The 144179-nt window shown below is 42.0% G+C and overlaps 2 protein-coding genes across 10 annotated transcripts; one reads left to right on the top strand and one right to left on the bottom strand.

The window, feature by feature from the left end:
- Positions 1-63376: 63376 nt before the first annotated feature.
- On the bottom strand, positions 63377-68599 carry DBI (diazepam binding inhibitor, acyl-CoA binding protein). 2 transcript variants are annotated; one of them, XM_047772117.1, is made up of 4 exons: positions 68454-68599; positions 67292-67409; positions 64995-65057; positions 63377-63661 (listed from the first exon to the last, which is right to left on the bottom strand). In XM_047772117.1, exons 1-4 carry the CDS (start codon positions 68460-68462, stop codon positions 63588-63590), a joined length of 264 nt encoding a protein of 87 aa, XP_047628073.1. In that variant the 5' UTR covers positions 68463-68599; the 3' UTR covers positions 63377-63587. The 2 variants fall into 2 exon arrangements, with proteins under 2 accessions (XP_047628073.1, XP_047628074.1); XM_047772118.1 differs by lacking the exon at positions 68454-68599 and adding an exon at positions 68202-68397.
- An 82-nt stretch (positions 68600-68681) lies between these two features.
- C3H2orf76 (chromosome 3 C2orf76 homolog) lies at positions 68682-135005 on the top strand. 8 transcript variants are annotated; one of them, XM_047772115.1, is made up of 7 exons: positions 68682-68727; positions 70384-70435; positions 95131-95197; positions 112564-112614; positions 119156-119193; positions 126447-126528; positions 134775-135005. In XM_047772115.1, exons 2-7 carry the CDS (start codon positions 70400-70402, stop codon positions 134849-134851), a joined length of 351 nt encoding a protein of 116 aa, XP_047628071.1. In that variant the 5' UTR covers positions 68682-68727; positions 70384-70399; the 3' UTR covers positions 134852-135005. The 8 variants fall into 8 exon arrangements, 7 of the variants coding, with proteins under 7 accessions (XP_047628071.1, XP_047628066.1, XP_047628070.1 ...); XM_047772110.1 differs by lacking the exons at positions 68682-68727; positions 70384-70435 and adding exons at positions 68734-69042; positions 96783-96927; XM_047772114.1 differs by lacking the exon at positions 68682-68727 and adding an exon at positions 68734-69042.
- The last annotated feature ends 9174 nt before the right edge of the window (positions 135006-144179 follow it).

The raw sequence follows: 144179 nt of genomic DNA, 5'->3' as shown, positions 1-144179 counted from the left end.
TCCTTGCTCGTTTCCCCATATGAAATAAGATGATGACTAAGTGGGAGTTCCCATTGTGGTGCAGCAGAAATGAATCCGACTAGGATCCATAAGGATGCAGGTTCCATCCCTGGCCTCGCTCAGTGGGTTGGGGATCTGGTGTTTCCATGAGCTGTGGTGTAGGTCGCAGATGTGGCTCGGATCCTGCGTTGCTGTGGCTGTGGTGTAGGCTGGCAGGTGTAGCTCTGATTCAACCCCTAGCCTGGAAATGTCCATATGCCATGAGTGTGGCCCTAAAAAGATAGAAAAAAAAACCCACAATAACAAAAAAACAAGAAGACTGAAAGGGCCCAGGGTCTTAGCTGACTCTGTGGGGAATAAAAAGGTTTACTTATTAGCTTACTAGTTGACAAAGGGGCCCCCAACTCAGCCTTGAACACCCAACAAAGCACAATGACCAAAGATAACTGTAAGATATCAGGAGTTGGGAGATGTCATTATATAAGGCTCTGGAATGAGGTGTGGAGGGGAGAATGTTGTCTCACTCTCATATGTACCAGATGCCCAATTCCCCTCATATGAGAAGACTTACTATACAAATTGGGAGCTACCCTTCACCTCAGAGACAAACACCTTACCATCGAAATACCTAAGGCTCCCTTCCATTCTGTAGCCCTAGTGCTACTTCTCTCTGCCAAGAATAATAGCCTACTTAACCTTGAGGGGGTTAATGCCTCAGCAGGGACCCAGGGCACCATGGGCAGAGTCAGAAGGGCACCACCCACCATAGTCAAGGTGTGACCTGGACATAATCATTGAAATAAAAAAACCCAACATCCCTGAAGCAAAGAAGCCCTAGCAGGCACAAAGAAAGCCTCCATAAGCGAGGGCTTCTTAGACCCTGCCAGTCCCCTTGCAACACTTTTGTTCTGCTGATAAAGGGGACAAATGGGAAATACTGGCTAGTTCAGGACCTCTGGGCCATATGTGAAGATTTGGAGGAGATTCATTCTGTGGAACTGAGGTAGGATACTAACTCAGGTAGTCAGTGTAGGAACATGGTCTTTGATGCATTCTTTGATATGACTATTGATTAACATTTGTGGTTTAAGGACTCCAGAGATTAATATATCCACAGGCCTTGTTTATTATAGGAAGTGTGCCTTCCCCATAAGCTCTGTTTTATTATAGGAAGTGTACCTACACCCACATGGGCCTTCATCTCCAACCCACTCAAGAGATAAAAAAGGAGTGAGAGGAATGGTGACTCAGTCTAAGGGAAGAGAAAAGACAAAGAAACCATAAAACCTATAGGATGTTCCATCCTAAAACCCCTATTGGACAAGGACTGATATAGGTAACTGGGCAAGGCCAATGGGAGAAAACCACATCTTTCCAGACCCCATGTTGTTACTCTTTCCTGTCTTTAAGGGACAAAAACCCCTATAGGACAGTAGAGAGCTGGGGATCTTCTCCCCTCTCCCAGCAGCCCTGGGAGCTATTTGCTTTCCTGTAATAAAGGCTTTGCTTGCTTGTTGCCTGTGTGTTCACAGAGTTCATTCTTTGACTGTGTGAACAAGAACCTGGATTCTGGTAACATCTTTCTGGCATCAGTACCAACCAAATTACTCTCTACCCTAAACCCTGAGAGGACCTGGTACTTAGGGTTAGACTTAAAAGCAGCTTTCTTTAATGTGTCCCTAGCCCCAGGATCTCAATACATTTTTACACTTGAGTGGAAGGATTCCCAACAGCTTGAGAAAATAACAGTAGTGCTGGATGGTTCTGCCCTAGGGATTATAAAATGCCCCTACCCCTTTGGGAAAGGTTTTAGCTGAGGACCTCAGTGACCTCGAGTTAAAACAAGGAAAGAACTATTCTCCAACACGTGGATGACATCACAGTCACCAGCCCCACCAAAGAGTTTTCTTACCATAATGTGGTTTACATCTTAAGTCATCTGGCTGAGAGATGATATAGTTTCAGAGGAAAAAGCTGAGATCTCACTCCAGTGGGTAGAACACTTAGTGTTCATTACAGGAAAGGGGCACAGGGCACTACCTCGGTGGAGGAAACCGTTGATTTGCCAGATGGCATTCCTAATACAAGAGAGCGGCTCCAGGGTTTTCTGGGGATGGTTGGGTTCTGCTGCATATGGATCCCGAAACTGTGGTATAATTATCAAGCCCTTCTATGAACAATTAAAAGGAAATGAGCTTGACCCTTTCTAGTAGAATCCCTGATTCTCACCAGGGTTTCCTTGAACTGAAAAATCATCCCATGAAATCTCCTGAGTTAGCTTTAGTGACCTGAGCTGTCACCTACTTCTATATATACACAAGAAAAGAGGGATGCACCCTGGAGATGCTTGCACAAAAACTGGGGCCCCTGGCTCAGGCTGTAGCCTATTTTTTAACAAACAATTGTACCAAACTGCTAAAAGTTTTGTCCTCTGGTTGTTCTGCCCAGGAGGGCAAGTTGTCAAGATCTATGCTGACTCTATTCAACCCTACATGCCCTTGGGGTCATCTAGAAGGGAGAGGAATGCTGACCTTGAAACTGAGCAGGGCCCTGTGGGGCTCCAGGGCACAAAAGCCTTTCTGTGCCCCCCCCCCCCCCCCCCCCCGCCATTTCTTGTTCTTAGGAAATGAGCCTCAATCAGTCTCCTTGATCTTCCCTGAGTTCCACGGGAGAGGTTCAGCCAGTTGCTCATCAGGGAAGGAAGGGGATGCAGAGACTGGGGAGGAACAGTCAAGAAACAATAGTACAGCCTTGGGGCAGGATCCTGATTCCCTCTCAAGGGATACGCATAATGATGTAGGCATTTTATATGCCCAAGAGAAAAGTTATGTTCCTTATGCTTCTTTTAGAAATGAATACTTCAAAATTTGAACAGCTTAGAGTCCTTCCTTGTGCATTTCCCTGGCTTAGTTGCACACTAAACACAATCACCCATAAGCTAAAGATTAGGCACCTGAGCATAATTGCCCGTGGGTTAAAGGTTATTAACACACGATGTTTTTCAGAAACTTTCCTAGTTTGTTCTGATCTCTAATCAATATGTGCTTTTCACAGGTACAGTTATTCTAGGCAGCAACCCAGAAGACCACCAATCATGATCATGCATAGATCTCCTGATTCCAGCTTTGATGACTAAGATTCCCTCAAAGAAAGAATGAAATCTTCTTTGTCCCAATCCTGATTCCTAGCTCAAAACATGTTTTTCTTCTTCTTACTACAAAACTCCTTATAATTCTTTCCAGTGGGGGGCAGAGTCTTTAGGGTGTTAGCCTGCTGTGACCCTCCTTTGCCTGGCAAAGCAATAACGCTATCTTTTTCTCCTCTACCCCAAACTCTGCCTCTGTGTTTCAATTTGGCACCAGCAGACAGAAGCCAAATTTTGGCAAAAACCTCAGGGGATAAACAGATTAAGACTGGGGGAAGCAGGAATATGCAGATGCTGGAGGCTATACTCCTACCAAATGAGTCGCCCACAAGGGAGAAGCAGGGGCGTTTCCTTGTGGTTCAGTGGGTTAAGGGTCAGTGTTGTCACTGCAGTGGCTGGGGTCGCTGCTGTGGAGCAGGTTTGATCCCTGGCCCAGAACTTCCACATGCTGAGGGCATGACCAAATAAAAGTGGGTGGGGGAGAAGAAGGATTTATAAGGGGACATAACAGAGCAGACATGTCAGCTGAACAAGCAGCAGAGGATGGGGACAAATTTCAAATGCCACTCCTACCAGCTCTCCCAGACCCTAATTCCTACACTTCCATACACACCCCAGAAGAGAGGAGAAAGGCTTTGAGATGGGGGCAATTTTAGAAGCCCAGAATACTCCAGGTGGATGTATAGTGGCCAGGGGCAGCTGTTCCTTCTGTCAGCCATTGCACTGCAGGCCATCCAGGAAGCCCACCAGAGCACATATTATGGGCAGGGGGTCCTATAGCAATGGTTCAAAAATCCATGACTGCCCCCAATTTCCCTAGTCTCCTTCATCAAGTGGTTGCAGCTCAACCTATCTGCCTTCAGAATAAGCCCAACTTTAAACCAACTAAAATGGAAAAAGTTAAAATCATTAAAAAAAAGAATAAGCTCAAGTCTCACCCTCCCCCCAAGAGGGTGAGCTTGGAGTGACCTCCATCCAGTTCAGAGGCACATATCCAGATCAAGACTGGCAAATTGACTTTAGAGTAATGTGCTGGGGATGAGGAATTCTTAGATGTTTGTGGGTTTTGACTGAATCCTTCTCAGACAGGATGGAGGTATTTCCCACCAGAGCCGAGACTGCCTTGGAGACCTCTAAGGTCCTGCTTAAGGAACTAATCCCTTGATTTGGGTACCCTATGTCCATCCAGAGTGACAAGGGGCCTGCCTTTGTTCCTAAATTACTAAGGGAGTCTCTAGAACTCTGGGAATTAAATGGGGTTTACACTCCACCTGGAAACCACAATCTTTAGGAAAAGTAGAACAAATTGAACCCTCAAAAGAACTCCTGGACATGTATCTGGAGAAAATCATAGTTGGAAAAGATATATGCATCCCAGCACTCACTGCGGCACTACTGATAATACCCAAGACATGGAAGCAACCTAAATGTCCAATAACAGAGGAATGGGTAAAGAAGATATGGTGCATATACATACAATGGACTGTTCCTCAGCTATAAAAAGAAGGAAATACCATCATTTGCAGTAACATGGGTGGACCTAGAGATTAACATACTGAATAAATCAAAGACAAATATTATATATCACTTATATGTGAAGTCTAAAAAATGATATAAAAACTTAAGTTATAAAGCAGAAACAGGAGTTCCCATCGTGGCACAGTGGAAAAGAATCCGACTCAGAACCATGAGTTTGTGGGTTCGATCGCTGGTCCTCCTCAGTGGGTTAAGGATCCGGAGTTGCCATAAACTATGGTGTAGGTTGAAGACGGTGCTAGGATCTGGCATTGCTGTGGCTATGGCGTAGGCCTGCAGCAACAGCTCCGATTAGACCCCTAGCCTGGAAACATCCATATGTCGCCAGTATGGCCCTGAAAAGACAAAAAACAAAAAATAAATAAAACAGAAACAAACTCAAAAGATTTTTTTTTTGTTTTTGTTTTTTGATTTTTAGGGCCACACCCGCAGCATATAGAGGTTCCCAGGCTGGAGGTCAAATCGGAGCTATAGCTGCCAGCCTATACCATGGCCACAGCAATGTGGGATCTGAGTCGCATCTGCGACCTACACCTCAGCTCACGGCAATGCCAGATCATTGACCCACTGAGCAAGACCAGTGATCGAACCCACAACCTCATGGTTCTGAGTTGGATTCTTTTCCACTACACCACGATGGGAACTCCAAACTCAAAAGATTTTGTAATCAAACTTATGGTTACCAAAGGGGAAACTATGGGGGGAGGAATAAATTGGGGCAGTGGGGTCAGTATATACACACTGCTAAGTGTAGGATAAGTAATAGGCAAGAGCCTGCTGTAGAGCATGGGGAAATCTACTCAATATTCTATAATAACATATGGGAAAAGTTAATGGATATATATCTATCTAAATCTATGTATATACACAAACGGATTCACTTTGCTGTACACTTGAAATTAATACATTGTAAGTCAACTATACTCCAATAAAATTTAATAAATAAATAATAAAAGGGAACTTAGCCAAACTATGTCAAACTATTATCAACCCTGGATCCCCTTTCTCCCCACAGCATTTGTGAAACTGTGAATAGTCCCTAAAGGAAAGATCATGTCGAGTCCATGTGAGCCCATATACAGGAGGCACATTCCTGAAGGACCCAGCTCCAAGACCAACCTTAGGGATGTGGACCAAGAGAATATGCCTTACAGAGAGGGGGGAATAATCACAGCTTTACACCATAGAGCGATATGAATGAACTTCCCCTTCTGACATGGTTGTGCATCTTTCTTCCCATGAGAATTGGGTTTATTTGAAAACCTGGAAGGCTGGAAATCCACAAGACCAGTTAGACTCCAAATGGACAGGACCTTATCTACTCATCCTGACCATTAGTTCTGTCCTAAAATTACCATGCACAACTTCGTGGCCCCACCACACCAGAGTGAAGACAGCATCTATGTCTGAGGATGAAATTACTGAGCCACCCACTCAATACATTTGTGAACCTGTCACAGACCTTAAATTGCTTCTCAAAAGGATGAACTTCCCAACAGATAAGTAATGTAGGGATTGGCTTAGTAGTTGGCCTTGCCATTGCTGTTGTCTTACTTGTTTTCTGCCATTCTGCCAAACATCTCATCTGTCCATGTTGGATGTGAATGTTGGAAGTAGGGTGAGTAGCCATTCTTGTCTATTCTTTCTTATCTTCTCCTCTCTGCTCTCTTACAGCTGTCCATGCAGAATAGGAATTTAGTACAATTGTAAATTTCTCCAGGATTATAGCCCATGGACAAAATCTATCCCAGCGCTGGTCCATCACCCCGACCCACACAGTGTTGCCTTTAGATTAAAGGTATTACATTTTACCCCTAAGAATGACCACCTCACTCTCTCTCACCATGGCTCACAGGTCTGCTAAACTTACCCCTTTTGAAGTTCATGTCCCATCCCTAATGTGGCTTCCCTGCTTGGACCTCACCCCTTGCATTAATATCTCCAATGAAGACAAAACACTCACTGAAGTGCCATCTCTCTGACCCATCTCACTGCCACTGCTCTTCAAAAGCTCCTACCAAGGTGAGAAACCTGTAATAACATCCTGGAGCTGCTCTGGACTCTGAGCAATTCTTCTTCCATGACCTCACAATTTTTGTGTTCCAGGATTGACTCCTATGGAAATCTCACCCATCGGTGCCCTCTGCACTGACTCTATGGATACACACAGGGACCAGATGGGAGGTGTACTTATTGGGAAGGGACGAAGCTGGTTGTCTGATATTTAGTATATGGCTCTCCTGAGGCTTGGGGAAAATCCACCAGTCAGGAAGCCCCCAGTGACCCCCCCCCATGCAGGTGGGCCTCTCTCCTCACACTGCAAGGACACCCCCTCTTGGGCTGGTCTCTTACAAAGATGGTTCAACTCCTTGGAAGTGCACTAGGCATGTGCTTCCTCTGGGTACTTGTTCCTTTGGAGCCCAGGGGTAAACCACTTGGCCCATCAGGACAACCCTAACTCCTTTGGGGGTGGGGTCTAGCCTACCCTTGCTTAGATGATGCCCAATTTGTGTGCAATGCACACTAGGCTGGCTAAGTTCTAGGAACCTGGGTATAACTGTTCATAACATCACCCAGACCTGAGATAAAAGGGAACTAAGACTCATTCTGGCAGGAGTAAGGATTGCTCTGAGACTGCCCCCTGGGGAGGTTCTGCATACCATGAAGTCACTGTGCAAAATCTCACATGGGTCCTTGAGGACTTGTCTAAAAACATGGGTGATGTCTTACAGGAACCCCGTACTTCTCTGGACTCAGTAGAAAATATTGTACTTGATAATAGGCTAGCCCTTGACTATCTCCTGGTTGAGCAAGGGAAATTCTGCACGGTTATTAATAAAACCTTTGACACACATGTCAATAACTCTAGTCAGATTGAGGTAAACATAAAAGAGATATCATGAACAAGCTCAAAGGTCACAAAGATATACCACAAAATATCTCGATCCAAATTCCATCTGGAATATGGTCAAACAGAGCCTTTCTAGTTTAACCTGGTTTCTTCCATTTCTTGACCCACTAACTGCTACTAACATCCTGTTTATCTTCAAGCCTTGCCTCCTTAACTGCCTTGTCAACTTTATTAGTGAAGGACTTTAAGCCCTCAAACTTCAGATGATACTAACACAAGGCTCCAAGCACTGGGACCACAGCCTGGTGACAACCAGGCTTATTTTAGGCTGGGGCAGGAAGAGTTCTGCACCTCCAGTCCAGGGAAAATCTATGCCTGTGTTCAGGAGAAAGCAGCCTCAGAAGACAGACCTTTGCCCTCAAGAATGGGGAGCAGTGACAAGGAAAGGGGGGAGTTTGTTGCCAGAGCTGACAGAAAATCCTTGTTAAAACCTGACAACCTCTCCTTCAATGGGAGTTAACATGTATCTTGAAGTGACAAGATCTGGAGAGGGAAGGAGGAAGCTATGGGAAGGGACAATCAAAACCCAGATGGAACCAGGTGGAATTAAGATGGTAACAAATCTGACTTCCTACTGACCCGGAGTCTCATTCTATGCTGATTTTACTAGATTAGTTACTAGTTGACATACCTACAGGGGGCCATGACTGGAAGGTGCAGACCAAAAAAAGATAAGAAGGGGGTGGCACCCCATTTCCGGGAAAGCCCTGAACCTTCCCTTTAGACAAGTGGGCAGACATCCCCATCATTAGCCTCACGCCTCCTCCCTTTATTTTTACTCCTTAAAATCAAATCCCTCTCACCCCTTGGAGAAGTTCCTGCTTCTCCATTCTTTTTGCCCATGGAATAAAACTTGGGCTGCATCCATCTCAGCTTCAATTTCATTTTTTGGCTGCACAAACCCAAATTAGCATCTATTCTATACTTTCTTTTAATTCTTGTCCTCATACTAATAACAAGCATAATTGAAAATGACACCTTAAAAAAAGAGACTGAAATATATTTATTACCCTCATTTATAAATCAGAAAAGGAGAATAACATATCTCCCGAGACTGAACGAAGAAGCTCCAGCACCACCTTCAGCTCCCAAAGCTGGAATTTGACTTAACTCTTCCCTGAACAATTTGCATATGGGACATTTACACTATCTTTAAGTGCTGTGTATTAAAAATGTTATAATAAAAACTGACATTACTATGTACATTGTGCATTACGTCCTTCTAGATATATAATACATATGCTTTATCATACATAATATATGATCAGATAATCATGTATTAATTATCTTCCTCATGTGTATAAGCATGTACTTCAGCCTATTGTTATTACAGGACACATTAAACAGTTCAATCCAGGAATTCCCTGGTGGCCTAGTGGTTAAGGACTTGGCATTAAGACTGCATGGCTTGTCATTAATAAGTCCACAAATAACAAATGCTGGAGAGAGTGTGGAGAAAAGGGAACCCTCCTGTACTGTTGGCAGGAATGTAAATTGGTACAACCACTATGGAAAACAGTATGGACATACCATAGAACTATTGTATGACCCAGCAATCCCACTCTTGGGCATATATCTGGACAAAACTTTCCTTGAAAAAGACACATGCACTTGCATGTTCATTGCAGCACTATACACAATAGCCAAGACATGAAAACAACCTAAATGTCCATTGACAGATGATTGGATTAAGATGTGGTACATATACACAATGGAATACTACTCAGCCTATCAAAAAGAACAAAAGAGGAGTTCCCGTTGTGGCTCAGTGGTTAACGAATCCGATTAGGAACCATGAGGTTGTGGGTTCGATCCCTGGCCTTGCTCAGTGGGTTAAGGATCTGGCATTGCTGTGAGCTGTGGTGTAGGTTGCAGACACGGCTGGGATCCTGCATTGCGTGGCTGTGGTGTAGGCCAGCGGCTACAGCTCTGATTAGACCCCTATCCTGGGAACCTCTATATGCCGAGGGAGTGGCTTAAGAAAAGGCAAAAAGACAAAAAACAAAAAAACAAAAACAAAAAAAGAATGCCATTTACAGCAATATGGATGAACTAGAGACTCTCATACCAAGTGAAGTAAGTCAGAAAGAGAGAGACAAATACCACATGATTTCACTTATATCTGGAATCTAATATACCACAAATGAAACTTTCCGCAGAAAAGAAAATCATGGACATGGAAAACACGCTTGTGGTTGCCAAGAGGGAGGGGGAGGAGGTGGGATGGACTGGGAATTTGGGATTAACAGATGTAAACTATTGCCTTTGGAATGGATAAGCAATTGGATCCTGCTGTATAGCACTGGGAACTATGCCTAGTCACTTGTGATGGAGTATGATAATGTGAGAAGAAAGAATGTGTACATGTATGTGTGACTGGGTCACCTTGCTGTACAGTAGAAAATTGACAGAACACGGTAAATCAGCTATAATGGAAAATATAAAAATAATTATTAAAAAAAGATATAGGCAGATTTTCAACTGCACAGAGGGTCGGCACCCCTAACCTTCCTATTGTTTCAGGGTCAACTGTATAAATGTGTCAAATCAACACTTTGTACACCTTAAACTTACATAATGTTATATGTCAATTATACCTCAATAAAAATAATTTTTTAGGGGAAAAAAAAAAGACTGCATGGCTTGGATTACTGCTGTGGCTCCGGTTTGATCCCTGACTTGCGAAATTCTACATGCTGTGGGTGCTACAAACAAACAAAAAGACCGAAAAATAGTTCAATTCTTATTAAATTCCAGTCATGGCAAGATATTCATAGGGGTAACTGAAGTGATTGATATTATATAGGACATATAATTACTAATTGTACATACCATATTATGTCCAACCACTTCTAGTCAATATACTTATCATAACCAACAACCAGAACATAATCAGGAAGCCTCAATAAGCCATCAACCTGCCCACAAACATGCCTCTCTCTTAGTTCCTGGCCCAAGAACCGTGGAGATTTCTATAAATGAATTTTTTTTTTTTCCACACCTGTGGCATACCGAAGTTCCCAGGCCAGGGATTGATCCCAAGTCACAGCAGTGACCACACCAGTCCTTAACCACTAGGCCACAAGGTAACTCAAAATGAATTATATCTTGCTTACTGTTCTGATTTGGGGGCCATTTCTTCCTAAACTGCCCACCCTCTCTTCTTAAATAAGACATCTCAGTGGACTCTCAAATCAGCTTATGTTCACATGTAACAGGTTTTATGCATTTGGTATTCTCAATTCTGGAAGATGCTGTGACTGAGCTGTGGCCATCAGAGGCCTTAGCACAGTCAAGCAACTTGTAGCTGAGCTTAAATTGAGTAGTATTTACTGACACAGTCAACCATAATATGTTATTGAGTCAATGGTCACAGGAAATGGAGCAATTACACACATATGTACACACACAAGTGCATATCAGGTAAATAGCTCCCTTAATCAAAGCACCCTACCTCCCACTAAATCTCATACTTTGTATGCCATTACTGCCCTGACAAATCTCCCAAACAAGACAAAGCACACAACTATGTAAGAGTCAACTAACACATCTAGGAAACATATCGCCATTACTTCAGTGATCCCAGTTAGTACATCTACAACCTAGCCTCCTAATAATACCCATCAATTACTTAGATATATTAGGCTTATAAAGCTGCCATTTACCTCAAACAAAATAAAAAATAAAGTACATTTTAATAATCTCCAAAAGAAAATACATTAAATATTTCAATATTAATTTTAACACAACCCAGGCTACTACACTGAATACTAATACATCACATAAATGCATAAATCTTTTTTTTTTTTTTTTTGCCTTTAGGGCTGCACCCATGACATATGGAGGTTCACAGGCTGGGGTCCAAACGGAACTGCAGCTGCTGGCCTACACCACTGCCACAGCAACGTGGGCTCCAAGCTGCATCTGTGAACTACACCACAGCTCACGGCAACACCGGATCTGTAACTTACTGAACAAGGCCAGGGATGGAACCCACAACCTCATGGTTCCTGGTCGGATTCATTTCCGCTGTGCCACAACAGGAACTCCTGCATAAATCTCATATGTACAAAATCCTACTCAACCTGTTGATGTAGTTTCATGTTTAAAGTGAGGCACTGTAAATGACTGGGTGAATTTACTGACTCCATAAACACACAGGTGTGGTCCCGGTCTATTAATTTCTAATAAAATTACACTGCATCTCATAGAGACTGCCTTCTAAATCATAAAAAATCAAGAAGAGCAAGCATCAAGCACATTAAAAAGTAGCTCACAATGCTTTGCTTTAACTATGCTCCCATGGCAAATGGCAGTAATAAAAAGCCATAAAAAAGTCTGAGCATGTTTTATTAACCAATCAGGGTTGGTAAATTTAGTATCAGCCACCTTGGTCTCAGATTATTCCATATTAATAGAAATTCAGAGTCAAGCATGTTAAAGATTATTCCCCAATAAAGTTAAGCTCTAGTTAATCATTAAAAAGCCATAGCTGACATAAAGTCTATGAAAGTGACTTTAATATTTCTGATTACATTATAGTTAAGATACATACTGGCATTAGATGTCCCACTATGCTTAGTCCTAAATTCAAAGAAATATAACGATAAAATTATTTGCCGGAATGCTGCTAGCATCTGCCTAAAAGTAAAAAACTGGGTGGTGCTGCACGCCCTTCTAGAGAAGGCTGTTCTATAGTTAATAAACTTGGATAAACCTCACCAGCCCTATATATGGACATACCGACATCCTCAGGAAACCTTGTAAAGAACAACAGTGAGCACAATGATCAGACATAAAAACGTAGATCAGGGTGCAACCTACAGGAGAGAATGAGCTTCAGATTCAAAATACACACAACTAGAGCTCTGTGGGCAGTAGCACAATCTCATATGAAGGAACACTAGCAATTATTCTCTAAGTCCCACTGATAAATGGATTATTTACACTTTCCCACTTTCCCCGGTAATGTTGATGTTACGCAAGAACATCTATGACTAATTTCCCATCCCAACCCCTACCCGAAATTTGATTATTCTGGCAGAAATCCAATGGGGGGTTCCTGTTGTGGCTCAGTGGTTAACAAATCCGACTAGCATCCATGAGGACACAGGTTCGATCCCCGGCCTTGTTCAGTGGGTTAAGGATCCGGCATTGTTATAAGCTGTGGTGTAGGTTGCAGATGCGGCTCAGATCCCTTGTTGCTGTGACTGTGGTGTAGGCCAGCAGCTACAGCTCTGATTCAACCCCTAGCCTGGGAACCTCCATATGCCATGGGTGTCGCCCCAGAAAGACCAAAAAAAAAAAAAAAAAAAAAAGAAGAAGAAGAAAAAAATAGAAATCCAATGGAGCTGCATTTGGTTTGACAGAGTAGAATCAAAACCTCTCTTTGGTTTCACTGCAGAAAATGTAGCGGGTGCATTCACTTTTTCTTCCTAGAGACTATGTCAATATCATTCTAATAAACATTTTTGCAACAATCCTATTTTCAGAAGCCTTTCACATCCTATAAAGCCCAGAATTATATACTGCCAATATCATCTTTAAATCACTTCTAACAATCTCCTTTCTATGAATTTGAGCATCCTACCCACAATATTGATATGATCAACTTATACAATTCTTTTTTTAACTGTTAACATCATGAGAAGCTGTACTACCTCTTCACATCAGGCATCCCACCACAGGCATAAGAGGTATGTCTGACAAAAGAATTACTTAAATAGAAGTTTCAAACCTCTTATTCCTAGAATTGTAGGAATTGAGCCTGCCATGCTACCAAGTTACACCACATGATATAGTAAATTCCACTGAGTAAGCAGTCAGGTCCATACCCCTCAAATGTTGTATATATGTTGTTTTATATCTTCATGTACTAATACACCCTATTGTTTTTTGTTTCTGTCTTTTGTCTTTTTAGGGTTACACCCATGGCATATGGAGGTTCCCAGGCTAGGGGTCAAATCGGAGCTGTAGCTGCTGGCCTACATCACAGTCACAGCAACCGTGGGATCCAAGCTGCATCTGCAACCTATGCCACAGCTCATGGCAATGCCAGATGCTTAACCCAGTGAACAAGGCCAGGGATTCAACCTGTGTCCTCATGGATGCTAGTCAGATTCGTTTTCCACTGAGCTATGACAGGAACTCCACACCCTATTATTTTTACTATCATTTTCTGACCATTATTTCAGGAAGCATAATTGCAGTAACAGGCTCACACTAGTTAACATGAGCCTCATTTCTAATAAAAAAAATTAAACCATAAACTAAAGAGGCATCCAACAAGTATTTCTAAAATAATCCACCACCATCAATACTACTTATGATGGCTGTTACTGTTAATCTAATAACTCTGGTCAGTGAACACAAATTACAAAAATCTTTAGTCCAACTGTACCCACCATCAAAATATCAGCTTTTATCATAAAATTAGGACCTTCCTCATTTCACTTCTGAGTGCCTGAAGTAACACAAAGCAGTCCATGAACAGCAGGACTGATGCTATTAACATGACAAACTTATACCCAAATCCCGCCACCCATCGACCTACACATACTTTAGTCACAGCTGTACTATGCATCGTTGGAGGCTGCAGGGGACTCAACCAAGTTCAACTATAAAAATTATGGCCTGCTTATCAATCGCCCATATAGGAGGAATAACAGCTACTGTAATGAATAATCCAACCATAACAATCCTAAATGCATTGATTTGTATCATAACACTTCTTACTATTTATGCCCAGCTCATGTACCAAAACAGTATCATGATCACACACATGAAACAACATACCTCCCATCACGATCTTTGTCCTCATCATAAGAGTATCATCAGAAGTTCTCCCATTATCATCAGGGTTTTTACCCAACTAAATACTTATGCAAGAGATGACAAAAATGATGACATTATTCTACCTACACTAACAACCATCAGAGAACTACTCAGTGTGTATATCTACTTGTGGCTATCATTCTCCACATCAATAACTATATTCCCTTCAATAAAGATAAAATGATAATTTGGAGTGTCCTGTCCTGGCTAAGCAGAAATGAATCTGACTAGTATCCATGAGGATTCAGGTTTGATCCCTGGCCTCGCTCAGTAGGTTAAGGATCCAGCATTGCCGTGAGCTGTGGTGTAGTTTGCAGACGTGGCTTGGATCTGGTGTTGCTGTGGCTGTGGTGTAGGCCAGCAGCTGCAGCTCCAATTCGACCCCTAGCCTAGCAACCTCCATATGCTGTGGGTGCGGCCCTAAAAAGACAAAAAAAAAAAAAAAAGACAATTCACACATACAAAACAAATAAGCTTGCTATCATTACCAATCATAACATCCACATTATTGCTACCTTTAACACCCATTCTCTCAGTGCTGGACTAGGAACTTAGGTTCTTTTAGACCAAGAGCTTTCAAAACCCTAAGCAAGTACAATATACTTGATTCCTGAAAATAAATGTTACAAAACACTTTAAAATGAGTTTCTACCCCAGGAAAATTTGGTTAACAGGTAAATACTCTAGTCCACTGGCTTCAATCTAATTCTCTCACCTTCAAGAAAAAAGAAAAATCTGGAAAAGCATCTGGAAAAATGAAGCTGCTTCTTTGAATTGGCAATTCAGTTTGTGGATTCATCACAGGGTTCAACAAAAAGAGGGCTCAATCTCTTCTTTTGATTTGTAGTCTAATGCTTGCTCAGCCATTTTACCTGTGTTCATAAATTGCTGTCTTTAACAAATCACAAATGTATTCTCACTTTACTCTGAGCTGGAACAGCAGGCAACACCTTAAGTGCTCTGCTATCTCAACCTGGAGCCTGCTTGGAGATGACCAAATCTATAATGTAGTCATGACAGCCCCTGCATTTCTAATATTCTTTATAGCTGTGCTGTTATGATTGGAGGGTTTGCAAACTGTCTTATCCCACGAATACCTGGGGTACTTGCTGTAGCATTTTGCCAAATACATAATATAAACTTTTGACTACTTCCCCCTCATTCTTCCTCCTGCTTGTATCGTCAATGGTAGAGCTGGTTCTGGTACCTGATGAAGCATACATCCACCTCTAGCCAGCAATCTGGCATATGCAAAAGCCTCTGTTGACCTAACAATTTTTCCCTTACTTTTAGCAGGTGTTTCCTCAAATCTTGGTGCTATTACTTTCATGACTACAATCTTTAAAACCACCAGCCATTATTCCAATACCAAACACCATTATTTGTTTGATCTGCCCCAATTACAGCCATATTACTGTAATTATCACTCCTGGGTCCTAGCAGCCAGAATCATCATATTGTCAACAGATTAAAATCTAAACACTACTTTCTTTGACCATGCAGGGAGACCCAATTCTATACCAACACCTATTTTGATTCTTTGGTCACCCTGAAGTCTGTATTCATAGCCTACCAGGGTTTGGAATAGTCTTACATATCATTACACACTATTTAGGACAAAAAGAGCCTTTCAGATACATGGGAATGGTATGAATCATGTCCATTTGCTTTTTAGGATTTATCTTATGGGTCTATCATATATTGACCATAGGGATAGACGTCAACCCATGAGCTTACTTTACATTAGCTGCCATGATTATCACTATTCCTACAGGAGTAAAGATATTCAGCTGATTAGTAACTCTTCACAGAGGTAGTAGAACATGATCTCCCACTGCATTGTGAGCTTTAGGCTATGGTTTGCTTTTCACAACAGATGGTTTGACAGGACTCATCTTAGCCAGTTTATCCTGGGACATTGTCCCCCATGGTACCTATGAGGTAGTACCACTCTTCCATTAGGTAATGTCAATGGGAGCAGTCTTCACTGTTATAGAAGGCTTCATTTGCTGATTTTTGCTATTCTCAGGTTTATGCTTAGCCAAATGTGAGCGAAATTTCTCAACTTTATTTGCAGTAGTAAATATGCCTTTTTTTCCCCCCACAGCACTTTCTTGGCCTTTTAGGGATGTCATTACTTTATTCCAACAACTCTGATATGCACACAATGTGAAATCCTCCATCCACAGGCTCATTCACTCAGTAACAACAGCAATGCTAATTATCTTCATAATATGAGAAGCATTTGTATCCAAACAAGGAGTTTCAGCAGTGGAAACTGCTATTACAAACCTAGAATGGTTACACAGATGCTCTCCACCCTATCCTAGTTTTGAAGAGCCTACCTACATACATTTAAAATAAAGAAGGAAGAGGGAGTTCCTCTGTGGCTCAGTGGGTTAAGAACCCAGCCTTGTCACTGCTGTGGTACAGATTTGACCCCTGTTCCAGAGGCGGCCAAAAAAATAAGGAAGGAATTGAATTCTTGTCAATGGTGTCAAGCCAATGCCATAACCATTATGTCTTTCTCAATAAGTGTGATATACAGGTAAAAATCCTGTATATCACAAGGCATATCCACTTCAGGTAGGATCTCAAGAGGCAACATCATATATCATGGAGGAATTTTTACATTTTTATGATCACACATTAATAATCATTTTGGGAAGTTCTCGCATGGCACAGGAACTTCCATATGCCAGGGGTATGGGTAAAAGATAATTATTTTTGGATATGTTCTCTGGTCTTCTATTTTGTTTCACTAATATTGAAAACTTAACTGACTTATACACATACATTAGATGCACAAGTAGAACAATTTGAACCATTTTCAAGCCACCATTCTCACCTTTTTTTATTTTAGTTGTCCTGTGGCATATGCAATTCCCAGGCTAGGAATCAAATCTGAGCCACAGTTGCAACGTACACCACAGCTGTGGCAACACTGGATCCTTTAATCCCTGTATTGGGTAGGGGATCGAACCTATGGTGTAGAGATGCCACCGATCCTGTTGCACTGCGGAGGGAATTCCCACAATTCTAATCTTAATTGGCCCTAGTATCATTGAGAGTCCTGTACAAGATACATGAAATCAATAACCCTTCCCTAAACATAAAAACTACAGGTCATCAGTGATACTGAATCTATGAACACACAGGTTGTAAAGATTTAAATTTTGACTTCTCTGTAACCCCCACATCAGACCTAAAACCAGAAGAATTATGGCTAATGGAAGTCAACAATCAAATAGTATAGTCACCAAATATTAATTTTCTCTGAAAATGTTTTACACTCATAAACTGTTCCCTCTTTAGGCCTGAAAACAGCTGCTATACCAGGAGGCCTATACTAAAATACTCTTGATATTGACAGGACCAGGCCTATGTTGTGGACAATGATCAGTAGAAGTCATTTTCCTGTGTTCAAGATGGGACAGAGGTGGGAGTTCCCTTCATGGCTCAGCAGTTAACAAACTCAACTAGGATCCATGAGGATGTGGGTTTGATCCCTGGCCTTGCTCGGTGGGTTGGGGATCCGGCGTTGCCATGAGCTGTGGTGGAGTTCACAGATCCGGCTCAGATCTGGCGTTGCTGTGGTTGTGGTGTAGGCTGACAGCTGTAGCTCTGATTCAATCCCTAGCCTGGGAATCTTCCATATACAATGGGTGTGCCCCCCCCCCCCAAAAAAAAGATGGGACAGAGGGAGACAGTGAGATGTGGGGTGAATCCAGGGCCTATGGTGAACATGCATTCTGAACTCCAGGGCAGGAAAGGGACCCTGGGGTCTCAGGCCGCCCACCATGCCCTCCTCAGTTGGGTCATGGGAACATTCCATGTAGAAAAAGGGTCATGTGTCTCATGTGAACTCCATGCTCTTGGGATCATACCCCATACTCTGCAAGTCCCCCCTGCAGGGTCCTTCTGCCTCAGGACAGAGACCACCTGGCAGGCTGTTGACCTGTCAGCAAACACCACAGATTCCATTCAAATGGGGGCTCTGGAGGTGACAGGTCATGGAAGGAAGCAGACTGTGGTGCCAGGGCTGCCAGAGGGTGTGGAGAATGAGACTTTCATGGTTGTGGGACCTTTGGTTTTATGAGATGAAAAATTCTGTGAATAGTGTGAGGGCTCCGCAACAAGGTGAATGTATCTGATGCCTTGGAAACATGAACTCAAAATGGTGATGATGGTAAAGGGTGTGTGATGTATTATAGTTCACTTAAAATAAATTATAAAACTGATGTCTTACTGAGATTCCAATTTGACTACCCTAACAAATGTGAGAGGCCGAAGCTCTGTCCCCACCAAGGAGGCCATCATGGTACTTTCACATGGCACATGGGGACAATTCTCACGGGGCTAGTCTGTGCTACCTGAGCTCTGTCTAGGGGAACCCAGACTAGTGGTGACCGCATGGGTTAGGTATATGATATACCATGATGTTAATATGATAACACCAAGGGTTGTCAGTCAGCAGAACGCGGAGCAGTGACCACTTAAATGTGACTGTCCTCCTAGGAACATGACAAGATAAAAAGAAAGGAGACCACAGGTTAAACAGGGTAACACCCTCATTTCAGATGTTTGAAACTTCAGAGAAGACAAGACATACTGGAGGCCAAGGGCAGACATGGAGTCTCCCCTGCACAGAGCCTGACCCACACAATCCCCAGAGCCTGCACTGAGGGCTCGAGTCTACACTCACCAGGGTGACCCCATCTCTCTAGACCCTGCACCTGGGGTCACACCTAGGGCTGTGCTGGCCGCGCCCCCAATGTGGGAATAAGCCAGGTCCCTGGGACCTGCTAGGGCTGTAGAAAGAAGTGTAGGGTCCTCTAACACTTGTCCCAGAGAAGTCTGTCCTTACCTGTTTTCACTTTAGTTCTGGGTTATTTTATTTTTGCTTTTTAGGGCCGCACCCGAGGCATGTGGAGCTTCCCAAGCTAGGGGTGCAAACAGAGCTATAGCAGCAGGCCTACGCCACAGCCACATCAGATCTCATGGCTCCTAGTCAGATTTGTTTCTTCTGCGTGCTACAGTGGGAACTCCTGGTTCTGGGTTATTTTAATTGTTTTTAACCTTTTATGCTAAAGTTGTACACACCACTTTTGGTTCTGGCAGGCTCAGCCTTTTCCTGGCTTGCTGAAGTGTTGTGAAAACTCATGGGAAGGCAGGGCTGAAAGAGGAGGTGCAGGTCTGGACTCTGCTGAGTAAGATCGGCAACTGCAAGGAGAACCCAGAGGCAAATTTTGCCACTGCTGATGGGCCTTACACCCAGACCCACCTGCCAGCAATCAGTTCACCAGGCAAACCTACTTCCCTCCTCATCCTGTGCATCCTGGTGAATTAGTTTATTTTTATTTCTTTTAATGGCCGCACCCACAGCATTTGGAAGTTACTGGGCCAGGGATTGAATATGAGCTGCAGCAGCACAACCCACTGTGCCAGGCCAGGGATTGAACCTGCACCTCTGAAGCAACCAGAGCCGCTGCAGACTTTTTTTTTTTTTTTTTTTTTTTTAAGGGCTGCAGGTGCAGCATGTGGAAGTTCTCAGGCTAGGGGCCAAATCCAAACTACAGCTGCTGGCCTACACAACAGTCACAGCCATGCCAGATCTGAGCTGTGTTTGTGACCACAGCTTGTGGGAACACCAGATCCTTAACCCACTGGGCGGAGCCAGAGATTGAACCCACATCCTCATAGTACTAGTGGGGTTTGTTTCTGCTGAACCACAATGGGAACTCCCTGCAATCATGTTCTTAACCCACTGCACCACAGCAAGAACTCCCTGGTGAATTGGTTTAATTATGAGGTAGCTCACCTGAAGAGCCTCCACCATCCCCAGGGGTAAGGACTAAGGCCCCTCCCACAGCCATGACCCCTGGGAGGGTAGAAAACCAACCTCAGATCAGAGGCTATGACTAGACAAGCACACCTCAGCTCCATACCTGACATCTAAGCATAGCATCTGGACAGAGGCTCAGAGCTTCCCAGGTCTAAGGCCAGTCTGGATCTCTACCCAGGACCCCATGTTCCTCCCACCTACCAAAGCTCTCAGGACTGAGGCTGGGTCTCTACCCAGGTCTCCACATCCTAGCATGGGTGGAATCTGGCTAGGTCTAAACATATGCAGTGTAGACAGGGCATGGAAAGGTCTAAATCTACCACATAGACAGAACTCACTCAAATTTAAACTAATTTAGGGCTGCTCTCCTGGGAGGCACAGATCATACACATGGGGTCTCTCACCTCTGGACAGGGGCTCACCCTTGGCGAGAAGTAGGATGTTCATTTCTTGGAGAATAAATCGTCAGCCTCCACAGTGCACCTACATTGGGAAACTGCACAAAATGTTTGTCATTAAACATTTCAACAGGCAAAGCAAAAATGTCACCAATTTCTCTGGTCACGTGATGGTCAGGACCCAGAATTAGCCCAGAGTTTCTTGTCGTGCAGCCCAGGCTCCCACAGGACAGATCAGAAGTGGCCCAATTCCACCGTCCCAGGTCCCCACTAGAGCATCCATCCTGTTGACAACTGAAACGACTCACATGCGTACACTAGATGCACAAGTAGGACAACCTGAACCATTCATTAGCCACCATTATAACCTTATTTGTCATATCATCGTTGCAAATTCTTTACATGATATATAAAGTTAATATTCTTTCCTTAAGCATAAAACCACGGGTCATCAATGATACTGGAGCCACAAATACACAGATTATGAAGATTTAAATTCTGACTCCTCTATAATCCCCACATTAGATCCAAAATCAGGAGAACTATGACTGAAGTCAACAACCAAGCAGTAGAGTCATCGAATATTAGTGTCCTTGGAAAATGTTTTTGCACTCATGAGCTGTTCCCCCTTTACTCCTAAAAACGGCTGCTATCTGAGGATGCCTAAATTAAGGGATCCTGATATCGACAGGCCCAGGCATATATTGTGGACAATGATGAGTAGAAAGTGCACCCACTACCCACTCAGGGTGATTACCTGCTCCTGGTAGATCCCACATCCCACCTCCCACCTCTGAGGCGACTGGCTCACAGAGCCTCCTTTTAGGAAGATTCACTGTGCAAACTTTCTCTTTGGTGGGATTTGTGTTACAAATCCTTCCTTTGATGGGAGCTCTCCTGGATCACACTCACCACCTGCTCGTCCATTCCAGCTCAAACCCAGAAAGAAGACTTCCTTGGTCCTCAACCCCACAGCTCTTCCTGGGCACCCACTTCCCTTTCTCCCACGTCCCCCGCAGGGTCCCCAGGAGCTCCCACCAGCCTAGGGCAGGATGTCCACTCTGTCCTAGGAAAGCTTCTATGTTGTCAGGTGGAAGAAGAAAGAGGTACTCATGGGGCCTCCCTCAAGCGGCACAGTGGCCATCACCCACCCACCGACCTTGGCACTCTAGATCTTCTGGTTCTCACCTCATTCCAACAATACCCACAGAGGAATCATGCTAAGCAACTCTGTGCTAGCTGCAAAGAGAGGACGCTTGTTCATATACCCCTCCCGGTGCTCGGGGCTCATGTGGGCGGGCCCTTCCCAGGATATGGAGCTCACCTGAGCAGGTACCCTGACAGGGCTCAGCATACAGGAACCATGCACAGAGCTCCACCCCCAGCCCCGCTTATCAGAGCTAACACTGAGCACCTCAGAGCAGGACCTGAACTAACAGCAGCTCCTGGAGAGGTCTGTGCCCCTGGGCTTGACTCTGTGCAGCCTCCTTCCTCTGGGTTTTCTAGAGGCTTCCACTGTGCCCAGAGTATCTGGCCTCTGTCTCCACCCACCTCCCCTCCTATCCCTAATTCCAGGATTTCTCTCATGAGGAGAGGGTCTTTTTGACATTGTCTCCCAGTCATGGGCAAGTTAAAATGATTAGAAAACAAGCTAGAGCTGCAGCTCCATGTCCGCCCTGACGCTAAGGACCCCCACCTGTTCCTTGGACTTGGCCCATGCAGCAAGGCCCATTTTCTGCAATCATGAACCCCTGATGGGTGAGGACTGACTGACCTAGGCAGCCTGAGCCATTCAGCCAGCCCTTCCCAGGTGTGCTGGGTTGAGATCTATAAATAGCCCTTCTAGGCAACACAAGTACCTGCAGCTGTATCTGAGCTCATGCTTTCTACCTCATCAGCAGTCATGAAGCTGGGCTAGTTAAAGGTAGTGAGGAATCACGGCCTTGCAGGTGGCCCAGTCTGAGTGGGCCTCTGCTGGACCTGACACAGGAGTTGCTAGGCCACCATTTGCTTAGAAAGAAATGTGTCACCCGTATCTGCCACTGGAAGTTCTCCCCAGGCAGAGGTGAGAAAGCAAGAAAAAGGCAGAGAGGGTTCAGAGAGGAGGAATAATTTAGGCAAAGTGAAGGCTTCCAGAAAAGCCCTTAGGCCAAAACCATCCTGCATGGCCTGCAGATGCCAATTCAGCAAGCAAGCTGTCATGGGCATGGTGCCACACCCTTTCTTCCAGCTTTGAAAGTCTATGCACATATTCAGGTAGTTTACCTGGGAAGGGTGGATGAGGCTCAGGAGCAGCATTTACCAACATTTACTGAGAGACGCCTCCACACGGTCCATCAGCTTTCCAGTGAGGATGCTTCATATGCGGGGCTGCTGTCTGCATAGGAGAAAATTTCCCACCCCTGAGCAACTTCACAATTGTTCATCAGTGTAGTAAGTGTCCTAATTGGGTTTTTATCTGTGTAACTGATGGGTTCTTAATTAGTAGTGTGAACAGCTAATTAAGCAAAGGTCCTCAACTGGGGTTAAAATTCCCCACGTGTACAGGGGTAAGAAGCTGGGGAGGCTGTGTGCAGCTAGCACTCTTAGGGAAGGGCTTCAGACTTGACCAACATTGTAGTGTCCTGCCACTGCTTTTGGGATTTCTGGGGGCCCAGTGCTGACTCTGAGGTCTCTGTAATCTGGCCTTTATTGGCCTTTAGGGACACCCACGCTTCCAGGATCCTATAGAGCAGGGTCTGTGACTCTTCTGTGGCTTCTCTAAAAAATGACCACAAGCTGGGTGGTTTCAAACAAGAGGAATCCATCCTCCCCCACTCCTAGAGACCAGACATCTGAGATCAAGGGCTGAGGTCCCTCCAGAGGCTCCAGGGAAGGGTTCTTCCTGCCTCTTCCAGCTTCTGGAGGGGAGGGGGTCCAGGGGTCTCCAGGCTTGTGCCTGCCTCCCTCCCATCTCTGCCTCATCTTCACGTGGCTTCTCCTCTGTGTCTCCTCTCTTTTGTCTCTTATCAGGACTCTGTCATTGAATTTAGGGCCACTCTAACCCAGATGACCTCATCTCGAAATACTCAACTACACCTGAAAAGACCTTTCCCAGTTAAGGTCCTGTTCACATGCTCTGGGGGACACAGCTTTGGGGGCCACCATTCAACCCATTCTCTGTGTATAAAATAACTGTCATTTTAGGAGACGGCCAAGGTCCATATAGATGGGTGCAAATAGCAGCCATGTAACTGGGGGTCTAGGGAGAATGAGGACCCTGGAAGCACCTGGAAAGGATCAAGGCCTGGCTTCATCAGGAGGTGAGCTCTTCCACCACAGGCCATGAAAAGAGCCCCTCCACCCTGTCCATGGAGAGGGACCTAGTGCCAAGTCCAGAAGTCGCTACTTTGCAAAGCTGGCTCCTCTGGGAGTTTATCATCAATAGCATCAGGCAACCAATAACGAACGACAGGCTTGGAGGAATTGCTTTCTGGCAGGTGATGACTACAGCAGGGAGGTTTGAAGGAGAAGAGTTTGGGAGATTGCAAAGCTTCACTGTCAAGGAAACTTCTCCTTTAAGCCGAATAGAGCTTGGGGAGCTGAACTCCAGGGATTGTTTAAAGAGGCTGCCCTGAAGTACCATGTCCTGAATTTGGTTTCAGCACAGGCTGTGGCTTGAGAAAAGTGTGATGAAATTGTATTACTTTTTCTTACAGGTGGGGAGGGTTTTGTAAAGCACTTTAGCTTTTAGGGCAAAGGTCTATTACTGGAGCAAAGTGTTCCCCCACAATGGTCTGTCCCCTTCATGGGAGAGTCCAGGATGGGTGGGTGTCGGGGCCCAGCCTCTGTCCCCCTTGTTTATCCTCCCTGCTTCCCAGTGGAGGACTCCAACCAGGAGGGGATGGGGTGGCCACATGGGCACCATGCCCTTTGTCCTAGGATGCAGGCTGGCCAAGACCCTCACCACCCCCCCCCACTTCCCCTTGCTAATAAGGAGACACTGTGTCTTAGCTGTAGGGGCCAGCTGTGAGCAGGAAAAGGATAATGGGTTCTGTTGGGAGCTGGGTGGCTCTGCTGTAGCAGGGTCACCAGGATTCTAGCACACAGTCTCTGGGTCCTGTCTGGAAACACTTGCCCTTCATTCTTCATTGGACTAACACTTAACTAGGCTTCTTGGAAGGCAAAGAGTTTGTCTCAGTTTCTCACACAGAATCAAAGGAAGAGCATGCCAAGCTGCTGAAAATAATGACTCTAGACATCACGAGCAGGGATTAACTCCCTTCAAGGAAGAACACTCCTAGGAAAACTGTTCTGGTAGCTTGGTTCAGAGGGCTTCTGGTTAGTCTTGGAAAGTTTTCCTGGTATTCAGATAAAACAGGCATTGTCTTTTTTCTTTTTTCTTTTTAGGGCTGCACCCAAGGCATAAGGAGGTTCCCAGGCTAGGGGTCGAATTGGAGCTATAGCTATACCACAGCCACAGCAACGCGGGATCCAAGCCTGTCTGTGACCTACACCACAGCTCATGGCAAAGCTGGATCCTTAACCCACTGAGAGAGGCCAGGGATCGAACCTGCATCCTTATGGATACTAGTTTCGTTTGTTAACCAATGAGCCATGATGGGAACTCCCCATGGCATTGGCTTCTTTAGTGTAGAAGTGTTCCCTTTTCTCCACAGACTCTCTAGCATTTATTTTTGTAGGCTTTTTGATGATGTACATTCTGACTGTGTGAAGTGATTTGCTGTTGAGGCTTGCATTTTTCCAAGAGCTTGTAATATTGAGCATCTTTTCATGTGTTTTTTGGCCATCTTTATGTCTTCTTTGAAAAAATGTCTGTTCAGATCTTCTGCCCATTCTTTTTTTTTTTTTTTTTTGTCTTTTCTAGGGCCATATCCTAGGCATATGGAGGTTCCCAGGCTAGGGGTCGAATCTGAGCTGTAGCCACTGGCCTATGCCAGAGCCACAGCAACGCGGGATCTGAGCTGCATCTGTAACCTACACCACAGCCCACGGCAACGCTGGATCCTTAACCCACTGAGTGAGGTCGGGGATTGAACCTGCAACCTCATGGTTCCTAGTGGGTCGTTAACCACTGAGCCATGACAGGAACTCCCTGGGTTTTGCTTTTTTTTTTTTTTTTTTTTGATGATCTTTATGAAATGTTTGTATATTTTGGAGATTAATCCTTTGTTGTTTGCTTCATTTGCAAAGATTTTCTCCCATGCTATGGTGTTGCCTTTTCTTTTTTTATGGTTTCCTTTGTTGTTCAAGGAATTAGATCCCATTGGTTCACTTTTGTTTTTATTGCCATTGTTCTAAGTGTTGTATCAAACAAGATATTGCTGCAATTTATATCAAAATGTGTTTTGCTTATCTTTTCTTCTGGGAGATTTATAGCACCTAGCCTTACTTTAAGGGTCTTTTATCTATTTTGAGTTTATTTTTGCGTATGCTATTAGAGAATGTTCTAATTGCATTCTGTTACATGTAGATTCCCTGCTTTCCCAGCATCACTTATTGAAGAGACTGTCTTTCCTCCACTGTATATTCTTACCTCCTTTGTAATAGACTAATTGACCATAGGTGCTTGGGTTTATTTCTGAGTTTTCTATCCTTATCCACTGATCTATATGTCTTTTCTTTGGTGCTATTACCATATGTCTCAATCTGTGCCTTCATTCTTTTTCTGATATTTTGGATCATCTTTACAATCATGACTCTGAATTCTTTTTTTCAGGTAGATTGCCTATCTCTTCTTCATTTAGTTGTTTTTGTGTGTTTTTATCTTGTTCTGAAAGCTAATTCTTTGCTATCTCACAGTGTCTAACATTTCTATGTTTGTAGTCCGCTTGACTGCATGTATGTAGATGCAGCAGTTGGTGCCATGGTTCTGGAGTTCTCAGGGTTGGTTGTGGCTCACATTTACCCAGAGCATGTGATTGGGACACTACCTCTCCTGGAGCCTGGTAGCTGCTAGGAATGAGGTCTGTGAGGTCTGTGGTTCATGGGACTGCTCTTGGAGCAGGTGGTTTGGCAGCAGCTCCCATAACCCCACCCATTACCAGGCAGCTCTCAGGAATGTTCCCACTAGCTGGCAATGTCAGCAGCTGCTTCTGGGGTCCTTCCCTTTGCTGGGTTGCTTGTAAGAGTGTGCTCTGTAGCCCCAAGGGTGGGGGCTGCTCCCATGGCCCCTTCCTTTGCCAGGAAGCTGGTGAGATCTCTCTCTGCAGCTGTGATGAGGAGGGTGGCTTCTCCTCCCATTGCTAGACAGAAGCCGCTTCTGCTATGGTTCCTGGAGCTGGAGAAGTTGGTGTCCTGAAGCCTGAGAGTGTGCACAGGGAACAAAGTTGTAGTGGTGGATCCTTCCTCTCCCCTCCAACACCACCAAACAATGGTGCCTGGCCTCCAAGCCATGAAGATTTCCTCAGCTTATACCCTCGAATGTGATCGCCCTAGACTCTAGTTCCTCCAGGCTCTTTCTGTGCGGCCAACCCAAGTTTTTCCCCACTCAGCCAAACTCAGCTCTCTCTCTGAGTCTGGTATCCAAAGTCAGAGTTTATTTCCCAACCCCTGCCTGGTTGGGAAGTGTAGGGCAGTAGCACTGATCATTCGTGGAGGACTATTTCTGTTTTAATTGCTTCATACTGATTGCTGTGTTCTCCTCCAAGACTAAATTTCTTCCTCTATCCTGGCTGATCTCCTTGATGGAGAGAGGACCTCCCAGGATGCAGGAGCTTTTCTTCTTTTCTACCTCCCTCTTAGGGGTGCAGGTCCCGTCCCACTTCCTTTCTCATTTTCTGTCTCTTTTTCTTTTTCTTTTGTCCTACCCAGTTCTGTGAAGATTTTCTTGCTCTATCAGAATCCTGAGGTCTTTTGTCAGTGTTCAGCAATTTTTCTGTGCAAATTGCTCCATATGTAGATGTATTTTCAATACATTTGTGGGAGTAGGTGATCCTCATGTCCTACTACTCTGCCATCTTTTCCTTTGTCCCTGGGTAAGTCTTTTGGGAACAGGACTCAAAGAACTTGGCAAGTAGTCTCGGGGAGCTACTTTTTTAAAGGAAGGTCTCAATGGAGCTTATAGAAATATCAGTGGTATAAGCCTGTGAAATAAAAGTTTCTTTGCTTCAGGTCCTTCCTTGCAGTGGGAGAAAAAAAAAAAACTCTCTGAAAAGTCATTTCTTATGACCTGTCTGAAACACATGCATTGAGTTAATGGCAGGAAAGCCTTTCCATGCTCTCTGACAGGCTTTAGTCCCGTTTTTGGGCCTTTGCACACAAAGCTTCAAAGTGCTCCAAAACCCTACTCTCTAGGCCAGTTATATTTGTGGTTCTCTCAAAGTGAGTGGTATCTTCTCAAAGCCCTAGGTCCAGGCTCCATTTGCCAAGTGTACCATCTGTACCAAACTTGGCTCATCTATCTTATCAAAACGCCTATATTTCAGCTGCAGGAAAACCTAACTCTGTCCATGGTGTAAATGGACATCATTCAGCCTGGCCTTATAAGACAGACTTCATAACAGCCCAGTTATTTTGAAAAGAGTATGTCATCCACTTTGTGAATTAACACTGTGCCTGGTATTTCTTTCCTAATATAGAGACTATCAGATTCCACTAAATTCCTCTCTGGAGTCATGTGAACTCTGCCATCTGAATGGTATGCATGGCCTATGGCACTGAACACTGAATGTAAACCAGCACTGTGAAAGAGCCACAAGTGATACACTAACAGGTTTCAGGCACAAGGCTCTAGGTGTAGCTTGCACTAGGCTGAACTTCCAGTACTGGAAAGAACACGATTAGAAAGCCTCGGTGCTGGCAGTTTGGTAAAGAGTCTCCCAGTTTCTTGAGGTAATTCTTCTTACCTGCGGGATATTATGCTAAGTGAAATAAATCAAAGAAAGACAAATACTGTATGTTATCACTTATATGTAGAATATAAAATGAATTAATAATAAAAAAGAAATAGGTTCACAGATATCAAGAATAAACTTGGTTACAAGGTTTAAAAGGCCTTGGCATGTAGTCTCAGGGTGATACTGTTTAGAAGAAGGCCTCAATGTCTGCAAATAATAAATGCTTGAGAGTGTGTGGAGAAAAACAACTTTCTCTAACGTTGGTTTGGAATGTATACTGGTGCAGCCCTTGGCAGATTTCTTTAGAAACAGAATAGAGTTACTATATGTTCCTGCAATCCCACTTCTGGGCACCAATTCAGAGAAACCTATAGTTTGAAAAGCTACATGTACCTCTATTATCATTGCAGCACTATTTGCAATAACCGTGATATGGATATAGCCTAAATGCCCATTGACAGATGAATGGATATTCCATATATACAATGGAATACTATGAGCCATAAAAAAGAATGAAATCATGTTATTTGCCACAACACGGATGGGCCTAGAGATTATCATACAAAGTAAAGTAAGTCAGAAGAGAAAAACAAATACCACATTATATCATGTATATGTGGAATAAAAAAATATTGATACAAATGAATTTATTTACAAAATGGACATAGACCCACAGACATAGACTACAAATTTATCATTCCCAAAGGGGGAAGGGGAGGAGGGATAAATTAGGAGGCTGGGATTAACAGATAGATACACACCACTATAAGTGAAAGAGATAACTAAAAAGGACCTACTGGATAGCACGGGGAATGAATTGTCCCTAGTAGATACTCTAGTAATGTAATGTAGGCCTCTTTATACAGTTCAGTACATACATGACTCACTGAGGATAGCTTTTAGGTAAGGACACTGTGTTCATACCGCTTGTAAGAAATATCTATTTGTTTGATGTAAAATTAAGCTTATAACTTCACTTCTGAAGGCAAGGCAGTTACATTTTTTTTTTTCTGTTCAATGCTAGACTTTAGGCAGCTCTATGTAGCTTTTGAAACAGTGAAACAACAGGTCCTTTTTATTTCATTTTATTTTATTTTTATTTTTATTTTTTATTTTTTTAAACAATTACTTATTTTATTTTTTGTCTTTTTGCTATTTCTTGGGCCGCTCCCGCGGCATATGGAGGTTCCCAGGCTAGGGGTCAAATCGGAGCTGTAGCCACCAGCCTACGCCAGAGCCACAGCAACGGGGGATCCGAGCCGCGTCTGCAACCTACACCACAGCTCACGGCAACGCCGGATCGTTAACCCGCTGAGCAAGGCCAGGGACCTAACCCGCAACCTCATGGTTCCTAGTCGGATTCGTTAACCACTGCGCCACGACGGCAACTCCCAGGTCCTTTTTATAATTCACTGCATGCCTATTTAAAAGAACTATCTTTCTCCTACTGTATAGCACAGGGAAATATATCCAATCACTTGTGATAGAACATGATGGAAGATAATATGAGAAATAGAATGTATATATGTATGACTTTGCTGTACAGTGGAAATTGACACATTGTAAATCAACTATAATTTAAAAAAATTAAAAATTCTCGATAAAATAAAATAATTGTCTTACACCAAAGAACCATTGTGCCTAAAAGTTCTTACATGTAGCTTGTAAGTGATGTCTATTTCATTTAAATGCAAGACTCTACAAAGAAATGGTAAGAAATAGATAATTTTCCCTTAAAGCTAGTATTTTCACAGTTTCAATGTAGCCTTAGAGAGAGTAGTGTTGGCATTCCCATTGCAGCTCAGCAGGTTAAGAAAACATAGTGTCTGTGAGGATGTGGGTTCAATCTCTGACCTCGCTCAGTGGGTTAAGGATCCAGCGTTGCTGCAAGCTGTGGCGTAATTTGCAGATGAGGCTCGGATCCGGTGTGGCTGTGGCTGTGGCGTTGGCTGGCAGCTGCAGCTCTGATTCAACCCCTAGCCAGCAACTTCCATATGCCGTAAGTGCACCCTAAAAAGAAAAAGAAGGAAAGAAAAACAAACGCAATGCAAACTGAACTGGAAGCAAGTCTTTCCATGCAGACTGACAAGAGGAAACATTTGTTCACTGTTTGAAAGTTGTGCTTTTGGTAGTTTCAAAGTAGTTTTAGAAGAACTAGTGCTACAGGTCTCATACAATTCATTGCATGCATGATTCAGAGTATAAATCGCCATAAGAATACTGTGTTTAAATTTTCTTTCACGTAGATTTTTGTAAACATCTATTTACATAATGTAGTATCCTGTGTTTATATGTGGATGGGAGAAAGTACATTAACTTCCTCATTTGAATGCTTGTATTTTCCCAGATATATATCTAACATATGAACACTTAGAATATGGAGTTCCCGTCGTGGCGCAGTGGTTAACGAATCCGACTAGGAACCATGAGGTTGCGGGTTAGGTCCCTGCCCTTGCTCAGTGGGTTAATGATCCGGCAGCATTGCCGTGAGTTGTGGTGTAGGTTGCAGAAGCGGCTCGGATCCAGCGTCGCTGTGGCTCTGGCATAGGCTGGTGGCCACAGCTCCGATTAGACCCCTAGCCTGGGAACCTCCATATGCTGTGGGGGAGCGGCCCAAGAAATGGCAAAAATATATATATATATTTGTCTTTTTAGGGCCGCACCCATGGCATATGGAAGTTCCCAAGCTAGGAGTTAAATTGTAGCTACAGCTGCTGGCCTACACCACAGCCACAGCAAGGCATGATCTGAGCTATATCTGTGACCTACAGCACAGTTCATGGCAACACCGTATCCTTAACCCACTGAGTGAGGCCAGGGATCAAACCCAAGTCCTCATGGATACTGGTGGAGTTTGTTACCCCTGAGCCATGACAGGAACTCCTGAACACTTTTTAACCTGCAGAAGAAAAGGAAGATACAGGTTTTCCTGGCTAAAAAGCAGGCTTTCACAGCTTCAGTGTAGCCTTAGAAATACTAGGTCTGCATGTCTGAGATAAATAAGTCTTTACTTGCAGATGGAAAGGAATGTACATCCTTTCTTATTTTGAAAACTGTTTCTAAGGTTACTCTGAAGCAGCAAAAAACCTGGCTTTCAACAGGGAAATCATATACCTACTTCCCAGTGTATGTAGTCTTGTCCCCACTTTAGATTTATTGAGGTGTTTTTTATAAGCCAAATGAAAGGAAAAGAAATGTTAGGCATAGTGTTCATTCACTTAAAGAAAGTTATATTTAATGAGGAATACACATAGCTAATTGTTTAACAGACTGTAGCATCAGTGTTTGTGAGTGTATGTTGAGCTGAGAAAAGCCTAGCATTTTATTTTATTTTGCTTTTTAGGGCCACACCTGCAGCATATGGCAGTTCCCAGGCTAGGGGTTGAATTGGAGCTGTAGCTGCCGGCCTACATAACAGCCACAGCAATGCGGGATCCCAGAGACGTCTGTGACCTATACCACCCCTCATGGTAATGCTGGATCCTTCCACCAAGCAGGGCCAGGGATCAAACCCTCATCCTTATGGATACTAGTTGGTTTCTTTTCCACTGTGCCACAAGGGGAATTCCCAAGTCTAGCATTTTAGCAATGAATATATGTAAAGATCTTACCTTTTGCCTTTAAGTCGTTTTCCAATATTAGATATACATAGAACTTTATTACAAGCTATATGAAAGAATTTATAAGCCCAGCCCAACTATATTTCAGTGAAAAACTTATATGTGACTCATGCGTCTTGGGTTGTATAACAGAGTTTTTCCCATACTAGAGTTATATAGATGCCTCTTACAAGCTACATGAAGGAAATTTTTGGCACATTCATCAATGAAAAAGTTATATACAGTGAGAAATGCATGTAGTGAATTGTTTAACAGACCTATAACTTCAAAGTTTCCATGCATGCACTGCAGTTATGAAAATAATAGTTTTCTAATAAGGAATACATATAAAAACCTTCTGTTTGCAGATGAAGGTATGCTTTCAGATATGATAGATTGTCATTACAAGCCATATGAAAGAAATTTTAGGCACAGTGTTCTTTCAGTGAAAGGAAATTATATTCTGTGTCATGCATGTAGTAGACTTTATAATTTTGTAATAACCTCTAGCTCTAATGTTTATAAGGCTACTTTGACTCTGCATGAAGTCCAGTGTCTAACAGCAAATAGATGTGAACACCTTTTGAGTCTGTGTAATAATGTTCTAAATTTGATATATATTGATGTTTGTTACAAGCTATGTGAAAAAATTTTGGACAGTGTTCTTTCAGCGAATGGAGGTGTCCTGCAGCGAGTCTTATTTAACAAATCTGTAACACTTGTAGGTAGGATTGCTTAGAAGCTACAGTATGTTGTGTTCTAATAGCAAATGGATGTGGAAGTCTTTCCCATTGTATATAAAGATTTGTCACACACACACATACATGTATATAAAAAATTATATATAGAGTGTTATATGCATACATATAGTGTATATATATGTGTATGTGTGTGTGTGTGTGTGTATATATATGTTATATTGTTACAAGCTAATGAAAGAAATTTTTGGTATTGTGTTTCCTCAGTAAAAAGAAGTTATACCCATATTTGACCCATGTTTTGAACTGTTTAATAGACCTATATCACTACTTAGTTTCTAAGGCTACTTAGAAGCTGTGCTAAGCCCTGCGTTCTAACAGTGTAGGAAATTGAAATCCTTTCCCTTTATCTGTAAAGGCTTGTTCGCATGTTAATATATATATTTGTCATGAAATTAATTTTTGGCAAAGTGTTTTTTCAGTGAAAGGAGGTTGTACACAGTGATCCATGTCAGTGAACAGTTTAACAGTTATAGAACACTTGTGTTTCTAAAGCCTTCTTTAATTTTTTTTCTTTTTAGGGCCACACCTGCGGCACATGGAGGTTCCCAGGCTAGGGGTCTAATCAAAGCTATTCCTGCCAGCCTACGCCAGAGCCACAGCAGAGCAGCATCCGAGCTGCATCTGCAACCTACACTACAGCTCACGGCAACACCATATCCTTAACCCACTGAACGAGGCCAGGGATTGAACCCACAACCTCACGGTTCCTAGTCGGATTCGTTTCCACTGCACCACAACGGAAACTCCTCTAAAGCCTTTTAATTCAAAGAGGAATGTGAGAGTTTCTACTTCATTTAAATTAGCAAAGGAAAAAAACCCCACAACTCCTGGGCTATGATGTAAATTAAAACGGGATTTTACTAAAATAACATTCAAATCTATCATGTACTATTTAAAATAATAAATAATAGTCTTTCAAAATAGGTAAAGGAGTCTTGGGAATGAGGCATCAGGGAGATGGTGCCAGCTCACATCAAGTCCCTGTGCTGCCTCTCTGCCACAGTGAATGTCGCATTGCCACTGGATACACATTTGCCCCTGATTTTGATGAGTGCCAATTCTTCTTGGCCTTGAGTTTTCTTGCCCAGATAGGACTTGGCCTCCAGCTAGCAGGACAAGAGGTAGGTATAGGAGAGAGTGGTACCTGTGAGTTACCAGGAGCCACAATTCAGGTGTCACTCACAGTGTCTGCCCAGCAGCTGGAATTCCAGTGATGGCCATGCAACAAGGTCTGGGGATGACCAAGAAGATGTGAACTTGGGTTATCTGAATTGGCTGGCAGGAAGAGTCCTCTTCACCTTCTCCCCTCTGCTCGGCCTCACCTCCCATTCTCACTGAACCACTCCATGTCTCAGAAACAGACATCAAATTGCTCCTCAGGCTCTCTATCTGTAGCCACCCAGAGCAGCGTGATCTCTGCCATTACTGTGCATTCCTGGGACCAGAGGGAAGGAGATGATGGAGGGGTGAGGAGAGAGGCAGGGCATTGGTCCTGGGTCTTTGCACACATGAGACTCTACCTTCCCTCCATTTGCATCGAGGCCCTACCTGTTCTCAGAAATGGAATAAATTTCCTGCAGGAAATTTTCCTTGGTGCCATTCCTCAACCCAACCAACAGTTGGATAGGTCTCCCACTCCTCTGTTATTAAACTCTCTCTGTAAATGTAAGGAACAGGGGATGGAGACCTGGAGTTTTCTGCCCAGGGGTACTTCTGATTTCTGTTCCCTTCCCCTCTTCCATAGGAAGTGCTAAGATCTTGACTTATTCCTTTTCTGGTGGTTGATCTCATTCTCCTGGAAGGTAGACAGACACCCGAAAGAGTCCCCTAGTCATTGCTAGCTCCCTATGCCCACCCTTTTCATGTGGCACTACCATCAGGCCTCACAAAGGGGCTGGGCTTGCATAGAAAACAGGATGTAAACCTTGGCCAGGTCGTGGCTCCCAAGAGCATGGGACATGGAGGCTGAGGCTCAGGGACCTTGTAGCACAACCCTCAGTGACGACACTCAGGGAACCTGAGGCTTTAGGCTCCCTCTTTTCTTTGTTGCTGGACTTGTGGGTCCCCCATATCACTCTCACCCCATGGACACCACCTGAAGGAGAGGCTAAGTCCAGCTTTGCGGTCAGGCAGATCTACTGCTCTGCCAGCCTTGAAACCTGGGACCAGCGTGTATTCTGTGGAGCCTCCTTTCACTCATCTTTAAAATGGACATGATGTCCCAGCTCACAGGGGTGGTGGGGAGCCTCTCCTCAGAGGTTTCCTGAGTGCTGACCATTGAGGGCTCAGCAACAGGTCTCTCTCTTCCCAAACCTCAATTCTGATCCCCCTGGCCTAGACCACAGGCCCCCTTACCTCCAGATAATTCTCCCTCACCGGGCCCAGCATTACCTGATTAATGAAGATTGTGCTAAGGAAGGGGACAGACACCTGTGTCATCAGGGAGGGGGGTGGGATGAGCCTCTACTCCCAGATTTGCCTGGGTACCCTCTCTTGAAAACTCCTCACCCTCAGCTCCTGGCCTTGCCCCAGGTTTTCCTCAAGGAGCAGCCTAAATAATCTCCTTTCAATTTCCCTCCCCCCACCCTCCAAGAATATGACTCCTGTGCAGACCTCCTGTAGCATCTTCTGGGCTTAATGGAGGTTCGCCATCAAGGGGCAAACATGGAGGGCTGCTCCTGTCAGGGCCGAGGACAGGGTCATTGAGGCCATACTACCCCCACCAACCTCCCATTTTTGTCCAGTACCTGAGACCTCAGACCCGGGACATCTGATTCATGTTAGCTGATACTGCATCCTCCAGCATGCTCTGATTCTAGACTAATCCCACCTCCAACACTCACTCAGTGTGTGCTTTTGGCCCTGCAGCCTGCCCCTGCCCCCCATGAGCCTGTTTCTTCATCTGAAAAGTGTGGGAATCCCACCTACCACAAGGGTCTCCTGAAGACTCCACCCTTCGCACTGTGATGCTATCATCATTGTTCTTGTATCAGCCTGCAGCTGGATCGGGACAGAAAGAACCTCACATTCCTGTCTTCCCTTTCACCTCATCGCCACCCTGTGAGGCCCGCACCAGAGGATTATTATCCCTCCGCTTTCCAGATGAGGAGGCAGAGGCCAAAGAGATGCAGTGAGGCTTAGGGGTCCACAGAGGACAGGCTGCACCTCCTGTTAGCCAGAGGCCCTGTTCCAGCTTCCCTCATCCACCCCAGTCCCACCTGGAATGAGATGTCCTGTCCACTTGACTCTCAAGTTTGTCCAGGCCCCTATCTGAGTGGAGCTGTGGATGGAGAGGGATGGGGTGGTTGGAAGTCTGGTCTTAGTTCCCTGCCTGCCCCAGATCCGCTGGAGCCTCTGCCACTCAGGCTGGAACCAAAGCCATGCTGATGCCTTCCCTGCCCCAGGATCAGCTTATAACATTCCCCTGTATAGCAGTTTCTTTTCATCTACTCAGTAACATAACCCCTGAGGTACCGCCTCTGACCGATGAGGTAGGAGGTGACAGAAACTTTGCTTGCTCCTTTACGTGAAGCTTCTGAAGTCCTTTCAGGAAAGGTCCACTAAGAATCCATAAGATGCGCAGACACTTCTCATCAGCCACCTGGGGCATGTGTCACAGTTAACTAGGCACCCAGGTGAGAATCCTGACTGTGACTGACTAGCAGCAACTGTGTGCGGGGCACAGTGGGGAGTCACAGACGGCATGTATATCTTGTCTCTATTCCAGCCATTTGTACCCAAGGCTTGGCAGTGCATCATACACCTGGCCCATGGGCTTCCCCTGCAGTACCCATCCTTGGGGCAAGAAGGATGCACTACCGTTGGAGGTGTGGTGAATACAGAGGAGCTGCAGGAACCTGGGTTCCTGAGAACAGACTGGGTTGGTTTAGGGAAGAAAGTTGCCTCCTCCCATCCATCCATTCAACAGCCTAGAAAAAGCTAAGTGCCAGCAGGATGGACCAGCATGGAAGCCAAAGATCTGCTAATTTTGTTATCTCAGCATCCCCTCCTAGAATAGCCCAGACATCACTTTACCTCATTACTAAGATCTCCTGCCCTTCAACCTGACTTTGGACAAAACTCTCCTTCTTCCTCTTAAGCCAGAAAATACTGGAATTTTTCAAAGAATCTTTAGGCAAGACATTAAAAAAAAAAAAACCCAAAAAACAAAAAACAAAAAATACCCTGCCTAGTCCCCTTCCCTTCTCACTCCTTTCATCCCAGACCTCCAGCCTCCACTTAAATCTAATGAGAAGTTCTCTGTTCAGTCAGTTGTCTTTGCAAAATAGCTTTTTAGATTTTTGAGAGCTCTTCCTGAACAGAGAGGAAAGAAGGTGAGGAATAAAAAACATGCGAGACACATTAAAGTACAAATATCTTTTATTTGAGAAACTTAAAAAAAAATCAAACTGTCTAAATGAGGATTTTCATTGGGTTCCTCTGAGCACTGGGCTTTTTTTTTTTTTTTCTTTTTTGGGCTGTATCCGGGGCATATGGAGGTTCCCAGGCTAGGGGTCAAATAAGAGCTATAGCCGAGCTGTGTCTTCGACTTATACCACAGCTCTCAGCAACACAGGACCCTTAACCCACTGAGCAAGGCCAGGGATTGAACCTGCAACCTCATAGTTACTAGTCGGATTCATTTCCACTGTGTCACAACGGGAACTCCTGAGCACCCATCATTCTGTGGAACACTGAGGATGGAGTACTCAGACTGGTTACCAGGGGCCTCAATATCTATTTCTATTGAGAAGCTCTGTTCTGACTGGTTTGAGATTCAACTAGTCATAGAGTTCTGTGGCTATAAAGGAATCACCTGAAAATCTCTAATTTAGCTCACCCCATTATCTGATATTTAAAGAATCTGATTCCAAAAGCAGAAGGAATGGTGTCCTATTACCCAGGAAGTCTTACAGGCTCAGGCTTCAAGTCCAGTCCCTGTCCTTATACATTGCTGCCTCCCAGGAGGTCCCACCTTATATGACAGATATATTAGGTATCCACCCTGGACCTCCTATGGTGGGAAGCACACCCACCTGGAAACCTTTTCCTTTGTTGCTTTCAGAATTGGAGGTGTTGTGCAATGCAGAGAAGATGGAATGCATGGAGGAGGAGTTTCCGGCTCAGCACCTCAGGGAAGGGAGGAGAATGAGGTGGGAGGTGGGAAGCTGCTGCCCTGTTTTCTCTGGCTCCATATCCCTCTTCTGCCTTCTCATGTCCTAGTGAGACAGCTGCCCAGGGAGCGCAAGGAGGGCAGAGATGGGACCCAATGGGTAAGACAGGATGATTTTCATTTTTTATTACTTAATGAATTTTATTACATTTATAGGTGTACAACAATCATCAGGACAGGATGATTTCTAAAATTTTAAAATTATTATTTTGCTTTTTAGTGCTGTACTTGCAGCATATGGAAGTTCCCAGGCGAGGGGTTATATCTGAGCTGCAGCTGTCAGCCTATGCCACAGCCACAGTACTCAAGCCACGTCTGTGATCTATACTGCAGCTCATGGCAATGCTGGATCATTAACCCACTGAGAAAGGCCAGGGATTGAACCCACATCCTCATAGATACCAGTCGGGTTTGTTACTGCCAAGCCACAACAGGAACTCCCAGGATGATTTTTTTTTTTTTTTAAATCCACAGGAAGGATGATTCTAGCTCAACCTCAAAATGAGCCAGTTAGCTCATTTTGCAAACCACTACTGGGACATGTGGGTCAATGTCAGCATGCCCTTGGCAGGAAGAGCCTAGGAGCTGTGCAGTGATTTAGACCACAAACTTTGATCCTGGAGCTGATGAAGGAGAGTTTCCCAAGTTTCTGGAGATGAAATATGCTGGGGGTGGCTTCCAGAGCAAACCCTGGCCACCTTGATTCAGTGCGTCCCACCCGGACCCTGTCCTGGACCATCTTTCTTGGATCACTGAGACAAGTGGTCATGACACAGGTGGCCACCTTGCTGAACTGGATGATGGTGGCAGGCACAGTGGGTGCCATGTATTCATGGTAAGGCTGGACCCTCTGGGATAGGCAGGAGCCCAGGCACTGACAGAACCACCTTCTTGAACAGCTCTGGGGGAACAGGGAGTGTGTCACCTGGACCTTTGACACCCATTTTTGCATTCCAGGGAATGGTCACCAGTTAGAGCTGGATCCCAGGAATCCGTGAACATGGCCTGAAATTCATCTGAGTCCCTGGGCTTTGTTCTCTGTCCACCCGGGATGCAATCCTGATGAGGAAATGAGGGGGACATTTTCACCCAGTTTATCCTCACTCACTCCAAGCTCGTGAAGGCTCATGAATTGCATTCAACTCAAGGTACATCTCTACTCATTCTAGTCACCCCTTGGGATCAACTCCCCATTCAAAGGTACATTCCCTTGTAGCCACAACCGTAGGCTTCAGGCCCCTAATAAGTGTAGACTTCAGGCCCCTAATAAGTGCTGAGGCTGCTGAGCCAGATGACTTCAGGCCCCTAATAAGTGCTGAGGCTGCTGAGCCAGATGACTGGACGACCGATGGACCTGGCTGTCCTCCCCTAAACAAGAAGACGGGCCCAGCTTCCCATCTGCCCCACATCATTATTATTTTTTTTTTATTTTTTTTTGTCTTTTTGCCATTTCTTGGGCTGCTCCCGCGGCATATGGAGGTTCCCAGGCTAGGGGTCGAATCAGAGCTGTAGCCACCGGCCTACACCAGAGCCACAGCAACGCAGGATCCGAGCCGCATCTGCGACCTACCCCACAGCTCACGGCAACGCCGGACCCTTAACCCACTGAGCAAGTGCAGGGACCGAACCCGCAACCTCATGGTTCCTAGTTGGATTCGTTAACCACTGAGCCACGACGGGAACTCCTGCCCCACATTATTTAATCTGCACAGTCACTCTGTGCAGCAAGTCATGTTATCTAACGTGGACAGTAAAGTCATGTGGTTTATGAAAGTTGCCTAGGTCACAAGGTTGACAAGTGTTGTATCTCGGATATGCACACATTTCATAGAAGTTTGAATCAGGGAAAGGCAGATCTGAGGCAGCTTATGGCAGAGCGAGGAAGCCCTGGCCCAGCCCTCACCGCATACCTCAGAGTCAACTGGTCTGCCACCAACCTTGGAGGGAAAGCCCTGATGTCAGACTTTTCCTCACTTAGCCGGTTCTTCCTAAGTTTATCCTCACTAACTCCAAGCTTACATGCCACAGGCAGGAAGAGTCTGGGGCTGGAGTTGGCTCTGTTTCAGTTTGGGGAGCTGGAGGTGGAATTCCAACTAGACACATATATATATATAGTCTTTTTCTCACATTATCATACTCCATCACAAGTGACCAGACATAGTTCCCAGTGCTATACAGCAGGATCTCATTGCTTATCCATTCCAAAGGCAATAGTTTGCATCTATAAACCCTCAATTCCCAGTCTATCCCACTCCATCCCCCTCCCCCTTTGCAACCACAAGTCTGTTCTCCAAGTCCATGAGTTTCTTTTCTGTGGAAAAGTTTATTTGTATATTAGATTCCAGATATGTGATATCATATGGTATTTGTCTTTCTCTTTCTGACTTACTTTGCTAAGTATGAGAGTCTCTAGTTCCATCCATATTGCTGCAAATGGCATGATTTTGTTCTTTTTGATGGCTGAGTAGTATTCCATTGTGTATACATACCACATCTTCTTAATCGATTCATCTGTCAATGGACATTTAGGTTGTTTCCATGTCTTGGCTACTGTGAATAGTGCTGCAATGAACATACGGGTGCATGTGTCTTTTTCAAGCAAAGTTTTGTCTAGATATATGCCTAAAGAGTGGGATTGCTTAGTCATATGGTAGTTCTATGTATAGTTTTCTAAAGTACCTCCATACTGTTTTAAATAGCTATTGTACCAATTTACTTTCCCACCAACAGTGAAGGAGGGTTCCCTTTTTTCCACACCCTCTCCAACATTTGTTATTTGTGGTCTTATTAATGATGGCCATTCTGGCTGAATGTGAGGTGGTACCTCATAGTAGTTTTGGTTTGCATTTCTCTAATAATCAGTGATGTTGAGCATTTTTTCATGTGCTTGTTGGCACATTTGGCTTTCGAGCAGCTGGAGTGCTGCAGCTGAAGGTGCTCTTTGGAGCCAAGGAGGTACGTGGCTGGTAAGAGAAGTATTTTTACAAGGAAGCCTATGAAGTTTACACTTCAAGACTCCTTTCTTGCATGAGTCTCTCCTAAATAGGTATTGATTTTCAAATTTAATACTGGATAAATAATTTTACATCTTCTGCTTTAAAGGGTGCCTCCCCCCCACAATTGTTTAAATCCTACATCCAGCCAGCTAGCAGAGGAGCCCCAGGGAGTGCCTAGCCTAATGTAAAGGGCAGCAAGGTCTAACATTCAATTTTGCTTTGTTTTATTCATTGGTCAGGACTTTTGGTGTTTCTGGCTAGAGGACACTTGGGGTTGCAGTCACATGGTTGGATGAGCAAGAAATGAATATAGTTGAGTGGCCAGGGAGCCCTCTGGCTTCTTGCTCTCTCAGGGCTTTGTGTGGGGTCTGGCCATGTCAGTGAACTTGGACTTCCTCACAGCATGGTAGTCTCTGCAAAGTCAGACTGCCTACATGTCAGCTGAAGGAGTCAGGAGTGAGTGTTCCAGAGAGTGACGCAGAAGTGCATGGCACTTTTTCTAACATCATATTTAAACTTGCCCTTTTCGGCATGATAAATGCCTTTAGATCATACGGTTTGTTGCCCATTAAATACCAGTGTCAGTTTGGAGAATGGAAGGGCCACCTCAGGTCCACAGAGGGGACAAGGCAGAAGACACCAGAAGTATACTGCAGAAGCCTGCAGCAATATAAAGAGGGCTTATAAGACTGACTTGGGGAAGGTGAAATCTTTCCCATAAGGCCCAGCAGAGCACAGAACCACCTCTAGCTCAGGGAGACTGGGATAGGAGTCCTATGATTGGCTGAAGCCAATTGTGATTCTTTGCCCTTGCCAGGGCATGGGCTAGTAAGCATGGAGCAAAGAATGATCTTGACTTGGCCACTCTGTGTCAGCCATAAACTCTATGCGCAAAGCTTCCTGTCTTCCAGGCATCCCTCAGAGCATGAGGTCCAGGAGGCCCTACACTGAAGACACTCAGTGGGTGACTCCTGACTCTTCACCAAATCCGACAAATTCTGTCAGATTCCATTGAGGCAGGGGGCAGCTTCATGGGCATGTGACCCATGCAGGCATAAATGGCTCCAGGCTCAGGAAAGTCCATACTTGGATCAATGCTCTACTGTTACCATCTCAAAATTCTTAATAGTTTTTCTTCCTTCCTTCCTTCCTCTTTCTTTCTTTCTTTCTTTCTTTCTTTCTTTCTTTCTTTCTTTCTTTCTTTCTTTCTTTCTTTCTTTCTTTCTTTCTTTCTTTCTTTCTTTCTTTCTTTCTTTCTTTCTTTTAATAAGGGATCCTGCAATTTCATTTTGCTCTGGGCTCCACAGCTTATGCAAATGGTCCTGTTCAGGTAGGAGATGGTTACAAGGGCAGAGCTGGACCAGAGCCAGGAGTGTGGAGCTGGGGAGGACAGAGACCTGACCTTTCCCACCTCCTCATTTTATGGGTGAGGGGTGAAGAAACAGAGGTCCTCAGGGTAAGAGACCTGAAGGAGTTTGGTTAGGGGCAAAGCAAGGCTCTTCCTTTCCACCCCAGATTCCTCATGCTGAAGCAGGTCCTCAGAATATCTTGGAGGCAAAGACTTGGGGTTCACTCCCCTCAGAGGCAGCCTGGAATATGGGGCAGCCCAGGGGTGGCATCAGATGAGCTGGAATCAGACTCCTAGCTTAGAGAGCTTGGCCAAGCCTTTCAGTTGTCCTGTGTCTTCATGGGGAAGATGGGAGTTTTCCTCCTTCCATATGCATGGCTGATATGAAGATTTCAGGGATCATGGAAGGGACCAATCACACCCTATAAACCATCATCTGTGTTAGTTCACTTTGCTCATTCCTCCCCCTGGGGACAAGCTACAGCATCTAGATCCTAAGTGGTGGCTGCACCCAGAACATACAGTGGGACTCGGGCTCTCAGGCTCTGGGCTTCCTGCACTAGAAGGTCTATTTGCTTGTTCATCCTTCCCATTGGTACCTCAAGTCCAACAACTGGGGCAGCTGCAATGAGCAGGCATCATGGTGCAGGGCTCTGGAGACTCCTTATCTATCTGGGCTCAGTGGGCAGCACATGGCACTGTCAGCAAAGGCTTGATGAGCAAAGTGAATAATGCTTGGAAAGAGGGAAAAAAATTGCCTAAAGTGCCTTCAGGCTGTGATTCTATTTGGGTCTGTACTTACAATGCCAAGCAGAAGTTCCCTTGAAGCCCCTGTGTAAAGTAGGGTGTAGCTGGAGGGGGCAGAAACCAGAAACCTTTGTCCTGCACTGTGGGTGTTGTCTGATTCTCAGACATGTCATAGCCTTTGGAGCTCAGGAAAGCACCACCTTATTACTCCTGCCCTCTTTGCCCCTTGCAACAGGGCATTCCAGCTCTAGACTTCCATGGTTTCTTCCCTCTAGGTGGTGGCTATGGGACAAGACAGAAAGAGGGGCTAGAGTATAGAGCAGCAATTCTCAAGCCAGAGTGTGCCTGGGAATCACCAGGGAGGGCTGCTAATGCCCAGATCTCTGGGCTCCACCCCAGAGTGATCTGGGACTAGTGGGCACACGCCTTTATGTGTAGGGATATGAAAATTTCCAGGGTGGAACGGAACAGGAATATTTAGAAACCACATTCAAATTATAATAACTCACGTTTGGAAGAGGAGGGAAACGCTACCTCATTGCAACACAGCTTGCAAAAGTAAAGCCTGACACAAAACATTGGTGAGGCTGAGAGGAGCTTTGAGGGAGGGAGAACACACTTCTGAAGCAGGGACGCAGGATCAAGGGTTTCAGTGAAGCTGGCAGGTAGAGGCTTCCGCGTGCCCTCTAGAAGGCCAAGTGTCCAAAGTACAGCGCGAGCCTGGTCAAAGTGCCTCCAGCCCAGCGGGGAGGAATGATTTACACCCAAGAAAAAGCACTGGGCGCCCAAGGCAGTGGTCCAGCCAAATGTACATCTGCCTCATCTTGCGACGCCTCCAATCCACTAAGGTAGGAAATGAGGTAGTAACTTGCCTACTAAAGGTACTGCGTCTCTGTGGTTTAAAAGAGACTTTTGCAAATACTAAGGTCTCTTCAGATTTAAGACTTCCTCATCAGAACTTCCCTCTAAAGGTGTCTCCCTTCCCAAGAGGTCAGATACCATGGAGTGGTCTATGGCCTGAGGCTGTATGCCAGTCACCACTGAGTCCCTTATTGATGTGTGGTGGCTTCAGGAGCTCAGGACCTGCTTATGCCTTGTCCCAGAAGCCCAGCGGTCCCTGTACCCCACGCTTGCTTACTTTTACCTCGTGCTTGCTGGACCTGCCATCCTTGAGGCATGGTTTGCAGCTCACTTTCAAGCTCTGGCTTAAAAGTCCTGCCTGCATCCCTCTTCCTTAAACTTACTCTGTATTTTGAGGAGGAAGTTAGCACCTGGGTTATTGACTGTGACTTTGGGCAGCTCTGGATCCTGGAGCTGCCCCAGGCCTAGCCCTCAACACTGGCACACTGTACTCCTTGTGGGAGTCCCTAGACCCTCCTAAGATCCAGCTGGGAAGCAGACGGGCCTGGCCTGTTTGATCTCCCCTATCCCCAACCATGGGAGTATTTTGCTCTTATGGGACACTGCTTTCTTCATATTCAGCCAGAGCAGGGAGGGCAGAAGAGAAGAACCTCTTGGCTCAGCTCCCTCCTCTGCTGGCTCTCTTCTCCTCATCCCTCCTAAACTGCAAGGGCTTTTCTTTGTCTCCTGGAGTGAAAACACCCAGGTCACATTCTGCATCCTCTTTATACTGTAGTTTCTTAACAGTCTCCTCTCTCAGCTCCCCAAGCTTTTGCTAAGTAATGGGAAGATTTTGGAAATCAGAAAAACTTTTTTCCCTCTCTCTCACTCTCTCTGTGAAGTCAAGTTTTTGAGATTGCTGTCTTTCTAGGATTAAAAAAAAAAAAAAAAGAATTGTTTTGAAAGATGAGCAATAACACATTCAAAATACGTTTCTTTTCCAGGTCTATGACTTCAGAAATGACAGCAGAGGAGTTCCTGTCATGTCGCAGCAGAAACGAATCTGACTAGGAACCATGAGGTTGTGGTTCGATCCCTGGCGTCACTCAGTGTGTTAAGGGTCCAGCGTTGCTGTGAGCTGGAATGTAGGTCACAGATGCGGCTTGGATCTGGCGTTGCTGCGGCTGTGGCGTAGATAGGCAGCTACAGCGCAGGTTAGACCCTCTAGCCTGAGAACCTCCACATGCCATGGGTTCGACCTTAAAAAGACAAAAGACAAAAAAACAAACAAACAACAACAACAACCAACCAAACAAACAAAAAAACCCATGGCAGCAGAAATTATTATTATTTTGCCTAATTTTAAGTATCCAGTGTTTGTGTTCTAATATAATTCTATATTAAAAGGAATCAAGACTCTGTAAGAGAGTAACTGATTCTATGTCTAAGGAGTAGAAAAAGATTGGGATGGGCTTGAAATATCCTGCTGCTGGCCTCAAACAATGAAAAGTTTCAGAGTCGTGGGATGCACTTGGGTGGCAAGTAACACTAATAGAACAAAGGAATTCTTGGCCAAACTGTAAAAATTGGCAACAATGCATCACAATTTGAATGTCAAAACTGAATAATAATTGTAGTTTTGTTAAGAACAACTTTAGCCTAAAAAGACATGAGACTATAAAATGATACTTGGAAAGGGAAAACTCTATGTAAACTATACAAAAGGATAGCTTTTTTTTTTTGGCTGCACCCATGGCATGCAGAAACTCCCAGGCCTGAGATCTAACTTGAGCCACCACAGTGACAATGCCTAGTCCCTAACCACTAGACCACCAGGGAACTCCAAAATTTTAGTATTTTATATAATCTCAGTAGTAAAGACAGTGTTGATAACATAAGGATCTCTTCTTGAGGCTCAGTCTGTTTATAAAACTGTGTCCAACATGGGAGTTCCCTTCATAACTCAGTGGTTAACAAACTGGACTAGGATCCACGACGAGGATGCGGGTTTGATCCCTGGCCTCCCTCGGTGGATTAAGGATCTGGCATTGCTGTGAGCTGTGGTGTAGGTTGCATTTGGGGCTCAGATCTGGCGTTGCTGTGGGTGTGGCATAGGCTGGCGGCTACATCTCCTGTTAGAACCCCAGCCTGGGAACCTCCATATGCTGCTGGTGCAGCCCTTAAAAAGCAAACAAACAAACAAAAAACTGTGTCCAACATGTTCTCTCTGTTTGCAAGTGAGTACAGGCAGCATGGGCAAGTGGGGGTGACCAGGGAGAGTAGCAAGGACCTAGTAGCACTGATGGTCACAAAAAGTCTCAAAGAAAGAGCCCTGAGAGTGTGTTGCAAGGTGGTGGATTAAGCAAGACTCTAAAAGAAGAGAACTCTCTAGGTCATATTCCTTGAATTCTAGGAGATAAAACCTTGAGTTGCCCTAGTTAATTAAAATGAGTCCCCATAAAGCAAGCATGTTCCCTCCTCTTGCTCATTCCCCTCCTTCTTCCCTTCTCTCCATTTCCTCCTCCTCCCTTTTCAGGTCTTTTTGCTGTATTCCTAAAAGGTATCACAATAAACCCCACCATAAGCCCACAAAGGTAAAAGAACAACTGTAAAGGTGATGATTATAAGATGAATCCCATGGTGTCAATATTCTGAAGTATGTTTCAATGTAAATGTAGTAATTGGTTTTGTAGTCATTGTGGATATTTTCTTTCAGTCTAAATTTTTTTTCTTTTGTTTTTCGTTTTTTCTTTTTAGGGCCGCACCCAAGGCATATGGAGGTTCCCAGGCTAGGGTTCTAATAGGAGCTGTAGCTGCTGGCCTATGCCACAGCCACAGCAACAGCAACACCAGATCCGAGCTGCATCTGCCACCTATACCACAGCTCATGGCAATGCCAGATCCTTAACCCACTGAGGGAGGCCAGGGATTGAACCTGCAACCTCATGGTTCCTAGTTGGATTGTTTCCGATGCACCATGACGGGAACGCCTAGATTTTTTCTTAAAGGGCCAGATGGTAAATATTTTAGGCTTTGCAGGCCATATAGTCTCTGCCACAGCTCCTTAACTCTGCAATTATAGTACAAAAGGAGCCACAGACACCCTCTGAATGAAGGGCATGGCTGTGGGCTAATAAAACTTGAGTTATACAACAGTGAGTCAGGAGTTCCCATCATGGCTCAGCGGTTAACGAACCTGACTAGCACCCATGAGGACACAGGTTCGTTGCCTGGCCTCGCTCAGTGGATTAAGAATCTGGTGTTGCCATGAACTATGGTCTAAGTCGAAGTTGCTGTGGCTCTGGTGTAGGCCGGCAGCTACAGCTCCGATTGGACCCCTAAACTGGGAAACTCCATGTGCCTTGGGTGCAGCCCTAGAAATATTAGAGTATTTGAAGCTTCAAATAATCAGTCATGATAATGCTCTAATTTTAGTTTAAATTGTTCAGAAAATTTATTGAACTACGTCTGTAATCATTGTGCAAATGTTTATGAAAAATTATTCCCTGAATGTGGTTTATTAAAATTGTGTGGAATTCCTTGGTGGCTCAGCAGGATAAGGATCTAGCATTGTCACTGCTGTGGCTCAGGTTCGATCCCTGACCGGGGAACTTCTACATGCCACAGGCACTGTCAAACAGAAAAATGGCTGTGTTTAATAAAGACTGCATTCTTTCCCATACAAGTGATGAGAAGTGCTCCTCTCTAATCATAAAAACCCTTCTGATATTAAAATAGTCTGGCCATGTAAAGGACAAAGCTGAATCTAAACTCCTTTATCTTTCAATTGGTAACAGAATGAAATCCCATTAACTCATGTGTGGCAGAGACTGACTGGCTACCAAGCAAATCCATTTCCTCTTCTCTCTGGGCACACACAGCCAGACATTTCCTGGCCTCCCTCAGAGTAAGTGTGCCATATGACAGAATTCTACCCAATGGAATATCGGCACAAACGAAGCTTGTCCATCACAGCCCTGGCCAATTAAAACCTCCACTGTCTTTCCTAATCCACAGGCTAAATACGGACCCCAAGGCTGTAGGGGAAGGCAGAGTCAGGACCCTGGAAGAGGCCATTCACAGAGTGGGAAATCTGTTTGGAGCTTTCTCTGAGTGAGGAATTAAATTCTATTGTATTGAGCCATTGAGATTTTTGAGTTAACTATTATGGCAGAAAACATTGTAATTACAGTAATGGAGGATTGCAATGAAGGTTTATTAATATAATTTATTGTGAAATATCTTTGAAGGGGTAGGGTAGAGTAAAGCAAGAAGTAAGTGGAATTTTGACATCCAGCCATGCAGCCATTTAACAAATATTTATTGAGGATTGATGTGGCTAAGCCCTGAGGATACAGAGATGAAGAAGACACATCTCCTGCCTTCAAGGACCTCACCAGGAGGGAGCAGGTAATTGTTCTTAGGTGGGGAATCAGACATGGCTTGCTAGGCCCCACCAAACTCTAATCAGACTTACAGTCTAGAAGGCTCATCCCTTCCCAGCAATGAGCTGTCTTGGAGACCAGTTAAATTTGAACAGTCATTTGTCATGGGATGTTCCTTTACAATTTCCCTCTACTCTTTACCCCAAACCATTATCCACATTCCTAAGGAGTTTGCCTTCCCCAACCCTTGAATATTGACTGTGCTAAAAATAGAAACTACCCCTTGTCCTTTGTAACTAACAGCTCCCTAGGCAGTGGGGAGCCTGAGTTCTCTCTCAGTGCTCCTGGCCAGGCTGTTGGTCAATACAACTCACTTGAAGTTTTGGCACTCTGGCCTCCTGCCTCTTTGATTTTTCCCTCTAGCAGTTGTGTTAACAGATAATTGTAGTATAGCACTTAGAGTCCTGGGATAGAAAAGTATCCATGAGGGTGGGTGGGATAGAGGAGGGAGATACCAGTTGAGGAAAAACAGGGAACAGCTTCTTTCAAAAGCTCAAGGGTGCCACAGCCTGAGATCACCTGGATCCATAGTTGAGGGGGTGGTTCTGGGGAGGGGAGGAGTATAGGAGGCAGGCCAGGGAAGCAGATATCCCTAAGGTGCCACATCCTGCAAGTGACATGAGGCAGGTAGTGGGTCCAGGACTGAGCTCTACATAAAACCCTCAGGATTCAGCAGAAGTCTGCTCTCACAGTGCCCTTTCCAGGCACCACAAGAAAAGGCAGCACATCAGGACTTGAGTAAGCTTGTGGAGACCTCCCCTACAATGACAGTTGGCCTCAAGAGGGAGCTCCAATGCTTCCTAAAAAGATTCATTCTTTCAGAATATCTACTGTCTATCAGGTATAACTCCAATTCCATTGTCTGGTAGGTGGTGGGGACCACAGACACATAAACAGATCACTTAAATTCCATGCATGTAATCAGTCCACCAATAGACATACCTGTAGGATATTGTAGGAACTCAGAGAAGGGGTTGGCTATTTTTTGTCTTTTTAGGTCCACACCCTAGGAATATGGAGGTTCCCAGGCTAGGGGTCCAATCAGAGCTGTAGCTGCCAGCCTACACCACAGCCACAGCAACTCGGGATCCAAGTCGCATCTGTGACTTACACCACAGCTCAAGGCAACACCAGATCCTTAACCCACTGAGCCAGGCCAGGGTCCAACTCTCGTCTTCATGGACACTAGTCGGGTTGCTTAGCCACTGAGCCACGATGGGAACTCCTAGTTTGGGACTTCTTGTCTTCATCTTCTGGAATCTGTACACCAAGTCTTTGTTCCCTCCTCACAATAAAAGTTGCCGTACTTGGAGTTCCCACTGCGGCACAGTGGGTTAAGTATTTGACTGTAGTGGCTCAGGGCTTTTGTGAAGTGACTATTAGACTCTTTTGCCAATTTTTAGAAATTTGACTCTTTATCTTCTTTTTATTGCATTGTAAGAACTCTGTACAAATTCTAGATACAAGTCCTTTGACAGATAAATGTATTGCGAATACATTTTTCCCAGTCTAGCTTTGCCCTTTTATTTTCATTTTCTTGATTACATCTTTGGAGAGTAAAAGTTTTAATTACGATGCAATGCAATTTATTAATTTTTTTCTTAAAAAATTTTTCTTTCTTTATGGTTTGTACTTTGTGCTCTTTGTGTCCTAAGAAATCTTTGTGGAGTCCCCATCATGGTGCAGAGGAAGTGAATCCGACTAGGAACAATGAGGTTGCAGGTTCCATCCCTGGCCTTGCTCAGTGGGTTAAGGATCTGGCGTTGCTGTGAGCCGTGGTGTAGGTCGCAGATGTGGCTTTGATCCCAAGTTGCTGTGACTGTGGTGTAGGCCAGCAGCTACAGCTCCTATTGGACCCCTAGCCTGGGAACCTCCATATTCCAAGGGTGTGGCCCTAAAAAAGCCAAAGACAAAAAAAAAAGAAAGAAATCTTTGCTTACCCAAAGGTTTCAAATATTTTCTTATGTTTTCTTCTAATAGTTTTATAGTTTTACTTTTGATATTTGGGTCTATGATCCATTTTGAGTTGTTCTGTATATGGTGTGAAAAAAGGGACAGATTTAACATTTTTCCAGGTATATTGCAGTTGTTTTAGCTCCATTTGTCAAAAAATCTATCCTGTTCCCCATTCAATCATTTTGGAACCATTGTCAAAAATCAGTTCACTGGAGTTCCACTGTGGTGCAGTGTATTAAGGATCCAGCTGCAGCAGCTTGGGTCACTGCGGAAGTGCAGTTCAATCCCTGGCCTGGCGCAGTTGGTTAAGGACCCAGCATTGCCACAGCTGTGGCCCAGATTTGATCCCTGGCCTGCGAACTTCCATATGCCATGAGTGTGGCCATAAAATGAAATTAAAAAAAAAAAAAATCAGTTGACCAATTAAAGCTACAGTAATCAAGATAGTGTGGTAATAGACAAGTAAAACAGTAGAATAGAATACAGTTAACTGATCTTTGACAAAGAAACAAAGGCAATTCAATGGAGAAATGGTAGTTTTTTCAACAAAGAGTGTTAGAACTATTGTACATTGGAGTTCCCGACGTGGCACAGCAGAAATGAATCCGACTAGGAACCATTAGGTTTAGGGTTCGATCCCCTGGCCTTTCTCAGTGGGTTAAGGATCCAGCGTTGCCATGAGCTATGGTGTAGGTCGCAGACATGGCTTGGATCTGGCGTTGCTATGACTGTGGCTGTGGCCTGCAGCTATAGCTCTGATTAGACCCCTAGCCTGGGAACCTCCATAAGACACAGGTGCAGCCCTAAAAAACAAAAGACAAAAGAAAAACAAAAACAAACAAACAAAAAAACTACTGCACATCCACTTGTAATAAAAAATTATTCAAATCACTGACCTTAAAGTTTTCATGAAACTAACTCAAAATGGATCATAGTCCTAAATATAAAATACAAAGCTTTAAAACTCTTTTTTTTTTTTGTCTTTTTTGCAGTTTCTTGGGCCGCTCCTGCGGCATATGGAGGTTCCCAGGCTAGGGGTCTAATCGGAGCTGAGCTGCCAGCCTACGCCAGAGCCACAGCAACGTGGGATCCGAGCCACGTCTGTGACCCACACCACAGCTCTCGGCAACTCCGGATCGTTAACCCACTGAGCAAGAGCAGGGATCAAACCCGCAACCTCATGGTTCCTAGTCGGATTCGTTAACCACTGCGCCACGACGGGAACTCCAAAGCTTTAAAACTCTTATAAGGAAATGTAAGACAAAATCTGGGAGATCGTGGATTTGGTGATGGCTTTTTAGATAAAATACCAAAAGCACGATCCATGGAAGAAATTTTAAATTCTGCTTTGTGAAAGACACTGGAAAGAGAATGAAAAGGTAAGCCACAAACTTGCAGAAAATATTTTCAAAATACATATCTGAGGAGTACCATTGTGGCACAGCAGATTAAGGATCTGGCAGTTGTTGCTGCTGTGCCTCAGATTGCTGCTGTGGCATGGGTTCAATACTTGGCCCAGGAACTTCCACATGCCACAGGTGCAGAAAAAAAGAAAAAAAAGAAACTCTTTGAAAAATCGAAAGTAAAAGAATACCTCTTAATTCTGTGATAGCACTAAACTCGATTATTAGTTCTCATCGATTTTTTGTAGATTCCTTGGGTTTTTCTTTTGATGTAGTCATATTATCTGTGGATAAAGGTAGTTTTACTTCTTTCTTTCCAACCTAGATGACTTTTATTTCATCAATGAAATATCAAGAGGGCCTCGTTAGACCCTCTAGTACACAGTTTAATAGTAGTGGTAAGAGTGGTCCCTAATTAGACTGACCCTAATCTTAAGGGAAAAGCATTCAGCCTTTCACCATGAGGCTGTTTTACTGTTCATACCCTTCATCAAGTTGAAGAAGATTCCTTAAGGTCTTAATTTGTTGAGAGTTTTGTCGTGAGTATACTGTGGGGATGACAGTTGCCAAGTGCTTTTCCTCCATATACTGAGGTAATCATATATATATATATATATATATATATATATATATTTGTCTTTCAATATGAATTAAAGCGATTGAATGTTAGGCCAACCGTGTATTCTTGAAATAAATCTCATTTTATCTCTTTTGTATTTTGCTGGATTTGATTTGCTAATATTTTATTTTATTGTCTTTTGTCTTTTTAGGGCCTCACTCGCAGCATATGGCTGTTCCTAGGCTAGGGGTCGAATTAGAGCTATAGCTGCCAGCTTACACTACAGCCACAATGCAACAGGGATCTGAGCCACATCTGTGACCTACACCATAGCTCACGGCAACGCTGGATCCTTAACCCACTGAACGAGGCCTGGGATTGAACAGATGCTGGTTAGGTTAACCACTGAGCCACTACAGGAACTCTTGATTTGCTACTATTTTAAGCATTTTATTTATTTTATTTTACTTATTTATTTATTTATTTTGTTTTTTGCCGTTTTCTTGGGCCGCTCTCACGGCATATAGAGATCCCCAGGCTAGTGGTCTAATCGGAGCTGTAGCCACCAGCCTACGCCAGAGCCACAGCAACGCTGGATCCGAGCTGCATCTGCAACCTACACCACAGCTCACGGCAATGCCGCCGGATCGTTAACCCATTGAGCAAGGGCAGGGATTGAACCCGAAACCTCATGGTTCCTAGTTGGATTTGTTAATCACTGCGCCACGACTGGAACTCCTATTTTAAGCATTTTAGATCTGTGCTCTTTTGTGTCTCTTTTTCACTCACTATAATGTTTATGATATTCATCTATATTGTTGCATGAGGTTGTCATTTGTCCGTTTATTACTCCATGTAACATTCTATATTATTTGTCTATTTTCCTGTTGATGAGCATTTGGATTGTTCCCAGTTTGGGGCTATCATGAAGTGTTGTTATGAACTACTTGTGCAAGTCTTTTTGTGAATATGTATATGCATATCACTTGGGTATATACCTGGGAATTGAATTACTGGGCCATAGGGTACACACATTTAGCTTTACTAGGTACTGCCACACAATTGAAAAAAGTATTTGAGCTGAAATATTTATGCTGATGAAACATCAGCCATGTATGAGCATTCTGGTTGCTCTACATCCTTGCTAACGCTGGACATTTTTTTTTTTCTTTCGTATTTTTGCCATTCTGATGGCTGTGTACTTGTAGCATATAATTTTTTTTTTTTTTTTTACATTGGCTTAATGACTAGTCAGGTTGAGAACCTTTTCATGTTTTTCGGCCAGTTGGATAAACTCTTTTGAGAAATTCAAGTCTTTCTATTTTTCCACTGGGTTATCTGTCTTTTTGTTATTGACCTGTAGGAGTTCTTTATATATTCTGCATGAGTATTTTGTAGGATAGATGGATTGCAAACATATTTTCCCACTCAGTGGCTTATCTTTGTACTCTCTTAAAGGTGTTTTCCACTGCCGTTTCTTTTCTTCCTTCCTCTCTTTCTTTCTTTCTTTCTTTCTTTCTTTCTTTCTTTCTTTCTTTCTTTCTTTCTTTCTTTCTTTCTTTCTTTCTTTCTTTCTTTCTTTCTCTCTCTCTCTCTCTCTCTCTCCTTCCTTCTTTCCTTCCTTCCTTCTTTCTTTCTTTGTCTTTTTAGGGCTGCATCCCTGGCATATAAAATTCCCAGGCTAGGGGTTGACTCAGAGCTGCAGCTGCCAGCCTACACCACACCCCTACAGCAATGCCAGATCTGAGCTACCTCTGCAAGCTACACTGCAGCTCATTGCAAAGCCAGATCCTTAACCCACTAAATGCGGCCAGGAATCAAACCCGAGTTCTCATGGATACTAGTCGAGTTCGTTACCTCTGAGCCACAATGGGAACTCCCCCACTGTCATTTTAAATTAAATTCTATTTAATGGAAAAAGTTTTTCCCTCATCCCAAATGAAAACTGGGTTTCCAGCAGGCCCTACAGTGTGATAGTTTCCTTCCACATAATAAAGTGTCCTTAGATGGAGTGAAGGATACCTCACACAAAGGAAACAAACGTATGTTTTTTTTTTTTTTTTGTCTTTTTGCCATTTCTTGGGCCGCTCCCGCGGCATATGGAGGTTCCCAGGCTAGGGGTCTAACCAGAGCTGTAGCTGCCAGCCTATGCCAGAGCCACAGCAACACGGGATCCGAGCTGCCTCTGCGACCTACACCACAGCCCACGGCAATTTCGGATCCTTAACCCACTGAGCAAGGCCAGGGATCAAACCCGCAACCTCATGGTTCCTAGTCAGATTCGTTAACCACTGCACCACGATGGGAACTCCAAATGTATGGTTTTGAAACTGCCAGCATTAACGACCTGAAAGTGGCCAGAACACAAACTGGGACTTGAACCCATGAGCCAGGACTCGAAGCCAGCCAAAACCCAGGTTGGTACCTGAACCCATAAGCCAGGGCTCAAACCCAGCCTAAACCCAGATTAGGACTTGAAGCCATGGTTTTAAATTAGAATCACTCACCCTATGTCTGGACTTACCGAGGTTCAGGTTCTTTATGCCTCTGAGCAGAAGGAATTTAGCAAGAGACAAAGTGATAGGCAAGAAATAGATTTACTAGAATAGGACGCTTGTGAGAGTTGCAAGAGGGCAGGCACAGAGGCTCTGCCCCAAGAATCCAGGATCTGGTGGCTACAGTTTTATCATCCAAGGGGAGTAGGTGTCGGAAAAGACCGCCTCTTCCTCTTTCCTGGATTAGTAGCTTGTCCTTGGTATCCAATAAGGTTGTGTATTCAAATCAAACTTCTTCCTTTGGTCTGAATCTCAATGCAGGACTCATCCCATCCCCCACCCAATGACCTGATGCAATTCTCGCACTTCAACCAGTCAAGCAAGCCTACCTTGTTCTGATGACTTTTTTGAACAATTTATTAACTTAGAGTGATCTCCCAAAGTCCCCTAGATTTCCCTCTCTATTTATGATCTTTATTGGGATTTCTATAACTACCTGTGCCTACTCCATCCCTATCAGTTTCACCTACATGAAGTTGTAGAACAGGGAAAACTAATCTACGATAGAAAAAAATAAGCAGTGTTTGTCTCTGGGAGCATGACATACCTGTTGGGAGAGGACACTGAAGGAATTTTCTGGGTTGATAGTAGTGTTCTATCCATATTTTGAGAGGGATCTGGGTTGTGCAGGTACAAGTACTTGTTAAAACTTATCAGTTGAAAAAAAAAAAAGAATTATAGTTCCTTACCAACCTGGAAAAAGGAAACTAAAAACAAACAACAACAAAAACCTTATCAGTTGGTACATTTAAGATTTCTGCATTTTATTGTAAATAAATTGTACCCCAAATAAATAATAAAACAATAAGCAAATGTTGAACTCTACTTAATAATTTATATGTTTAAGTATTTTGAACTGGAGTTTGGCACTTGCCATCTGCCTCTACATGGATTAAATCATGAGCCACTGATGACCTGCAGCACCCCAAAAGCAGAGCTTAGGGTGGAAACCAGGAGTGAGGCACTCCATGCTCTGTGAAAACTGGAAGAACAGGTCTTTAGACAGATATTTTAAGGAGAAGATTTTATGTGCCCAATTCTTGCATCTCTTGTCTAGAAAAACACTAAATCCTTCACGGTGATGTCTGCTCCTCGTGACTAATAGTAGCTTTAATGAGCCAATAACCCTAAGAGAACTCAGGAAGGAAACAAAGAATACCTACCATCTAGCAGCCAGCAGACTGCAGCCATTCCTAACAGCAAACCCTGAGGAAGCTCAGGTGATGAAAACCCAGGATACTGCCCCCAGATGGCTGAGGTGAATATCAAAAGAATGATTTCAATGAGCCCAGACCTTTGCATTTTCCCATAGAAAAACACTACCTGCCCTTTGTTGCAAAAACTCCTATATATCCTAACTCCCCCCTAGCCTCCTCAGAGTGGTTTTCTCAGGGTTACTAGAGATGCTGCCTCCTGGGCTTAAGTCCTTCCTAATTTTGCCCCAAATAAAATTTAACTCTCATCTTTTAGGTTGTGCATTTTTTTAAGTTGACAATATTCAGGAAGAATCATAGTAACGTCTGCAACTTAACTTTTTTTTTTTTTCCCGGGCCCGAATCCTTGGCATATGGAGTTTCCCAGGCTAGGGATCGAATTTGGAGCTGTAGCTGCCGGCCTGTACCACAGCGACAGCAACACGGGATCCGAGCTGCATCTTCAACCTACACCAAAACTCACAGCAATGCCAGACCCTTAACCCACTGAGCGAAGCCAGGTATCAAACCAGAGTTCACATGGTTACTAGGCGGGTTCATTACCGCTGAGCCGCAATAGGAACTCCGCCTGCAACTTACTTTGAAATGCACCCATGTATGACTAGGTCACTTTGCTGTACAGCAGAAATTGGCACAACATTGTAAATCAACTATAGCTTAGTAAAATAAATAAAAATAAACTAAAATTTTTAAAAAAGAACTGCATCCAAAAATAATTCTTGTCGCTGGCTAGAGTAGTGTATGGATTGCTGTATGATAAAACAACTAGAGTACAATGCTGTGGTGAAAATATAGGTGGGGGTTACTTGAGTGCTCACTGTAAAAAATAATCATTTTTCTGTATGTTTGAAACATTTCATATCAAAATGGACAGAAACAAGTAAGTCTAAAGTCCTTAAATAGTCCTTCAAAGTTCAGTGTAGCTTTAAAAAAAGGACAGTTTTTCTTGTTCTGCAGTCACCTGCTTCTGCAGACCCCTGCTTCTGCAAACCCTCTGAAGGTGGGCACGCAGCTGTTCTGTCCTAGGGCTGCTGTTGCTGGAAAGCGGCTCCCTCCCTCAGGGAACACCTGGAACACCATTCCATCCACCCTGCTGTGAACTCAGGGTTCTGTGTTAGTGTGTGAATCTGGATCGCTTCTTCGCATGCTACACTCAGTGAGGCCAGAAAAAGCCAGGTGGCATATGTTGCCCCCTCTGCTTGTGGCATTAGCCCACCCTGTCCAGCCCAGGGGGAGGCGCCTCTGCCCCACTAGGCACTCCTGCCGCCTACTCGAGGGACTTCCAAGTTAACCGGTTCACCATGACTTGGTTAATGGAAAACATCTAGCTTTGTGCTCTGGCAGAATGAGATTTTAGAGAGCAGAGGTAGAACTGAGAAAGAACCGTCTGGGACAAGAGTTGCAGACTATGCTCCAACTAAGCAACAACGCAAAATTGTGCAAGATGGCAGAGAGATAGTGAGAAACGACAACCCTCAAATCGTCTCATTTTCAAAGGAATCTCAAACTGCAAGACACCAGTTTTTACCTGCCACATTGTAAAAATGAAATAATTTTTAAATGATAATACTCAATGCTGGCAAGGAGGTGATGATGAAAAGGCAATTTTGTACATTACCAGTAGGGGATTTTTATGGGAATAATGTAATATGTATAAAAGATCATCTATTTTTGAATCAGTAAGTTATATTGTAATGGTGAAAAATCAAGACATTTTCAAAGATTTTCATATAAAGAAGTTTTGCAAATTATAATAGCAAAAATTGGGTGTTGCTAATTACAGTCCAACAATGTGATGCAAATATTATGCAGACATTTTTCATAATATACTATAAGGGGAGAAAAGTCAGGTTATAGAACTTTATATACAATGCAATTCTTGTTGTATGCTATCAGATTATGAGATATAATTTGTTCTCTTTTCTATATTTCTGGTATTTCCCAAGTTTTCTGCAATACATGAACACTGTTTTTCTTTTCTTTTCTTTTCTTTTCTTTTCTTTTCTTTTCTTTTCTTTTCTTTTCTTTTCTTTTCTTTTCTTTTCTTTTGTCTTTTGTCTTTTTAGGGCCGCATCCGTGGCATATGGAGGCTCCCAGGCTAGGGGTCTAATTGGAGCTGTTGTTGCTGGACTATGTCACTGCCACAGCCATAGCAATGCCAGATCTGAGCCCCGTCTGCAACCTACACCACAGCTCACGGCAACACCAGATCATTAACCCGCTGAGTGAGGCCAGGGATTGAACCTGCAACCTCATGGTTCCTAGTCGGATTCATTTCCACTACGCAAGATGGGAACTCTGCACATTGTTTGTCAAATCAGAAAAAAAATTGTTTTTTAGGGGCCAAACCCCAAGCATATGGAAGGTCCTAGGCTAGAGGTCTAATTGGAACTGCAGCAGCTGGCCTATGCCACAGCTATAGCAACATGAGAGCTAAGCCACACCTTCGAACTGTGGCAACGCTGGATCCTTAACCACTGGGCCAGGCCAGGCCAGGGACTGAACCAGTATCCTCACGGACACTACGTGCTAAGCCACAATAGGAACTCCCAGAAAAATGTTTTTTAAAATGCAGCACAGTCTGGAACTGGGATAAGAAAGAGGATGGGGTATGTTGTAAAGAAACTGCATCTGTAAAGGTTGTTTAAAACTCTTAAAAAATGAGTTTGCAAAAGCTTTTGCTTCATGTGAAGTCAGTGCAGTTTGGGAGTGTCTTGATGGAAGTATTTGTTAGTGAGTAGAAGGAAAAAAGATTACTGCTTAAGAGCAGAGCTCTGTCTGCATTGGGCTGGGCAAATGCATTACAAAATTCCCTAGACTGAGACTGTAATTGTAAGCAAGGGGTATGATCTGTACATGGTGATAAAGTTGCTGCTACTCCTGTGTTGCAACAAAGACGGCATTAGTTGCCAGTTCCCACCATCCCTAGGGGCAATGAAAGGTCAGTGGAAGGGAAGGAAAAGGAGGGAGGAAGCTCCTATAGTTTTCATTGTGGTGTAATAACTTTTGCAAGCATTCTGTCACCTAATCCTTAGAACAGCCCTGTGAGATGTGCATTACACTGTGGTAGCCAAGAAGTGACAAAAAGCCATGCCAAACTAGTTTAAGCAAAAAGAGGATGTTCAGTTCTCTAGAAAGGACAATTTGATGGCAGCCTTAGGTGATATGGAAGGCATATCTCCTGGGGGAACACAATCCAACCCACACAAATAAATAAATCTCTGGCAGATTATATTCCCCCCAAATTGCTGCAACAATATCTCCCATCCCACAGACCTTTTGTACATTGTGATTATGATACTCTTTTCATCAAGAATGGGGTCTGTGTTCTTTCTCCTTGACTTTGTTCCTTCTGCTCCTGCCTCTGACTGGGCCCCCCACCCAAGAGCTGACAGATGTGCTCCCAGCCCTTGAGGAGCCAGAGTCCTGGTTACCTCTCCACCCTGAGCAGTCAAATAAAAACTAAACTGGGTAATTTAGGAGTTCCCGTTGTGGCTCAGCGGTTAATGAACCAGACTAGCATCCATGAAGACATGAGTTTGATCCCTGGCCTCGCTCAGTGGGTTAAGGATCTGGCATTGCCATGAGCTGTGGTATAGGTCGAAGACCCGGCTCAGATCTGGCATTGCTGTGACTGTGGTGTAGGCCAGCGGCTATAGCTCTGATTTGACCCCCAGCCTGGGAACCTCCATATGCTGTGGGTGTGGCCCTAAAAAGACAGAGGCCAGAAGTCCAGATTCAAATTATCTACAGGGTTGGTTCCTACTAGAGACTGAGAGGAAAGTTCCTTTCCTGGCTCTTTCAGAGCCTGGTGTTGCCTGTGACACTTGGCATTCCTTGGCTTGTAGCTGCATAACTCTCTGTCCCCATGTTCACGTTGCCTTTTTCTCTGTGTCTCTCTGCATCTCAAATTGCCCTCTCTTCTCTCCTATTAGGACACCAGTCATTGGATTAGGGCCCAACTTTAATCCTGGATGATCTTGTCCTTATCCTTAAGATCCTTATCCTAATTACAATTGCAAAGATCCTATTTCCAAATAGGCTCACAACCACAGGTCCGGTGTGCTGCAGGAAGGCATATCTCCTGGGGGAACACAATCCAACCCACACAAATAAATAAAGGAAGAAACATTCTAACCCTCTTTTCCCTAGGAGCTGCCAAGGGTGGAGGCGCTATTTTGCCAGCCCAGCACCACAGTCCCTTAAAGCCTGCCTCTCCTGGTAATTTCTCTTGGCTCTTTCTCTTTCTCTTGGCCTCAACTCCAAACACCTGTAATTTAATTTTACACACCTTTATTCACCTGGTTGTTTAAACCACCCCCTCACAACTTCCCAGCCCAACTCCTGTCAAGTCAGCCACCTCTGGGGCCTTCTCGTTCCCTGCCTTCCTTGCTCTGCTGGATACGTGACCTTCTGCTTAGTGTCAGAAGCTGAGGCTTACAGAGGTGACATAACTTGCCCCAGGTCTATGTAACCTGGGCAGTGGCTGAGCCAAGGTCCCCTGACTTGCAATCTGGCCACTTTTCCGTGTCCCCCCAAGACATCCTGCTGGGACACTGATCTTCAGCAGCAGTTCCTAGGCTTTTGGATCTTGGAACTCCTTTGGTATAGAGAGAACATTCTAGGACAACCCACGCTTCTTACGTGGTTGCCCTCCCCCCCACAACTATTGAAGCACTGCCAAGGGGAGAGCAGCAGCCCATGTCCTAATGCCAAGGCTTGTCCAGACAGTGGAGAGGGAAGAACTGAGGATATGGATGCTGAGGGAAGACCTCCAGGCTGCTAGAAGATTGCTGTTCCCTGTGCATTGTGCCAAGCACTTTAGCCCATTTTCCAGGTGAAGGAAGTGTGGCTCTAAAAAGATAGGTGATCCAGCACCTGAGAGACTTAAGTGGGATTCACATGTCAGGTTGGAGGTGAGGTTGTACAGGGAAGCTGTGGGTGCTTCACCAAGAAGGGGTGAAGAATGGTGTCCTGCCCTGCTCCCCACTCACTCATTTTCCCCCGGATGACACCTGAGAGCCCTCTCTAGGCTGTGTGTACACTCCTGCAGAGGCCATAGGAGAAGGCACAGCTCCCCACAGATTGCTGGGGATGTGTTCACAGACTATCAGACCTATATTACTTTCTGAGAAACTGGTACTACTGCTTTATAGTGAGTGGGGAGGGCCTCTCCCAAACCTGGCAGAGCCTCAGAATCTCCTTAGGTACTTTTTTTTTTTTTTGCCTTTGTAGGGCCACATCGGCAACACATGGAGGTTCCCAGGCCAGGGGTTGAACTGGAGCTGTAGCTGCCAGCCTACACCACAGGCACAGCAACACCTGACCCTTAACCCACTGATTGTGGTCAGAGATCAAACCTGTGTCCTCATGGATACTAGTCAGATTCATTTCCTCTGAGCCATGATGGGAACTCCCCTCCTTAGGTGCTTTTAAAAGTACAGCTTGTCTGGGCATCACACCAATTTTAGAGAGGGAACTTGCTTTCTGGAAGGAACTGCCAGCAGGTGGGGGATTTCATAGTATCTTATATGCTAGACTAGGAAGATGGGGGTCATCTCCACCATCTTATGGGCAGAGGGGCTGAACAGTGAGGGGTTGCCTGTGTCCACAAGAGGGAATGTGATGGAAGAGGATGAGCAGGGCCCTCCTGGCCAGAGCCCTGGGTTTGGATCCACTCACATCATCTGAGACTTATTTTCTCATTGGAATAATGGGCACAGTAACACCCATTACACAGCCAGGAGGTATAGTCCCCACCTTAAGGCACTGTGGGATGAAATTCAGAACTGAAGCAAAGAGCAAGTGGGAGACTGGCCCCATGGGTTCTCCCAAATGATGGCCATTAATCAAGAGGCCACACCAGTAGTGGGCAGATGGGCCTTGGAGCTACCTTTTCATTCCAGTGTTTCTCTCCCATGGGGATCTGCTGGAGAAGAAATACTGAGTAGTCATTGTATGATCATAGCGTAAGTGACTGCAGAGGGCCAGGCAGCATCAGCTTTATCAGAGCTTGCCCAGGCTCAGGCCTACTTTCTTGAGATTCTGGCCAGCAGCACCACAGTGACACTGTGACTGAGCACATGTCTGCCAGGTCCTGGCTGCCTTTCACAAGCTAGAAACAGGGCAAAATACTGGGAAGTTCATTTCTTACCCACACTCTCTCTCTAGTGTTACCAAAGGAATGATAATTTGCTCTTGGACTAGGTTCTTGACATGCATGACGCTTGACTAGGCCTCAGGCTAGGGGTCAAATCAGAGCTTTGCTGCTGCCCACAGCTATAGCTACAGCAGATCCAAGACAGCCACAGCAGATCTGAGCGTCTGTCTGTGACCCACATTGCAGCTCACGGCAATGCCAGATCCTTAACCTACTGAGTGAGGCCAGGGGTTGTACCTGCATCCTCACGGATACCAGTCAGGTTCATAATCTGTTGAGCCACAGGAACTCCCTGGTTTTGAGTTTCTTTACCAGCTGAGTGACCTTGGGCAAGTTACTAATGCTGAAGCCTCACTGTTCTGGGGTGAGGTTGAACCAAGCCTAAGACCAGGGAACAGGCTTTAGAGGGGAGAACTGAGAACTGCCTGGCCTAAGAGCTTCTCTTTAATTCCTTTCAGCCTAAGCATCCTGCAAAATGGGAAAATGACCACCTCCCTTGCAGGACTGTGGAAGTGACCGAGGGGAGTAAGTGGCAAAGACTGTCTGATAGCTGTCTCTTCTTTCTTACTATTCAACCACCTCCATCTTCCAGTCAAGCTCCAGCTTTTCTCTTCTGCAGCCTTAAACCCTTGCCCTTCCTAGGTCCTGAATGCCCTACTCCTTGCTGTGCCCTTGCTTCCCCCACTTGGTTGTGCCTGTGGGGGGACTCGGGGAATGCTCCCTGCAGATGCATATTTCACCCTCACTGGGGCTTCTACCCTTGCTCGTTTGCTTTGCAACCATGGACTGGCTAGACCTCAAACATATACTAACCCTGCCTTCCTCAGAGCATGAGGCCAGCAGTATTCCCAACAGAGTTGGAAAGACCTGTAGACTGATGTTTCAGCCTGCCTGATCGGTGTGGCTGGAGTTGGGGGAAGGAGGTGGGAAAGGCCACTTTTATGATCCTTTCCCCCTCATGAGAGGTGAGTACATGCCAGGACTGTCCCACCCTCCAGCAGAGTACAGAGGAGTGTGAAAAATGCAAGCTCAAACACTTCCAGGTGAAATCTTCAGAAAAAGTGAAGCGAGAATGGAATACAATAAAATTCAAGAACCCAGGTTACCAAAGACTTAAAGTAACAAATGTACTTTTAATTGATCTATGATTAAAAACTACTCGGCGAGGGTTAGTAGCCATTTCAGCCCCTAATCTGCTGGCGTTACATCCTGGGCTGTCTTGAGCAACTGGCTTAACTATTTATTTATTAACTTCATCCACAGTATTAGAAAAACAAGGCATTATGTCAGGTGAACTGCAAAGCTGGCAGGCAAATCCAGTCCCTTATATTCCATATTTTTTCTTTAGTTCTTCTACTTTGTTGATATACGCTTTCATGGCATCTTCCTTGGAAGTCCCTATGAGGCATCAAGAAGATTATTTGTCAGAGAGGCAGCATGGCAGAAAGGCAGCAGAGTTTAAAGCCCCAGGTTAATGTTCTGAGGCTCATGAAGGGGGCAGATCTACTACCTATACCTCACAGCCCTGGCCAGGATTTGACTTAAAGTCCTTGAGGAGCCTGGCCCACAGGGAATGTCCCATAAAGCACTGAGCCCATAAGGTGTGTGCAGCTGTCCTGAGGCCTATCACTGGCCTGCTGGCCATCTGAGTCCCCCACTTCATGTCAGGCCTAACATGGGGAGCTGCAGTGACTACTGGTCCCATGATTAACTTCAATCTAGTAAGTATTTCTCCGTTGGGCTCTTATCTCTCAGAGCTGTTAAACTAAGGAAAAAACAGCCAGACACCCTCTTCTCCCCAGAGAGAAGCTATGAGAAAAGCTCTAAGAACTGTGAGCATAAGCAGCTGGCTCTTGGAGGGGAATACAGAGGACACCGGCAACCCCCCACCTCCATAGACAGTGATGCCCAGTTTCCTGAATTCTACAGTGAAGGAGAGATACTGGGAATTAGAGTGTGTTCTGGAGCAACGGCAAGTACATGGGGCCTGAGAATGGTATGGAAATGCTGGATGAGAATGGCCAGACAGACATTTCTGTTCCATTCATTTGCAAATCTTAGGAGTGTATTTATTGTTTTCTGGCCCCTTTTGAATTTGAGGGTTTCTCATTTTCAGGAAGACAGAGGGCTTATTCAGAAATGAGCTAGCTAGGACACAAAAGCTGGCAGGCACTTTAGTGCCAACTTTTAGGTCTTGCTGCTACAGGCAGCACGTGATTAAGTCGGAGCTGAGCTACTCCTTGGCTGCTGTTGCTTAGCATATAATAGCTCCATTCACCCAGCTAAGCAGCCTTGCCATGCATTAGCTCACTCCTTTTTTTCCTGTGCCTTTCTGGCTAGAGGGAACTGGGGAGGGCTGCCTGGGCTACGGGGTCATTGCCTGGACCTATGGGGAAAGAGGAAGGTGTGGACAGGAAACCACCCCTTATTCTGAATGCATATAAAGCCCAAGCCAACTCTATCACCTCCCAGTCTTGTCAGTGGCCTAGTTCCCAGCCTCTACTCTCTCCAGATAATACCATGACTCAGAGATGGTGATTTTGGAAAAGGCATAAATGGTATTAGGAGAAAAAAAAATGAGGTGGCCCAGTTTTTTTCATTTGGGCCCAGGTCACACTAGGTTCCCCAGCATATGCCTCATCCACTGTGTCCTCTCTCTTCACCCCCTCCACCCCCTAATGGAGAGTATTTTATTGCTGGGCTTCCCAAATGAGGGAAAAAGATTAATTACCTTTCAGCCCATTCCAGGCATCCCACTTGGCCTTGCCTTTGAGGTCCAAAATTCCAGGCCGTTCTTAAACAAGGAAAGGAAAGATATTAGACTTGCTGCAAGTTTTAATGGACAACTTTATCAATTTTCTTGCCATGAAAACCATCTTTCATTACATCTATTCCTTCTGGGCTCTGCTATGGAGTTAAATAGGTCTAGTATGTCAGGTACTGCCTTCAGAAACCCACAAGTACAGAAACCCAAACTTAAAATATAGAGAAAAGAAAGAGGAGGGAAACTTCTCAATTACTCAAGAGTCTTTGTCTTATAAATTAAATAACTCCATAATTTCTCCTTTTAAAAATATTGTACTTTTTTTTTCTTTTTTCTTTTTCTCCACGGCATATGGAGGTTCCCAGGCTAGGGGTTGAATTGGAGCTGTAGCTGCTGGCCTACACCACAGTCACAGCAACAAGGGATCTGAGCTGCTTCTTCGACCCACACCACAGCTCACGGCCACGCTGGCTCCTTCACCCCCCTGAGTGAAGCCAAGGATCAAACTGGAATCCTCATGGATAGTAGTTGGATTAATTTCTGCTATGCCACAATGGGAACTCTTTTAAATTTTTTTTTTTTTTTTAAAACAAGTACTAAATCCATTTACCTGGCTTAAAATTCAAACACCACAGGGGAAATACTATAAAGTTTCTTCTCACTCTTCCCAATTTCTTTCCCGCATGATTGTTATTGTTTTCTAGATAACCTTTTCTGTGAACTATTTGTTCATATCCTTGCCTCTTTTTGTCACCAAATTGTCAGTGTATTTCTTGTTGATTTGTGAGAGTTGTTTTCCTGAGGACAAGCTTTCTTTAAGTAATACCATGGTTTTATATGTAGAGACCTGCTATCAGTTGCACTTGGGAAACACACCACTTCCTTGCAGACCTAGTTCACTACTGTGCTGAGAAGAAAGCCAAGGGGAGCAACTGCAGTCCCCATAGCCTGGACCACTGTGTCTGGGAAACATCAAGTCTCCCCCCAGGTGCTTGCAGAGATGCTTCCCAGGGATATGTGAGCAAAACTGCACCTACAGAATCATCACTGGAATCCCAGAGAAGCACATTCCAACAGTCCTTTCATGCTGATGGAAAGCTTGTTCATTTGCACTGTGCAACTCAGGGGCCATGTAGCTTTATGACTGGGGACTGAACTTTTGATTTTATTTTAACTATTTTCAGTTTATATTTAGATAGCTGCATACTGTTTTAGACAGCACAGCCCTAGAGTGAGCTGATCAGGAAGAGACAGATTCTCAAGCCAGTTTAACCTATACTTATGTGACAGCAGAGAAGAGGCCAGTCTTGTGAAAATCATGTTTGTGAGCAAAGTGTCTCAGTCACTCTGCCCCCCCACCACTTCATCTCTCCTGCCTCCTTGGGAAGATGCAGAGTTTTATAAACCCAGGGTAAAACTCACCTTCACAAGACCTTTCTCACCTAAGGCCCCACTGTGATCTTTGATTTGGCTCTGCTCAGGATCCTTAGCAGCCAGCCCACCTGCTCTATCTTCCACCCCAAGTGAAGAAGAATTAGGAGCTCTGCTCACTCTCCTGAACAGGGTGGGAGTGACCTCCTTCTATGCTACTATGGCCACCACCTCTGTGTCCTTACATAGACTGCACTGTGCTGCTGTGTTGAAAATCACACAGGCAGCAGCAGTTTTAGGGACTTAGGGGCAGAATGAAGGCAGAAAAGAAATTTTACAGACCATGGTGGTCCAAACCAAGGCCTCAAAAACCAGTACCAAGATCTCTTGATAGGGAACAAGTAGTCACCTGGAACCACTGTCAGCAAAAATGCTTCTGATGTGTCCCAGGAAGCCAGCTGCTTCTCTGTTTCCAGGTTTGGCATGGCTGCCTGGCACTCTGATTCTGATCCTGCCTGTCTGGGGTGGACGTGGTACGGTTCAACAAAACTGCCACTGAGCTGAGAACTTGGAGCAAGTTTCTTCCAAGCCTGGGTTTTTGCTTCACCAGGTAGATGGGAATACCTGGTGATAACCAGTAAAGTCCTTCCCAAAGTACGATTTGAATTCTGCTATCTGAACTACCCAGAAACCAAGATCACTGCAGGATCTGTGAACCCCATCCAGGGTCTGTGGGAAACCCTTCCCAGCTAAAACCTCAGGGGCTGCCTGAAGAGTAGGGCCTTGGGTGGGTTTGAGAGTGAAGTTCCCACAGATTAAAGAGTTTCAGCACCAACCAAAGCTGCTGAACCTGCCTTGATGAGTAGGGGCCCTACAACCTCATCTCAGCATACCTGTATTTATGTCACCCACGGTTGCTTGTTTGTAGTGGCTGTAGATGAACAGCATCTCATCATCTGCTGGTTTGGTCTTAAGGTTCTTAACTTCCTCAGCAGCTTTCTCAAACTCCGCCTAAATCAAGAGAGAGGTCAGGTCTGAATAGAGCTCAGTAATGGGGATAAAGGAGTTGGAAAGGCAGCATTCCTCCTGCAGCGCAGCTGAGGAAAAGCAGTCTTTCCTTATCTCCTCAACAGGGCAGCTAGAGGTTCAGCAAAAACCAGGAGGGAAAGCACATCAGTTCACTCAATTGAAGGACAACTAAGTACTGGGCTCTCTCACTGTACCAGGTATCAGGTGCTGGAAACAAAGATGAAGTGGGCAGGCTAAGGACGTCTGCAGTGGGCATATGCTTCACAGAAAAAGCAGAGTGGCCAACTAGTTGCCTGCCCACCACCGGGGCAGACCGGGGGATCTCACGATAGCCCTGACTTGAGGACTCCGTGTTTGAAACAGCTGAGAAAGGAAATGGGCTTGAGCGCGCGCGGTGTCTGAGGCCCGAGCCCGATGGCTCCCTCCCCCTGGGCCCAGGGCATCCAGCGCCGACCTCTGTCCCAGTGCCCGGACTGGAGAGTGGGGAGAGAAGCCAACGGTCGCCCACACTGCTAGGTCCCAGAAAAACATCCGCAGTTAAAGGAGAGCAAGGCCTCTAGGTCACCCTTTCTTAGGCCGCGACCCGCCCCTTGCCTATCGCTAGACACTCGGCCCCTAATTGCCCTGACCTCCAGGCTCTCAACCATAGCCCCCTAGCTGCCTTATTCCTGACATGTCCTTCCGCATGGGGCACTCGGTTCCCTTACTCTTCAATCCACGTAACCCACTAGATCCCATCTATTTAGGACCCTCGTCTCAGATCTCAGTTCCTACTTTACTGCGAAGTCCTTCTCTTGGGCAACTTTCCAGCAGTTGTGGGCTGAGTAGCGCTGTTGGGAGTCCAAAACTCTTTTAAGTTCCATTTTCAGGGCTTGGTCCAAAGAGTCAGGGCTGGGCAAGGAAGGGTCCATGAAGAAGGGCAGAGCGCGGAAGGGAAAAACCTTGAGAGGTTATATCTGCGGAATGATCCCTCTTAAGCCTCCCGCCCCGCGGCAGCTTTGCAGCCAGGCCGGGCACGCGTTATACCTGAGACATGCCGGCAGGGCTGCAAGGATTCCAGGCAGCTCGCGGAGGCGGTGAGGAGCCGGAAGCAGGCAGCACAGGACTCCCCCTGCAGCGCCTTTAGAAGCTCAGCCGCAGGCCTTCCCCACTGCGCTCGGGTGAGCGAGAGGTAGCCAATCAGGAGACAGCTCTACTCTGGGGGCGTGCCCAGTCTCGGAGCGCCGCTAGCCTCGCCAGAACCCTGGAGTTTTCTCGCGCACGCGCAGCAGGGAGGAGCCTAAGGGGACGCTGGGAGCAGGTGGGAACCGCGGAAGTAGGGTGCATGGGGTAATGAGGGCCAGTTGTATAGAGCGGGCTTTCGGTCTTTGGCCATTGTGGGGAGTGGTCCGCAAAGCAGAGAGCGGAAGCCGAATAGCTGAGGCTTTTAAATTTGTTTCATTAAGTCTTGTGCCCGTTGTGAAGAGGCCGGAAGTTGCGCTGCTCGACTAGCAACCTCTCAGGATTGGGGTGGGCAACTGGGCCCCTCCCCTCTCTGGGGACCGGAGGAAACCCTGTGGGGACCGTCCCTGGAGAATCGCGCGAGAAGTGGCAAGCTGGACTGGTACCCATAAAGGTGAAGCCGAGGCCTCTTCCTCTTGGGCTTTTGGCATGTTCTGTGACGTGCTGGTAGCCGTAATTTGCGGTCCCCTTTTGTGTGCAGTAATGCATTTGATGTATTAAAGTCAGGGCCACTATCTTACTTGTCTTGACTTGGCCTAAAATAGGTGCTTAGCAAATATCTGTTAAGTAAATATTTCCTTCATTTTCAAGTGCTTGTTGAACTTTTGTCTGGTAACATTCCTGTTCTAGACCTTGGGGATTCAGCAGTGAATAAAACAGATAAAATCCCCGCATTCCTAGACCTTACACTGGCGATAATGTTAATAAAATCAGTTAAATAGACGGGATAGAAAGTTGAAAGTTTGCAGTTTTACATGGTGTGGGGTGTGGAGGATTAAGGGACAGTAACATTTGAGAAAGCCCTTCTAGGATAGGGAGCATTCCAGGCAGAAAATTAGTGTAAAGGTGTGAGCAGGGAGTGAAGGTAAGATAGGAGATGAGGGTGGAGAGTTAATCATGTGGCAGGCTGGCTAGATGGTGCAGAACGTGGCCTTTATAGGCCTTTGGTTATTTATTCTGAGTGAAATGAGAAGTTGGAGGCTTTTGAATAGAAGACGAGGAGACTGAAGTGGGCAGCTGTGCAAATTTATGGAGATTGGTGTTCTTCATGAGAGAAAGGAGCAGCACAGGTGATGGGAAAGTTTGAGGGTAATGCCTAAGAGACTAAAGGGAGAACTTTCTGGCAAGTTACAAAGGAGCTGGGTGAAAGGAAATTGATTTTCATTCTTTGGAGATCTTAAAAAAAAAAAAATCATTCCTCTTCAATTCCCAATTTGTGACAAGAGGAGTGAACTACAGGTCCCCCATGTCTCCCACCGTTAATTTACAGCAGTAGGTTTACACTAGGGAAAGGCCAGGTGGAAGCTTTCAGATGTTACTTTCTAATAACTTAATGGAGGCCAGGCTTTATAAAATGAGAAAAAGCAGAGATGCAATAGCAGGGAACACATCTAGAGTCTTTAGTCTATGAATAATTTTGAGAAAAAGTAAAAAACCAAAAATCTTGGAATTAACTTTGGTGAAATTACCTTTGAATTGGAAGAGATGTGGGTTTCTTCCAAAATGACAATTAAGAACTTTTTTTGCTCTGAGGCCCAGATGAAGCTGGGATTCGCTTTTGGTTGGTCATTTGGCACTTACAGCTTCCTTGATGGAAATTCACATTATTGCCTGTGTGGGTTAGATTTGCAGTCAGATGTATCTTGCAGTAAGTATGTTTTAACAGGAGGTTATTGTATTTGACACATTTGAAAAGGTTAGGTACCTCTGATAATTTTCTTTATATTTCTCTAAGGTTGGTCGGTGTGATTATGTTTGGACTGAAGTTAGTTATTGCAGAAAGCAAGGTTAGTGTTTTAAATTAACTTGGCAGTCTGCAGTGTAAATGGAGTTGATTTGTTGGTTGCTTCTTTGGAATATACTCCTGTTTCCTTAAAAAAAAAAAATTTCCGCAGGTGATTTTTGTGCCCAGCATAGTCTACAGAAGTTGCTTAAAGTGACAGAAGTGTGGGAGCTCCTGGCACAGCAGAAATGAATCCAACAAGTATCCATGAAGATGCGGGTTTGATCCCTGACCCTGCTCGGTGGGTTGGGGATCTTGCATTGCCATGAGCTGTGGTTTAGGTCACAGACATGGCTTGGATCCGCATTGCTGTGGCTGTGGTGTAGGCTGGCAGCTGTAGCTGACCAACCAAAAGTGAATCCTGGCTTCATCTGGGTATCAGAGCAAGAAAAGTTCTGAGTTGTTATTTCAGAAGAAACCCACATCTCTTCCAATTCAACCCCTAGCCTGGGAACTTCCATATGCTATGGGTGTGGCCCTAAAAAGCAAAAGCAAAAGCAAAAAAAAAAAAAAGTGACAAATAGGGAATTAGTAAGGATAGGCAGTATGGATGCCAGGAAGCAGGGTGCTATGTAGTCTTGACAAAGAGGAGAAGGAAGAGTGTTTTTCATTTAGAGGGCCCACTCTAGGCCAAATTTCAAAATAACTGAAGGCATACTTTTTGTTTTTCTGCTTCCTTCACTCCTCAGTGACCCATTTTCAGTAACCCCCACTGCCTTTTGCCCTGCATTACCACTTCTACTGGAGGGAATTGGAATGCCACTTAGTTTTTAACATAAAAAGAGGTAACAAGTCAGCAGCTGGAATTTACTTTTTAAAAGTAAATTTTAGAGTATATTTACAGTCAATAAATTGATGCATTTTTTTTTTGTTTTTTTTTTTTTTGTTTTTTTAGGGGCACATCTGAGGCATATGGAAGTTCCGAAGCTAAGGGTCAAATCAGAGCTACAGCTGTCAGCCTACACCACAGCTCATGGCAACGCTGGATCCTTAACCCACTGAGTGGGGCCAGAGATTGTATGGATTTTTATTTTGACAATACCGGAAAGAAAGTTGCTCTTCATATCCTTAGCTCTTTTTATATCCTTATTAGCAACTACCACACTTTGTAATTATTTTTGTAACTTTATTTACAATTACTTTTATTTTAATTTACTGTTCTTCTGTCTGGGCCCCCTTCCCTCCATAAGCCAGGGAAGCTAGGGATCACTGTGTATCAGTCAGCTCTCTATCTCCAACTGCCTGGCACTTCTTAGGCACTTAACAGATGGTGGGTGGATGAACACAGGGCTTTTCTCTCTATGAAACATATTCTTTCTGATTAGCCATGAACCTCGAAACCAACCGGTTCTAATAAACCGTTTGTTAGAACTGTACGTGAAACTCTGGTGCAAGGAACATGTAATCTCTTTGTACCATTTCCAGCCTTGGAAACAGAACAGCTGCAATGTTAGGGGAAGATGGGGAACCTGATGAGCTACCTTGTCAGCCTAATTGATCCTCCCAGTTAGCAGAGAGGCCATTGTCATTATTGCAGCTTGTGCTCACCTTCTTGGGTTGCCAGTTTTTCCACTTGCTGGGACTCAGTGTAAAACCAGTGGGACAGATTAACAGGTGAAAGTGGTTCTTGCCCAGTGGGTGTGAGTAGTAGTTTAATATTAGGTTTCTTGTTGTAAACTAAACCTCTAATTTCTAAGAGTAACCTAATCATTAAAACGTGAAAATCATTAAAAAGCTTTGCAGTAAAACCTTACCAGAGGGCAAGTAAGGGTTAGATTGTTCACAAATGATGTATCATACATTCATTTGCTATTTATTCTTCGGTTTCTTAGAATGTGACTCCTGAGGCATGTCTCCAGCAAAGCTGGGAGGAGACCAGAGTATTTTAAAGGAAAGGAGGTGTTACTGAACCCAACTGGGTCAGCAAAGCCAGTCTGCTAACATCAGGTTGTAGAGCAAAGTACAATATTTACTGCAGGCCACCAAGCAAGTGATTGGGAGATAGACCTCCGATCCACTCCAGCTTGGTCTTTGAGTTAGGATTTTTTTAAAAGGAGAACAACAAAGAGACTGGGATTAATCATTGTCTTGTGACATTTATTAATGGTAGTTTCTAGTTTCAGAAGTCAGGACTTCTCTGGTTTAAGATACTCTGGCCAGATGGTCCATGCCTTGGGGTTTTGTTAGCTCATCTTGTCCTGGAGAAACAATCTGAGTTTCTAAGTTAATGGTGATGTCAATAATGGCAATTTTAGTACATTAAAGATGTTATCCACAACAGCCGTTGTAGTCATCTGACTCCGGTTGATAAGTGCTCAGCACAGGATTGAGGTCAGAGGGGCCAGAAGAATCCAATTTTAGATAAAGAGATTAATCATACATACACTCAGTAAGGAAACCTGGTTTTAGGAGGGATTTGATTTCCATTGCACTTGGGAAATGTTTCTGGGATTGGAATGGTGGAGAGCTGGGTAGAGTTAGGGGCCTTTGTTTTGTGAAGGCTGAAAGAAGTAAGAGCTGAGCGGGTAGAGTAAGAATGTAGCATAGCTTTTCTTTCTTTCTTTTTCCTCTTCTGTCTCATATTTTTCTATGACTTAACTGGTGAGAAGAGGCCTGGCAGCTGTAGGTCTTAACCACCCCTTCTCCTTGGCCATTCTTTTCTTTCTTTGGGTGTTTGTATTCAGAGAAATTGCAGTAAGTTGAGTGAGAGAAGCGTGAGTGAGTATGTGTGTCTTTGTGTGTTTGTGGGAGACACGTGTGTGTATGATTCTCAATTTTCCCCTGCTCTACTTTTGCCTAGCCAGCATGTTGGGAGCGGTGATTTGGGTTGAGTTGGGACTGGAGGGAGACCAGAGCTGGGGTGGGGGTGGGGCTAGATGGGAGGGAGGGAAGTGTCTTGCATTGGTTGGGAAGAAGGAAGAAAGGAAGGGGAAACTTTCTTTCGAGTTACTTGGTCATACACTGGTCAGGTGCTACCTGTATTCTGTTTAGAAATACTTAAGATTATGAGCAGGAAAAAGAAGCACCTTATGAAGCTATCTTTTTTTTCAGGTATTCAGTTTTTTTTTTTTTTTTTAATTGAAGTATAGTTGATTTACAATGTTCTGTTAATTTCTGCTGTACTGATTGTTTATATATATATGTATAATGTATATATGTATTCTTTCTTATATTCTTTTCCATTATGGTTTATCACAGTTTCCTCTGCTGTACAGTAGGACCCTGCTGTTTATCCGTTCTATATAGAATAGTTTGCATCTGCTAACCCCAAACTCCCACTCCATCCCTCCTCTATCCCCTTCCCCTTTGGCAACCACAAGTCTGTTCTCAGTGTGAGTCTGTTTGTTTTTTAGATAAGTTCGTTTGTGTTATATTTTAGATTCCGCATATAAGGGTGTCATGTGGTATTTGTCTTTCCCTGTCAGACTTATTTCCCTTAATCTAATTATTTCTGGGTTCATCCATTTTGTTGCAAATGGCTTTATCTCATTCATTTTTATGGCTCAGCCACCAAATATTCCATTGCATATATGTACCACATCTTTATGAAGATATCTTGAGCTCAGTACTGTAGTTCTCATTCAGCTTTGTTAGAAGTATAAACTCTCTTCTAAATCTACATTGTCTTCCACAGCTTTGCCTATTTCCCTAACTCCTAATTGTATATGGCAAGCACTTGGTAAATGCTTTGGAAGTAGGTTTCAAAGAGATTAATTTTCTAGTGAGCTCTTCTGTTGTCTGTCAACTACAAAAAATTAGAAATATTAAAATCTGATGACAAATGATTTGGCTAAGATAATTAAATATAAAAAAATTTTGAGATGATACCATTTAAAAAGATACTTCTTATTTTGAAATAATTGTAGATTTATGTGCTGTTAGTTGTTAAATAACACGGAGATCCTCTTTTACCCATATTATCCCAGTGATGGCATCTTGCACAAACAGTACATTGACATGTTTAAGATACAGAACATCTCTGTCATCAAGGATCCCTTATACTATCCTGTGATAGCTACAGCCATTTCCCTCCTCTACCTACCTCTCCTTCTTAGCTCCATGTAACCAGGTAGTTCTCTATTTCTATAATTTTGTCATTTCAAGAATGCTAAATGAGTGAAATCGTGTGGTTTATGACCTTTTGGAATTGGCTTTTTTATTCAGCATAGTTCTCTGGTGATTCATCCAGATTGTTGTGTGTGTACCAGTGGTTCCTTTTTATTGCCCAGAAGTAGTCCATCACATGGATGAACTAGTTTGTATAACTATTCACCTATTGAAGGACATCTGTACTCTTTCCATTTTTTGATTGTTACCAATAGGGCTGCTGCTGGTCACTTATGTACATATTTTTCTGTGAACATGTTTCCATTTTTCTGGAATAAATGCTTGGCTGTTCCATGTTTGATTTTGTAAGAAATTGCCGTTGTGACTATACCGTCTTACATTTCTACCAATAGTGAATGAGAGATCCAGTTTCTTCACATCCTCGACAGCATTTGGTGTTACCACTATTTTTCCTTTTAGACATCTGATAGATATGTAGTGGTATCTCATTTTGGTTTAAATTTGCATTTCCTAATGACTGATGATGTCAAACATCTTTTCCTATGTTTATTTGTGCCATCTGTATGTTTCTTATATGAAATTTCTATCTTTTGCACATTTTTTAAGAGGATTTTTTTTAATGTTGCACTTGAGAGTTCTTAATATATTCTAGGTACTTGTCCGTTGTTGGTTTTGTGGTTCGCAAATATTATCTCCCCATTTTTAGTTGTTTTTCATCATCTTAATAGTTTTTCACAGAGCATAAATTTTTGATTTTGGTGAAATCCAATTGATCAATTTTTTTCTTTTATGCATTACACTTTTGGTGTCAAGTCAAATCTTTGCCTAACTCTAGATCCTAAAGAATTTCTTCTACTTTTTTTGGTGAAAATTGTGTAGTTTTGCATTTTAAAATAAACATAATCAATTTTGAGTTAATTTTTAAGGTGTAAAATTTAGGTTGAGGTTCTCCCCCCTCCACCCCAATCCCTTGGATGTCTGCTCCAGCACCATTTGTTGAAAATATATCTTTTTTTTTATTGAACTGCTTTTGCATCTTTGTTAGTAATCTTTGGGGAATATTTATGTGATTGTTTTCTGGATTCTCTTTGCTGTTGACCTGTGCATCTGTTTTTCCACCAATACCACACAGCCCTGATTATTATAGCTGTAAAATAAGTCTTTTCTTTTTTCTCTTTTGTCTTTTGTCTTTTGAGGGCTGTACTCTTGGCATATGGAGGTTCCCAAGCTGCAGCTGTCAGCCTACACCACAGCCACAGCAGTGCAGGATCCGAGCTGCGTCTGTGACCTACACCACAGCTCACGGCAATGCCAGATCCTTAGTCCACTGAGTGAAATCAGGGATCGAACCCACAACCTCATGGTTTCTAGTCAGATTTGTTTCTGCTGTGCCATGATGGGAACTCCTGTATAATAACTCTTGAATGAAATTGGGTAAACTGATTCTTCCTACTTTGTTCTTTTTTCTTTTCTTTTCTTTTTCTTTTTTCTTTTTTTGTTGTTTGTTTTTTTAGGGCCGAAACTGTGGCATATGGAAGTTCCCAGGCTAGGGGTTGAATCAGAACTACAGCTGCTGGCCTATGCCACAGCACCTCAGGATTCCAGCTGCATCTGTGACCAACACCACAGCTCACAGCAACCCTGGATCCTTAACCCACTGAGTAAGGCCATGGATCAAACCCATATCCTCGTGGACACTAGTCAGATTTGCTACCACTGAGCCTTCCAACTTTGTTCTTCTTTTTCAAAAGTGTGTTAGCTATTCTAGTTCCTTTTCCATTCCATATACATTTTAGAATAATCTTGTCTGTCCACAAAAAATCTTGCCTATCAATTTGGGGGAGAATTGATATTTTTATTATATTAAGTTTTCCAATCTATGAACCCAGCGTGTTTCTCAATTTATTTTGATCTTTGAGTTCTTTCATTAGCGGTTTGTAGTTTTTAGCATACAAGTCCTGTGCATGTTTTGGTAGATTTATACTTAAACATTTAATTATGTTTGATTGATAATGGTATTGTATTTTAATTGTGTCCGTGTATTCATTACTAATATGTAGAAGTACAATTGATTTTTGTATATCTTTCTTGTATCCTGTGACTTTGCTGAATTCACTTATTCTATGTTTTGTTTTGTTTCGTTTTTGTAGGTTCCTATTCCTTGGGGTTTTCTGTGTAGATGCTCATGTCATTTGTAAATAGGGACAGTCTTATTTCTGATCTATGTGCCTTTTGTTTCCTTTTCTTACTTTATTGTACTAACTAGAACTTCTAGCACAATGTTAGATAAGAGTGATGAGAGTGGATATCTTTGCCATATTCCTTGATTTTAAGGGGAAGGCATTCAGTCTTTTAAGTGTAATGTCATATAGCATTTAATTAGGGCTATTTTCAGTGAGACTCCAAGCAGCAGGTGTAGGCTAACCTGTAGTACTTACCTCAGCCATGCCCCCAGGGTCTTGAACAAATCCTGGAAACCACCCAAGGGCCTTAGAACATCAGGGGCTTTCTCTTTAAGATTCTCTGTTGACCTTCCCACTTGGTCTGAGACATCAATCCAGGTGTAGCAGCTTGTAATAGCCTTGGCACAGACTCCACTGTGGACTCGAGGAGGAAATCTGGAGTTTTGTCATCCACAATGACCCTGGCCAGCAAGTTGACCATTGACCTGCAGGGTAAGGTAGTGTTATCACTTTAGCTAAAGTTGGGACAGATTTCATACCACCTTTCCTAACTGGATCACTCATTGTGGGGAAACTTCCCATAGGGTACACTTAAGATAGTTAACTTTCTCAGAAGCTTTCCTGAGTAGCCGAGAGCAGTTTTGGAGAGATTACCACCTTTGATCTAGTCATTGGTCATCTGAGAGCTTGCTCATCTTGTTTTCTGAAATACCTGCAGGTCAAGGTGCAAATATCTGTTTTGGGGAGGAAGGCAAGTAAATACTTGCTCACATACACACACTCACAGGCCAGGCGTTGCATGTGGTAGCTTTGGAAAGAAATTTCTCCCTTCATTCCTTCCTTCCTCTTTTCTTTTTCTTTCCTTTTTTAAAAATTAAATTTTTTATTTTTTATTTTTGGCTACCCCTGTGTCATATAAAAGTTCCCGGGCCAGGGATTTAACCACACGGTTCGGAGGGCACAGGTCGTCAGGGTCTTCGAATGTGACCTGTTTTTCACTTGGGTTCACATTATTGCATTTAGACCTTGGTTTGGAGGGGCTGCCTGAGGGCAGGCTGTCCAGTCTGTCTTGTTTGTCTAGGCTACCTGCTGAGAGTCCTCTGTGACATGGCATGCTGAGCCGTGGGTGTGGGGAGGAGAGGTCTAGAAGTGTTGACAGGTGTTTTGTAAGAGAGGCACAGGAGCTAGTAGATGTTTTTGATAGATTTGATGGTAATGGTGATTACATTGCAGTCAGAGCCATCTGTTGGGGTGGAAAATTCAGGAGTCAGTTAAAATTTAATGTGTTTATACTGACTTAGGGGAACCTTAAGAGTGTTTTGATTCTTGAGAGCTCTGGGGAAGTTCTGAAAGATAAAAAGATTGTTGGAGTTCCTGTCGTGGCGCAGTGGAAATGAATCCAACTAGTATCCATGGGGACTCAGTTCGATCCCTGGCTTTGCTCAGTGGGTTAAGGATCTGGTGTTGCTCTGAGCTGTGGTGTGGGTCACAGACACAGCTCGGAATCTGGTGTTGCTGTGGCTGTGGTGTAGGCTGGCAGCTGTAGCTCCAGTTCGACCCCTAGCCTGGGAACTTCCATATGCTGCAGGTGCGGCCCTAAAAATAAAAAAAATAAAAAAAAGATGAAAGATTGTTAATAAATGATCCTTCCCACCCCTGTCTCCTGGGAAGAAGTTGTTCTCTCCCTAGATGGTTTATTTGCCTCCCTCCACCTCCACAAAAATCTGTGTGTCCCATTCCAGTAGCTATATAACGTCACCTTTTTATTTTATTGTTTTTTTGGTCTTTTTGTCTTTTTAGGGCCTCACCCGCGGCATGTGGAGGTCCATGGGCTAGGGGTCCAATTTGGAGCTGCAGACGCCAGCCTACCCCACAGCAACGCTGGATCAAAGCCATGTCTGTGACCTACATCACAGCTCAAGGCAACACCAGATCCTTAACCTGCTGAGCAAGGCCAGGGATTGAACCTCTGTCCTCATGGATGCTAGTCAGGTTCGCTAACCACTGAGCCACAGTGGGAACTCTCTATAACTTCATGTTTTTACTAATCGATTCCTGTTCCCTGAAGAGAGTTTTTATAAAACTTAAGTCCCATTATGTCCCCCTCTCTGGCCTGCCGTGTATTCCAGTGATACAGTCTAGGACATTGTCAGTCCAACAAGAGAATCTACGTGGCTGAACGAGAATTATGTATAAATACCTTAAGCCCCCTTTTGGCCACCTTGCCATATGGAGGATGTACCAATCAGGCTCGCTGAGGGTTCCTGTAGGAGAAAGAAAGAAGTGTTATGCACGGGAACGGTCTGGATGGAATTCTAGGATTTCACATTGGTCTGTATAACTGTCCCTCTCCCCGCTTCCTCTGTGTCCTGGTTATTACCCAGGAAAAAGCAGAGAGAGGATGATCCCTTTCTGAGGTTACCATGTTCAGGGAACAGACTGCCATTCTTAGTTGTGTGTTATAGGAGGAAATGAGGGAGGTAAAGTAAGAGTTCTTTTTGAGTTGATTTTTTAGGAGGCCCTTTCAGTTCTTAACAATATTAGATGGCTGTGGATGATAGGGAGGTGGCAGGTCTGCTGTGTTGGGAAGGAAGAAATTTTCCTCTACTCTTCTTGGTTCTTCTAGATGGTCTAGGAATTAACCTGAGACAGATGAACAGGAGAAAACTGAAAGTCTAACGTGTGTACATGGGTGAGATCCAGAAAGACTGAGTAACTTGCCAAAATGTCTGAAACCCTCACCTTAAATACATCTCCAGCTAAAGACAAAAGAGGATATTGGGGGTTGTGGTTTAGGACTTTAGAGGAAGGAAGACAATTCATATGGAGGTGGATAAGCAAATGTTTGGCAAATAAACATTTGCTGGGCTGGGCAGAGACAGTGGAATACCGAGTGGACTCTGATCTTCAGACCCTGGTCCTCCATCACATCCCACCCATGTCTTTTGCATTTATCTCCGGTGATAGCTCTATTCCTGGAACAGGCCCACTATCTAAATTTTTTTAATCAATTAGGAGGAAGGTCAAAGTTTCTTCTTGAATCTTGGGCCTTAATTGTTTTCAGCTGGAAATAATCCACATGCACGTCAGAGACATTTTGGGGTGGCAAGTTTTGCCCTGCTACAATAAATACCTTGTTCCTTAGCATTTGTGATAAAAGATGTTCTATTGCCAGATTGCACATAGTATGGAAAAACCAAGCACATGGCACAGATTTATTTCAGGGGTCACAGTGGTATGACTGGGGTCAGCTGGTTGGAAAGATAAACACTAACCTGAAAAAATGTCATCAGGGCTGTGGAGTCCTGGGAGGAGATCGAGGGTCATATGCAGTCAGTTCGCTGGAAACAGGAGGGGACAATGTGATGTGGCTTCCCTCACAGCAGGACTTAAGGGTCAGCTTCTGACCAGAGTCATAAGTCAGCCTGTTATGGTGGCTCTGCATCAGAAGCTGTGTCCTTTGCTGTGCATGATAATGGATGGTCAGGCAGCAATGGTGGCAACCTGGGCAGTGCAGGCTCCATCATCAGTTGGGTCCAGGTGGGCTTGTTGGAGAACAGGTCCTTTTGTAGGCATCCAAATGAGTCACTCAGGTGCCTCAGTCAACAGCTGTGAATTGTTTCTACCATTCACAACCCTAAGAGAAGTGTCTTTAATTTGCTCCTTTGTGGTTTTCCAAGAGGCAGATCAAACAGCTAGACCTTTGACAACAGCTAAGAGTAAGTATTTTTAAGACTCATCTATGGGAATATTATAGCTAGAGCTGTGGGAACAGCCTTGACTCCTTCCACTGATCGGAGTGACTGTGTCCATTTTCACTTCTTCACAGCTGGAGCTGAGGCTGAACAGCCACTAGGCCAGTGGATACTGCTAGGTTGGAGCTTAGCCAAACCATTTGTGAACTAGGTCCAGGCATTTAGCGGAATCTTGGTGAATAGAGGATCCTGTCGAGTCAGTGGCTTTGCTCTTGGAGTGGAGAGGAAAGTTTTCCCCAGAGGGAAAGCTGCCACTTTTCTACATCAAGCTGACATGCTTATAGGACCTGACTTGCTGAGTTGTTAAATATATCATTTCCATTTGACAAGTGAACCTGTTTGATTCTTCCCACCTTATTAGTCATCAAGCTGGAGTTGACTCACACCTAAATGGGAATATTAGGTTAAAGAATCAGAAGCTGTGTCAGGGAGGTGAGGAGTCCAAGACCAAAAGGGGCACCTCTGGGTGGAAGCTGTCTGCCTTTGCTAAAGGCTCCAGTTGGCAAAATCATTGGCTACAGAGAATGATATCTCTAAGGCTTATTAGGGTTGTGGGCCCCAAAAGTAGAGACATGCTGAAGCTTGCTGGCCACTTTTGATGCAGCCAGTTGGTTTAGGTACCGCTTAAGATGCTGTCTCGTTAACTTAAAAGAGCAAGTAAAATGTCCAAGTGAAGACTGAGTCAATGAGGGTTCAATTGGAGAAGCAGCAGAACCAGTAGGGACAAGATGCAGAACACACACACACTCCTCACATGTACACACACCCCTCACATACACACACCACACATGGAATTGGTTTACTCCATGGCTGGCTAAGCTGGTGGAAAATCCAGAGGACGGGAGTTTGCATTGTGGCTCAGCAGTAATGAACCCCACTAGTATCCATGACGATTTGGGTTTGTCCTTGCAAGCCTTGCTCAGTGGGTTAAGGATCCGGCATTGCCCTGAACTGTGGTGTAGGTCTCGGACATGGCTTTGATCTGATGTTGCTGTGGCTGTGGTATGTAGGCCTGCAGTTGCAGCTCCCATTCGACCCCTAGCCTGGGAACTTTCACATGCTGCACATGTGGCCTTAAAGAGCCTAAATAAATAAATAAAAATAAAAAGCCCCTCAGAGTCCAGCAGTAAGGAAGGGCCCATGAGGGGCAGGCTGGACCGCATAGACATCAGCTGTGGCAGCAGTCAGGAGAGAGGGTCCAGGGGAAGGTGGAGGAAGTGCAGACCCCACTGTGGTTTGGAGTTTCTGGGCTCAGGGATGCCTCACTCCTCCTAATGGTCTCCTAACTAATCAAGTCAGTCTCACCCAGGAAAATCTCCCTTTTGATTAGTTTAAGACCAGCTGATTATGGATTTTAATTACATCTGCAAAATGGTCACTGCCCCCTTCTTCCTCTCTCAGGAGAAAAAATTCCCTTGTGGCCCAGAGTAACCAGAAGCATGCCAGAAATGGCATTCTGGGACTCATCCCTCAGCTCGGCTATGCTAACATGTCAAAGAGCCATCTCAGGCACACACTGTCTCCAGTATCCAAAGAGTTCATCAAGGGGCTCAGCTTCCTTTTTGGTGACTGGAGGCTGGGGGAAGAAGCTGTTGTACCTTGATGGCCAGAGCTGTGATAACAGTATAGTCAGGATCATTGAGACTCAGGTTTCTGACTTGCCAACCAACAGAATATCTTTTATATATTGTAAACTGAACATCAGTGGGTAGGGCAGTTGTATGCTGTCCTAACCCACCTACTGATGACAAATGGCAGGGGGGATTTCTCCAATTAGCGTTTCTCTACCTGTAGCCCTTCCTGATGGGGGAGAATCCCCCCTAGCACTATGGACAGAGAAGTGTGAGGATATATACACATCATCGGTACAATCAGATATAGAAACAGTACTTTCAATTGGCCTGAAGGACCCCGTCTACTATGTCATGTTAGTTTCCCTTTCCCACTATGAATGCCATCCAAACCCCGCTGGCTAGAATCTCAGTACCTCCTCCTGCACAGGCCAGGTAGGACAGTGACTTGGGTGCCTGAATACACAGAACCATAAAAGTTTGAGTCCCTCCTTTCCCTCAAGTTTCCCAGTATACATGAGGCTTTCGGTCTCACTTGGGGACAGAGAGACCTCAGAGGAACCCAGTCAACCTCCTAAAAGCAATGTCAGGCTAGAGGGCAAGGGGAGGGGTCAGGGGTCAGAGGAGGGAGGAGCTCTGTGTCAGTAAGCAAGGCACACATATTTTTAGTTTCAAATGGCCCAGTGGCACTTCATAACTCAATGAACTTGAGTCTCCCAAAAGCTCTAGAACCTCATTGCTGACGTAATTTATCTCTGGGGATTCTATTGAATAGCTCCAGCCACACTTCCTCTTATGTGGGGCCACAGGGCTTATGCCTTATCACCATGATAGCATTCCTTTTTCCTCCCACCCCAAGGAGAGTGAGCAACAACCCAAGAACCCTGTGGCAGTTTGTTGTAATCCTCCCTTTGGTTGCTTATCCTCTGAAAGTTAATTAACCCTTACTCCCCCACACCCACCACTTGGACAAGAACATTTGCTGCTGGATCCCAGGAAATCTTATATGCCCTAAATACATGAGACATTTGTCTTTTCTGTTCCAGAAAGCCATGTTTCCGCTAGCAGCCCATCCTTGTCACCAACTGTCAAGAACTGTAAAGAATCTTGAGATTTTATCCTACTTGGAATATGACAAGTCAGCTTGTCACAGTTTGCTGGAAACTGGTAGAAGGCATGAGACTCCTGGGTTAGAGACAAAGGATTGTATTACAGCACAGCCAACAGCATGAGTTCCCTGTTTTATGTCATTTCCTTTTGCCCCATAAATCCACACCTGTAGAATCTTGTGTTTAGGTAATCCAGTTATTATAAAGGGCTGCAAACAAATCTGCCCTCTACTCTGGAGGGAGATAGTATCTGTCTTTCTAGACTGTTTGCTATGTACACATCTTAAAGAGATATTTGAGAGCTAGAACAAGTTAGCGCCACTGCTCACAGGATGTACAGAAGCTTGAGAGAGCCATGAAGAGTTGTCTCCCACACATGCTGTTCAAGGATTAACATTCTCACTGCTGATTGTGTATCAAGAAAAGTAGAATTTACATTCAGTGTATCTTATTTAAAACAAGAAGGAAATGAGTTCCCGTCATGGCTCAGTAGTTAACGAACCTGACTAGTATCCATGAAGACGTGGGTATGATCCCTGGCTTCCCTCAGTGGGTTAAGGATCTGGCGTTGCTATGAACTGTCGTGTAGGTCGCAGATGCGGCCTGGATCTGGCGTTGCTGTGGCTGTGATGCAGGCCAGTGGCTGCAGCTCCGATTTGACTCCTAGCATGGGAACTTCCATAGGCCCTGGGTGTGGCCTAAAAAAAAATAATAATAATAAAAAATAAAACAAGAAGGAAAGTGTGTGAGATACTCTTTCCAAACAGTTAAGTCTCAAACTCTTTGAAAAACTCAACTGTCCAGAATACTTAGTTCTCTGAGAGTGTTACCTGCCTTGAGCAGAGAAAACAAATTATGATTTTGTGTACTTGCCCCACATTGAAGATCACAAAAGTGGGTCTGTGGTGTTGATTTGTCAGTGGGTGGAGTTCTCAGGGTGAACAGCTATTAAGGGTTTATTTATTAGAATTGTCTGCGACTCTTCCTCAAGAGAGGCCATCTGCTAATGTCATTTTGCAATGAAGCAGTTACAGCATACAGAAGCATTTGTTTAGTCTTCTAATTTAGCTAATATTTATTTTGCACTCCCTGTGCTATCTTAAACACCTGAGGTATGAGACTTTATTTTTTTAATCTATCTAAAAAATGGTTGAGGAGTTCCCACTGTGGCACCACAGGATCGGTGGCATCTTGGGGTCACTGGTATGCAGGTTCGATCCCCACCTGGCACAGTGGGTTCAGAATCCAGTGTTGCCACAGCTGCAGCTTAGGTTGCAGCTATGGCTTGGATCTGGCCAGGGAACTCCATATGCACAGGGTGGCCAAAAAAGAAAAAAGGATTGAAGTCAAAGACTATAAAATCTTTCATAAGTTAATACATTGAAAATATCTTCCTCAAAAGTTTTATGTCAGTGAAAGATGAATAAACTGATTTTTCTAAAATAGTACTACTTTGATTTGAATTATATAACTAAACATTTAGAAGAAAAAGTCCAAGAGGTTTTCAAATGTTTATTTGATCCTCACATGGTCCTACTCTATAAATATATACTTAGGTTCATATTCTAGAAATATGCTTTTGAAAAAATTAACACCAAATTCCTGTTAACTTTTTTTTCTTTCTTTTCTTCTTTCTTTCCTTTCTTTCTTTCTTTTTTTTTTGGTCTTTTTAGGGTCACATCCGCAGCATATGGAATTTCCCAGGCTAAGGGTTGAATCAGAGCTCCAGCTGTTGGCCTACACCACAGCCACAGCAACTTGGGATCCAAGCCTAGTCTGTGACATATACCACAGTTCACGGCAACGCCAGATCCTTAACCCACTAAGCAAGGCCAGGGATCAAACCCGCATCCCTTTTTTTTTTTTTTTTTAATTGTGCTTTTGAAGTAGGCCAGCATATATTAAAGTGGAATTAACATTTAGGCATAGTCTTAAATGAGACTTGATTATAATTTGTCATTCTTATGAACTTTTGAAATTTTCTATAAAGTTATAAATTTGCCAAGGTTATGCTCTCTTTCAAAGGTGAACAGTTCTCATTCACCTACTTAGCTATATGCTTGGTGCTCAGTATTTTTAAGAAGAATAGTAAAAAGAATGTAGGTTCCCCCCGCCCCCGGCACCACAACTTTGGGGGATAAAATGACATAGTTGGATGATATTTAGTAGTACACATGTTTTTTTACTCCAGAATCATTAAGTGAGAATCATTTGCATATTGAGTAATTTTCATTTTAGCAGAATCCTTTTTCCCATTTTTATACCTGATTATGCCATATAAAGGAAGACAAAATGGTATTTCTTATCTTCTTTTTATTGATTTGTTTCAAAAAGAAGGTTAATGGACTCTTTGCCCTGTAACCTTAGTTCCTAAATCTAGAGGAAAATTAAGCATTTAATGTGAGTAATATACATACATATTTTTTTGTATGTGGTTAGAACATTAGTTTTTTGAAAGTGGTACCTTTTTTTCTAATGGGTAAGATAAGGTTTAAAGCAAACTTAAATATATGACAGTTTTTATTTTACAGTACTTAAATTTATGGAGTAGATATGACTACAAAATATTTTAGGTTTTCAAAATGATACACCTTGGGAATCTGTTAAACTTCAACTCAGATATACCCCTTCTCTGAAACTTGCCTGTTGCAGAAAGGAAGGTCAGTCGGTGCATTCTTTTGCCTGGTGTAGACTCTTTTCCATGCTAGCTGCTTGAGTATTGAGTGCTTTTCTACACTTAAAACTTCTAACTCTGAAGCCCATTTTGGATTCTCCTCCATTCTCTTACAAAAAGGTCAAAAGAGCATGCTTTCTTCAAATACTGGAAGGCAAATGTACTTTTTTTTAGGGGGGGTGCGGGTGGTAGGGAGGGTAATATAGTCAATCCTCATTCACAGATTGTGTATTTGTAAATTTGCCTACTCACTAAAACTTGTAATTCTAAAGGCAGTACTCAGAGACTTTCTTGGTCATTCCCCAGTGTACTCAGAATGGTGATCCCTGTGAATCAACAAAGTTCATGTTCCTAGTTGAGGTCAGAATCAGACCCTGAATTTCCCCAGGAGCAGTGGTTCAGTACTCAAGAAGTCAATGTTTGAGACCACTTTACAGATACCCACTGCAAGTAACCAGAATCAGCTATAGTTACTTTGTACATAGGCATGATTTGTGCTTATAATAATGCTGGACTGTGAGCTTTTTGTTCATCTGAGGAGCCCCTGCACCCCCAGCTGGTGTACAGCTCTTCAACTCAGAACTTTGCCACAGAGAGAGGTGCCAGCTGGAGAATGAGAGCCATTGGGCTGTTAGGGAACCTGGCTTGCAGTTTGTCTTGCCTTTCCCTGACCAATGCGTGCTGAATTTCCATCTTCCCTATTCACACTGCTGGAGCCTGGGCCATAAAAAGCAGTCCCAACCTAATGTGTAAGGCTGGTCCTCTGGGATGGGTGGGTACTGAGCTGCATCCATTCTTGGCTCTGATAATGCAGTGTGTTACCTATCAGGGATCTGGGAGCTGCCTGTGAGGGGTTCCTACATGGATTTTGTGTTTGCTTTAGGGTTTTTTTTGGTCCCCCCCCCCCCCCGCTTCCAAAGCACATGGAGGTTCCCAGGCTGCGTGGAGCTGTAGCTGCTGGCCTACACCACAACCACAACAATGCAGGATCCGAGCTGCATCTGTGACCTACACCACAGCTCAGGGCAACCCCGGATCCTTAACCTGCTGAGCAAGGCCAGGGATGGAACCTGTGTCCTCATGGATGCTAATCAGATTCGTTAACCGTGGAGCCATGACTGGAACTCCGTTTGTTCCTTTGTTTTTAAGTGTTTTGCTTTGCTTTGGGTATGGAGTTTTCTTCATTACCCCAAACCATCTGTGTAAGGTATCAGCCAGAACAGGTTTTTTTATGCAGGGAAGTTTTGAAGTCCTTCCTAAGCCTTAGGCACTGTTACTTTTCAAATCTCCACCCTACATCTTAAGAAATGTACCAATATCCTATATTTAATCTAACACATAGTTATAAATAGAGTTGAATTGCTGTTGAAATATTATGTGTTGTAAGTAGCTACCTAAATGTTAATTTTGATTTTTAAAAATTTTCATGTTTTGGCCATTTCACTTTCTGGTTTTTCTTCATGTCTCACACACTTTTGTGGGCCCTGGAAAAGCTCATAGAACCTGGGTCTATGGCTGTAGTGTAGGACTGCTGTGTCAGGAGGAATTCAGGTGTTCCTCAGCCCTGCAGTTATTCACACATTGATGGAGGCTGTGATGTGTCTCATGACACACATGTTGCTGGATTTACAAAAATAAACCATAAATAAACGACTGCAGTACAGCATGGCCAGGTGCTATGGATGGAGAAGGGCCTTTGGCTGAGCTGGGGCAGAGGAGGAGCTGACTGTGACGCTGTCCTGGAGCAGATGGTCCCAGGCCAGATTTTAGAGGATGCCTTCAAGGTGAGGAAATGAGGGACCCAGGGGGTTTGGAGAAAATCTAGGGGTGGAGAGGTGTGGCAGAGGCTTGGAAACAGCCTTGTATATCTGGGAAACTATGGGCTTTTGCTGTTGCTGGGTGATATGTGGGTTGTGGTGGTGACAAATACCATCTGAGGGGCAGGGAGGGGTTGAGTATGGAAGCCACATTACACAGGTGTAGACTCGTCCTGGCACATGACTTCCTTCTAGTATCTCTGACTGCTGAATACTTTTTGGATCTATTTGATGTCCCTCTATACATGTCAGTAGTATAATAAGCCTTCAACCCTCTCTGTCCTTTATAGTGTTTGGTGAGTACTGTATTGTTTGCTTTTGTTTAGTTAGCTCTTTTTTCTTAAAGGAAATAGAAGTACTTTATTTTTAAAAACTAAACTACCTTAATGTATACCACAAGCATTAGAATAGTGCATGTTTCAAAACACATAATCATTATTAAAACATCAAGCCATCCAAGTATCCATTGACAGAGGAATAGATAAGGAAGATATGGTACACATATGCAGTGAAATATTACTTAGCCATTAAAAAGAATGAAATAATGCCATTTGGAGCAATATGGGTGGACCTAGAGATTATCATACAAGTGAAGTAAGTCAGAGAATGTAAAATATCAAATGATATCTCTTATATGTGGAATCGTAAAAACTGATACAAATGAACTTATTTACAAAACAGAAACAGACTCCCAGACTTCAAAAACAAATTTACAGTAGCCAAAAGGGAACAGTGGTGGTGGGGGAGATAAATTAGGAGTTTGGGATTAACATAATCACACTTTTATATATAGATAATCCTAGCACAGGGCCTCAATATTCTGTAATAACCTATATGGGGAAAAAGATCTGAAAAAGAATGGATATATGTATGTGTATAACCGAATCACTTTGCTGTACACCTGAAACTAATACATTGTAAATCAACTATACTTGAAAATAAAATAAAAATTAAATTTAAAAAATCAAGCAGTATTAAAAATATATAAGGCAAATAACAGTCTCTTGGATTTTTACCATTCAGAGATAACTCCTGGCAACATTTTGGTAAATGTTGCACTGGACATGTTTCTATGCTTATGATGCATACGGAGCATCTGTGGTTTTCTAACTTGTTTTTTCATTCACTACTATGTCATAGCCATCTTTTATTTTTATTGAAAAACATTTTTTTTGTCTTTTTATAGGGCTGCACCTGCGGCATATGGAGGTTCCCAGGCTAGAAGTCTAATTGGAGCTGTTGCTGCTGGCCTCTGCCAGAGCCACAGCAATGCCAGATCCGAGCTGCTTCTGTGGCCTACACCACAGCTTATGGCAACGCCAGATCGTTAACCCACTGAGCAAGGCCAGGGATCGAACCCACAACCTCATGGTTTCTAGTCGGATTCATTTCTGCTGTGCCACAATGGGATCTCCTAGCCATCTTTTAAAGTTAGTATCTCTAGATTTATTTCACTGTTTAAGGCAGCAGGTGATTTTATTTTATGGTGTGACATAATTTACTTAACTAGGTCTTTATTGATAAACATTTAAGTGGATTCTAATTTTTATAAACTATTAGAAGCATGTGAATAGAAAAAACTTCCTTGAACATACATCTTTTGAACTTATCTTCTCTTAAAATAATTTCACTATGAAAAATTAAAATTTTTGTATGATGAAGTCCCTCATATACCCAGCTTCAGCAGTCACTAGTGTTCTACCATTTTAAAATTTTTAAATTAAAAACTTTTTGTGTGGTTCTATTTTTTAAGGGTCACACCCATGGCACATGGAAGTTCCCAGACTAGGGGTTGAATTGGTGCTGTAGTTGCTGGCCTGTACCACAGCCACAGCTATGTGGGATCCAAGCCACATCTGCAATGTATGCCACAGCTCATGGCCATGCTGGATCCTGAGCGAGACTAGGGATTGAACCTCATGGATACTAGTCAGAATCGTTACCACTGAGCCACAATGGGAACTCCTCTACCATTTTTTTAATCTACACATCCATAATTGTTTTTCCTCTGTCAGAATATTTGAAAGCAGGTGCCAGTCATAATATCATTACACCTATATACCTCAGTCTTTTAATACTCCACTACACAAAACATAATAATATTAAATAAATAGCATTAATTTCTAACATTATATAATATGCAAATCAGGGTCCATGCAAGGTCTAAGCATTGGTTGATATATCTGTTTTAAGACTCTTTTAGTTTATAACCTTCTTCCCCTTCTGTATATCTCATGCTAACTATTTGTTGAAGAAACCAATTCATTAGAATTTTCTACAGTCCGAACTTGGCTGAAAGTCTCCTTGTGGTGTCATTTAGCTTGTTCTTCCAGACACTATCATAGCCCATAAATGGTGAGTTAGATCCAGATGCTTGACTCATTTGTTAGGTTTGATTACTAAGTTCAATTATTTTCAGCCCCTGAAGTATCTATTCTAAAAGTTTCCCATCAATCTTTTTACCTAATGATTTTGGCACCCCTTTATAAACATTGCCTACCTTCATTATTTTGTTAAGGTTTTCAAAATGGTGGCTTTTAGCAGCTTTTTATTTTGAGATAAATATAGATTCACATGCAGTTGTAAGAAATAATATAGAGTGATCCCTTTATGCCCTTCACCCAGTTTTCCCCAAGGGTAACATCTGGCTTCAGTGTAGTCCAATAGTTCATTCAGGGAATTGAGGTTGATACAATGTATGGACTGTATTGAGATTTCAGTAGTTTTACCTCTTTTTATGTGTGTATGTGTGCACATGCATGTGTATTTAGTTCCGTGCAATTTTATCATGTGTAGATAAATGTGGATAATACCACAGTCAAAAGTCAGAAAATTTCCGTCACAGGGATTTCTCATGCTACCCTTTTATTTTATTTTATTTTTTTGTCTTTTTGCCTTTTCTTGAACTGTTCCCATGGCATATGGAGGTTCCCAGGCTAGGGGTCGAATCAGAGATGTAGCCACCGGCCTATGCCAGAGTCACAGCAGCACAGGATCCAAACCGAGTCTGCAACCTACACCACAGTTCACGGCAATGCCGGATCCTTAACCCACTGAGCAAGGCCAGGGAGCGAACCTGCAACCTCACGGTTCATAGTTGGATTTGTTAACCACTGAGCCAGGACAGGAACTCCTCATGCTACCCTTTTATAGCCACAACCACCTCCTTCCCTCCCTGCTAACCTCAGCAAAACTAATATGTTCTCCATTTCTATAATTTTGTCATTGTAAGAATGATATATTAATGGAACTTCACAGTATGTAACTTCTGAGATTGGCTTTTTTCTTTCAGTTTAATTCTCTTGAGATCCATCAAAATTATTATATGTATTAATAGTTTATTCCTTTTTATTTCATTATATGGCTATACCAAGTTGGTTTATGGATATAACAAGTTGGTTTAACCATTCACATGTTGAAGGACATTTGAGTTGTTCACAGTTTGGGGGTATTATGCGTGAGTATGCCATGAGCATTCACATGTAGGTTTTTGTGTGAAAATAAGTTTTCGTTTCTCTGACATAAATGCCCAAGAGTGCATTTGCTGGGTCATATGATAAACCCATGTTTGTTTTTGGTTTTTGGCCATGCCTGTGACATGAGGAAATTCCTGGGCCAGGGATCAAACCTGTGCCACAGCAGTGACCTGAGCCATAGAAGTGGCAATGCCAGTCCTTAACCCTTTGTGCCACCAGGGACCTCCTGCACATGTTTAGTTTTGTAAGAAACTTCCATAGTCTTTTCCAGAGTGACTGTATCAATTTGCATTCCTACCAGCAATGAATGAGACATCTAGCTTCTCTGCAGGCTCACCAGCATTTGGTGTTATCACTGTTTTATTTTAGCCATCCTGATAGGCATGCAAATCATGATTTTTAAATTCTATCCTTCTTTCTGTGCTTTTTAGTTGTAATTTTTCTATAAAGGAAAACTTTCTTCATCAGCTATTTGGTAACCTTGAAATACAGTCTATGTAAGAGTTTGGTTATTTTTCCCATTTCAACTCCCCCACCCCCACCTTGGTAAGCCAGTTTTCAGAAAAACAAGTGCCCTGTTTTCAGAGTGAGTAATTGGCTTTTTAAAAAGTGTCATTATAAACTCATAGCTTTTAAAATATTTGATGTGATTGTCTTCTCTGGATAAATTAGTAGAAGAGAAACTGCCACGTCAAAGTGTAAGCAAATTTGAAATTTTTGATGTCGATTACCTCACTCCCCTCCAGAAAGGCTGTATCATTTTATGTTTGTAGCAATAGTATATAATATATTTATTTTTCTAGATCCTTGCCAACACTGGTATGGCCAGTTTTTAATTTTAAAAACTTTACTAGTCTGATGGCAAATTGATATCTTACTCTTTCTGTTTTTAGTTCTTTAGTTACTACTAAAGTTGGTCATCTTTTCATGTTATTGACATCTTAAAAATTTAGCCAATTAACTATTAATTACTTTTACCCATGTTTCTATTAGGATATTGGTCTTCCATTTTTTATTTTATCTGTCAGCCTTTTTCTTGATGGTTGCTACCTTTTATTTGCTCAGAAGGGTCTTTCCTACCTTAAGATTATAAAAATGTGTATACATTTTTGTGCCTCCCTGTGATTTTACAGTTACATTTAAATATTTGTTCCACATGCAGTATATTTTGTATAAGGAATGAAGAGTCCAACATTACTGTTTTTCAGATGTCTGACCAGTTTTCCCAATGCCATTAATTAAATAAACTTTGTTTTCCCCCCAGATGTGAAATACTACTTTTACACTAAATGCTCCAGTATTAGAGTTCCCATCGTGGCACAGCGGAATCCAACTAGGAACCATGAAGTTGCGGGTTCCAAACCTGGCCTCGCTCAATGGGTTGAGGATCCAGTGTTGCCGTGAGCTGTGGTGTAGGTTGCAGACGTGGCTCGGATCCCAAGATGCTGTGGCTGTGGTGTAGGCAGGCAGCTGTAGCTCTGATTCAACCCCTAGCCCTAAAAAGAAAAAAAAAAGCTCCAATATTGAGTCTGTTTCTGAGTTTTCTGTTGTGTTCTACTGATTTGTCAGTCCTCAGTGTCACAGCTTAAATTTCTTTAGCTTGATTGTCCTTTAACATTTTTGTTATTGGATTTTGTAAATACATGAAAATCATCCCAGCTTATACATGTACTATTCTTATATGTCTGGCTGTTGTTTTTGTAGCGTGTTTTAATAATTGGTACTACTGCTCTCTTTTCTTTTTCTTTTTTTTAAATGATTTTAATTTTTTTCCATTATAGCTGGTTTACAGTGTCTCTTTTTTCTTCTTTTATGACTTTGCTAAGCTTACAAGCCTTTTCTTCCAAGTAGATTTTAGAAATATTTGTGACAAATCCAGATCACCCTATTCTGATTGAGATTTTTTGTTTTATGTTCTGATGGAGGTTTTATTTAATCTTTAGAACAATTTCGGGAAAATTGACTTCTTTAGAACTTTGAGCCTTCATAGTTAAGAACATGGTCTACCATTTCATTTATTCAAATCTTTTTTCACGTCCTTCAATATTTTTTATTAATTTATCCCTAAATTATTGCTTCTGGTTTCTCTGTCCTTTCATTTGAGTCTTTTAAGCTTGGTCAGTTTCACAAAACAGAAACAGCCTCACAGACATACACATCAGACTTGTGCTTGCCAAAGGGGAGGAGAGGGAGTGGGATAAACTAGGAGTCTGAGGTTCCATTTATAACAGATAAGCAATGAGGTCCTACTGGGAACTATATCCAGTCTCTTGGTATAGATCATGATGGAAGATAATAAAAGAAAGGGAATGTATGTATATGTAAGGCTGGGTCATTTTGCTGTGCAGCAGAAATTGGCACAACATTGTAAATCAACTATAGTTAAAAAACTTGATCAATTTTGTTTTTTTAAAGTAGGTCAAGCCTCCTGGGAAGATGTCACGCTTATAATCTGTAATATTGGCTTTTCAAGCTGTCTCTTCAGTATGTCTGCCTCCCTAAACTAACGTTTAGTTAGTTTCCCATAGTCCTTGAGGCAAATTAAGTGATGGTTTCATTTTGATAGTAGCTATTATGATTTAGTTACTGAGTATAAATGACAGCAAATTTCTGATAAAGATGAAAGTACATTGTTGGCCAAAATTAGATATTAATGCAAATTTGCAGTGTCAAATTGAACACTTCAACTATTAAAGTATAATATTTGGGCAGCTTTTTATTAAGTGAAAAAACACACCTACAATTATAAAAGTTTCGTAAGGCATACATGTGCCAGCCTGCTAGAACCTCCTTGGTTAAACCATTTATATGATTTACTTCACTGCACCTGGGAATGCAGTATCTTTGTCTACTGCTTGCACAAGCTATCTTTATGGCCAAACCTATTTAATCCTAAGTAGACTGTTGATAAAAGTAGCTACTGTTTATTGCAGTCCAACTGTATGTTGGGGCTAAGGGGTAAAGTGGATAATTAGATTAGATCTGTCCAGCCCTAAACTCTTTGGGAACTTGGATTGCATTCTAGGCCTTCCCAGCATGTGTGGGTGATGTGTGTGATGTATTTTATAGGGCTTCTTTGTTGTTTTGTGGGCTAGGTGACAGGAGGAAGAAGCTGGTCATAATTTTCAAAAACATTTTAACACTGCTTCTAAAATATGGAATCTTTTCTAATATCCCTTTCTCAAGACAGTCTTTATTAAGTACGTCAAGTATATTTTAAATTGTAAATTTGTAGATGTCTGTTGAACTGCCATTATTTGGTCCATTCTAGGATCGGAATTTGGGGTGAGCACTGTAAAACCAGATTTAATAATAAATAGTAGAGCACCTAATATTAGAATTATTGGATTTAATGTAAGATCATTAGTCACAAATTATAAAGTGAATCCTTATTTTAAAGGGAAAATACTATTTTCAGTTTCTTAAAAACCACTTGTTTCATTATAAACAGTATGCTAACTTTAATTACAGATTATTTTATGCATTAAAACAGCTTGAACCTTTGCTTTTCATACATAATATGCTACATGTTCTGTCGAACATGAAATATTTGTATAAGCATTCTATGATTCAGAGAGACTTCTAGGCCAAATTAGTGTGGCTTGTTCATATATATTATGAAATATTCCAGACACACTAAAAGGGATAAAGATTAATCATTGTATACGATCTCTACTTAACATCCTGCTTAAGATATAAAATGCCGCCAATATAATTGAAGCACCTATGTACTTCTAATTGCAGACTCTTTTCTTTGCCTCAGAGAGAGCAATTGATCCCCTTTTAAACATAATAAAAGCTATGTTTTTGAATTTGTATAAACTGTAGTGTGCTTTCATGCTCCTGTGTCTTGCGTTTTTTCCATTCACCATACTGTTTCTGAGATTCATCTATGGTGATATGCATACTTCAAGTCCATTCATTTTTACTGTTTGAGCTATTTCATTGTATGAGAATGCCATAATTATCTGTTTAACTGTGAATGGACATTTAGTTTCCAGTTTTGGCAAGTAACAAATAACGTTACTATTAATGTTATTTTACAGTTCTTGTGCACATATGTGAGAGATTCCCTAGGGTACCTGCTTATGAATGAAATTGCTGCATCAAAAGGTATGTGAATCTTCAGCTTTACTAAATATTGCCACATTGTCCCCAAAAGTAGCACCCATTTGAATTGCCCACAGTGGGTAGGTGGGAGTGACGTTGTTCTACACCCTTGTCATCACTAGATATTGTCAGACATTTTAGTTTGTTGGTTTAATAGCTAATATATCTCATTGTTATTTTGAATTTGTCTGATTAGTGGTGAGGTTGGATATCCTTTCTTTCTTGCTTGCTTTCTTTTTTGGCCTCACCTGCAGTATATGCAAGTTCCCAGGCCACAGATCTAATCCAAGCTGCAGCTGTGACCTATGCCACAGCTGTAGCAATGATGGATCTCAATGATGGGCCAGGGATTGAACCTTTGCTGCCGCAGAGACAACACCAGATCCTTAACCTGCTGCGTCATAGCAGGAACTCCTGACATCTGATGTTTATTGTATTACAGATGTTTAGTACTTGTATATTATGGCTGAAAGTTGTATGCAAAGTGGAAAACATGAAGTAGTTACTACTAGTTTAAAATATACCATAATTGTATTCTTAAAACATTGGCAACTTTGCAGATTTTTTGGAGGAAATAATTTTGGGTGATTTTTCCCACAGAATGAGAGAGAGCATAGAATTTGGAATCAGATTAGTTCTTGAATCCTGGCTCCATTGTTTATCAGTTGTATGACCTTTGGCAATTAGTGCAATCTCTCTGAGTCTTTCCATTCTTAAAATGAGTATAATAGGGAGTTCCCATCGTGGCTCAGCAGTTAATGAACCCAACTAACATCTATGAGGATGTGGGTTCGATCCCTGGACTCGCTCAGTGGGTTGAGGACCCTGTGTTGCCGTGAGCTATGGTGTAGGTCACAGACATGGCTCAGATCCCATGTTGCTGTGGCTCTGGCGTAGGCCAGCAGCTATAGCTATGATTGGATCCCTAGCCTGGGAACCTCCATATGCCGTGGATGCGGCCCTAAAAAGAAAGACAAAGTGAATATAATACCTCATAGTTTGGTGATAGAATTAAATCTGATAAGATTAACACCTGGTACATAGGACTAATACATAGTTTTAGAGTGAAATAAAACAGTCAAATTAAACAATAGTATGAAAGATGGATGGTACCATGGCATGTGATTAAATCAGTCCTGAAATCTGGCAGCACTTGTGAGATTAAAACATGACCTGATAGTTGATGCTAATGTAAATGTACTTCATCTCAGGGCCAGATGAGGGGATCACTGGTGTAGCAGTCATGGGTATGCCGTATGCTACTATCTCTGTTGAGTGCAACCCCACTTCTCCCCTGGCATGCACGCACGCATGCACACCCTGTGTCAGTTGTGTTCATCTTCTGTATCCTGTCAATTTTCTGCCAGTCACAACATCAGTGACTATGTTAAAGGTGTCCAGGATCACAGTGGGTAGGTGGGAGTGACGTTGGGCCCCTTGTGGTTGCCCCGGGATCTGGGGACTCTGTCGGTAACTGTGCAGTGTGGGAGAGATGGGCTGGGTGCCTGAGAGCTGATGGCAGAAATTCAGGCTTGTACATAATTATAAGCTGATGTTATTTAGACTGTCCTTGTGTCCCTTATCACAGGAACTTCTTCACATGGCTTCTGAAGAAGTGACCATTACAGTTCGTCTCATTCGTTCATTTGAGCATCGCAATTTCAGACCTGTAGTATATCATGGAGTTCATTTGGACCAAACCGTAAAGGAATTTATAGTATTTCTTAAGCAAGGTATGAAATGTCTCAGTCACTTTGTTTTATTAGTATTTCAAGAAAGTTGACTATTAGATTGATAGTAATCTTTTTTTTTTTTGTCTTGTTGTTATTTCTTGGGCCGCTCCCACGGCATATGGAGGTGCCCAGACTAGGGGTCGAATCGGAGCCTCTGCCAGAGCCATAGCAACGCGGGATCTGAACCTCGTCTACAACCTACACCACAGCTCACGGCAACGCTGGATCGTTAACCCACTGAGCAAGGCCAGGGATCGAACCCGCAACCTCATGGTTCCTAGTCAGATTCGTTAACCACTGTGCCACGACGGGAACTCCTGAGATTGATAGTAATCTTTTACAAACACTTTGAAAGATATTTAATCTGTGTCCTAAGCCAGGTGCGAAGCTAGCTCCTGCTCTGGGCTTGGCACCAGCGCGGTAACTCCCCAAGGCTCATTAGCAACGTGAGTGCCCTGGTCAGGGTCTGTCACCATCATGTTTGGCTTTGCACTCTTTTCTTTTTTTTTAAATAAAAAAAAATTTAAGGTCTAGGTTTGCTCATAACAAATTGGCTTATGTATTTGGAGATTGCTTAATAAGGGAGTGTACTAAAAAAAAAAAAATAATAAGGGAGTGTACTGTTACCCAGCTGAGCACGCAGAGGGCCTGGTGGGGAGCGTGGCAGGAAGGTGGCAGGCCTCTGTCTGTATAGCCAGGAAATCATGAGAGCTGCTGGTTGTTGTGGGCACAGAGTGATGACGCCTCACTGGTGCTAGAGTATCATTTCAAACTTAAAATACAACAGGCATGAACCTTAGCTTCATTTTGATAGATCCTTGGTGGGTTCCTAAACTTTGTTTTTAATTATTACAGTGTTCCAATCATCAGCATTTGATGAAACATCTAGAATAAGCTTTTATTGTTTTAATTGAAGTGTAATTTATATGTGGTATAATGTACAGATCTTAGTGTACAGTTCCATGAATATTGACAGATGTATCCAAGTTTTGACTTTATATCCAACTTCATTTTTTTTTACATTGATATAATTTCAGACCAGGGAGTTCCCGTCGTGGCTCAGTGGTTAACGAATCTGACTAGGAACCATGAGGTTGTGGATTCGATCCCTGGCTTTGCTCAGTGGATTAAGGATCTGGCATTGCCGTGAGCTGTGGTGTGGGTCACAGATGCGGCTCGGATCCTGCATTGCTGTCGCTCTGGCGTAGGCTGGTGGCTACAGCTCCGATTAGACCCCTGGCCTGGGAACCTCCATATGCTGCAGGAGCAGCCCAAGAAATGGCAAAAAGACAAAAATAAATAAATAGATAAATAAATTCACACCAAAAAAATTGCAAAAGTTCCTGCATGCTCTTCATACAGATTCTCCAAATGTCAGCATTTTGTTACATTAGTTTTTCTTTCTCCTCCTCCTCCCCCCTTTCTTACTGCCCACCCTGCACCATTTTTTCTTTCTGAACCATTTAGAAGTATTTGCTGATATGATTCCCTTTAACCTCTAAATATTTCAGTAGGTATTTTCTAAAAACAAGGACTTCATTTATATAACTGTAGTACAGTGATGAAAATCAGGAATTTAAAGTTGAAACAATGCTATTATCTAATTTACAGACCTTATTGAGATTTTACTTATCCCAATAAGGTCCTTTGTAATATATATAAAAAAAAAACAAACCCAAGGTCGTGTGTTGGTTCAGTTCCTTTAATCTGAATTAATTTCTTTATCCTGGAATCTGTTAATGTATTTCATCATATTGGTAGTTTTGAGTAGTTCAGTCCTGTTATGTAGAATGCCTCCCTCAGTTATGGCTTTCCAGTGTTTTCTCACAGTTAGATTTTGGCAGAGAAATCATAGAAGTGATGCTGACTTCCCAGCGCATCACATCAGGAGGCATGTGCTGTCGACCTGGCCCCATTACTGGCAGTGGTGACTTGAAGATGTTGGTTAAGGTGATGTCTGCCAGGCTTCTCCACTGTAAATATTTTTTTTTTTTTTTTTTAGGGTTACACTCGTGGCATATGGAGGTTCCCAGGCTAGGGGTCTAATTGGAGCTACAGCTGCTGGCCTACACCACAGCTCACGGCAATGCCGGATCCTTAACCCACTGAGTGAGGCCAGGGATCGAACCCACAATCTCATGGTTCCTAGTCGGATTCGTTTCTGCTGCGCCCCGATGGGAACTCTTCCACTGTAAATTTTGATTGTGATTGAAAAGTAACTTGCAGGGGAATAGTCTGAGACTATGAATGTCCTGTTACTTCTTAAATTTCATCTACTAGTTGAGTGTTCTTTGATGATTCTTGCCTAAATCAGGTTTTTTAATAATGATTGGTAAATGGTGATTTTTCTTATTCCACCATTCCTTTTATATATATTAGTTGTTTTTCTACGGTTAAGGAAGAGCTTTCTACCCTTCCCCTCAATCTGTACCCCTGCCCCATTTTTTAAATCTTTTGTTTATGTCATTGTGGACTCATGGATTCTTACTTGATTCAATAAGAATTATAATTCTTTAGTATCATTATTTTATTTTGATATTCCAGTAATCCCCACCTGGGCTGGTGGTAGCCCCTTCAGTCTGGCTCCCTGTCCTTTTAACAAGTCTCCATCCTTCTCTGAGCACTTTCTTACATTTTGGTATAAGACGTTCTGGACTTGTCCTATTCATTCCCTATCCCAGCCCTGAGATTAGCCATTTCTCTGAGGAGCTCTGATTCTGGAGAGTTACTGGAAATAAAGATCCTGGTTTATGTGTGTGCAGTATAAGTTGTACTTTTAAAAATGTAGTGAATTCTTGACATTTTACTTCCTAGTTGACTTTGTAAAATTTCCAAACTCTTCTCCCTTACTCTTTTTTTGGGGGGGATGTCTAATTTTGAGAGGTATTACTGCTTAGTATTATTTGCCTAAGAATTATATGATAGAGGCATATAAACCCATACAGAAGACAGACTAGTCAATCTACTTGTTCAGGAGAGATTGAGAGTTGGTACTAAGATAATTATAAGAGTGTCCTGCTTTTGAAAGGATATCACCGAAAGGGTATTCAGGTTTTGAAGTAAAAACAAATATGTACATTTTTTATTTAAAAATCTTTGTGTTGGAGTTCCCATCATGGCTCAGCGGAAATGAATCTGACTAGTATCCATGAGGATGCAGGTTCTATCCTTGGGCTTGCTCAGTGGGTTGGGGACCTGGCGTTGCAGTGGCTGTGGTATAGGCCAGCAGCTACAGCTCCAATTTGACCCCCAGCCTGGGAACCTCCATATGTCGCAGGTATGGCCCTAAAAAAAAGAGAAAAAAAAAAGAGAAAAAAAAGAAATAAAAATCTTTGTGGGTATTACGAGTTACAGTGTTTCTTAGTGTTAATGTAGTAAGTTCTACGGTGTTCTTGATATATTGCAGAATAGGTTCTGTTGAAAGTCCTTGAGAATAAGATGTAATCTTCAAGCTGTTGCAGTGTGGAGGGAAGATGAATTCACCGCAGGGTCACTGTGTTCTTTCCTTCCCAAATACCATAGAATGCTCCCCCCACCTGGGGGTTGTGATGTGGATCACAGCCAGATGCCCAGTCCAGCCTTCTCATGTTTTTCAGCTGTGTTAGCAATAATATAAACACTACTTGTTTCTATTGCGCATGTAGGAAATGTGTTCTACTGATTAAAAGATAAACTTTGGGGTTTAGATTTTTTGAGTTGTATGCTTTGTGCCTTTGTCATCTGAGTTGAAGTTCTGTGGAAATTTGCAAGGTTGGTGAATGAGGGTAAATTCATAATTACCTTCATAACAAAGATGAAATAGCTTATTACTGAGGAGTTTTTGAACTAGTAATAATAGCAAACATTAGTGTGTATCAGATACGGTGCTAAGAACTTTAAGCATATTATCTTATTGCATCCTCACAGCCTTCTTCTACATTAGGAGTTATTATCCCCATTTTACAGGTGAAGAAACTAAGGAACAGAGAAGTTAAGAAATTTGCTTAAGATTACATGGCTAATACAAGGCAAAGCTTCAGTCCAACCTAGGCAGTTCAGCTATACAACATGTACTCCTAAACATTACATTAAGTTGCCTCTTTATTGTTTTTTAATTTTTAATTTTTTGGCTTTTTTTTAGAGCTGCATGTATGGCGTATGGAAGTTCCCAGGCTAGGGGCCGAATTAGAGCTGCAGCTGCCAGCCTATGCCACAGCAACACAGGGTCCAAGCCGTGTCTGTGACCAACACCACAGCTCATGGCAACACTAGATCCTTAACCCACCAAGCTAGGCCAGGGATTGAACCCTCGTCCTCATGGATACTAGTCGGGTTAGGTACCGCTGAACCACCACGGGAACTCCAAGTTGCCTCTTTATTCTTTTCTACTGCCTTGCTTGCTTATGTAGGATCTCTGAAATTAGTAGATTCACTCAGTGGCAAAAGAGGTTTTTTTTTTTTTTTGTCTTTTTTTTGGCATTTCTTGGGCCGCTCCTGCGGCATGTGGAGGTTCCGAGGCTTGGGGTCTAATTGGAGCTGTAGCCACCAGCCTATGCCAGAGGCACAGCAACGCAGGATCCGAGCCGCGTCTGCAACCTACACCACAGCTCACGGCAACGCCGGATCCTTAACCCACTGAGCAAGGGCAGGGATCGAACCCGCAACCTCATGGTTCCTAGTCAGATTCGTTAACCTCTGCGCCACGACAGGAACTCCGGCAAAAGAGTTTTGAATTTAGTTCATTTTGCTCTAGAGTTTTGAACATTGAAACCTGGAAGTATGTTTGACATTGTGGTAGAGTGAATCTTGCACAGACAGAAATGGTCACTGTGATGAATGACCTTTTGGCATTATTTTAGATGCTTTCTTGCCTTTCTAACTTGCTTTTCTTATAGTCCCTTTGGCCATCTTTAGCTTAACCTTGTCTGTTCCCGTAATTATCTGTATTTCTCCCTCAGTCGAGAAACTGGTTAAATTTGATTCATTCTGCAGTGAGAATCACTCTACCACAACATTATGTCATTAAAACTTAAAGTTGTATAAATATAATAAATAGAAACTCATTTATAAATAAATAAACATATAAGTGTATAAGATTATGTTTATATATAAGTATATGAGTATATAAATATATAAATATAGTTTTTTTAAAAGCCATACCTGTAGCATATGGAAGTTCCTGGCAATGGGTAGAATCATAGCTGCAGATGCTAGCCTACACCACAGACATTATATGTACTGCTTTTGTGTTTCAGTGGCAGTTACATAGTTGTTACGGAGACTGTCTGACTCACAAAAACTAATATTTATTATTGGCCTTTAAAAAAATAGTTTGCTAATCCCTGATGTCAGTGATTCTTCTCCAAATTGCATCACTGCAGGAAGCATTTGGTGTCACTTTGTTCCATTATTGGTGATATTTATTTATTTAACTTACTAGATCACTGGTTTATTATAAGAGGATAACTCAAGAACAGCAAGATGGAAGATATATATGGGGCAAGACATGAAGAAGGCTGCAGAGCTTCCTTGTCCTCTTGGAGAATGTCACTACCCCTGGTATCTGTGTATTCACCAACCTGGAAACTCTGGTGATAAATATTTATTTAGGTCATTTGGTTAAGGAAATATCTGCCAGATTTCTCTGTTGTAGAAGTATCTCTCTAACCAATAAGTAGTGTATGGAGTGATTAACATTGAGAGTATATGCATATTTTGTTTTCTGTAGTTTTAATATCTACCGGTGATTCTTACCCAAATTATTGGTGGATGTAAAAATTGGAATTTTTCTTACTCTATGAATCCTTCTGCATTTATTACCTGGCATTCTTCTGTAAAGAAACACTCCCCTGTTGCCCCTCCTAATTAGAAACAGGATAATTTTGCAGTAGCAAAGTCATAGCATATTATCACCTTCAATATGATGTTGAGGTGACACTATCTTTTTTGTACTACAAAATATACTGTAGATTCTTTAGTTTACATTCTTAATTCTGGAGTTCTCGTTCTGGCTCAGCAGTTAATGAACCTGACTAGTGTCCATGAGGACATGGGTTCGATCCCTGGCCTCACTCAGTAGGTTAAGGATCCGGTGTTGCCGTGAATTATGGTGCAGGTCGAAGATGTGGCTTGGATCCTGCGTTGCTGTGGCTGTGGTGTAGGCCAGCAGCAACAGCTCCAATTCAACCCCAGCCCGGGAATCTCCATATGCCATGGGTGCGGCCCTAAAAACAACCAAAACAAACAAACAAAATTTTTAATTCTATAAATTTAAAACAAAATAAAACTCTATTTTCTTTTGTTATGACTTAACAGAATGAAAGTATAGCAACAAAGAAGGTATGCTAACTTAAGCATGGTTAGTTGTTGCCTCTCGGAAGCGGGGTAATGGGACTAGGGAAGGACAGAAAGAAGGTTTCAACTGTATCTTGTGTGTGTGTGTGTGTGTGTGTGTGTCTGTCTGTCTGTCTGTCTGTGTGTGTCTGTGTGTGTGTCTGTGTTTTTTTAGGCCTGCACCTGTGTGGCATATGGAGGTTCCCAGGCTAGGGGTCAAATCGGAGTTGTAGCTGCCAGCCTATACCACAGCCACAGCAATGCGGGATCTAAACCATGTCTTTGGCCTATGCTACAGCTCATGGCAATGACGGATCCTTAACCCACTGAGCAAGTCCAGGGATTGAACCCACATCCTCACGGATACTAGTCAAGTTCTTTAACCACTGAGCCATGATGGGAACTCCTCAGCTGTATCTATAGTCCATATTATTGTATTCAACAGCACATTTAAAAAATTTGGTTGGTGTGGAGTTCCCATAATGGTGTAGTGGTTGACGAATCCGACTAGAAACCATGAGGTTGCAGGTTCGATCCCTGGCCTTGCTCAGTGGGTTGAGGATCCGGCGTTGCCGTGAGCTATGGTGTAGGTTGCAGATCCCGCGTTTCTGTGGCTCTGGCGCAGGCCGGTGGCTACAGCTCCAATTGGACCCCTAGCCTGGGAATCTCCATGTGCCACGGGAGAGGCCCTAGAAAAGGCAAAAAGACAAAAAGAAAAAATGATTTGGTTGGTGGGCTAAATGAATTTTTTGTTCTCCATACTTTCTTTTTTATTTTTGCTTTATCTAGGGCCACTCCTGCAGCATGTGGAGGTTCCCAGGCTGGGGATCTAATCAGACCTTTTGCTGCTGGCCTACACCAGAGCCACAGCAACGTGGGATCCAAGCCGAGTTTGCAACCTACACCACAGCTCATGGCAACACCGGATCCTTAACCCACTGAGCAAGGCCAGGGATCGAACCGCAACCTCATGGTTCCTAGTCGGATTCATTAACCACTGAGCCACGACGGGAACTCCTCTCCATACTTTTTATGTTTAGATTATTTCATTATTAAAATGCATCTTGATATAGCTTAACCTTGGAATCTTAAAATAATATCTGATAGAACTCCTCATCAGGTTAGAATGTTGGCATAATGTTCTGATTAATGTTGGGTCTTTGGTATTCTTGCCTGTACATTGAGTTAGTCGGGTTTATTTTTTTCCCTTAAGTTTGTACTTTCTTAAAAGTCTTTAAATGTAGGTTCAGGATCTAATAATATGTTACAAATTGTACTACTTCTATTTTTAGAGCCCTTACTATGAGGTAAAGTATTATTTTATTGTCCATTGATATTTTAATAATTTTCTGATTAAAGATATTTACTGTGACGTTCAAGCACACACACACATTAAAGAGTTATAGTTTATAAACCAACAAAAGTAGGGTAGAGTAGAATCATAAACTGTCAGATAGTCAATTTAAAAGAAGATAGAAGAGGAACTAAAGAATAGATGAACAAACAAACAACAAAGAGCGCAAAGTAGTAGGTTTAAATCCAACCATATCAGTAATCACATAAGTTGTAAATGGTCTAAACACCTCAACTGAAAGACTAATATAAAACAGGAAGTCCCAATTGCTTACAAAAAAAGTGCTTTATTGTAAAATCAGTTAAAAGTAAATGATGAAAAAAATAATACCGTGTTAATACTAGTCTAAAGAAAATTGGAGTGACTATGTTAACATCAGATAAGGTAGGTTCAGAATAAAGAATATTATTAGGGATAAAGGCTTTTGTTTTATCATGATAAGATATCAACTAATCAAGAGAACATAATGATCCTAAATGTTTATGCATCTAACAACAGAGATTCAATTATATGAGATCAAAACTAAGGAGAACTTTAAGGAGAAATAGATGAAGCTACAATTTTTGTGGGAGATTCCAACACTCCTCTCTCAATATTTTCTGAAACAAGTAGAAAATTAGCACGTATATAGAAAACTTGGAAGATACTATTAACCTAAATTGATGAAACTGACATTTATAAATACTCTACCCAGCAACAGCAGAATCCACATTCTTTTCAAGTGCACAGAAGACATTTACCAAGAAAGAGACCATGTTCTGAGCCATAAAGCAAGTCTTGATAAATTTAAAAGAATTTGAATCATGCAATGTATGTTTTCTAACCACAGTAGAATTAAGTTAGAAATCAGTTAACAGAAATATCTCTGGAAAATCCTCAAATGTTTGGAAATCAAATAACATACCTTTTTTTTTTTTTCCTTTTTTTCTTTTTAGGGCCTAACCCATGGCACGTGGAAGCTCCCAGGCTAAGCAGGGTTCTAATCGGAGCTACAGCTGCCAGCCTATGCCACAGCAACGCAGGATCCGAACTGCATCTGCAATCTACATTGCAGCTCATGGCCAACGAGACCAACCCACTGAACGAGGCCAGGGATTGAACCTGCATCCTCATGGATACTAGTCAGATTTGTTTCCACTGTGCCACAACAGGAACTCCACAAATAACATATTTCTAAATAACCTATGAATAAAAGCAGAGATTAAAAAGAAACTATTTTGGGAACTGTGGTGCAGTGGATTAAAAATCTGGCTTGTCTCTGTGGCATGCCAGCTCTTGATCCCCAGACAGGTACTGTGGGTTAAAAATCTTGCATAGGCACAGTGGGTTAAAGATTCAGCATTGTTGGAGTTCCCGTTGAGGAGTAGCGGAAGCGAATCAGAATCCAACTAGGAACCATGAGGTTGCAGGTTCGATCCCTGACCTCTCTCAGTGGGTTGAGGATCTGGCGTTGCTGTGACCTGTGGTGTAGGTTGCGGATGTGGCTCAGATCTGATGTGGCTGTGGCTGTGGGGTAGGCTGGCAGCTGTAGCTCCAACTAGACCCCTAGCCTGGAAACCTCCATATGCCTTGGGTGCGGCCCTAATAAGACAAAAGACAAAAAAAAAAAAAAAAAGATCCAGCATTGCCATAGCTGTGATGTAGGTCACAGGTGTGGCTTGGATTTGATCCCTGGTCTGGGAATATCTGTATGCCATGGGCATAGTCAAAAAAGGAGAAAAAACAAGGAACCTATAGTGAACTGAATAAAAATATATACACAACTTTTCAAAATTTGTGGGAAGCAGGTAAAAGAGTACTTAGCAGAAAATTTATGGTACTAAATATGTCTAATGTAAAAAAGAGAAGAGGACTCAAGTAAGAGATTCCAGCCTTTATGTTAAGAAACTAGAAAAAGAAAAGCAAATTAAACGTAAAGTGAGAAATAAAGATTATAGCAGAAAACAAAAACCATAGGGGAAATCAATAACAACTAAAGCTGTTATCAAGCTTTGAGATTGATAAAATTGATAAAGCTGTAGCCAGACTAATCAGAGAAAAATTAAAAAAAAAAAAAGAGAAGACACAATTATCAGTATCGGGGTGAGAGTTGTTAATCACTACAGATTCTTTATAGATATTAAAAGAATAATAAAGGAATATTTTGAACAATCTTATGCCGTAAATGTGTTATCCTAGGAATGTCTACAATTCCTTGAAAGACCCACCCAGGCTACCAAAGTTTACTAAGAACAAACAACCTGAATAATTATGTATTTTAAAATGAACAGTAGTTAAAATATACTTCCACAAAGAAAACTCTGTTCCCAGATGGCATAACTAGTAAATTCTACCATTCATTTAAAGAAGAAAAAAATCCCAATTCTGCAGAAACTCTCCCAGAAAATGAAAGGGGAGGAAATGTTTATCAACCCATTCTCTGAGGCAATCCTTATCCTGATACAAAAACTAGAAAAGTAATTAGAAGAAAAAAAAAGCTATCAAACAATAATTTTCATGCATGGAGATGTAAAGATTCTTTTTTTTGTTTTGTTTTGTTTTTTGGTCTTTTTGTCTTTTCTTGAGCTGCTTCTGCGGCATATGGAGGTTCCCACGCTAGGGGTCTAATTGGAACTGTAGCCACCGGCCTATGCCAGAGCCACAGCAACGCGGGATCCGAGCTGCATCTGCGACCTACACCACAGTTCACGGCAATGCGGGATCTTAACCCACTGAGCAAGACCAGGGATCGAACCTGCAATCTCATGGTTCCTAGTTGGATTCATTAATCACTGCACCATGATGGGAACTCCAGTTGTAAAGATTCTTAACCAAATATTGCAAATCGAATCCAACAATATTTAAAATGGAATAATACATCAAGCCCATGTAGGATTTATCCTAGGGATGCAAGAATGGTTTACCATTCACAAATCAATGTAATTCATAATATTAATAGATTAAGGAAAGAAAACCATATGGTTATTTTATTAGATGAAAATTAAACCCAACATCCATTTCTTCCCTCCTCTCTGTCCTTTCCTTCCTTTCTTTCTTTCCTTTGTCACACCCATGGCGTATGGAAGTTCCTGGGCTGGGAATCGAATATGAGCCAACTGTGGCCTACACCACAGCTGTGGCAATGCTGGATCCTTAACCCCAAGGTTCCCACAGTGGGAACTCCCCCCAAATCCATTTCTATTAGACACTCTCAGTAAAGTAGGAATAGAAGGGCACTTCCTTTATATGATAAAGGATATTTATGAAAAAGTGTGATAAATTGCATCTGTGTTGGAAAGGAAGAAGAAAAATTATCATTACAGGTGACGTGATTATCTATGTATAAAATTCTGTGGAGTCTATTCCACCACTGCTAGAGCTAATAAGATGCGTTTGGCAAGACTGCAGGATACAAGATCAATGTACAAAAATATTTGTGTTTACTAGAAATATATAGTTGGAAAAAGAGTAATAGCATCAAAAATATGAAATACTTAGAATATATTTGCTAGAGTTGTAAGACTTTTACACTGAAAACTCTAAAACATCACTGACAGAAATATTAAAAGAACTAAATAAATGGAGAGATATATTGTATTCATTGATCAGCAAACTCAATGTTAAGTTGTTGTGTCTTCTCAAAACAATGTATAGATTCCAATCCAATAAAAAATCTCAGCAAGCTTTCTTTTTCTCTTCAGATAATGTCAAATTTATTTTAAAGTTTAGAAATGTTATTCTAACCTATTCAAAAATTATAAGGAAAGTGAAAAAGACCTGTAGTCAAGATAATTCACAAAAAGAAAAAAAGTTGGAGAAATTACACTGACTTTATGACTTACTGTTATAAAATTATATCAGACAAGACAGTGAATGTGGTATGGATAGATGACGTATGTATCAATGAAAATAGTCCAGAAATAGCCCTACACATATATGTCTAATTGGTTTTTGACCAAGGCACTTTGAGGGGTACAAGGTAATCCTTCCAAAAAAGATCCTGGAATAATTGGACATCCATATGCAAATGGCCTCAACTCTTACCTCCTACCATATGCAAAAATAATTTGAAATTGTTGAAGACATAAATTTAAAAGCTGAAGCTATAAAACTTCTTAAGACACGGGAGAAAATCTTAGAAACTGATTTTGGTAAAAGTACAGTACAATGAACACAAATTATAAAGGAAAAAAAGTTGGGCTTCATGGAAATTAAAAACTTCTGCTTTTTAAAATACACTGTTAAAAAAATGAAAAGGCAAACCACAGACTTGGAGAAAATGTTTGTAAAACATATATCCAACAAAGGATTTATATCTAGAATAATAGTAACTAAAAAAGAAACCAAAGTCTTGCTACTCAGTAGTATGTTTTGAGCAGCTGCCATGTGCTGGCACTGTCCTAGGTTTTGGGAAGAAAAGCCGTTGTGTCTTATTATTTTTTTTTCCTTTTTACATGGCTGCACCTGCTGCACATGGAAATTCCCAGGCTAGGGGTTGAATCAGTCACTATAACGGGGGATCCAAGCTGAATCTGCAGCCTCTGCCTTCCTTAGCTTGCAGCAACACCGGATCCTTAACTCACTGAGTGAAGCCAGGGATTGAATCGCATCCTCATGGAGACTCTGTCAGGCTCTTAACCCTCTGAGCCAGAATGGGAACTCCTGTTGTGTCTTAATCTTAAGGAGTTTATGAATTGGTAGGGAAGAGAGACCTAAATAAGTAAAGAGATAAAACTATAATTGTAAAAAATGTAGAGAGATAAGTAAAGAGATAAAAGTAAAGAAATAAGTAAATAAGTAAAAAAATGTAAAGATATAAGTAAAGAGATAAAACTATAATTGTAAAAAATGTCATGAAGGGAGGAATATGAGAGGAAACCCCTCTTTTCTCAGGGCTGTCAGGGAAGGCTTCTTTGTGGGAGTGAAATGAACTGAGATCAAAAAAGAGAAGGAGGAGAGGTCCTTCTGTTTGTCTCTGTCATTTTCTCCTCTCAGATATCCTGACTGAACTAAGACAGTGATTTGTTTTTTTCATCCCTAGACATTTCTAAATGATAATTTTGTGGAGCCATCTGTTCTGTACCTTATGCCTTCAGAGTGTTTTGTTGTTTAGTTCAGGAAATAAAAATGCCAATAAATTAAACAGATTTAATTCTCCTTTCTTATGTTTAATCAATACTTCATTGGCTCGTAATTCTAAAGTGGGTAAGAAATGAAAAAGGATAAAATGAAGGTCTGTGCACTGGTAATCTAAGGCAGAGGTTTCACATGGGGGCCTGACAGGCATATCTGGAATCCAGACAGGTTTCCTTTTGTCCACAGTACTTTATAGGCAAAAAACCCTCACCTAAACCCCCAGACTTTTAGCATTTCCATTTAAATCTTTAGGCGACCAATTAGACCATTATACTGTCTGCAGCCAGTATAATGTCTCTTGCTCATACCTCACTGCCCACTCCTGTTTGCCTGATCTCTCAGTCTCTGTCATCTGTTTGGCCTTCTGTGATTTTGTTTGTCTAAGAATCATCTCAGCAGGTTTTTGTTTTGTGTTTAAATATGCCTGGGACTGGCCTTCTGTGAGTCTGAGCTACTGGTGTGGGGCTGGGTGATCCTGCTATGTGGTAGCTGAGGCGATAGTCCTGGCTTTGTTTCAGGATTCATGGGTGCATGTATTCTCAAGAATGGGGACTAGCAGTTCCCCTTGTGGCTCAGCCGGTTAAGGACCTGATGTAGTCGCTGTGAGGATGCAGGTTGGATCCCTGGCCTCGCTCAGTGGGTTAAGGATCCAGCGTTGCCACAAGCTTGGTGTAGGTCACCGATGAGATGCGGCTCGGATCCAGTGTTGTCCTGGCTGTGGCGTAGTCCTCAGCTACAGCTCCAATTCGACCTCTAGCCCAGGAACTTCCACATGCTGCAGGTGTGGTCTTAAAAAGAAAAAAAAAAAAAAGAAAAAAAAAGGGGTGGGGTGGGGACTTGTCTCAGTAACTTTTTATTTATCATGTCCTTGGACTACTTGATAGTATATAGTTTAAATGCTTATAACATAAATGAGTAAAATTATATTTTAATTTTGAGATGTATATAACTTTTAAAAGGCAAATGTACTTAAACACTTTTTCTAACTCAGATGCTTGTGGGTTTTTTTTTTGTTTTCTTTAATAGATAACATATTCGTGTGGTTTTAAGATCAAAATATAGAAAGGAATACAGTGAACAGTCTTCTTCTCACTTCTGTTCTCTGTCTGACCATTGCACCATGCCCCATCTCATGAAAGTATAAGCCAGTGCAAACATACATTCTTATTTTTTCCTCTTTTTACTCAAAAGGTAGCTTACTAAAAATAATGTTTTTATGCTTTCTTTACTCTTAACATATCTTGAGGACCTTATATTAGTAGAGAGCCTCCTCCTCCTCTTTTGCTATTTTACAGTTGAAAAATATGTTTAATTGTTTGGGCATATTTTAATTTATTTTAGCAAGTGCCCCCATTGAAGGACATTTGGATTTTTCCATGCATTTTCTGTTGCAAGCAATGCTGCATTTAGTACTTTAGTATGTATATTATTTCATATACATACACACATACACACAGGAGTGTGCAAAGTATATCTCTCTGATAAATTGTCCAAGTGAAATTGCTATTTCAAAGGGTATATGCATACGTAGTTTTGATTTTATTACTTAATTGGCCTTTGTAGGGGGTGTGGTTTAATTAATAATTAATTAAAACTAATACTAGTGTTTGGAACACTTTTTTTTTCTTCTTATGGCCGCACCTCTGCCATACGGAAGTTCCCAGGCCCAGAGTCAAATGGGAGCTGTAACTGAGGCCCACACTGCCATGGCAACACTGGGTTCCAAGCCTCGCCTGCAAACTACACTGCAACTTAGATCAACGCAGAATCCTTAACCCACTGAGCGAGACCAGCGATAGAACCCACATTCTCACGGGAATCTGAGTCACAATGGGAACTCCAAGAACACTGTTTTGTTTTTTTAAAATTAATTAATTAATTAATTTATTGTCTTTTTGCCTTTTTTAGGGCCGCTCCCATGGCATATGGAGGTTCCCAGGCTAGAGGTCGAATCAGAGCTGTAGCTGCTGGCCTATACCAGAGTCACAGCAACGCGGGATCTGAGCTGCGTCTGTGACCTACACCACAGCTCACGGCAATGCCGGATCCTTAACCCACTGAGCAAGGCCAGGGATCGAACCCGCAACCTCATGGTTCCTAGTCGGATTCATTAACCACTGAACCATGACAGGAACTCCTGTTTTATTTATTAAAAAAAATTTTTTTTATCATAGTTAATTTACAGTGTTCTGTCAATTTCTGATGTACAGCAAAGTGACTCAGTTACATATACATACACACACACACACACACACACATATATATATATACACATTCTTTTCCCATATTATCTTCTATCATTTTCTGTCCCAAGTGATTACAGTTTCCTGTGTTGTACGGCAGTGCTTGATTGCTTATCCATTCTAAATATAATAGTTTGCATCTACTAACCCCAAACTCCCTGTCCATCCCACTCCTTCCCCCTTCCCCTTGGCAACCACAAATCTGTTCTCTATGTCCATGAGTTTGTTTCTGTTCTATAGATAGGCTTATTTGTGCCATATTTTAGATTCCACAAATAAGTGATATCATATGGTGTTTGTCTTCAGGAACACTGTTTTAAAGAGAATTTTACTCTAATTTGTTTTCTTTGCCGAGTTAGTTATATGGCATGTTATCTGAATTTTGGCAAAAGTAATAAGATTTTTTTAGATCATTGGTTTACACTATTGACCAAAGACCCTCAAGGGGTTCTCAGATTCATATGCTAAATGAGCATCAACTATATAACAATGTCTCACACATGTATACTGTGTATTTAAATGTATGTAGATGATATTGTATAATAAATGCCAATTCACTTAATATTATAACTATTTGAATATTTTATAATAAAATTAATCTTTCTCTTACAGATATCCCTTTGAAGACCAGCCTGCCACCACCATTCAGAAATTATGAATATGGTACCTAATTTTTCTTATTCTTTTTTTTTTTTTTTTTTTTTTTGCTTTTTAGGGCCACACCCACAGCATATGGAAATTTCCAGGCTAGGGGTTGGAATCAAAGCTACAGCTACCGGCCTACACCACCACGATAGCAACGCAGGATCTCTGACCCACTGAGTAAGGCCAGGGATCGAACCCAAGTCCTCAGGGATACTAGTTGGATTCGTTTCCGCTGCACCATAACAGGAACTCCTCTTATTCTTTTAAGACATATATTAATATAAGTTTTTTTTCTTTTATGGCTGCACCCGTGGCATATGGAAGTTCCTTGGGCTAGAGGTCGAATTAGAACTGTAGCTGCCAGCCTATACCACAGCCACAGCAATGCTAGATCCAAACCACATCTGTGACCTACACTGCAGCTTGTGGCAATGCCAGATCCTTGGATCTTTAAGCCACCAATCGAGGCCAGAGATTGAACCTGCATCCTCATAAATACCAGTCCGATTCTTAACCCGATGAGCCACAACGGGAACTCCTATATAATTTCACATTAGATTTATGTATGTATGTATGTATGTATGTATGTGTGTATGTATGTATGTATGTATGTCTTTTTAGGGCCGCACCCGTGGCATATGGAAGTTCCCAGGCTAGGGGTCGCATCAGAGCTGCAGCTGCGGGCCTACACCACAGCCACAGCAATGCCAAATCTGAGCCACATCTGTGAACTACACATAGTTCACACCATGCTGGATCCTTAACCTGCATGGATCGAACCCACATCCTTGTGGATACTAGTTAGGTTCATTACTGCAGAGCCACAGTGGGAATTCCCACACTAGTTTTATTTTGATATGAATTTAAATTTGGTTTTCAAAAATGATTTTTCTGGAGTTCCCGTTGTGGCTCAGTGGTTAACGAATCCGACTAGGAACCATGAGGTTGGGGGTTTGATCCCTGGCCTTGCTCAGTGGGTTAAGGATCCGGCGTTGCCGTGAACTGTGGTGTAGGTCACAGACGCAGCTCAGATCCCGCGTTGCTGTGGCTCTGGTGTAGGCCAGCAGCTACAGCTCTGATTCGACCTCTAGCCTGGGAACCTCCATATGCCATGGGAGCGGCCCTAAAAAAGGCAAAAAGACAAAACAAACAAACAAAAAAAATGAGTTTACTATCTGTAAATAAAAGATAATAAGGAAGTTTATTTGGAAATATAGGAATTGCAGTATATCATTAAAGTAAATTATAATTGTGTAGGGAAGTGACCTATTTGTGAGGAATAACATGTTTGCCAAACTGTCTAAAATGAATTTCTTCATCAGGTAGGCATAAAAGGAGAAATTGATCATTAAATCAATTAGTAATTAAAAAGAAATTAAAAGAATTAAACTAGGAATTAAAAGAAGAGATTTAACATTTTAAATGACAGTAATGAGCATGTTATATAATAACTTTATATGTTGCAATTGTTGATTTTAAAATGCAGTAATAAGGCAGGAAGCTGGGTTTCATTATTCATTATAAAGATGGTATAGTTATTAACCTTCAGCATAATGACACTCAGCAAACTTTGAATTTGAGACTTCATTTGAGAATTCCAATGCATCTAATAAATATTTCTGTTAATTGGTGCATATATTTTAAAGCATAAATTTTTTATTATCTTAGATCATTTCTGGAGTGGCTTTTAATTCTGCTGCCATTTGGTAGAGCAACTTATGACCTAAAATACTTTGAAATCACAATCGTCACTGTATATATACATTTTAATATCCAGAGACTAATTGTGAGGTCACAAGGGGTATTCAAGCCAAAGTTAAAAAGGCACTGATGGAAGGAACTTTGATTTATTGGACTTAAAGAATTTGCATATGAAATATTGAGTAAGAGGAATAAAAAGCATGATTAAGTAATATTAAACTTCTCAATTCTGGCTTTTATGACTTTCAAAGTATCATGCCTTGAAATATAACCTTAAACTTGAATCAACTTACAGATTAGCATAGCTACGTATGGTTTCCCCTTTTGCCTGGTATGGGTGTGTGTTCAAACTTGTGTTCCACTTAAGTTACTTTGAAAGATAAGTTTTAGATCATGAAATCTTTAGAATATCTGATAGCTAATCATCAGGGTGGTAGATAATGTATTCCTGTCTATTTCTCCTTTATGTCTGTTAATATTTGTTTTATGTATTTGGGTACTCCTATATTGGGTGCATATATGTTAATGAGTATAATATCTTCTTCTTGCATTGATCCTTTTATCCATTTATATAGTGTACTTCTTTCTGTACGGCCTTTGTTTTTCTTCTTTTTGTCCACATCCAGGTTATGTGGAAGTTCCTGGGCCAGGAATCACCTATGCCACAGATGTGGTAATGCTGGATTTTTAACCCACTGCACGTCAGGCTGGGGATTGAACCCTTGCTGCCACAGAGACAACACCAGATCCTTATGCCATTGCGCCACAGTCGGAACTTATTATGGCCTTCATTGTAAAGTCTATTTTGTCTGATATGAGTATTGCTGCTCCTACTTTCTTGTCATTTTTGTTTGCATGAAATTTTTTTCCCATCTCCTCACTTTCAATCTATGTGTGTCCTTCGCCCTAAAGTAGGTCTCTTGTAGGCAGCATATTGTAGGCTCTTGTTTTATTATCCATTCTGTTACTCTGTGTCTTTCGATTGGAGCATTTAGTACATTGACATTTAAAGTAATTATCAATAGATGTGTATTTATTGCCACTTTAAGCCTTGTGTTCTGGCTGATTTTGTATGTCTTCTTTTTCTTTTTCCATGGTGGTAATGTACCTTTCACACAGCTAATTAACACCATTTTGCCTTAGTATTTCTATACTACTCTGGTGAAGTAGCAAGAAAAATGAATATGTTTATCTGTGAAGAAATTAGAGAACCACCATGGTTTTGATAGACTTAAGGTGATTCTCTATGCATTTGTCTCTTTAACAATCTGCCAATTTGTGTTTGATAAGGAGGGCTGAAATGTTACTTTTTCACCTGTCCTTTTCTTGCAGATTTGCTGCATGTTCAGTGGGACTGAACACATTGAGTGTTGGGGAGTGGAAGGGACACAGAGTCAGCTTTCTTTCTGTATTTTGTGGTTTTTTTTGGTTTTTTTTGCTTTTTAGGGCTGCACTTGCAGCATATGGAGGTTCCCAGGCTAGGGGTCTAATTGGAGCTGCAGCTGCTGGCCTACACCACAGCCACAGTAATGCCAGATCCTAGCCACATCTGCTACCTGCCCCACAGCTCACAGAAACACCGGATTCTTTATCCCCTGAGTGAGACCAGGGATTGAACCTGTGACCTCATGGTTACTAGTCAGATTTGTTTCCGCTGCACCACACGGGAACTCCAGAGTCAGATTTCATTTTTGTTGGTTATCATCTCTATGCCATTGGATAAAAGGTCCAGCTCTCTGCCAGACCAGCAGAAGTAAGATTTCTCTCTCAGAGCCTTGCCTCCCAATTAATTGGCATCTACATCTATTATTGATTTACCCTGACCAGACATTGTGTTCCTAAAGAAGAGGGGATGTTGTCTTATTCTTAAATCCATATTGTCTAGGTATTTATTGTACATGTGTGCAGTAAATGTTGGCTGTTGTACAGTGAGGGGCTGCTAATCCTGTTTGTTTCATAAGGTCATGTGAGATTAGATTAAGCAATGTACATGTGAACAAATTAAATACTCTGTGAGCATAAAATCTGGTTTTTACTTTTATAAGGTTACTTTTCTCAAGGAATTTACATTAAGGATACAAGACCCACAGAAGCTGTTTCTGTTAATAGTAAAGATTTGTTTTTAAGTGTACAAAATGATTTAATAAAGAAGGGGATATTAATATACTACCTTTTGCTAGCTTGTCATTTCTCCTTTTTTACCTTCTTCCCAAGTCTAGCAGATTTCTGTTAGAAAAATCTGGTGAACATCTCTATTCAAAGTATTTCTTTTTCTGCTAGAAACCGTGGCCCCCTGGAGTTGCCATTGTGGCTCACTGGTTAAGGACCCGATGACTCCATGAGAATGCAGGTTTGATCCCTGGCCTCGCTCAGTGGATTATGTATCCAGTGCTGCTGGAGGCCAGGGGTGGAACCCGAATCCTCATAGATACTAGTGGGATTTGTTTCCGATGAGCCACAATGGGAACTCCTGTTTTTTTTCTTTCTTTTTCTTTTTTTTTTAAATAGATCCTTTCATTTCATTTCATTGTTGGAATTCCTTGTTGAATCAAACAGCATGATTGATAGAAATAATTTTAGTTTAAGGTTAAGTGTTTATTCAGATATAATAATGCATGTAATCATAATATGTTAATTAAATAGTTAAATAAAACTGAGTGTAAAATTGGAAACGTTCTGAATTTAAACCTGTTGAATGCTATGCCTGTTATATAATTAAGAGCTGATTATTGCAGAGTTAGAAACACCCAATGTAGAGAAACTACTTATTGGAAAAGCGCAGTGTAGCCTGACTTAAAGATAAACAAATTAGGAGTTCCTGCTGTGATACAACAGGATTGCAGTGCTTCTGCAGTGCCAGGACACAGGTTCGATCCCCAGCCCAGCATAGTGGGTTAAAGGATCTGGCATTGCCACAGTGCAGTGTAGGTTGCAACTATGGCTCTGATCTGATTCTAGGCCCTGGAACTCCGTATGCCAGGGGCAGACAAGAAAAGAAAAGGAAAGAGAAAAGTAAACAAATTAAGGCATGAGGGATTGAATAAAGCAAATTAGATGGTATATATCTGTTTAGAATTTGAAAACCAGGAGGTAAAATATTGGTAGTCTTTGGGTATTTGCAGCCTTGCTCATATTACCAGTTATCTTTGATAGTGCTTGAATGCAGAGAATGGTAACAGCTTCTTGGTATGATCATTTGACCTCCTATCACTGAATTTATTCTGAGAGATTAGTAGATTTTTTGGAACTGATTTTGTTAATATCTATCTTAAGACAAACTTTTTTTTTTTTCACATTATTTGCTAATCCGAGCATTTATTGAGGTCAACAAACAGAATAATGTAGTTTACCTGTCTTTCTTTTTTTTCCCCTTTGGCCACAGTACTGCATATGTAAGTTCCCAGGGATTGAACCTGAGTCACAGCAGTGACAACACTAGATCTTTAACCCACTGAGCCACCAGGGAACTCCCACCTGTCTTCTTTCTAAGAGAAAATGTGCTGAGTTGACTTCAGGTTATGGTACAAATATAATTGTGTGTGTTAAAAGTCCAAGGCTTTAATTTTTTTTTATTTTGTTCTGACCTATTTACTTATTTATTTTGAATATGCAGGAATTTTTTCTTTATATATTTATTTATTTATTTATGATTTTTATGTTTTCTCTTATAGTTGGTTTTCAGTTTTCTGTCAATTTTCTACTGCAAGGCAAAGTGACCTAGTCATACATACATATATACATTCTTCTTCTCATATTATCCTCCATCATGCTCCATCACAAATGACTAGATATAGTTCCCAGTGCTACCCAACAGGATTTCATTGCTTATCCATTCCAAAGGCAGTAGTAGTTTACATCTATTAACCCCAGATTCCCAGTCCATCCCACTTCTTCCCCCTCCCTCTTGACAACTAGATGTCTGTTCTCTAAGTCTATGAGTTTCTTTTCTGTGGGAAGGATTATTGGTGCCATTATTAGATTCCAGATATAAGTGAAATCATATGGTATTTGTCTTTCTCTTTCTCACTTCACTTAGTATGAGAGTTTCTCATTCCATCCATGTTGCTGCAAATGGCATTTTCTATGGCTGAGTAGTATTCCATTGTCTTAATCCATTCATCTGTTGATGGACATTTAGGTTGTTTCTACTTCTTGGCTATTGTAAATAGTGCTGCAGTGAACATATGGTGCATGTGTCTTTTTCAAGGAAAGTTTTGTCTGGATATATGCCCAAGAGTGGGGTTGCTGGGTCATATGGTAGTTCTATATTTAGTTTTCTTTTTCTTTCTTTTTTTTTGGGGGGGGCCGCACCCATGGCATATGGAAGGTCCCAGGCTAGGGGTCGAAATAGAGCTTCAGCCACTGGCCTATGCCACATCTACACTGGATCCGAGACACATCTGGGACCTACACTGCAGCTCATGGCAGTGCTGGATCCTTAACCCATGTAGCAAGGCCAGGGATCGAACCCATGCCCTCATGATGCTAGTTGGGTTCATTAACTGCTGAGCCACAATGGAACTCCCTATATGTAATTTTCTGAGGTACCTCCATACTGTTTTCCATAGTGGTTGTACCAGTTTACATTCCCACCAACAGTGTAGGAGGGTTCCCTTTTCTCCACACCCTCTCCAGCATTTGTTATTTGTATAAAGTCCAAGGCTTTTAAATATCTTTTTACAGTGATCTTTAATTTTAATGGTATGCAAATGAAATTTTACTGTGTACTAGATTTTTAAGAGAACCTGATCATAAGGCAAGGACTTCATAGCTGCTACCTCCCCCCCTCTCACTTTAATAGTTTGAAATGAAGTTTTAGAATACTTTTAGTAAAAAGACAACTTTTTTTTTCTTTCAGATAAACTAAAGATTGTTCATCAAGCACATAAATCAAAGGTACGTTTCATATATACAGTATCTGGCACATAGCAAGTAATCAGTTTCTGTTGACTTGGTGAATAAATGATCACATGTACTTCTAAACTATTTTCCATTATAATAGCATTTTTTATTTTGTGGGTACCCTTTTTATAGTCCTACTTTTCCATTAATGGAAAAATAAACTTCTAAGTCATATCCAGGTTAGTAGTAGATCCTTTCAAAAAAGTGTTAATTTTTAAAAAGCAGACATGTTATATATCAAGCAAATGTATAACATAAAATAATTATAAAACTTTGTAAAGTAAATTGACTACCTATAAAGGTAGTCACATATTATCTGGCAGTCAGATTTCTTTGATTTTCTTAATTCTGTATGAGAAGAAGAGAGCCAAAAGCAAATGAAAATAATATTTTTTTCTGATTTCACTCCTGTGTGTGTAAGAGAAGGCCCAGGACTGTGGCTCTCGGGAACAAGTCTACTGGTTCGACAGAGGGCAGTCCTTATGTTGTCTTGCCTGCCCCAAGTAATGTGTTTATAGTATGTTTACATTTCTGTTTTCTTACTGTTTTGGAGTAATGTTTTTATGAAGCCATAACCAAAGGTTTTTTATTTCATTTTTTGGTTTTTGTCTTTTTTTTTTTTTTTTTTCCTTTAGGGCCATGCCTACAGCATATGGAAGTTCCTAGGCCTAGGGGTCAAATCGGAGCTACAGCTGCCAGCCTACACCACAGCCACAGCAAAGTGAGATCTGAGCCATGTTTGCAACTTACACCACAGCTCATGGCAATGCCGGATCCTTAACCCACTGAGTGAGGCCAGGGATGGAACCTGCGTCCTCATGGACACTATTCAGGTTCGTTACTGCTGAGACATAATGGGAACTCCCACAAACAAAGGTTTGCTTCTCATACAGATAGATTAGAGTGAACTTTTTTTCTTGAATCTAAGTGACCTTATATAGACTCATTAAAACAGTAGTCTTTTCTATTATACAGACCACTCAAGGACAAGGAACTGTATCTTATTCTTCATATCCCCCATGGCTAGCACAATGCCTCATTCATAAGAGTGTTTCCATAACAATTTTTAAAGGAAATATTTCTTTATGAATTCATTTAATTTCATTCTCTTCTCTAGTCATAGAGGCCTTCTATAAACCCAATCAGCTTTCAAATAAATATACCAAAAGATCATAAAAAAGATAGCATGAGGGTTTGTCTGTTGACTGTGAGCTAATACTTTTTTTTTCCTGTAGCTTTAAACAATACACATCTACTCTCTTATAGTTCTGGAGTCAGAAATTTGGAATCAGTTTCCCTGGGCTAAAATAAAGCTGGTTCTTTTCAGTTACTTTCTTTTTTTTTTTTTTTAAATACAAAGGATTTTATATATACAAATTTGATAATATCCATTGTCAAACACTTTAAAATTTAGTTTTAGTGCTTAGGGTGCGGGAGGGGGGGTGTGGTGTGGTATTTGTACTTTGTGTATACACTAGAATTGTATCTAGCTGCAGACTTCATCCATCTTTTCTTCTCCAAACCAGTAGTGTTTACACTTGTCCCTAAAATGTAGAGCATAGGAAGCTTGGTCTTAATGTAGAAGGGAAATATATAAAATGAAGTTGAAATGAAAAACTATGCACTTTGAAAATGTTGTCCTTCTCTATTCAGTGTTGCATTTTTACATCTTTGGCCTTGTTCATATGCTAATGTTTCCTAGAAGGAATAATAAGTAAATTATTCCTTTATCCTAATGAACCTAGTTCATAATATTCAAGTAATCAGTATTATGACATTTTTAAAAATTAGGAAATTTTCCTGTTATAGTTGGAAATATCTTAGAACTGTGTCTTATATTTAAAACATATGTTCCAGCTTGGCATATTAGCATTGTAAAATTAGAGCCTGTTTTTCTACTGAACAATGTATTTACTTAAAGGAGGATTTCCAAAACAAATTAAATCACTTAGAATGTTTGAACTTTCTTCTAAACCACAACAATTCTGGTTAAATATAGACTACATACCCCTGGGATGGTTCTTCCAGTTTCCTCTTTAACTTGTATAAGGAAAGGGATCAATATATTTTTATAGATATAATTTGAAGACTTAAAATTTTTACCCACATGTCCTCATCTATGCCTTTTCCAGCTACCAGACATTTTTCTCATTTCCCTGTATGCATTCTACTCATTTTCAGGGCCTGTAAGCATTACTAGCTTACTCTGTCAGTTTTCCAACCCAGATGCAATATTAGTCTCCTTCTTTGGCCAAAGGAGAGACCTCCAAATAAGTCCTGTGTCTTAATAAACTTGTTCGTAGGAGTTCCCGTCATGACGCAGCAGAAACAAATCCAACTAGGAACCATGAGGTTTCAGGTTCAATCCCTGGCCTTGCTCAGTGGGTTAAGGATCCTGTGTTGCTGTGAGCTGTGGTGTAGGTTGCAGGTGTGGTTCGGATCCTGTGTTGCTGGCTGTGGTTAGGCCAGCAGCTGTAGCTCCAATCGGACCCCGAATGGGAACCTCCATATGCCGCAAGTGTGGCCCTAAAAAGCAAAAAACAAAAAAACAAAAAAAACTTGTTCATAAAAGACGCTTTGCCCATTTCCCCAGTCTTCTAGGTTTAAAGACTTTCTCAATGACAGTTACCAGGTATCCACAGAAATTTCTTGCCATCACCACAATAAAAAGGTGACTAGATACCTTCCTATCAGAGCCTCCTGTTTGAATGAATCAATAGTATGTACAGTGCAAATAATTACCATGATATGATTTATGTTTATCAAGAGAATGTATTTGTGTATGTGTGTATGTATTATCAATGTAATCAGTAGGCTACTTGTAAAGTCAAAATAACTCCTATCAAAAAGATTTGAAATAAAACCCCTAATTTCTGTCTTGTATTTTGTGAGTTTAGAAACCAGATAGCTGTCCTTATTGAAAGATTATGAAAGGAAGAAATCACACTCTGGAATAAACTTTTAAGAAATGTGCAAGATCTTTAAGAAGAAAACATTAAAATGCCAGTGAGGGTATTCAGTTGTCCTGACTCATTAAACTAAACTCCTCTTAAGATCTATGCATTTTCTTTATGAAGGTGTCAGTTCTCTTGTGTTTAATTTACAAATTTAATGCTACCCCAATAAAATTATAATAACAGTTGTGTGTATATATGTATTTGTAATCATATATATGCTGCAGAAACTGGTTATAAAAGTAACATGCAAAAAATAAGTAACGAAGAATAGTCAGGAAAAAGAGAAATCAGAGTGACTTGGAGTTCCTGTCATGGCTCAGTGGAAATGAATCTGACTAGTATCCATGAGGATGCATGTTTGATCTCTGGCCTTGCTTAGTGGGTTAAGAATACAGCGTTGCCGTGAGGTGTGGTGTAGGTTCGATGCGGCTCAGATCTGGTGGTATTGTGGCTGTGCTGTAGGCCAGTGGCTATAGCTCCAGTTTGACCCTTAGCCTGGGAATTTTCATGTGCCACAGGTGCAACTCTAAAAAGACCAAAAAAAAAAAAAAAAAAAAAGAAAAGAAATAAGAGTGACTAACTCTCATATATTAATATATAAAACTTAGTAATTAAAATAGTGTGCTTCTGTAACATGAACCATTACTTCAATGTCACAGAATTAGAAGTCCAGAAATAGACCTAGTTTTGTATAGGAATTTAGTATATAGTAAATATTATATTTCAAATTTACGGAGAATTAATAAATGTTTTTGTAACAACTGGAGAGACAACTAGAAAACAGTTAAATTGAATCCGTGTCTTTTTCTTTTTTTTTCTTTTTTTTAATTTTTTTTTGGTCTTTTTTGTCGTTTTGTCTGTTGTTGTTGTTGTTGTTGCTATTTCTTGGGCCGCTCCCGCGGCATATGGAGATTCCCAGGCTAGGGGTTGAATCGGAGCTGTAGCCACCGGCCTACACCAGAGCCACAGCAACGCGGGATCCGAGCCGCGTCTGCAACCTACACCACAGCTCACGGCAACGCCGGATCGTTAACCCACTGAGCAAGGGCAGGGATTGAACCCGCAACCTCATGGTTCCTAGTCGGATTCGTTAACCACTGCGCCACTGACGGGAACTCCCATATCTTTTTCTTTATGCCAGAACAAATACCCATTGGATTAATGACTTAAGGGTGAAAATGAAACCCATAGATGAGGAAAGAGATGAAATAAATTAACACGAGTGGATAATTTGTTCAAGCTGGGTGATGGGTACATGGAGAGTTCATTGTACTGTTCTGCATACATTGTATGTTTGAAATTTTCTGTGATTAAAAGTTTAAAAGATAAAGTTAATTAAAATATTTGATGTAGGAATTCCTGCTGTGGTGCTGTGGGTTAAGGATCCAACTGCAGCAGCTCGTGTTGCTGTGAAGGCACAGGTTCAATCCCCAGCCCAGGACAGTGGGTTAAAGATCTGGTATTGCTGCAGCTGTGGTGTAGGTGGAAACTATGGCTCAGACTTGATCCCTGGCCTGGGAACTCCCATATATTGTGGGTGTGGCCCAAAAAAGAAAGAAAAAAAAAATTTTTTTTGATGTAAACATGAAACTTAAAAAATAATCTTAGTCTAAGTAGGCTGGAAAAGTAAAAGATTGATACATTTTACCTTATTAATTTATTTAATTCAGAAGGTTACCACCTTTTAAAAAAAAAACAAAAAAAAACCACGATAAGAAAAATGGGAAGTCCCCATTGCGGTTTAGCGGTAATGAGCCCAACTAGTAACTATGAAGATGTGGGTTCTATCCCTGGCCTTGCTCAGTGGGTTAAAGGATCTGGCATTGGCGTGAACTGTTGTATAGGTTGCAGATGTGGCTCAGATCTGGTGTTGCTGTGGCTGTGGCATAGGCTGGCAGCTGTAGCTTCGATTAGACCCCTAGCCAGGGAACTTCCATATGCTGCAGGTATGACCCTAAAAAAGCACGCAAGCACACACACACACACACACACACACACACACACACACACACACACAAGAAAAGAAAAGAAAAGAAAAATGAGCAATGAAGGATAACTGGGAGAAAATTCTCTAACTTATAGAAAAGGCCTAATTTTCTTAGAATATGATGATATTCTACAATTCCATTTAAAAAATTATTCTACAAGTCCATTAAAAAATAGAAAATACAACTTTACTCAAAATAAAATAAATACAAATTAAGACTCTATTCATCTATATCTGCTAGACTGGCAGAGAGGAAAAGATTTTGATAACGCTGTGTCAGAGAGGGTATGGGAAACAGGCCCCTCAGTGATGGGCTGCGTTGGTATAAATGGATACTGCTGCTTTGGAGAGTCATTTGGCAGTATCTGGCAAAATAAAAATTGCATTTACTCTCTGACCCAACAGTTTGACTTCTAGGAATTTATCTTGCAGATAAAACTTTTACATATGTAAAATGATACATATACAAGGATATTTGTTGCAGGATTGTTTATGGTAGGAAGAGATATGGAAGCAGTCTAAATATTCATCTATATGGGGAGAGAAAGAGGGAGAGAGGGAGAAAGAATCCCTTCACTGGAACATGCTACAACCTTGATAAATTGTGAGGCAGGTCTTAAACTGATTTTGAGTGATTTTAAACTACATTTTAAGAGAAAAATGTAAGGTGTTGGAACACAGCATATACTATGTAATGATTTGTGTGAAAAAGTTTACATATAATCCCTGCCTGCATGTACACATACAGAGACGACCTCTGGGAGAGTACACGAAATTAATATAAGTTCTCAGCAGAACTAGAGAGCTGATGGATGGAGTTGAGAGGAGACTGACTGACTTCTTACTCTGTCCATGTGTACTTAGAGAATTTTTTTGTGTGTGTCTTTTTAGGGCTGCAGCTGCAGCATATGAAAGTTCCCAGGCTTGGGGTTGAATTGGAGCTGCAGCTGCTGGCCTATACCACAGCCACAGCAACATCAGATGTGAGCCATGTCTTTGACCTACACCTCAGCTCATGGCAACACCAGATCCTTAACCCACTGAGCGAGGCCAGGTATCAAACCCATATCCTCATGGATACTAGTTGGGTTTGTTATCACTGAGCCACAATGGGAACTCCTACCTAGGGAATTTTACATTGTGAGTATTACCTATTCTAAAATGATTTTTTTTTTTTTGGCCACCTCCGTGACATATGGGCCAGGTGTGGAATTCAAACCAGAGCTGCAGCCTGCGCCACTGTGTCAAGCTGGGGATCAAACCAACGACTCCACAGAGACAGCCGGATCATTAGCCTTCTGTGCCACAGAGGGAACTCCTAAAACAATTTTTTTTTTTAGTAATTTTTTTTTTCCTTTTTAATCTGTGTCCTTTGGAGTTCTAGCCCCTGCACTCTCTAGTGAGTGAAGTTGTGGACCATGGAGCTGCCTTCTGTTGAGCCTCCCTTTCAGCCATATTCCAGAAAGAGAATCTGTTGCTAAAAGGACTGTGTTCTGGTTGATGAGTGGGACTGGGTGCCCAACTAGTCCTCACTGCTAGGTGCTGCTCAGGGGAAGATAGCAGCCCTTTTGTATTTATGATATTTAATTGTGTTTGTGAAGAGCATTGACGAGCAAACTCATCTACCCCTACCCCAAATCCCATGAGAAATGTTAGTTAACATGACATGGGACCAAGTGTGTGTTAGCTAGGGCAATGCTTTTAGGTATGCCATCTTCAAGCTGTCCAGGCAAACTTGCTTCTCTCAGAAGTCAGACAGTTCAGAGCTGGAACCTCGGTACCCTGGCTGACTAGCCCTGTACTCTAGGCCTGTATCTTAGCCTCTCTAATTCTTCCTGGATTATTGTGAGGATGAGGTGATGATGATGTGATGACAACAGAACAATGACAGCTAAGGTAGTGCTCCCTCTGTGACTGATACTGTGCCGAGGGTTTTATATGCTTCATCTCTTTCCACCCTCACCACAGGGCAATAAGATGCAAATCCCCCCCCCCCTTAAATAAATGAGCACACTGAATCTAAAAGAGGTTATGTAGTTTGTTGAGACTACACAGCTGGATATTATTGGAACCTAAATTTTAACCCAGCTCCAGCTCCAAAGCTCCATGCTATAGCACTGTCTTCTCAGTGCGTGTACATTTAGTAGGTACTCACTGTGTATCTGTTCACTTCCCTCCCTACAGGGATGGGCAGAACGTGACTGAGATCATTGCTGTGACCCTAATTCAGTGTCCTTGAGGAATCTTACCAAATATGAAACACATATAAGTACTAGTAAAATGCAGATTTTCTTTCTTTCTAGACAAATGAACTTGTGTTAAGTTTGGAAGATGATGACAAACTCCTTTTAAAAGAAGACAGCACCCTGAAAGCAGCTGGAATCGGTAAGAAAGAGTGCATGTGCCGTGTAGAGCTGGAGGGGCACTGGCTTTTTCAGCTGGTATGGTGATGCCTGGCTGATTATATTTGGATAAACTTACAGCAAAGTAAATGATACCCTTGGTGCTCTTTACACTACTTGATAATTATTCAGAGGAGGATGAGAATGATGTACATTCACATCCTTTGACTGAGGGCAGCAGATATCTGCTCTCCAAATGTTCAGAATGCAAATAGTTCTTTCCAGAAGTTATGCTCAGAATTCTGCTGAGGGTTATTTTAAGTGATTGACAGGTTATTACTCATTTAATAACCTACTCACTCTTATCAGCATCATTTGAGCTGATGGTTTGAGAGAAGTGGGCCTGGTAGAACTAATGTGGAATAATGAAGTGAGATGTTTGTATAATATGCAGCATGGTTTCTGAGTCATACAGGTCACTCTGGGCCAACCAAGTCATGGGATTTCAAATAGGAGCTTAGTGTGTACAATTGAAAACCTGCCTGATTTAGCCTTTCAACTTGGAATATGCTTCTAGTTTTATTTTGAGAAATGCTATGTGACATGTTTTGTGACCATTAGATGTCACTCTAATTCTACTTTTATGTACACTTACAGACTATGTGGAGGCAGGATGAAGATTTTGAGACATCTGAGCAGCTGAAGGCATTATGCCTCAGATATACCTTTGTGGTCAGTGACTCTAAATAGCACAAAATCACACCTACTTTCTAATTTTTCATGTGCACTGGTTAAGGAGAACTCTAAGGTTCATAAGGTCCATGTTAGGAAGCCTTACATTTTTTTGGACAGACGTTTTATTGAGTTATTATAGTCACATGTGTCAGGAATTCATTTTTAAATGATAATGTGGCTAAAGTGAGTTTCTGACATACCTTCCAACTTAATAGGATTTTAAATAACCTTGTTATGTAATCTTAGACTTGTTTTCTGTGTTTAAGTCTATACTATTGGTTAGATTTAGTGTCTTTCCATATTGTGAATTCATAAGACCGATTGCTGTTATTTGAAAAAACAATTTATTTCTTCAATTACTATCATATTATTATAGCAGTTGGTTAACAACTGCTTGTTAAGCAGAGAACTATACTGAGTATAATAGAATGGTCTTGATATAGGAATTAACAGCTCCATAGAAAAGACTGGGAAATCAGAATTCCCATCATAGTGCAGGGGAAACGAATCTGACTAGTAACCATAAGGATTCAGGTTCGATCCCTGGCCTCGCTCAGTGGGTTAAGGATCCAATGTTGCTGTGAGCTGTGGTGTAGGTCGCAGACGCGGCTTGGACCTGGCGTTGCTGTGGCTGTGGCTGTGGCTTAGGCTGGCAGCTGTAGCTCCTATTCGACTCCTAGCTTTGAAATTTCCATATGCCTTGGGTGCAGACCTAAATAAAACAAAACAAAAACATGAAAAAAATGGGGAAATAAAAAAAAACAGCTGAAAAAAAATATTTCACAGAATGATAAAAGTTTAACATCTCATATAAGTGGGGAAAAGAATGGATTATCCAGAAAAATGATGTTTGGCCTTTTGCCAAAACATTCAGGAAAATAAAATTCAATTCTTTTTCTTTTATTAAATTGGTTGACCTCAAGTGGAAGCTCCAGGGCCAGATTTCAAACCAGAGCTGAAACAGTGACAGGGCTGCATAGTTATGCTGTAGGCCACAAAGGAATTCCAAAATTTAAATTCTTATTTCAGTCTCTATTTCAAAATAAATTCTGAATGAATTAAATGTGAAAAAAAAAAAGTTGTTTAGGAGTTCCCACTGTGGTGCAGTTAGTTAAGGACCTGACTACAGCAGTTCAGGTCGCTGAAGAGGCACGGGTTCAATCCCCAGCCCAGCACCATGGGTTAAGGATCTGGTGTTGCTGCAGCTGTGATGTGGGTCGCAGCTGTGGCTCAGATGTGATCCCTGGCCCAGGAACTTTCATATGCTGTGGGTGCGGCTGAAAAAGAAAAAAAAAAGTAAGTAAAATGTAGCTCAATAGTTTTCTAATCTTGGGGAGAAGAGCTTTCCAAGCATGATCTTGAAGGCAGAAGCCATAAAGCAGGTAGAAATGATAGATTTGACCACATAAACAGGAGATATATGTAATAGGTTAAGGGTCTGGTGTTGTCCCTGCTGTGACTGGGGTCACTGCTGTGGTGTGGGTTCAGTCCCTGGCTTTGGAACTTCCCCATGCTGCAGGCACATCCAAAAAAGAAGGAATAAACTATAAAAAAATTAAAAAGTTATTAGCTTGACTTTATGAAAAGTTCTTATAACTAGTATAAAAAATAAATTCTGCTGATAGAGGAAATAGCTAACATAAAAAATAGTTCAGCTTTATTAGTAATGAAGGAAATGTACCTGAAAATAGATACTGTTTGGTGTAGTGTGCTACTTTGGTAGTTAAGAATTAGAGGCTGGAGTCAGAGTGCTTGGGTTCACGACGTGACTGCCACTTACCATCCCGGTGATCTTTGGCAATCATTTTAGATGAGCAGATGTAAAGAGCAGTGGCAGTAGCTGAGGGAGCGTTAGGAAGTGGATGTTCTCTTCTGCCAGTTTTGGGAAGAGGTGTAACCTTTAACTTTCTGTGGGACAATTTGACCAATAAGTCTTTCTTGAAGTTAATTTTCTGTTGAATCTATTACCAAACCAGTAGGGATGTGCTTCCTCAACTATGTGACTCCCCTGAGGTTGTGTTAACGCCTTCAGAAGGGCGGTGGTGTTATCTCTCATCTTCCCTGTTTGGAAATTATTGATGTAGAGCTTCATTTATTGAATGGAAATAGACTATATTGTGTGCTACTATTACTATTTTTAAATGTACATATTACATGGGTGCATCTGTTTATAGAGAAAAGATGATATACTAAAACTAGAAATGGTTTCACTAGATAGTGACATTGCCAGCAATTGATTTCCCCCCCCTTCTCTGTATTATCTAATTGTTCTTGTAATTTCAGGTTTTTTCTACAATTTATATGCATTGCTTGTAAATTAAGGACCTGATTTTAAGAAATAAACTCCTAAATTCGGAGAAAATTGGTTTAAATGAAGGCTGTGCATTTGGCTTGCTTTGTGGCCACCTGGAAGCCATTTAGTCTCTGAACTACTTTTATATATCAAACCTATTTCAGAGGGTTGTCATAGGGGTGAGTAAAAGAATATATATCAAAACATCTGCAGCAGTGCATGTAAAGGCCCTCAAAAATACTTAGTTTATTTGGAAACCGTTTTGAAGAAGGCAGTTGGCACATGTTTTGAATTTGTTAAAACATCCAGTTGTTGGTTTAATTGTCATTAATTTTAGACTTATGTAACAAACCACATATAAAGGTATACATCAAATCCCTCTTTTTGTCATTGTTTTAAGGCCATAGATCTTTGATTAGAATCAGATCCTTTTTGTGGGTTCTCCACTGGCTTTAGGGTGGTACTTGAAACTGCTCTCCTGCCTTGGCCAGTGTGCAGCCCTGGTCCAGGGTGACTCTGGTCCCTGTGGGGAGTGATCCCCTCTCCTGCATATTCCCTTTTGTTGCCCAGAGCAGTTTTGCTGTACCCTGGAGAAGAAGCCACAGTTATTACACACAGGAAGGAGTTGATGGTCCTTGGAGAGCAACACAAAATTCTAAGTGGGAGCAGAGAATTATAAAAGTGATACCTGAAGTATGTGATTTTTCTAGGGAATTTTCCCTCTCTTGGTGCCATGCCCAGTTAGGTTTTTAAGAGGTTTAAGAGAAAAATTCTAAGTCATCACTCTCTCACTTTCTTACCACTTGATCTTGCTGTAGAGCTGTCACTTTTGCTATCACAGCCAGTTGCCATGGGAATAATGCCAATGTAACAAATGTATCATTATGACTTTTCTGTAAAAATCATGAAAGGAAAAGAGAGACTATGAGGAGAGGAAATTAGAGGAACAAACTTGTTTGAAGATGTCTTTTCTCACGGAGAAATTCTCTGGCCTTTTATCTGCACTGCAGATCCCAATTGTGTATTCTACATCTGACATCAGGGGAAGTTTTTGCTTGTGGATTTAGTTCTAAAATACATAAGTAAAAAGATTTGCTTTGTGGAAGCAAGAAAAAGGCTTTACCTACAATTTTTATTTATAATTTAAAGATTTTTATCTTGTTATTAACAATTATAGTTTAATGGACTCATTCCCCTAAGTAATAAATTTGCATGTTAAATATTTGGGGGGGGTGATATTTTATCTCTTTCATTTTGCTACATTTTACTCCTGTTATCCTTTGAATCTTTTCTGATTGAGGAAGGAAACTGGAGCAGGATAACTCTTCTAAAGCCAATTATGTTTTATTGGAAATATTTTAAAACAAGATACAGTGGGCCAAGCCCTAAGTGCTTATCTGTGGGAAAAGTTCGCATCAAGCCAGATCCCGTAATAATTCCCAAACTCCCTTGTGATTTGTTTTCATTTTGTGTGTCACTCCTGTTTGCAGTCTTGGTGCCCAATACCTCTCGGTTATCTTGGGTGGATGATTCATAGTGTAGGTTCCTTGGCTCCCACTCCTTTATCAGGATCATGTTTGATTGTGTTTCCTGAAGGTTTGGGTCCCTTTCCTGTTCTCTTTTGGGTACAAATATCTTGGGGGCATACATGCTTTCCTCCTTTGTTAAGCATGTTAAGATGGACTGTTCACATTAACATCCTAACAGCGATGGTTCACATTTAACATCCTTGCTAAAGTAGGTGGTGGGTTCAGGGAATTTGTCCCCCAGAGCCAGGGGGTCAGAAGGAACCTCCCAGACATGACTCTTCCCTTTTTGCCCTCCCCTCATGGTTGTAGAAACCCCAGCGTCCAGTCTATCAAAGGTTAAATTCATTTTACTCTTTGTTTTCTTTAGGATAGTTTGAAATCTTCTCTGCCAGCTTGGGAACAGATCCTCAAGCAAATATGAAATAAAAGGCATGGCAGTTGTAAACTATTTGTTGGATTGTTGACCTCCTCTGGTGAAAAGTTAGAAATATAACTAAGCTGTGAGCATGGTTTTGAATGATTTGTAATTTAGGATTTTGTGAAACTTGCAAGAATAGGATATAATCCTGGAGCAGGAGAGAGGGTGAAACTTTGTCCTTTTAGTCTCAGATTGTGGCAGAAATCACACCATGTCCCTCCTGTACCTTTTTTTTTTTTTTTTTGCCAATAGTCTGTAATTGTTATCACATTACAGTCTGCCCTGTAATGTGTTAATTCTGTGTCCTATAGTCAGGACACTTGTCTCAGTCTCTTTCCTTAGTTTCCTCAGTTGCTGAGCCTCACACGACTTTGGTCCCAACTAGTAGAAAGCTAGAGATTTAGAAACTATATAGTAAACCTTCGCTGATATGTGAGTTTATTGCAATAAGTTAGTTGAGGAGCTTAACTACATCACACTTAATTTTTCTTGAGATTTTAATTTAAAATAGGTTTTTCTTATATTTTAAACATTTAGAGTCATTAACCCGTATTTTCCTGTTCAAGGGGTATGTACCTGTGCTGTATAATGGAAACAGTATAAAATTCTTAATTATTAATTTCATGTCCAACAGTTTTGAGTGTCCTGGCTTGTGTTCATTTCATTAAACTTCAAAGTCAGTATTAAAATGATCCACAAATGTATTTGGAGGGTTCTTGATTTCATTTGATAGTAAGACAAAGGGATTGAGCTGGCAGTGTATTTATTGGATTTGAGAACGCACCTTCATTTCAGATTCACATGCCAAGGCGCTATGCACCTGAGTGCACTGCCGCCTGCAGCACATTTAATTTAGAATCAGGTGCCCTGGGGGACGGGCACATGGCAGACTTCCTGAGGGTTCTTCCGGAGCCATTTTAAATAGAATTGGGGAAACAGGAATTTAAGGGATAATTGTGGAGAAGGTGATTAAATAGAGGTCTTGAAAATCTTTTTGTAATTTGTTTTCACTTTAATTGGCAAGCATATTTGTGCTCTAAGTACATGAAATCATTCAAATATTTTTGAGTTTTATAGATTTTTTTTAAAAAGTTACATTCTATTTCTGTTTGAGAATCACATCACTAAAGTTTAAAATCGATCTTATGTCTTACTTTTGACTCTTCAGAATAACTCTTAACTTGTGTATTGTTCTGTAGTTTGTTAAAGGTGAAAAATTTTATCAACCCAGAGCATTTGAGTTTAACCCATTTGTCAGTCTAGTTTTCGTGAAAAAAATCATCTGAAAATAAAATCTTTACCTTAGATGATCTCATTTTGAGCCTATATTATATGTATTACGTAAATAATGGATTGATCTATAAGTTAATTAGACCCAAGAGAACTTGTGGTGTTAAAACAAAAATACTTTGTCAGTTCTTTCTTTATATCTGTTTATTCTGAACCTGTTATTGGTGTACTGATGATCCGTACACTGTATTAGTTTCTCAAAAGGGGTGCAGATAAATGTTAACTGCAGTAAGTGAAAATTGTAATTACAGTTCGTGTGTATTGAGCGAAGTGCTGTGTGGGCAAAGCACTGTGTAAAGTTCTGTATGTAAATAGCACATCGTGGATGAAACCTTGCATTGTGATTCTTAAGAACAGGGTGCTTTTGCTCATTCTCCATTAGGAGGATGATATTAGAATCACTTGCAAATTATGTAGGTCTACCTTTGGGCTTGCTTCCTTTCAAAAAAGGAAACCCCAAGAGCTTTTTATATAAAGGACAGATCTCAAAATATCTTCTCATTGAATATGGAATTTTTTGAAGCCCCCCTTTCAACATTTTACAGATTCTAAGTGTAGAGCCTCTTAGCCATTCTTTTAAATGATATTTTCTTATAAAATTTAACCGTACATTAACTTACTGTTTGCCCAGGGTGCCTTTGTTTATAGTCCCTCTCACTGATTCCTAATTTCTTTCTGCTCTGTCTGTCCCCCGCTCCCCCCAATCCAGGCTCATTGTGACAAGAGTTGTAACCTGATTTTTATTAAGATTAATCTTCATTTAATCTTAAAGATGTAAGATTTAGGGCTGGAATGAGAATCTGAAATTATGGGTGATTTTTATTTTTTTCTTTCAACATTTCTATATTTTCTATAAAGATCATAGGTAATTTAGGTTTGAGAAACATTAAGTTTGCTATTCTTAAAACCAGCAAAAAAAATTTTAATGAAATGTTGTGCTAAGCTCTTCAGTTTCATTCTTCTGTGATAAATTCTAATGATGAGATGAGAGCTGTAAACTAGAAGACCTGGTGGTAATCCTTGGCATCCTTCCTTATTATCCTGTTTATTTGGCTTGAAGAGTTTTACTTGTCTGTTTTTAAAGGATATGTTAATTGAGTGATCAGTATTCATTACAAATAATCTTGTCTGTTTTCTTGTCAAGATTTCTGAAGGCCCTTTCTCTCTTTCTGTAAAAGCTAAGCAGACTATATTAACTTCTGGTTTAATTTAAAAAATGAATGTGGAACTTGTTGGCATAACACCTTAAAGAATCGCATGTTTAATAATTGGAAGGCTTTCCATCAGATTTGTCTCCAGTCTGAATTAATAATGTTGCTGACTTATTGTTTTAGAAGACAGAGTCCTTGACCTGCTAGGTTGAAAGAATTGTGACTGCTCTGAACCTTTGTGGGTCCTTTAGCTGTGCTGTATCCCCTGTGAATAATTAGAGGTATTTGAAGGTATTGCGGTAGAAGCCAATTTGTGTCTTTCACTTTGCATATTGTTGAAGCCTCATGAATTAATCATAAGCAGACAAAAAATTAACTTCTTCAGACACATATTTTGATGGGTCATGAGGGAGAATGTAAAGTGATCTGTAAAATATTCTACTGATCCTCTAAGTATTAAATTATTATACCTACAGGCTAATTTCAGAGAAAAAAAGAAGAGTTTTTTCTTTTCCTCCAGTAACTGAGTAGCAAATTTGAAAAAAAAATAAAGGCTTATTATTTCTAGGACTGTTAAGAGAAGTATAAATGAGCAGTTTTATAGTTTCCTAAAAACCAGATTCTTGTGTTAATTCTTGTTTTTAATTTTTTTGGGTTATATTTCTTTTTACTTTTAAGCTAGTTGAATTCTAGAGTCTTATAACTACAACTTCGTGTTGATTTTGTGAAATGTGAAACCAAACAAATAACTCATTTTTTTTTTAACTTTAGGCGCCTAAAGCACTAAAACAAAGTAATATGGATTTCCATACTTATTTAAAATCTAGTTTTCATTAAATCTTTTTTCCATTTTCTTTTCTCTATTTTTTTCAGCCAATGAAACTGAAATTGCATTCTTCTGTGAAGAAGACTATAAGAACTACAAGGCTAATCCCATCTCATCCTGGTGAAAACCTCATGGGGCTTCCTTTTTGCATACTTGTATTAAGCTCTTTATTCCACTAGTGAGTTTTTGAAATTGATAGATAAACTGAAAAAAATTAATCCCAGGCTCTGCCATTTGATGTAAAATCTGTAAAAATAAAATGTTTTTATTTTTTTTAAGCGAAAGAAGTAGTTATTCAAAAATCACCATAGAATGTTGGTTCTTTAGTTACATAATTTGTTTCTCTAAAATTAGAGGTCATTTGGTGACTTGCATTTTGGATGATTTAAAAAGATTTTAAAACTAAGGTCATTCTGTTTATTTAGTGTTTTCTTCCGTAGATTCTAAATTAGAGCCTCTGTTACTATCTTTGGCTGGCAGGGATTCTTAGTCTCTTATGACTATGAATGGCATCTTTTCACTCACCATGGTACATACCACCACACATAAAATTGAATTGGGTATATTTTAGGGAGGTTTTCTGATATAAGAGGATTTCTTTTTTCTTTTCATATTACAGCCCACACAGATAACATTGCTGACATGTGTTTTTTTCTGAGCTATGTTTCCTGACTTCAGGAACAGTCTACCATAGAATCAAACTCATTTATTTGGAGAGAGGAGGTAACAGGATGTTTGTACTTCTGAAAGAAAATTGTTCATTGAGAACAAGTCTTCGTCCTGGATGATAAATTCTTTCAAAATAATATATGACTTTAATGGCTGACTAGTAGCACCTGAAGAACAGTGGATCGAATGGGGCCTCTCAGCCAACATGCACCTTATCAGAACTCTGAGAGAGGTTAGTTGGCCCTAGAATTACTCAGTGAATCCTTAAAATTGCTAGTAGGGCAAATTGGTTTCATTGTGGCTACCTTAAGAAAACCTATTCTTCTTAAAAATTCAATCTTGAAAGTCTGGTTAACATAACCAGAGGATGGTGTTACTTTGTTGAACGACTTAATACAGACTTATCTAAAACAAATTTTAGGAGCTCCCATTGTGATGCATTGGAAACGAATCTGACTAGGAACCATGAGGTTGTGAGTTTGATCCCTGGCCTCGCTCAGTGGGTTAAGGATCTGGCATTGCCGTGAGCTGTTGCGTAGGTTACAGATGCGGCTCGGATCCTGCGTTGCTGTGGCTATGGTGTAGGCTGGCAGCTGTAGTAGCTCTGATTCAACCCCTGGCCTGGGAACCTCCATGTGCTACAGGTGCAGCCCTAAAAAGGAAAAAAAACACAAATTTTATTTACATCATCCATTACTTCTTTCATTCAACAAATGCTGAATGAACATATGACCTAGGCTTCTGGGGAGTTAATAAAGAATAAAAGAAGACACCATTTTTGCTTCGGTAAGTGAGGAAACATATACAAGCAAGTAAATTTAATGTAATAGTGATGAAAACTGCTATGGAAGCATTGATTACAGGATAATTAATTCTGTGTGGATTAATTTTTATTTTGAAAGAAGTACCAGAGTTCCCTTGCATCTCAGAGCATTAAGGATCTGGCATTGTCACCACTGTGGCACAGGTTGCTGCTGTCGCATGGGCTTGATTCCTGGCCCAGGAACTTCTGCATGCCATGGGTGCAGCCAAAAAAAAAAAAAAAAAAAAGTACCAATTGAGCTTTGCTTTAAAAGATTAAACAGGAATTTTTGCTTAGAAGAAAATAGGGAAAAGGCTTTTGGGAAGGAGGAACAGCATATGTAAAGGCAAAGCACAGTGAAAGAGCTTAGAGTTTTAACAAATAATGTAAAAATATGTATATATGTTTAATTTTTTGTTTTGGTATATATTGGGAAGTTACACACAGGCTTTTTTTCACTCGTAAACACTGATGTAAATAAAAATCAAAAATTAAAATATATTACAATCAAAAAGGGCTTTTACCAGAGTAAAAAACTAGTTCAAAACATAGAAGACTTATCAATGTACATAATTCACAATATTTATAAAGAAGAAAGTATGCTATCTCAGTAGATGCCAGAAAAACATTTGACGATGTGCAGCTTCATGCATGAATAAAACCAGAATAGAACAGAATGCCCTTCACCTGATGAAAGTTACCCACAGAAAACCTACTAATGGAGAATTGCTTAAGCAAACCTATTAGATGAATAGGACAGGGAGGACCACTATTACAAGTACTGTGCAGAACTGCTCTGCTTCTTGTAGCCAATAAGAAAAATAATGAGGAATTCCGGTCATGGCAGAGCAGAAAGGAATCTGACTAGGAACCATGAAGTAGCAGGTTCGATCCCTGGCCTCGCTCAGTGGGTTAAGGATCCAGTGTTGTGGTAAGCTGAGGTGTAAGTCAAAGACGTGGCTGGGATCTGGTGTTGCTGTGGCCTGTGGCGTAGGCTGGCAGCTCTACCTCCAATTAGACCCCTAGCCTGGGAACCTCCATATGCCATGGGTGTGGCCCTTAAAAAAAAAGAAAAATAATGAGAACTACAGTCATTGGAAAGGTGGAGACAAAACATTCATTTGCAGGCAATATGATTGCAAGAGAATCAATTGACAAGTTATGAGAATCAGAGCCTTCAAGAGTGCTTGATAATGAACTTGAAATGTACACAAAAGCTATAAAAATGTTAACTGTAGAACATAAAATACCTTAAAAAAGAGTGAGATACTACATGTTCATAGATGGACGTGTTAGTTTAGTAAAGGTGTAGATTTATACCTAATCTGTAACTTAGTGCAGCCTCAGTCAGAATCCCAGAGTATTCATATTGGGATTTGACCAACTGATTTTAAGATTCATTGGAAATGCAAATGTGTAAGAAGAGCCAAGATCTATTTGGAAAAACAAAAAGGAGGAGGGATTGCCTATCAGATGTCAAAAAATTATTTTATTTTAAAGCTATTAAAACAGCTTGGTTATAATAAACAGATCAAAAAATCAATGGAGTAGATTAGCCTATAGAAACTGATGTATATGGAAATTTAGTATGTAATAAAGGTAGTATTTGTAATCAGTGGAAAAAAGATGGATATTTAGCACTTGCCTATGCATTAGAAAATTAAGGATCCTACTTCCTACCATTCACGAAAATGTCAGATGAATTAAATAAATGTGAAAAACAAGATGATGAATTTATTAGAAAAAAAAGAATTCTTTTTATGACCTTAGGGTAGAGAAGGCCTTCTTAAAGCACAAGATAAAAATGTCATAATTTGCTGAATTTGATGTATCTATATGAAAAAATTGACCCCCTCACCCCCCAAAAAAACTTAGAGGTTGAAACGAACAAGTAAAGACTGGGAGAAACTACTTGCACTTGTAGAGAAAGGATTCATTTCCAGAAAATATGAAGAACTCAATAAGAAAAGGACCAACCTGCAACAGAAAAATGGACACATTTTGTAAAGAAGAAATTTGTAAGGAGTTCCTGTCCTCAGCGGTAATGTACCCTACTAGGATCCATTAGGATGCCGATTCCATCCTTGGCCATGCTCAGTGACTTAAGGATCTGGTGTTGCCGTGAACTATGGAGTAGGTTGCAGACTCAGCTCAGATTTGGTGTTGCTATTGCTGTGGTATAGGCCAGCAGCTACAGCTCTGATTCAACACCTAGCCTGGGAACTTCCATATGCCACAGGTGCAGCGCGCCCCCCCACCCCCAAAAAAAAGGAAGAAGAAATTTGTTAAAATGGAAACATATATGGCTTATAAAAATGAGAAAAGATGCACATCCTATTATTCAAGGAAATTCAAACAACAGTATCATTTTCATTCATCAAGTTGGCAAAAAGTAAAGACTTTGGTAACAAGTATTGGCAGTGATGTGTGCCTCCACTGTCAATGGGAGTATAAATTCATATACAGTCACAGGACTTAGTAAGCAGGGCCTGGCATGAGGTAAGTGCTCATCAAATGTCATATGATACTCATGAGCAGTACAGCAGCATCAACTTCATCTTTTTTTTTTTTTTTTTTTTCCGCTGCATCCATGGCATATAGAAGTTTCCAGGCCAGGGATGAAATCTGAGCTGCAACTGTGACCTACACCACAGCTGTGGCAACATCGGATCCTTAACGTGCTGTGCCACAGTGAGGACTCCAGCATCAACTTCATCTTAGAGCCAAAAACCTCAGATATTAAGCCACTTGCCCAGGACTTAAATCTCATAAGCCAAAGAGTAGGTTTCTTCTGGCTCCAGATACCATATCCTTTACTTACTGAGAACAAGTGTCGTCACTTGGAGAAACAGTGTTGTCAACCACAGGCCAAGAGGTGATGATTGGCACCCCTTCTTTGTGCATCTTTGCCATTCTCAGTTGAAGAGAACCTAACTTTCTCTTCTTGTCATTAGGGGCATCCAGGCCCTAGCCCCACTTTATAACCACACCTAGTTTTATGTGAGTCTGAGGAGCTTTTTGCCCCAGTGAAGGTGTTTTGTGTCCCTTGTCTTTCTGCCTGTTCCAGACACATGCAAGAGAAGTGATGATATTCCTGCCTATGTGGGACACCCAGAGAGGTGGCTTGGCCTGTGTCCCTTGGGAAAACTGTCGCTCATGACGGGGAAGCTTTCCTACTTCCTGCACGCAGGACAGGGGGGTGAAAAAATGTGAGGTTGCTGAACCACATCTTTAGAGCATGGGGAAGTCCAAGAATGACAGTGTCCGAGGATCCAGATTCTGGTTATCTTTCTTCACTGTGTAGACGTGCATGTAGGTTGGGGGAGGGGCTCTGATTAGTGGTTATGAGCAGTTTTCCTTCATTTTACTCTTAAAATGCTCTTGTGGTTAATCAGGTTGCAAGGGTAACTGAGGTAAGTGGAATCGTTCCTTGGTTTGAGGTGAATATTTTGAATTCCACTGTCATGATGGTGGTCTTGGGTCTCTGAGGGCCTGGAAAGGGCCCATCTTGCCTGAAGCTCATGGCCATTCTTGACCTTCCATTGCACACTTTCAGCATTTATAAGAAGTGAGGATGTGGTGGAGGAGAGCACAGCTTTTTGTCATTTCTCTTCATAAGAGGAGATATATTTATTCAATGAATCAGACCTGAGGCCAGTCCCCCATCACCAAATGTGCATTTTGAGTTATAATACTAACATTGACTTTGGATAATGGCCTTTGGAGACTCATTTTTGGTACTTTGTTAGTCAGTGAGAGGATCATATGTAATGCTTTAAAAGAAGCATACAGGATATGTGTCATGCTGCTGTACAATGTGGGTTTTATGAGAGCAGTGAGCCTACTTTCATCTGTGCTTCTAGCTCTTCACATGAGTGTTCAGTACATAATGTCATTCATAGGCCCTGAGACCTAAGATGGAGAAAATCCATTTCAGGTCTCAGATGATGTCACATGACTTTCTTTTTCTTTTTCTTTTTTTTTCTTTTTAGGGCTACACCTGCAGCATATGGAAGTTCCTAGTCTAGGGGTTGAATCAGAGCTACAGCTGCCAGCCTAACACCACAGCCACAGAAACGTGGGATCTGAGCCGCTTCTGTGACCTACATCTCAGCTCACAGCAATGCTGGATCCTTAACCCACTGAGTGAGGCTGGGGATCAAACCTGCATCCTCATGGATCCTAGTTGGGTTGTTAGCTGCTAAGCCATGAAGGGAACTCCTCATATGACTTTTAAAACATTTAAAAAAAATTTTTTTTTTTTTCAGCTGAGCCTGAGGCATGTGGAAGTTCCCAGGCCGGGGATTGAACCCATGCCACAGCAGTGACCCAAGCCGCCTCAGTGAAAATGCCAGATCCTTAACCCCCTGTGTCACAAGAGAACTTCCATACAACTCTTGAAATAAGCAGAGGCAAACCATATGGGGAATGCAGAACGTTTGGGGAATGTTGCTTTAGAGATTCATGCCTTTGGTTTTAGCCTCATTCCTCTTATGGCCAATATACAGGAAAAATGCCACCCCCAATAATGATATTCTTTTGGTCTGCGAGTGAGCAGAGTACTCTGAAGATTCTGATTGTGTGTGCTTCTTCCTTGCCTTTCTCACTTGGAGGGATACGGGAGCCAGAAAGATCAAGGATTGTCACCTTCGGTCATTTCACTGTTAAATCCTGTTTAGTAAAAAACAAGAATCCCATTTAATTTCCTGATCCTTGCCCCTTTCCTCCTCTCCAGAACCCCCAGCTGTGTGCCTTATGCCATTGGACTATATTACCTGCCTCCCCACCCCCTTGTTGCAGGACCCTGTGCCAGTCCCCCTTGTTCCTTGCATACTCAGCTCCTGGCTCTTGCCAATAATACTATTCCTGTCGTAATTTGATATAGACAAACCTCCCAGTACCATGAGGCCTCTCAGGTCATTGGCCAGCTCAGCTGCCACATACTTATCACCTATTATCTTAGCCACTCCCATAGTAACACTTTAGCCATAGTCATCATCAGTAACCACATCCTAGTCCACAGCTTCAGCTCAATCTCATGCCTCATTCTCCAACCACTGCCTCCTGTCTTTCCATTTTTCTCCCCCTGGTGCCCCCCTCCTGCAGTTCTTCAACCTCACAAGACCATTGACTATAGGTCATCTTTTCACTGCTTGTCCCTCTAACCTAATTGAAATTCTCTGGTTCTTGCTCAAAACTCCTTTATACAGACCTGTTCCTTACCACTGCCTAGCCCCCAGGTTTCTTTCTTTCTTTTTCTTTCTTTCTTTTCTTTCTTTCTTCCTTCCTTCCTTCCTTCCTTCTTCTTTCTTTCTTTCTTTCTTTCTTTCTTTCTTTTTTCTTTCTTTCTTCTTTCTTTCTTTCTTCTTTCCTTCTTTCCTTCTTTCCTTCTTTCTTTCCTTCCTTCCCTTCCTTCCTTCCTTCCTTCCTTCCTTCCTTCCTTCCTTCCTTCCTTTCTTCCTTCCTTCCTTCTTCCTTCCTTCCTTCCTTCCTTTCTTCCTTCCTTTCCTTCCTTCCTTCCTTCCTTCCTTTCTTCCTTCCTTCCTTGGGCTGTACCTGAGGCACATAGTTCCCAGGTTCAGAGTCGAATCAGAACTGCAGGTGCTGGCCTACGCCACAGCCACAGCAAAGTGAGATCTGAGCCATGTCTGTGGCCTGCACCACAGCTTATAACAATGCCAGATCCCCAACCCACTGATCAAGCCATATTAGTGGACACTAGTAGGGTTCTTAACCTGCTGATCCATGAAGAGCCCCCACTCTGCCTTCTCTACACCTCTGGAATAGTTGCATGCCTGGTTCAAAACATGTTGACTGACAAAGCTTTAATTTGTGACTGCTAAGCTGAAATAAATTCCTAATGCTGCCCTGAAGTTCTTACACTTCCCTAGTTCCGTTATTCTCCTGGGACCTTAGTTCTAATACCTCTCTTTCTGAGCTGCCACGCTTGCTTCCTATTTCCCTGATAAAATAGAAGCCATCTGAAGATAGCTTGCTTCTGTTCCACCACTGTGTCCCCCTCTGATGGTAGTGAACTGGTAGTGATCCTTTCTGAGTCTGTCCTCTACTTGCGTGTCCATTCCTGCCTCTCGAGCACTCGAGGGCCCCACAGCAGCCCTTGGCCTCTCTCTCTCCTATATCATCACATCTCCCCTCTCCACCAGATCATCCCCACCAGCATATAAATGTGCTGTAACATCTCCCATCTTGACCCTCCCACAACAGTTGTCATAGTTTACATTTAGCAAAGCTCCTTAACAGTTATCCACACTCTCTTTTTTCCCACTTTCTTCTCATTTCCTTCCTCCCTCCCTCCCTCTCTTTCTTTCTTTCTTTCTTTCTTTCTTTCTTTCTTTCTTTCTTTCTTTCTTTCTTTCTTTCTTTCTTTCTTTCTTTCTTTCTTTCTTTCTTTCTTTCTTTGTCTTTTTAGGGCTGCACCTGTGGCATATGGAAGTCCCAGGCTAGGGGTCAAATCAGTGCTGTAGCCTCCAGCCTATGCCACAGCTGTACCAACACCAGATCCGAGCCGCATCTGTGACCTATACCACAGTTCACAGCAACACCGGATCCTTAATCCACTGAGCAAGGGCGGGATCAAACCCGTATCCTCATGGATGCTAGTCGAGTTTGTTTCCACTGAGCCATGACAGGAACTCCCTCTTCTCATTTTCACTTGAACTCTTTCTTTCTTTCTTTTTTTTTTTTTTTTGTCTTTCTTGCCATTTCTTGGGCTGCTCCCATGGCATATGGATGTTCCCAGGCTAGGGGTCGAATTAGAACTGTAGCCGCCAGCCTACGCCAGAGCCACAGCAACACGGGATCCGAGCTGCATCTGCGGCCTACACCACAGCTCACGGCAATGCCAGATCCTTAACCCACTGAGCAAGGCCAGGGATTGAACCTGCAACCTCATGCTTCCTAGTTGGATTCGTTAACCACTGAGCCACGATGGGAACTCCATCACTTGAACTCTTTCCATTTGAGCTTCCATCCCCATCACTCTACTGAAATGAGTCTGGTCAGAATCACCAATGGTTTCCCTGTTACCAGAGGAATATGAATATGATTCTCTGTTTTCAAATTACTTATCCTATCAGAAGCTTTTGACACAGATTCAGTTGGCACCCTGCTTCTTCCTAACACTTTATTTGGCTTCCTTGTGTTCCCCTTGGCCACTCATCTGATTTCTTTTGCTGGTTCTCATCTTCTTAACCTTACTACTCCCTCAGTGACCTCATGCATCTCACAACTTTAAATCACAACTAGATGCTGTGGAACCCCAATTTTCTACAACAGCCCAGATCTCTCCCATGATTCCCACACGTGTACATCTAACTGGCTACTTTCCAGTAAAGGGGTTAATAGGTCTTTTTGAGCTAACTCCCCAAACCTGGTTCCTCTTCAGTCTTCCCTCGCAAAGGAAATAACTCTTGTTGTCCACATGTTCAGGCCAAAAACTTTGGAGTCATCTCTCTAACACCCCACATCCAGTTCATCAGCCAGTCCTATTTGTTCTACCTTCAAGGTATATCTAGTGTCCCGCCTCGTCTCACCTTTTTCACTACTACCAGCTATCTGAGGCACCAGCATCCCTCACCTGGATTATTGCAATAGCCTTCTAACTGGGCTTCCTGTTCCCCCTCCTACCCCACTACAGCTCTCCACCCAGCAGTTACCATGATTCTTCTGGAACATAAGTCAGATCCTCTCATGCTTAAAACCTTCACTCAGAGAAAAAGCTGGTTTCCTTCTGAGCCTTACAAGCCCTTACGTGATGGCCCCTGACACATCTGTGGCTTCATCTAGCATCTCCCCTCACTGCAACAGCCACCTTGGCCCTGGTTCTCTTCCTGGTACATGCCAAACATACTCGCACCTCAGGACCTTCGCACTTGCTCTTCCCACTGCTTGCAATGGCTTTCCTCCCAGTTATTTTTGTAGGCTGTCCTCTCATTTTTGTCAGGTGTCTATTCAAATGCCA

Source organism: Phacochoerus africanus, chromosome 3, assembly GCF_016906955.1.
Source record: "Phacochoerus africanus isolate WHEZ1 chromosome 3, ROS_Pafr_v1, whole genome shotgun sequence".
Lineage (NCBI taxonomy): Eukaryota > Metazoa > Chordata > Mammalia > Artiodactyla > Suidae > Phacochoerus > Phacochoerus africanus.
This window is presented reverse-complemented; position numbering and strand designations above follow the sequence as displayed.

What these genes read in the sequence shown, in the direction of transcription:
- C3H2orf76 (XM_047772109.1), top strand. Translation starts at nt 87,474, where the DNA reads ATGGAGAAGGGCCTTTGGCTGAGCTGGGGCAGAGGAGGAGCTGACTGT. An exon ending in TGAAATTGCTGCATCAAAAG is followed by an intron (nt 95,198 to 112,563) that starts GTATGTGAATCT and finishes TTTCTCTTACAG; the next exon opens with ATATCCCTTTGAAGACCAGC. An exon ending in CCTGAAAGCAGCTGGAATCG is followed by an intron (nt 126,529 to 134,774) that starts GTAAGAAAGAGT and finishes TATTTTTTTCAG; the next exon opens with CCAATGAAACTGAAATTGCA.
- DBI (XM_047772117.1), bottom strand. An exon ending in CGTGGGTGACATAAATACAG is followed by an intron (nt 65,058 to 67,291) that starts GTATGCTGAGAT and finishes TCCTTGTTTAAG; the next exon opens with AACGGCCTGGAATTTTGGAC. An exon ending in TGCCTGGAATGGGCTGAAAG is followed by an intron (nt 63,662 to 64,994) that starts GTAATTAATCTT and finishes GATGCCTCATAG; the next exon opens with GGACTTCCAAGGAAGATGCC.